General features: G+C 38.2%; 6 protein-coding genes across 10 annotated transcripts in view; 3 read left to right on the top strand and 3 right to left on the bottom strand.

The window, feature by feature from the left end:
• Window positions 1–47,107: 47,107 nt before the first annotated feature.
• LOC136676528 (guanylate cyclase soluble subunit beta-2-like) lies at window positions 47,108–67,104 on the top strand. The gene is made up of 14 exons (XM_066653617.1): window positions 47,108–47,155; window positions 52,870–52,943; window positions 53,023–53,117; window positions 55,306–55,466; window positions 55,610–55,709; window positions 55,827–56,027; window positions 56,395–56,498; window positions 56,920–57,136; window positions 60,184–60,504; window positions 62,560–62,708; window positions 63,349–63,495; window positions 64,525–64,679; window positions 65,656–65,840; window positions 66,856–67,104. Exons 1-14 carry the CDS (start codon window positions 47,108–47,110, stop codon window positions 67,062–67,064), a joined length of 2,166 nt encoding a protein of 721 aa, XP_066509714.1. The 3' UTR covers window positions 67,065–67,104.
• Window positions 67,105–70,202: 3,098 nt separating this feature from the next.
• Window positions 70,203–74,504, bottom strand: LOC136677014 (pleckstrin homology domain-containing family A member 3-like). Its single transcript, XM_066654358.1, has 8 exons — window positions 74,167–74,504; window positions 73,118–73,234; window positions 72,823–72,978; window positions 72,561–72,685; window positions 71,861–72,031; window positions 71,690–71,733; window positions 71,499–71,608; window positions 70,203–71,128 (listed from the first exon to the last, which is right to left on the bottom strand). Exons 1-8 carry the CDS (start codon window positions 74,204–74,206, stop codon window positions 71,004–71,006), a joined length of 888 nt encoding a protein of 295 aa, XP_066510455.1. The 5' UTR covers window positions 74,207–74,504; the 3' UTR covers window positions 70,203–71,003.
• Window positions 74,505–80,211: 5,707 nt separating this feature from the next.
• Window positions 80,212–94,815, top strand: LOC136676527 (trichohyalin-like). The gene is made up of 15 exons (XM_066653616.1): window positions 80,212–80,302; window positions 83,159–83,284; window positions 83,390–83,482; window positions 84,460–84,522; window positions 84,678–84,836; window positions 85,279–85,428; window positions 86,912–87,070; window positions 87,214–87,369; window positions 88,085–88,209; window positions 88,683–88,874; window positions 89,320–89,497; window positions 89,655–89,764; window positions 90,496–90,555; window positions 91,117–93,238; window positions 93,299–94,815. Exons 1-15 carry the CDS (start codon window positions 80,272–80,274, stop codon window positions 94,609–94,611), a joined length of 5,037 nt encoding a protein of 1,678 aa, XP_066509713.1. The 5' UTR covers window positions 80,212–80,271; the 3' UTR covers window positions 94,612–94,815.
• A 9,870-nt stretch (window positions 94,816–104,685) lies between these two features.
• LOC136676348 (dynein light chain Tctex-type 3-like) lies at window positions 104,686–112,268 on the top strand. Its single transcript, XM_066653291.1, has 5 exons — window positions 104,686–104,821; window positions 105,987–106,028; window positions 107,070–107,193; window positions 107,397–107,474; window positions 111,370–112,268. Exons 1-5 carry the CDS (start codon window positions 104,795–104,797, stop codon window positions 111,444–111,446), a joined length of 348 nt encoding a protein of 115 aa, XP_066509388.1. The 5' UTR covers window positions 104,686–104,794; the 3' UTR covers window positions 111,447–112,268.
• A 200-nt stretch (window positions 112,269–112,468) lies between these two features.
• Window positions 112,469–127,495, bottom strand: LOC136676346 (cytochrome b-245 heavy chain-like). Of its 4 annotated transcripts, none has more exons than XM_066653285.1 (13): window positions 127,410–127,495; window positions 127,078–127,170; window positions 126,161–126,271; window positions 125,080–125,164; window positions 124,779–124,927; window positions 121,703–121,884; window positions 121,202–121,331; window positions 119,933–120,025; window positions 119,409–119,662; window positions 116,662–116,824; window positions 115,257–115,403; window positions 113,082–113,206; window positions 112,469–112,965 (listed from the first exon to the last, which is right to left on the bottom strand). In XM_066653285.1, exons 1-13 carry the CDS (start codon window positions 127,452–127,454, stop codon window positions 112,848–112,850), a joined length of 1,695 nt encoding a protein of 564 aa, XP_066509382.1. In that variant the 5' UTR covers window positions 127,455–127,495; the 3' UTR covers window positions 112,469–112,847. The 4 variants fall into 4 exon arrangements, with proteins under 4 accessions (XP_066509382.1, XP_066509383.1, XP_066509385.1 ...); XM_066653286.1 differs by having other exon boundaries at window positions 124,779–124,924; XM_066653288.1 differs by lacking the exons at window positions 126,161–126,271; window positions 127,078–127,170; window positions 127,410–127,495 and adding an exon at window positions 125,667–126,049 and having other exon boundaries at window positions 124,779–124,924.
• Window positions 127,496–132,651: 5,156 nt separating this feature from the next.
• Window positions 132,652–144,179, bottom strand: part of LOC136676347 (endoplasmic reticulum membrane adapter protein XK-like) — a 15,927-nt gene continuing 4,399 nt past the window's right edge. The window contains exons 1-3 of one of the 2 annotated variants that reach the window (XM_066653290.1): window positions 142,959–143,012; window positions 142,074–142,336; window positions 132,652–135,997 (exon numbers count right to left, since the gene is read on the bottom strand). In XM_066653290.1, coding sequence (XP_066509387.1) covers window positions 135,210–135,997; window positions 142,074–142,336; window positions 142,959–143,002 — 1,095 coding nt within the window. In that variant the 5' untranslated portion in view covers window positions 143,003–143,012 and the 3' untranslated portion in view covers window positions 132,652–135,209. Of the gene's footprint in view, window positions 135,998–142,073; window positions 142,337–142,958; window positions 143,013–144,179 lie in introns of those variants that run through there. The other variant, XM_066653289.1, reaches the window with a different exon arrangement.

The raw sequence follows: 144,179 nt of genomic DNA, 5'->3' as shown, positions 1-144,179 counted from the left end.
ACCCAGTCATATCAAGGCAGTGCTCTTGGATCTGAATGGTCGAAGGACAAGTCTGCAGTGTAGGGGATGAAAGCAGTCACAGAGGATTAGAATATTGTGAGATAAATGTGAATTCGCACAATTGATTTATTTGAAAAAGATTTTTTCCCTCTTTTTTCACCATTTATATCAAGGCCAATGTCAAGTAAACAACCTTCACAGCTTTCTCTATTTGCAACCCCCCCTTTCCAAACACACAACACACACACACACACACACACACAAACACACACTGTTTTGTATCCAACTGAGCTTCTGTTCAAGGTCTCAGCGTCTGACAGGCAAGCTTCTCTGTGAAATTACAATTTCGCCTTAGATTATAGCTCTCAGTAGCGTTCCATGAAGCAGTGCACATTCTTTTCTGGGTCATGTTCTCTTTGGTGACTTGGAGAGTTGGCCTTGAAGGCCAAGGCTTACATCATCCTCCTCCTGCTCCTGCACCTATACTAAAGTTGTGCTTGCTTGTTCGTCATTAACTTACAGAACTGACCTTGCAACACCAGAGCAGGCTAAGCTTTAGCATAAAGGTTTCTAAAGGCTTTTAAGCTTTACCATACACATCTAAAAAACGTAAAAGAATATTATTTTAAATTTAAAATTCTTTACTCTCTTTACTCTCTTCTAACTAAAAGAAGAAGAAAAAAGATTACACTTCCCAGCTGCCTGTTTATTTGACTTTAGTCCAATAGACAATATTTACAATGATGGCATTGATTACATTTAAAGCTTGAACATAGGATATTTTAGTCAAACACATCCACAAAAAGAAACCATATAAAGAACCGGTTAAGAGTGATTGTTAATAGTGCAACACACACTAAAACACCACCACTGCAAGAGTGTCACTGCTGCACTGAGAATGATCTACCACCCAAATCATACCTGCTCTGTGGGGGTCCTGTGAGGGTCCTGACCATTGAAACGCAGGGTGAAATGGTCAGTAGAGCTGATAAAATTGACAGTGAGTGTGGATACAAGGTAGGTGTTCCTAATCCAGTAATCATTCAATGTATTTTTTACCAGTTTTAATCCAAGAACCATTACATTTACATCTGCTTTACAACATCCTTTCACAGAAGGATTTAAAAAAAAATTGTAGAACAAGCATCCTTGTTTTCTGAAGTGTGTATGCAATTTGTTGAGTAGAAATGACTAAGGAATGTCTCAATGCAGGATATGGGAAACATAAAAATATGTGAAGAATAGCAATTTCATTCATTCATTCATTGCCTTAACCAGAATCATTGGGCACAAGGCGGGAACACACCCTGGAGGGGGCGCCAATCCTTTGCAGGGTGACACACACACTCACTCACACCGATGGACACTTTTGAGTCGCCAATCCACCTACCAATGTGTGTTTTTGAACCATGGGAGGAAACCAGAATGCCCGGAAGAAACCCATGCAAACACAGGGAGAACACACCAAACTCCTCACAGACAGTCACCCGGAGCAGAATTCAAACCCCCAACACCAGATCCCTGGAATTGTGTTACAGTGACACTACCTGCTGTGCCACCCTGCCTTCCTAGCAGTTTCACACTTTTTAAAAAATATTTTTAATTAATTCATTAAATCATATATTTTCTGTAACTGATACAAATATTTCAGGGTCATGGCTGGTGTGTGCTTTCTCACAGAGAGTCTGGCACCGTTTGCCACTTAAAGTGGCCAAGAACTGCCTACTACTGCAAGAAAAGGAATCTGACTGACACACAAAAGGACCAATCACAAGCCTGCTACATTGGTATGATAAGTGGAAGGAGTCAGATATCCAATCAGAATGCAAGTGACAAAATCCAGACAGCGAGGCCAGGTTAATGCACTAAAAGTATCAGACTCTCTGTCAACTTGTGGCAACTGTAGCTAAGACTAATCTGGCACCTACCTGGAATCATTGGGCTCAAGACACCAGTCCATCAAAAAATGTACTCCTTAAGGTAACAAAAATATATACAGATCAGCCATACAGAAAAAGCCAGTTCCTTGTATCTACACTCATTTTCTTCGTGCTATCAGCTCCTCTTACCACACGGGTGCACTTTGTAGTTCTACTAAGATTATAATTATCTATCATCTACTATCTTTCATTTCTTCAGTAAGCAGGACCCCCACAAAACAGGTATTATTTTGGTGGTGGACCATACTGTTGGTGTCTTGTTGGTCCATGTATGTAAAGTAGAAGTAAATTAAGAGAAGGTAACTCATCTGTTGCAAGTATTTGTATTGGTCATCCTGTAGGCCTTCATCAGTAATCCGTGAATGATGTCCACAAGACATGTTTTGTCTGGTGGTTGGTGGAATATTTTCTGATCAGCAGTGATACTAAGGGCTTTAAAAAATCCAGCAGCACTGATGTGCCTGATCCACATATACCAGCACAGCACACACTGACACACCAGCACTATTTCACTTCACACGTGTGTGTGTGTGTGTGTGTGTGTGTGTGTGTGTGTGTGTGTGTGTGTGAATTTGGACCAAGCTTTTGACCTGTATTTTTTTTTTACCAAATATCTCCACTTATGATTTTAGGTAATGATATACTCAATCTGCTCTTTGATTATTATTGACCAAAGGTTCATTATTGACCAGAGCAGGATGAATTCCCCAGTCTTGGACCCAATCAAGGTTCCTTTAAAATATTCTAATGGAGGTTTTCCTGTCACTGTCCCTTCAGAGATGTTCACTTGGAGCTAGGACCCAGAATTCTGTAAAGATGTTTTGTTAAATCGCCTGATCTAAAATATGCTCTGGAGATAAAAAGTAAAACATCTGTAAACCACATATCACAGACAATCGTTTAATGTCCAGGAAAATAAATGCACCTGGATGAAGCAGTTAGTAATTTAATGTATATTTTAAAGGGTTGTCCATATATAAGAGAGTGATTACAGTCAGTGGTGAGACACAAATTCAACAAAGATTACTGTGGTCAAATGATCAATCTCCACCAAAAAAAAAAAAAAAAAACTTTACTTTTGGTCTTATACATAGCTGAACTGATGTTTTACCATAAAAACTGGCAACAGAGTAAGTCAGTGAACGATAAAAGCTGTATTTGCTGAATTCCTGTTATCAACTCTTTTCATCTCAAGGTCATGCTACTTCTTGTTTCTGCCTTTTCATGTGCATGAGTCTGAAAGAGAGAGAGAGAGAGAGAGAGAGAGAGAGAGAGAGAGAGAGAGAGATGTACACTGCCCACAGTAAATTTAAAAGTCTACAAAAAGCTTTTCAGGGACTTTGATGGGCCTTGGGCAGTGTAAGCTGGAAAATTAAATTCACGAAATGTTTAGAAAAAGCATTTTCTAACCATCAGATAAATTGCTAGATGCATTAAATTCACCTGACGTTACAACATGAATAAAATGTTTAACATCAACTATATTATTGCCAAATATATGTCCAGGTAAGGTAATTTCAACAAAGAGCAATTTGTGCTAATGTACTTTCATTCATATACAAATAACGAACACACTGAATATTCAAGTAAAATACTATATATATATATATAGCCCTGTCTGGTGTGTTCCTGCTGTCTGTCTCATTTGTGTTCGCTCCTCCCTCTTGTGCCTCCTTTGTGTTCCTGCCCACTCGTTATCTGTCGCAGGTGTTTCTTGTATGTATGTATGTTTGTGGTCCATTGTGATTGTATGTATGTTTGTAATCCATGTCTGTGCTTAAGATTCTAAGATGCAAAGTTTTGGTGTTTTGTTTAGTTTCTGTGTTCTGCTGTTTAGCTATCTTGTTTAGTCCTCTTGTTTAGCCTTGTTTAATGTTTATCTCATGGTGTAGTGTCTTGCCCCTTTAGATCTGTTCTTGTTTAGTGTTTAGCCCAATATTTAGTGTTTAGCCCAATGTTTAGTGTTTAGCCCAATGTTTAGTGTTTAGCCCAATGTTTAGTGTTTAGCCCAATGTTTAGTGTTTAGCCCTTGTGTATAATGTCCTAGCCTTTGTGTTTAGTCTTGTTGTTTATAGTTTAGCCTCTGTTTTGTGTTCATCTTCTCTGTTTAGTGCTTAGCCTGTTATGTTTTGTTCTTGTTTAATTTTTCTGTTTAGTATTAGTTCTCTCTGTTTAGTTCCCTTTTTGTATTAATTAAAAGTCTCCTGCAGTTACCTCCTCCCTGTTCATTGCTCTTTGACCTCCCCTACATACCACCATGTGACTATAGAGAGAGAGAGAGAGAGAGAGAGAGAGAGACAGAGATATTACCCCCAACTGTGAAGAAAATGTTAAATATTGTGCTGCACTCTGGAGTAATTTTAAATTCAAAGCACCTCATGAATTTTGTTTGTACTCACTCTCACTCACTCACACACACTCACTGACACACATACATTTATTAAATGCTCCAAATGGGTAAAACTAACATATCCTTTACCCTGACCAATCACAAGGCTGACAAGGCTCTGCCATCATTTCACTTTTTTCAGGACTTTTCAGTTCAACCTGGTGAGCAAAAGCTAATGTGTACCCAGGGGCTTTAAGCAAAGATTCTGACTCTGTTCTTAAACTACATACATGAGGGAGGTGACTTCCAGACAAAGGAAATACCAGAAACACACACCTTTAACTGCAGACACACACAAACACACACATACTGGGGAAATGCATCTGAGATTTATTACTCAGCTTTACCTTCCTGGGGATAACCAAAATATGTACTCTAACCCTCTGCCAAAGCATGTCTGTGGATGCAAAGGCAAGTGTGTGTGTGTGTGTGTGTGTGTGTGTGTGTGTGTGTGTGTGTGCTGCCATACAATTTCTGCTCTACTGGAGTAGTGGGCTGGTAACTCGATTACAGAGATCAGAATCTCAGTAAAAGCTAAAGATCTGTGAAATCACAAACACAATTCAAAATAAAAAGCTAAAAAAAAATTAAACAATACACAGATAGCTTCTCTGCTTCATGGCTGTGTGTTGCCATGGTATCATAAAAGTAAACAAAATGGGCTGTCACTAACACATTCGATTATAATATTAAGACCACGTCCACACTGTTCTCAGAGAAGTCTGATGAGAGTATTCTGGCAAGTTGTGGTCACTAATCATCTAAACAAGAGTTCTAAAGAGAACGTCTCTGAATGTGTGGATCTGCATTTCTCTCTGGTTTCACTCTTGTTTGCTCATAGCTTAAGTTTATTTGTTTGTAACCCAGCTAGCAGTAACTGTTCCCACAGCTTTGGCTAATGTTACCCAAAAATTTTAATAAAGTTTTAAAGAAAACATTTTAGTCTAACTTTCAACAAACATTTTATCATTGTTGTTTGTCATTTTAAATAAAACGTACTTTTATATTAGACTAAAAGATATTCTTTTGGGTAATGTTAGCCAAAGTTGTGAGAACATTACCTGCTAGCTGGGAAGTTTTACTCACTGTTTTAATTACCACTAAAACTCATTTGTAACTTAAGTTCTTTTGTTATGTAGTAATTTTGGTCTGGTTACTTTCATGAATCTAGATGTCTCCTGGATTTGGAGTTAATACGAAATAGCAAAAATAAGTCAATATTACCCACCTATGGAGTTGGAATAGGGCAATATCCTAATCTTGGTTCTTGATTTTTTAATGTTTGAGTTCTCTCTTTTGTCTAAAAAAATTCAGATGCTTTTTATTGCTGTGAGGAAAGACAGAAAGCTTAGTATGCTGAACCGAAACACATTGTTTTTTAGCCATTTACTGACACCAGAGCTTTGTAAACACATTACACCAGTTTCTAGCACTCAAAGAGACCTGAGAGACCTGAATTCTATAAAAAGCGTTTTTTGGTTACAGTCATGAACGTCACATTTAATAAAGAAATATTTTAAGAATAATGTCATTGGACTTACCAGTCTCCAGATTCATCTTTATATGTCACAACCAGACTTTGAAAGACTAATTCATGCATTCATCTCCAACAGGCTGGTCTACTGCATTGATCTCTTTACTGGACTTCCCAAGTCCACAATTAGGCAGCTGCAGCTTATTAAAAATGCAGAAGCTAGAACACTGACCAGAACAAAGAGAACTGAGCACATTACTCTGGTCCTCAGGTCACTGCACTGGCTACCAATTAAACACAAAATTGATTTTAAGCTGCTATTAATTGTTTATTAATCAGCAAACTGCCTCAGACAGATATTTCAAATCTTCTTGAACTGTATGAACCCAGTAAGCCCTTCAAATCATTCAGGACTGGTCATCTAGTGCTGCCCCAGGTCAGAACCACACAGGGTGAGGCAGTTTTCAGACACTATGCAGCCCACACCTTGAAGGAAGATGTCAGATTTGCCCCAAATAATGCATATCTAAAGACCTTCCTCTTCCCCTGTGCCTTTGATTAGCACTGCTCTTAATACCACACTACAGCCAAAAAATGTATTTCTTTACATTTCTGATTTATTTCGTTTCTTTTATTTTCTTATTATTGTTTATCACTATTTTATTTTCTATTTTATTAATAGCTACTTTCCGTGCAAAACCCTTTCAGAGGTCCTAGATCTCTTACCTTGCCTTATAACCTTTTGCCTTTTCTTTAATTTCCCCTGGGGATCAATAAAGTATCTATCTATCTATCTAACATTTGGAATGTTTGGCACATGCTTTTTTAATTTATATTCAGGAGACCCCAGGCTATCTATAAATTTCATCATGCTACCAGAAAATATTAATAAAATTGTTATATCAGTATGTTATACACCAACCCTGTTTCTACTCTTACTGTCCATTCTCTCATTAACCACACAATACCACTTTGTTGTTGTACAATTACAGACAGCAGTCCATCTGATGCTCTGCATACCTTTCTTGCCCCCTTTAACCCTGTCTTTCAAAGGTCGACTCTCACAGTACCGCCGCAGTGCAGAAATGATTTAGCTAGTGGATCATCATTCTTAACACGGCAATGATATTGAGGTGTAGAATTTAAGAAGGTGGACATAAAGATATTTTTGATTGGTGTATATGTAAGTTATGAAATGTAACCCTCTGCTGGCCAGTGAAATAGTCTGAAAATTATTTGAAGTGTGATTTTGGATGGTCGCAGTCACACAGCTCCAGGGGCCTGGAGGTTGTAGGTTCGATTCCCGCTCCGGGTGACTGTCTGTGAGGAGTTGGTGTGTTCTCTCTGTGTCTGCGTGGGTTTCCTCCGGGTGCTCCGGTTTCCTCCCACAGTCCAAAAACACACGTTGATAGGTGGATTGGCGACTCAAAAGTGTCCGTAGGTGTGAGTGTGTGAGTGAATGTGTGTGTGTGTGTGTTGCCCTGTGAAGGACTGGCGCCCCCTCCAGTGTGTATTCCCACCTTGCGCCCAATGATTCCAGGTAGGCTCTGGACCCACCGCGACCCTGAACTGGATAAGGGTTACAGATAATGAATGAATGAATGAATGATTTTGGATGATAGATGAAGCTGGGTTACTCACTGGTTTAACAGATGAGGACCTGCTAATTCTACTAAGCTGTGGGTCATGTTTGAAGTTAACTCTTTCCTTATATTTAAATCTGCAACATTTATCAAGTGAAAAAACAGTGTGGAAGTCGCTGTATGTTGGCAGAATATATTTCATGTACATCTTCATTAAAAACAAAGGTTTTGAATTGCATGATGTGTTGTGTGATTATTAATATTTGTCTGATTTCTCCACACCAGTCATGCAGTACTCCAATGGGTCTTGTTTTGTTATACTGATTTTATAAATTTGTACTAAACCTGTAGGGTTTATGACACCTCCCAGAACCCATGACTAGCCTAAGGCTCTGTCTACATGATCCAGATATGTTTAAAAATGAAGGTTTTTGTCTGTTTTTGGTCTCCTCATGAAAGCTGCCTTTTAGGTCACTGAAAATAGAAGTTTTCGAAAATGCTCTCCAATATGTAGATTTTGGATAAAGCCATTGTCATGTTGATGTCATGTGAAACGCTGACATCAATGCTTGTTTTCCGGCTGAAATTCAAATAGCTCTTAACTCCTTATTTATTGAATTACATAATGCAAATACATAGTATGTATGGAGTGATTTGGGATTAAACCTCTGTTTCTATCATTCTTAGCAGTGTTTTGGTGTCTCTGTACTATGACCCCCTATGGGATTGGCATGATAATACATCCCTTTTTATATTTGGCTGGATGAGGATATTTTCAAAAACGGAGGGAGGAGAATCTGGTTTAAAAAATATCCAGATCTGTGTGGACAGGGCCTGAGGCAGCTCATTAATGAATAATAAAAATGATAAATAACTGAACAAAAAGCCTAGGGTTAAAAGTATTGAACTTGAGTCTACAGCGATTGCTACTTTACGTTCTACCTTTACCCTGAAAAAGATGTCCCAACTGCTCATAAATCTGAGAATCTTTGTGAGAATATGCAGACCTTACGTTTTACTGTCCTTTCCTTTTCTTTTTTTCTTTAGCTTTGCAGTAAATAAGTCTGGTATTGAATAACTCATAATAGTACACACAACTTTTCCTACACTGTTGATAACCTTCAAGACCAAGAGTACAGCTTTCAAACTGCTTTCATTGTAGCCTGGTTATGTGAAGGACTCCTTGAGGCCATTTTCCGAGATAAATTATATTCTCCACCAATTCCATGTAGCTGTACTGATCTGCATTTTTCTGCTGTCTTGCCCTCTAGCTTATGTCTTTAATCTCTTTTTATATGTGACATGCCCCACATATGCATAAATCTATAATAAATACAGGCTTTCCCAGAAGTAAAATGATACAGTAAATCAGCATATCCTCAGTGTTGTAAAAAGTCTTCAAATCTCCAAAATGAAAACTTTAGGGGGCGAGGAAAAGCATTCCTAAAATGCTTTGGTGCATAAGTCCATGTGCATTGATAAGTAAATTCTGACTATTTAATGTGGACCACTCACCTTGAAAATGTCATACAATTAAAATGGAACATTTTATTTCTTTTTAAGTTTGAATAACCTTTCAGATGCAAAACATTTGTCACATATCAGTTTGTATAATGTTACTTCTTTAACAAAACTGCATTTCCAGATCTGGACTGCAAAGACAGTCAAGCACACACACACTGAGTCTATGAAGCAACATTATTTTAACTTGTACAGAATGAGGTCTGGCATTGTGCTGCTGAAACAGACAAGGAATTCCTGGGAAAAGTTATCATAACAGCATTTATCTCTCGAAAATACCAATATAAGCTTCTGTATCAGTGATATTCAGCAAATAGACTCTGTTGTAACACATGCAGAATATTGTTTTATATGTTTCAGTCTTCTCTTGATGAAATAACTTGAATTACTTTTGAACTATATTCTGATAAAAAGCCAAATGGTCACTTTCCTCTTTAGTCACAACAGAAGCATCCATGATTTTGGTTCAACAGGTAGTGTCACTACCACACAATTCCAGGATCCTGGTATTGTCGGTTCAAACATCACCTCAGATCACTGTCTCTGAAGAGTTTGTCCTTCTCTTGATTGCATAGGATGGTATTACAAAAGTGTCCATAGGTATGAGTGAATGTGCGGTGCCCTGTGTTGGACTGGTGCCCTGTCCAGGGAGGGTTCCTGTCTTGCTCCCAGGGATTATGGGTAGGTTTCAGGTCTACTGTGAACTTGAACAATATGAAGCTGTTTTAGAGAAAAGAATGAATGAATGAGTTACATCCCAGATACATTTAAACTTTGCAATGCAAAGTTCTAGTTGGTCTTAATCCATCTTAAATGAGCTGGGTCCCAGAGAAGCCAGCAGAATTCCTATATCTGCTTTAAATATAGTTTCTTTCTGCATTGTAAAATTTAAATGTATCTTAGTGGCTGCATTGAAGAATAACTGTTTACATACACTGTTTTTCCAAAGTGTTCATGAGCATGTGCAGTAATTTCCCCTATAGAATCAGGTATGGCTTTAATGTAGTGCTGCCTGAGGGCAAGAAGATCACAGCCAGCATCTGTTTTCAACCTTTTCCAGTGCATGCAGAGATTTCTCTGAATCTTATAATGATTTTCTGTACTGTAAAATCCCCAAGTACATTACTATTTAAAGTTGAGAATTTTGGCACATTGCATGGACTCCTCCTCGTCTTTACTTTTGAAATACTCTTATTTGAGATGCTCTTTTTATGCAGTGTCATTTTACTGACCTATTGCTGATTTACTTAATTAGGTGTAGTTAAACGTCCCACTTGGTGTGTTTTAGTACATTACAAATCTTTACCACTTGGACCAGAGCAGAGTTGGGTTGACCTACAGCACCAAGAGCAAAGATAATCAGGGCTACTGGCAGAATTCCAGAGTCCAGAAAGGGGTGCCTAGACCAGACCAGTGACTGAGTGTCCTATTCTGAAAATTACACATGCAGGCTACACACGCCAGGGCAGATTCCTGCAGCAGTGGCAACACCAACTCAACTTTAGCATGTTTGGAGGAAAGTAACAATTTATATTTACCTGCGTTACTGTAATTGAGTAGTAATTTTTTTTTCTTTTTTTAATGTTGTACTTTTTAAGTAGTTTTTAAGTAGTAGTTAAGTTAAGTAGTTTTAAGTAGTAGTTAAGTTTAAAAAAATCTTTACTTTTAAATTTAGCTTGAAGTACTGTCCTTCACTACATTTAAAATCACAGTAATAATGTATGAAAATGCATAAAAATGCAAGAAAATAAAATGCGGTTTCTTCTCACAGTCCAAAAACTGTGGGAGCAAGTATGTATTGGTTGCTTTTACCTCTATTGGCCTTTGTGTTACGACCCAATCTGCTCTAATTAATTTTATTTATCTCCCATACTTTAGCATTCTATGCGTGTATTACAAACTTCTTCTAACATTTTTGCACATTTCCCAGTTTGATGTATTTTAGATCTGTATATAAAAGCACCTGGCTACTATAACAAATTAATTACCCTCAAGGGATTCATAAAATTCATAAAATCTATCTAGCAACCTCATTAAACTGATAAAAATTTAGACAAATTAATAGATTCATGTCATACACAGGTACTGTCCTTGCACAAGAGAGAGTTTAACATGACCCAGAAACTCAGGAACCCACCTTCTATATATATGTTAAAGACATAAAGGATCGTACTGTGTAGTGTAATAAGGAGAAAGATACAGTTAATATTGGTTAGCCATATTAGCATTTTTGTATGTCAGACTCTAATGTGTTTCTGTACTCTTCTGTCTTCTGAATCTGAGTTATTCATGTACAGATCAGATACAAGCTTCAGTCATTTTCATCTTTTTCACTCATGTTTTGTTTTAGTGTGTAAGAGACTGACTCAAGCTTCATATTTCATAATCTACCCCATAAATTATGGTATGTGCACTCGCACTCTGTGTTGTATGCCAACAATCATTTTTAGTGAGCTATAAACCCAACTCAAATTAAAACTCTGCATTAACATTGACTTGGCTGTGGTATGTTATTGGGTGTTATGCTGGAAAGACTGGATCAGACACAGCAGTGCTGACACCAGACTTAACAATTGGACTCTTGTCATAATCACTCAGATTCTTAAGCTTGCCCATTTTTCCTGCTTGTTGTTTAATATACACCACCCCTTGACAGGTGCCACTGTATTATCGAAAATTACCAATGATATTCACTTCACCTGTTGGTGGTTTTAATCTTGTGGCTTGTGTATATGTTACATTGCTTTAAACTAAAGGTCAAGGGGGAGGTGGGGGGGCATACATTTATACATCTCTAACTCAGTACTGCAGTACTTGGTTGTCCTGTATTTATCCTCCATGGCACATCCTTTAGAATCCTCAGAATTTAAATAAACATAACGCTTACACAAGTCCTGTATCTTGTATTACAAGTGGAAAGGTGCTAATAGTGATATTATGTAGTGTCTGTTGCATAGCTGCTTCATCAGAAAAAGAGTACTGCTTCTCTGCTCTGCTCAAATAAACCCACACCATCCAGCCAGGTTGTCATGACCCCATTAGAATAAGAAACTGGCACAAATGAACAGCAGCGACCTTGAAGAGCTTTTAAAATCATAGCCTTGCTTTCTGATTCACACACATAAAAAGAACCACCCTGAAAGTTAAAAACAAAGAATTTCCCCAAAGTTTCCTGTAAGAGAGATCTTCTTAGTGCCCTGTTGTGTTTTGAGAAGTTCAGATTGTTACTATAGTAACTAGCTCGATTTTTTCCTCTGACTGCTTCTATGACTTTACCCATAAAGTGAGATGGCCTTGTGGCTAAGAGACTTACAAATTGAATACTCCTCTTTTTCAAGGGCTTCTGTCATTCTGTCTGTAGCTTAAAGAGCTATGGGAAAGGAAATTCATTTGACTCTCTGGTGTATGTGCATGTGTGTGGATTCTTGTGAATGTCTGCATGCTGGCAAAAAGGGCAAGAATAGTTATGACCAACTGTGTAGAGAGTGTAGTGTGCAGACTCATTGTTTTAAATATTGATCTGTGGGTATGCTAAGGACTACTCTGTCTACAAGATTCATGGCCAGCCCATGACATGTGAAATTTAAAGAGCAGTAAGCAAATAAAAGAATAGCTCATTCACAGATGACCTAAATGCTGAGTTAATCTTTCCTCTATCAAATGCACACAAACAATCAGACTTTTTCCCTGGATTACACACCATCAAACTGTAGATGCACAAGTTCAATGATCCATCATAAGAGAAGATTTTTTTTTTCCTAAAATTCAATACAAGTTCAATATTAAACTATTGAAATATTAACACTGTTGTGATGAAATGGTTTTGGATGTTTCAGAGTCATCGCTGAGTGTAATTTGGTTACCAGCCAAAAGGTGGGATGATCCTGATTGGTTAACACACGTTGGCTGGATATGTCAAAAAACACAGGATGAACAAGTAAAGCTCTGCCTAGACCTGTGTTTGCCTGCCCTGTCTGCCAGGAATATCTTTCAAATAAATAAATGTGCAATATCATTTTTTATTTGCTATTGTAGACTTAGTCCTAGTCCTGTCCTAATTTGTTGAGGCAGATTCTAAAGAAGTGCTGTCTTGCATGTTTAAGTTATGACTTAAATGTTATACAATAAAATTCTGCTGCCTCTGAAGCAGTGAAGACAAAGTGGAATAGAGCATGACTGATGCCTTTGAGGAAGCAGAGCACTACTGTATCATCAGCTTCTTCAGAGGCAGCAATCATAAATCAAATGTGCAAATGTACTTTAACATCTGCCTCAGAGGCAGAATAACTGTATTGTATAACATTCTGTAGCTTCATCAGAGACAGCAGTCAAAACTCAAACATGCAGGAAAGTGCTTCTTCAGAATCTGCCTCAGAGGCAGCAGAGCAGCAAAACAACAATAATGAGATTTCTGCCCTTCTAAGATATTATGAAACAGAACTAATCTACAGTGAAAAATAATATATATATTGCACATTTATTTTATTCCAAAGATGTTTCATCTCTGCCTTTAGGCTGGTGACCAATTACATTCATTCTGCTATACCAAAACCTATCAAATTATAAACATTTAAATTATGGTTAGCTGACTATGACTGGCAACAAATACTTCATGTAGTTAGCTAAAATATTAAGAAAGAACATCATTTACTTTCACGCTGTGCCCTGAGAAAGAAAGAAGGAAAAAGGAAAAGATCTATCAACAAGCTGCTCTTCAAAGCCTGTTGTGGTGGGATTATTTATGTTGTTGTAGCTACACACATGCTAAAACACAAACATGCAGATGGTGCAGTAAGACATGGCTGCAATATACAACAGATCTCATAACTACAGATTTGCCCTAAACTGGTGGTCAGAAAATGTTAGACCAGCTTATCTTAATAGATATCTACAATTTAATGCAGAAGTTTTCCTTCTGCACTTCAAGAAAACTCTCCTCAACCGTCTGTCAAAAAAATTGTATCCTGCCTATATGACTATAAACCTATCTAATTTATTTCCATCATCATGTGCTTTGAGCAGATTGTTTTGTAAAACATAAAATATGGACACCATATCTTCAGATATTTACCTCTCCTTGAACTACCAGGACAGGAAGAAAAATTAAGTGGGTATTCTCTTCCGCTGCCAAAGTCTATGCCTCCAGGGGCCCTTTCACCCCTACTCTGGATCTTGCAGATGATGGTCCACTTGACTTTCACACGTTGCCATTTCAGGCTGAACCCTTTGTTTCACATGGGCTGCCGGGCCTCCAGGTGCTTGTAGTCAGACACAAGCCCCAGGATTGACTCCTGCAGGTGTAGGTCCCAATAACCCTCACCTGGGCAGGATACATGTTGCTCCGCTGTTTATGATTGATAGAAAATGTGATTGTGAGATGGACCGTAGGTTAGGTGCAGAATCTGCAATAATGTGGTCACTGTACTGGACCATTGTCATGAAGAGAGGGCAGAGACACAAAGCAAAGCTCTCAATTTACAAATCACTCTACATACTCACTCTCACCTATGGTCATGACCTAAAGAACTAGATCTCGGAAACAAGCAGCCAAAATGTGTTTTCTTAAGTTGTTTGGCACAATTCCCATGATCAGGTTAGGAGATCAGTGATTAGGGAGGAGTTTGGAGAAGAGCTCCTGCTCCTTCATGTTGAGATAAGCCAATTGAGCTGGTTTTCCTAGAATCCTCCTACTGGAGATATATACCAGGCATGATGAACTGGAAGGAGGCCTCAGAGGAGACCCAGAATATGCTGGAGGATTATATCCCCAGGAGGTAATGATGAATGTTGTGTGGGAACAGAGATGCCTGGGCTTTTTGAAACCCTGAAATGGATTAAGCATAAAAGAAGATGATGATGCTGCTGATGAGTATTCTGTTAATACTCTACAGTTATTATCCCAAATAACTATTTCAAAGTTGAGATTCATATGCCTTTCTCTGCAACCGAATCCTGGACTTCCTGAGTGGGAGACCTCAATGTGTCAGAATCAGCAACATGGCCTCAAACATCACCACATAATTAGATTATTTTACACGGCATGGTACCTGCCTGGTTGTTGTCCCCCAGGATATTTAGCTGGTGATGTCACAGAATTCTAATGGGAACAGCAGGCCTTTGAATACAAAACCTCAAAAACGATTGCAGTAATTTGAGCATTGTTTTTTGAGACTGAATGCAGTACATCAGTCCAGACAGATCAGTGTAGTGTAGGCCTTGTCAACAATTATGACGAATCAGTGGAACAGCTTTTAGAGTGGTTTAGAGACAACATTCTATTTTCTAATGTGGATAAATCAAAAAAGATGCTTGTTGACTTCAAGGTGACCCATGTGAGTCACTCTACAGCTGACATCAATTGTTCAAATATAGAGAGTCATATGTTCATTTTTACTTGATGTTCAAATTGCTGACAAAAGCCCAGCTGTGAAACCACTTTCGGAAATGAAGATAGCATACCTCTCTCTGTTTATCCTCAATCAGTTTCTACAGACAGAAAAAAGTGTCCTCCCCAGCTGTTTCACTGTCTGGTATTAAAGAAAAATGCTGTCTCACACAGCAAAGCCATGCAGCAGATTGTAAGAATGACTGGTAAATCATTAGGGTCTCTCTACTACTTATTAACAACACCTAGACCGAGCACACTTTTCATAAGGCCATTGGCATTGTGGAAAACCCCTTCCATCACTCTAAAAACCTATTCAGCAACTTGCCATCTGACAAAAGATAGAGCATCTACAACAGCATTTTTCATGAAAATGTCAGACACTTTTCAGCTTCACCTGTATTCTTCACAGCAAGTGTGTCAGCTGTATAAGTCACAACACAGATATCTGGTAGACTTCAAGAGACACTAGTCTCACAATTTTGCATTAATTCCGAAGCCTTTGTGTTAACCAAAGCCCTGCTTCTTTTTCACTGCAATTAATTTTTTTTATTTTATTTTTTTAAACAAGAGTTTCTCCTTACAGGATATTTAAAAGCACATTCTCTCTGTCCTGAAGTAGTGACCATGATGGTGAAAACCAGTAGCACTGCTCCTGTCCCTGCCCTTGCTGATAAGAGCACCGCTACTGAACACAATATGAGAAAAGGCATTAGTGGTTAGATAGGCCAAATAAAAGTAACACACCTGGCCACCATTCTACAGATGAGTTTATGACCTGAAAGTTTCCTAGCAAGGACACAAGCACAAGGGTGCTGCCATCTTATGTTTATATATTTAAAGAGTAATGGGAATGTCCTCAAGCACACAAAATGGTAATAAATATTGAGTGAAATTATATATTTAAGGCTGGAAAAATATCACAAAATGTATTAGAATGTCAGTCTATTTACTCCATAAACTTTGATTATGGCATCTTCAGCATTTCCCTTTCATTTTCGTTTCTGGGCTATAAAGACGGACATTTTTTTGGAAACTGCTCAATACTTTCTTTGAGTGTTTGTTTTCCCTGGACACACTTTTTAACACACACACATGCACACACAAACACACACATGCACACACTTTTCATGGCCATGTAGCAGCAGTTGTCTGCCGCTTCAGCCTAGCTCAAGGCCAGCACACAGGCACACAAACACAAGGTCAGCCTGTTCACAGCACATAAAGGAGCAGATGCCAAATACACAGCAAACACCCTCCACCCCTGACACACACAGACACACACACACACAGAGAGAGAGAGAGGGAGAGAGAGTTCTTTGGCTTCTGCTTGTGTAAAAATAGGAGTTCTTTAGGGTTTGCCATTCTGGAAGCAAATACCTGAACATGCAAAACATGTTCCTGAATTAATGTATAAGGGGACTTTTTTCAGTCTGAAGAGACAAAGCAGTAATAATATTGTAACATTATTGACATTACCAAAATATCAAAAAAGCAACCTTTTTTGTAATAGTTTCTCTGATAACTTTTACACATTTAATGGTTATGTTTGCAATAACAACAATAATATAACAACTAGTTATTGTCTATTTATGTATACTACTGTAATTCCTCTATGACTTTCAATACATCACCATTAGTTACATTATAGTTTGTGCTGCATGAATTTTAATGTGTTACTTATGTCATGGTTATAATAAACACAATATAATGTGGGATATATAAGTTTTTTACTTTACAACAGGTACACACAGCTGAAGTTATGGGTCCTGGTGTTGTCGGCTGTCTGTGAGGAGTTTGAGACAACACCAGCTGTAGAATGCTCTATGGCTATTTTCACACCGTTTCATATCGTTTTGCAGGATATACACATGCTGACGTCATCACATACGTGAATAGCATCCCCCCACACTTGATTTTGATTGGTTTAGATAGATAGATAGATAGATAGATAGATAGATAGATAGATATTAATATACAATAATATATATTTATATACAGCACTTGCAGTATATTTCAATTAACTATTTTATCTGCTCCTCTTCCCGTGTGCTACTACGGCATATATTTTTTGTTTTTCTACTGTTTACTGTGTCTCAACTTCCTGTAATTGGTCTGAAAGTCCAAACCATTCAGAAAGTGTTCAGTTTGATCCAGACCGAGACCACCTCTTTTGGTCGAAATAAATTGTTCTTTTTTGTTCCGGACCACGGTCCAAGGCACCTGCAAGTGCTGTTGGTTTGGACCAGACTGAAAAGTCTGAAAGTCCGGACCAAACGAGCTAGGTGTGAAAACGCTCTGTAAATAAATTGTAATTGAATTGAGTAGTATGTGGCAAAGAGGTGCAACAGGAAGTGTTACTGTTTCACAGCTCCAGGGCCCTGGAGGAGCTTGGTGTGTATTAATTGTGTCTGTATGAGTTTCCTCACACAGTGAGTGCTCCGGTTTCCTCATTGGTAGGTGAACATTGGTAAGTGAACTGGCTGTGCCCATTGTCCATAGGTGTGAGTGTGTGAGTGAATGTGGGGTCCAGTAATGGAGTTGCCGTCCAGGGTGTGTTCTTTCCTTGTGTCCACTGATTCCAGGAATCAGTGATTCTGCCAGCCTGAAGTGGATAAGCGATTACAGACAATGAATGAATGAATGAACTAAGTATATGAAAGCTTAGGCTGGTTCAACATTCAATGCCTCTCAGTGTTAATATTATGCTTGATCACTCAATGTAACGTTATGTTTTATGTCAATCATCAATGGGCACCCACAGCTCTCACAGATCTGAGCAAATACAATACTCACTCCTCATAAATGTCATGTTGGTATACCTTCCAATCTTCGTTTTTTGCTATACTGATCCGAGGTCACGTGCCTTTTTGTTACTGTTTTCATTAGATGTGCTCCCCTTTGTCCTTGTGTTCTCTTAGCCCCGCCCTTGTCACATGTTCTTTGATTATTGTGCAGGTGTTCTGTGTTATTCCCCCTTTGTAGGCCCTCTTTCTGTGTCCCATTTATCGTTCATTTTTAAAGCTTGTTCTCCTGTGTTTGATCTCAGTGTTCCATTTTATTGTCTACATCTCCTTTGTTTTTCATTAAAACCATCCCTGCATTTGCATCTGCCTTCTCAGGTTGCTTTTTTTGTATCCCGTGTTACAATAGACTGCACAGTAAGCTAGCTTTCCATTTCCTCTTATTGCCTTCCATTTGCAATTCATCTGCAAACAACCTATTAAGGCCTTTGGTTAAAGAATTGTCAGAGAAATGTATCAATTCAATCACGGTTCTACTTTTTCCTTTTCTTTTTTTGGTAAACTTGGGATGCTGAGCTAAAATCATATCGGAATAACAGAATTTAAGTCAAATTTTGTGAACAGAGCTACCTGCCTCGTGGTTTCTTGTATGAAATGGGCCACCGGAGATGGGTTCATACAAGTTTTGTGTGCTCATTTGTATGCACACACTTACATGTGGGTTATAGCTTCAGGTAGTTGAACAAATGGTCCTCTTCATTTTTCATGAAACAATTTTGAAGCTTGGTTGTGCTCACAAGGCCTTGCTCCTTCTCTGTCTTTTGTGCAGTTCTTTGAACGACCAGTCTGTGAAGACTCTCCATCTCTGCTCTGACTCATGGACAAGCTCTGAATGCGTGGCCTTGGCTCTGTCCTTCTAGGCGCAGAGATGAAAAGATAATTCATTAGATGTGCAGAGCACAGGAAAGCTAGTTTATGGACATCTCCACACCCTCAACCAGTTCCAGACAAACAGCACTTAGACCTGAAACTTACATGTGTTTTCAACATACTGTCCAACAAAAAAAAAGAACAAAATCAGAATGTGGAGCACAAGCTTTATCAAATAAATAAAATAATAATAATAATACTTTTATGTTATGAACATTTTACAGGCTCATGCCAAGTTTGTATTCTTTATTGCTAATAGAAAACCCCAGATACTTTTGGAGGTCTAGTAAAACTAAATATCAATATTACATTAAATGCTAAGGTTTTTCCAACATATTTAAGTCAGGAACTAAACTAATTGTGCATTAAAATGAGATGGTTATGAATGATTCCACGTGGCACAAAGAATTAACTCTAAAGTGAGAAATGTATCTTATTGCTCTTTGGTGTTCATCTTGGTCTTGCCTCTCTCTCTCTCTCTCTCTCTCTCTCTCTCTCTGTATGTGTGTGTGTGTGTGTGTATGTGTGTAAGTGTTTCTGTAGGAATTACCACATACATTGTATGGCAAGTGTCCCATATAACAGGCTCTATATTTGAAAAATTAACATGCATAACAGTTTAATTGTTCTTTCACTAAAGATTTTCATTATGGGAACTGAAGGTATTCTCAGTACAGACTAGTTATAATGTTATTAAATCTTAAGTATAAAACACAATCTTTATTGTCTCTAAGTTAATTCAATTAATTCTAAATCTCCTTGTGCATATTTCTATAATGTTTTCTTGTCTACAATCAAGCCTAATTAGCAATTTGTGGGAAAATCAAACTAAATTGAGAGTATATCGCATAAAAATATATTTCAAAAATGATTATATAAAATCTTAGAAGCAGCAAGTGTAAAATTTGAACCACTCTTATACTTTAGTATTTTGAGGCCATGAGATAAGGTTGCAGTCACATGATTTATTGGAGACTGATTGTCTTGTTCAGAGCACAGCACGAATATAAACAGACGGAAAAGATGGATGAATTGATCTCATACACAACTCCTCTCTTTAAGCTGGGGAGAGTCTTACAACACTCAAGTCCCACCGCTTCGTTCCCACTAAAAGACCGTTAAACACCCACATTTCGGCATAAGATCTGTTAGCATGTCAAACCCTAATGCGTTTCTCTGCTCCTCTCTCTGAATATGAGTGAGTTATTTAAACAAGCTTCAGTAATCCTGTTATTTCACTCTTGTTTTGTTTTTCCGTGTCAGACACAAGCCACATAGAATTTTTGTCTCATTTTTTTCTCCGTTTACAGGTAAATAATCTGATCCTGCTGTCCCTGCGCTCTGAGAGTGGGACTATTTCTCTGATTTGGCCTAAGGTTTAATAGAGCAGCTCTTGTCTGAAAATGTGAGTGATCAGTGAGTGATGTTTCCATGCCGCAGTAAAGCCAAGTCCGAATACTTAATGTCTCCCGGTTTCTACACTCAGTGTTTTATGTCGAAAATAATTTTAGTGAACTATAATGTTCATGTTTCCCTGTTAATTTAGTGTCTAATTACTGTCTGTATGCAGTATTATTAGTTTTCTTATCTGTGAAGTGCACTATGTAGGGAGCTTTGTGCTACTTGGGACGCAGCCTGAGGTCTTCTACTGACTGACACAGAGAACCAGAGCAAAGGATAAGGGAGAAAGTTCTCCGTCGCTATGACGTCGCTATTTCCATCACAGCCAGCTGTTACCCGTTCAGTTACGTCATGCTGTTGATGGCCGATGAGGTGCCGTTCTGATGCGTGTTGTGGCCTTAATGCGTGTCTGAATAACAGAAGATTAGAACGAGCGAACATTTACGACACCCGCTGGCAGAAAACAGAATTACAGCTATGAAATTCAGGAGAATTCAGCAATTTCACACAGAAATCAGTTTAAACTAGACTTCATATGAATTATTTCAAACATTTAGGAAACCCTAAGTTATCAGAAGGACAATTCAGGGAAACGTCATGACAAAGATGTTCTGGAAATGTTCAGGGCAACATGCACTTGTGCAAATGACGGCTGTTTTAGTGAGAAATCACGGCCTCTTGTTCCAGCCTCTTAGTCCTCATCCTCCACTTTTAGAGTCATAACCAGAAACAACCCTGAAATGGTTGTAACAAATCTGGTGTAACAAAACTACAGGCTCAAAACAAAAACAAAATAAAAAACAAAGACAAAAACCTTTAACTTAAAACAAAAATTAAACTGAAGAAGTAATTTAATACTGATGCAGTTAGTTGTTTTCTTATCTGGTTTTATAATAATAATAAATAAAAGCATATGAAATAAAAAGTATGTAGGGTTGATTATTTGTCAAGCCACTTTTATTTCATTTTAAAAAATACACAAAAATTAAATCATATATGAGCAAATAACATACTCAAAAGCATATTCCTCACTTACATTTACTATTGGTGTTTGAATATTTATATAAAGTGTAGGTTAAAACATTTTTAAATGTTTCAAAATATTTTGTGACCTCAGTATATTATTTTGTGGCATCAAAATACTATTTTGTGATCTCAAAATATTTCGTGGCCATAACTTAAGAAAACACACCATGTCACCTTAGGGGCTTCGTACAAAAGCTGTTCAAAAAAATATTCTTCACTTAAATTACTATTGGTGTTTGAGGTTTTACAGTTTTTCTCAGTCGATTTGGTGCATTTCTCACATCATGGTTTACATTGGCATCACAACAAGTGCATTTCTCAAAACAGTTAGTGCAAACAGCAAAACTCAATGAAATACCTGCAAAAGCATGTACCTCGCTCAGAAGGCTTTGTTTTTGCCTCAAAAGCAAATATTTATGTGATTAAACTTGTCAGTGGCAGAATGTCTAGTCTGTGTGTCATTGCCTATGAACAAGGCAGTCAATATACTTAGTCATGTTGTCAGTGCAATAGAATACACTGTAAGTATGTTCTAATGGAAACTAGTTAAGGTTTTGATTACGTAAAGAACGCTGCACTTTCTGTGGCATATCAGTTGAAACGGTACGTGGTACACACAAAACACAACCTTACACAGAACACACAGTTACACACTGTATGTGGGAGACTGACAGCAAGAAATTGGACAGGAATCAAATGTATGCTGTAATATTCTTTTACTGTTTTGTTTGCACTGCAGTTTCTTGACAAAAAACATCACAGAAACTCAGGAAAGACAGACGATTGATTGGCAGCACTCTGTAACACAAAGGAAAAACTACAAAATTAGAAACTTACTCTAAACATTCAAAATAACCTGAGACAACAACTTAAGGAATTACAGTGCTTTCTTTTCTATACATCTTGAGGCTCCTCTCTGTTCGGCCACATGTTTTCATTCACGTCACACTGGATATCTTCTCTTGCAATGCACTGTGGAAAGAATCTCCTCAAGTGTCTAATCCAGCCTCTGCAGGCATCTGCTGTGATATCCTCACAAGCTGCATCCACGGCAGCCAGCAGGTTCATCTGAGTGTATGGCTGGTGATCGTACACCTTCCATCTCCAGGCTGAGAACTAGGTTCAGGAATGGGGAATACGGTGTGAGGAATTCCATCAGCATTCTGTGATGACTAGCAACCCATTGCCTGATGGTGTTAGAATGGTGAAAACATTATCCCAAATGACCACATATTTGGGCAAGTCCTCTTTCATCACGTCTCTCTCATGATCAGGGATGAGGCCCCTGTAGAGGGTGTCCAAGGATGTGATGAGATGCTGTGTGTTATAGGGCCCTATAATGCAGAGGCATTTGTTCTAAGACTGCAAGGGAAGCTCAGCTTCCCCTAAAATATATACTGTGGGGTGTACATGTCATTGAATAAATATGCACTACAATGCGTTCAACTTTTGTTCAGAATCAGCTTCTTATCACTGGTAAAGACGCGGCTTTCCTCTCAATCATTCCCGCAGCTTCACAGTGCTTTAAACAGTGTGGATGCTGAGCGTCCACAGAGTTCAATTGCGAAGCAGGCGAAGTGCAGCGAAACGAGACGAGTCATTGGATAAATGCTGGGCTTTGTCCCGCCCATCGGACGCTCAGCGTCTCTGGGGGTCTATGGGGCCGTGGGCTGGCCTCGGCTGGCCTAAATTGAGCTTCCCCTCCTTGAAAGACCAGTATCCGCCACTGCTACAATGGGAATATGTGTAGGCATGTCATTCTCTGACATAGCAGCACACATTGTGATGTTTCATCCCCGTTGGCCTGGCACATCAGTAGTAGCCCTTTGGCCAATGATGGCCCTTTCTACCACGCCTTCTGTATTTTGTAAGGTTGAAGCCAGCCTCGTCCAGGTATATAAAAGTGTGGCGTGGTTCTCTTGATTCCAGCTCCATAATACGCTACAGCACAAAAGTAGTAATGAACTACATATAATGTTCATTTTGGACAAGAAACAGTTACATACATTTCATCTATAGCAAATGTGTCAGTATGCATACGGGTTTTACCTGTACATACTGGTACCGTAGGTCTCTCACCGTAGGTAGAACTTTGTACAGCTGTTTCATTGCCATCTGGTACAGATTGAATATTTTGAAAATCATTGTTTTTCAAAATCAATTTAGGATAAATGACCCTAATTTACCAAAAAGGTTTCATAGCATTGTACAAATGATGCCTGAGAGATTATGACAACATGTTCAGCACTTTTACATGTAATGACCTAGGCAATGACCTAAAGCCTTAATGTATTGGAGGGTAAGACCATTCAACAGACAATCAGTAGAAAACATTTTGATTAACATAACATAAACAATTGATAATGCAAAAAACAACTGACAATTGTACATGACCATTTGCATGAATGTACTAAAGCATTTGCTTAACGTGAAACACAATGAGAAACGCTATTATGAGGTGCACAAGTGACAAGGAGATGTGGCGACTGAATGAACAGTTTTGAGAATTTCAATTCTGATCTGAGAAATGAACCAAATCGACTGAGAAAAACTGTAAAGAATTGTCATTAACTGTATACTGATGGCACATCTAACTACACAATACATTTTTTAAATATAGATTTATCCAACAGAATCAAACACAAAAGTAATCCTTTTCATTAAATGCCTTTTGAAGCACTGTTCCTTCAGCCTCTTCAGTGGTCTCTCTTGCTTTGGTGACACTATTAGGCCCATAATTTAACCTTTTATGCAAACATGACCCTCTCCCACTCACCTGTGAAGGCAACGTGTACATGGCCTGCTCAAACGGACCCTATAAAAGGTGATGAAAGGAGCATAAATCAGAGACTGAGTGGTTTTCATCCCCCCCCCTCAAAAGGGCCTGCTCCTCCCCCTCTCTCAATTACAGTGCTGCAGGCCATAAATTAATATGTAAAATTGGCAGAGCATGCTGGTGAAGCGGCAACAGTAAAGGCCACGACCATCAATCTTGCCTGGGCAGGGCGGGCGCTGCTGACGGATGCTACACCTGAGGAGGCGGCAGGGTGATGGAGAGGCAGGGAGCAAGATGAACTGTGGGTAACCTGATTCACCTACAACAAAGAGAGAGTGAGAAGAAAGAGAAAGAAGCAGTGGTTACATTGTTCTGGATAATATGATTGTTACGATTTCCAATACGAATACAAAGAATAGTTAAAAATATGCTGCATTATAAATGCTGTCATTTTTCATTAACAATCAGTTAAAAAATGCCAAAAGCATTTTAGCTATGACATTGATAAAATTTTGATTCCTACAAAAGTATTGGGAAAAATCCTACATTTCTCTCTCTCTTATTCAAAGATGGCTGTGGCACTGTATCCTGAAATACAACACAGTTGCAGGAAGAAATGGGGATGTGATGAAAAGAGGAACTGAGTTTTGAAGGTGTGCCAATCAGTTTATTAAAAATGCAACTGTGCATTATATCGCACATCATCCACACTGAAATCAGGGTAAATGGAAAAATTTGTCATTAAATTTTACGTTAAGTTATTAGACCCACAACAAAAAAAATGCTCATAGGGGCCATGTCTCACAGCAGCAACTGGCACTATGACCAAGGTGTGGATTATAATAGGTGTAAACTGAGTGACTGCTAATTAATATTGCAATGAAAATTAAATTCTGTACCTTAAACCTACACCTTCACACAGCTCTGGGGTTGTGGGTTCAAATCTGTGACTGTCTGTGAGGAGTTTGGTCTGTTCTCCCTGTGTCTGTGTGGGTTTCCTCCGGGTGTTTTGGTTTGCTCCCACTGTCGGTAGGTGGGTTGGTATGGAGCAAGGTTAGTCTCAAAATACTTTACAAATTAAACACAAGTCACAAATTTGTTTCACTATTCACAAATTAATACATCCCAATCTGTGTCGCACGGTCTGCAATATGTACAAATACAGTTAAATGTTTTTGGTTTTCATACATTTACATTTCATATATTTGTAAAGTTCAAGTCTAGAATTTAAAATGTATTTGTAAATTGTAGAATCTGCATTTGTGGATCAAGTCACTCGCGTGATTTTCATGACGAGTATTTGTTCATTTCCTCTCGCAGGTTTTTGGATTTTGAGTAGGGTGACCAGACGTCCTCTTTTACCCGGACATGTCCTCTATTTTCACAAACGTCCGGGATTTAGTTTTTCTAGAGCTTACATAGAATTTCTAGAAGTGTTTCGTTCACAAACTAGTCCCGCCCTCTCCTACTCCGATTGGTTCGCTTGAGTGAGAAGGGGGCGTGGTGAAGTATCCTAAAATCTTCTGATTGGACGGTCTGACTGTAGAGCTACCGTTATTGGTCGATATCCTTCTCTGTAAACATTTAATTGGTCAGTCTGCACGTCAGTAGTCCTTGTTTACGTCAGGCAAAGCTCATGAACCTACCCTCATCTCGAAATTCCCATGTTTTGTGTAGCAAATAAAGGTGTAAAGGACCTAAAAGCACACATAGGTTCAGCTAAGCATACAACGGCAGCAAGGGGCGAGAGCTCATCAACCCCACCCCCCCATTTCAGATCTGGTCACCCTAATTTTGAGACTTTCCTTTAGCATGTCCCCCGATCCACACACAAATGAAGCCTCATCCACAAATGTGGCCAGCAGGCGAACATCGTTAGATGGCACTGTTGTTCCCCCCATTGCTTCAAGACTGACCTGTTGCTCTCAGGGCCGCAACAAAACAACCCCCTGTAGGTGGGACTGTGACTCCATTGGCTGCCGCAGTACACGATGAACAGCTAACTCTGGCTGCAGATTGGCTAAATAAAAGTGATGACCAATGAGAAGCAAATTTTCTATTTAAGAGCCGTAGGATATCTGCCCCTTCCTCCGGCTGAGGGAGAGGATCACCCGTTTTAGCAATCCAATCTCAAAAATATGTAACACAACATACAACGTCCCGTATCAGTCCAATACGGCTTTTAATGTACAAATACGGGATGACTTTAAAGTATTTTATTTGACAACTCTAGTCTGCAGTGAAATTAGAGAAGTTCCCCTGGACTTTAACGTTGTTAAATTTAGGGCACCTTCAAAAGCGTCCCACAGTGATCCCCCGCTCCTAAGGTGAATTCAGCGGCTTGGTAGGCTTTTTGTTTGAATGTCCACATAAAATGTTGCGCAATTGCGTCTCCATTTAAGTAATCCCCACACGTCCTAAAACAACAGGGCCACCCAGTGGTGGTTTTTTTACATGCTGGCCACATTTGTGGATGAGGAGGCATTTCTATTTTACGGAGACCCTAAGATGATATGGTGTGTATGGTGTGTTTTTTGATAAGTTGAGGCCACAAAATAATATATTAAATCCACAAAATAATATTCTCAGTACATGAAAAAATACACTGAGTCTTCAAAACAGCATTCTGAAAGGTATAAAAAGTTTTTAACCTACACTTTATTTACAGTTTTTCTCAGTCGATTTGGTTAATTTCTCAGATCAGAACTGAAATCTCCTTGTGACATCTCCTTGTCACTTGTGCACCTCATAATAGCATTTCTCATTGTTTTCACATTTTGCAAATGCTTTAGTACATTCATGCAAATGGTCATGTAAATGCAAATGGCTGTTTTTTGCATTATCAATTGTTTATGTTATGTTTGTTGTTATGTTATGAACATGTTGATCAAAATGTTTTCTACTGATTGTCTGTTGAATTGTCTTACCCTCCAATACATTTAGGCTTTAGGTCATTGCCTAGGTCATTACATTTAAAAGTGCTGAATATGTTGTCATAATCTCTCAGGCATCATTTGTACATTGCTATGAAACCTTTTAGGTAAATTAGGGTAATTTTTCCTAAACAAAGTTTTTCAAATGTGAGTTTTCACCATTCTAACACCATCAGGCAATGGGTTGCTAGTCATCACAGAACGCTGATTGAATTCCTCACACCGTATTCCCCATTCCTGAACCCAGTTCTCAGCCTGGAGATGGAAGGTGTACGATCACCAGCCATACACTCAGATGAACCTGCTGGCTGCCGTGGATGCAGCTTGTGAGGATATCACAGCAGATGCCTGCAGAGGCTGGATTAGACACTTGAGGAGATTCTTTCCACAGTACATTGCAAGAGAAGATATCCAGTGTGACGTGAATGAAAACATGTGGCCGAACAGAGAGGAGCCTCAAGATGTATAGAAAAGAAAGCACTGTAATTCCTTAAGTTGTTGTCTCAGGTTATTTTGAATGTTTAGAGTAAGTTTCTAATTTTGTAGTTTTTCCTTTGTGTTACAGAGTGCTGCCAATCAATCGTCTGTCTTTCCTGAGTTTCTGTGATGTTTTTTGTCAAGAAACTGCAGTGCAAACAAAACAGTAAAAGAATATTACAGCATACATTTGATTCCTGTCCAATTTCTTGCTGTCAGTCTCCCACATACAGTGTGTAACTGTGTGTTCTGTGTAAGGTTGTGTTTTGTGTGTACCACGTACCGTTTCAACTGATATGCCACAGAAAGTGCAGCGTTCTTTACGTAATCAAAACCTTAACTAGTTTCCATTAGAACATACTTACAGTGTATTCTATTGCACTGACAACATGACTAAGTATATTGACTGCCTTGTTCATAGGCAATGACACACAGACTAGACATTCTGCCACTGACAAGTTTAATCACATAAATATTTGCTTTTGAGGCAAAAACAAAGCCTTCTGAGCGAGGTACATGCTTTTGCAGGTATTTCATTGAGTTTTGCTGTTTGCAGTAACTGTTTTGAGAAATGCACTTGTTGTGATGCCAATGTAAATCATGATGTGAGAAATGCACCAAATCGACTGAGAAAAACTGTAAAAGTATATGGTAAAGAAACAATCCACCAAATGATTTATAAAATGTACACTTAAAGTTATGTGGGAGATTGTGTTTTATTTATTTCCAGTTGATACTCATGTAAGGGTAATGTCAAGGGTTAATTGAGGGATGTCACTGTAGCCCTATAAGAAAGGGGAGTAGGACTTAGTGATTCGTTTGACCTGCTTGGCTCCCCCCTTTTCTGGTGAACTTGACCTTCCTGTGGTTGGCTTGGCATGTGGTTTGGCGGTGGTGGATTCAGTGATTGCTGTGGGAGTTGAGCCGTGGTCTGAGGCCTTCAATCATTCTCTGCTTCGCATAGTTGTTGCTCTGTGCTTTGCATCTTCGCTATTTTGCTGCTTCACAGCTTAATTCCAGAACCGTCACACTGCCAGCTGCTCCTTCTCTGCTATCGGTTGTCGCACCTCTGTGCCGACAGAGAGATAAACTCCTTTTAAATGGACTTTAAACATTTTCCTAGCTGCTCCTCCTCTCGTGGTGCTGCTGTTATCTCCACGTCTGGGCGAAGTCGTGCTGCTGCGCTGTTATAGATCCGTATCCCTTGCAGGTCTGTTAAATCGTTTTGTTTGTTTGTTTTTGGTTATTTTCTTTTTTTTATTGTTTCGTCTTCAAGGCGCAGTTTCTGCGTCAGTTGTATTTTTTGGAAATTGTTGATTTTCTTTTGTGTTAAGTTTTCGTTTCTATTTTGTTAGATTATTTGTGTCAATTTTGTTTATTTTGGTTTTGTTGTAATTGGTTATTTCTTGAGTTTGTCAATGTTTTATTTTTTTCTGTTAGTCCTTCTCTCTCTCTCTCTCTCTCTCTCTCTCTCGTGTTGTGGCAGCTAGTTTATTGCACCTTGTTGTCATTTTAAAATAAAGTAATTTTGAATGATTTTTAATGAATGTTGATGTATTAATTTAAAAGCTGCCGCTAAAGTCTTTTAGTGTTTTAGGTCAATGTTTGAATGTGTCCTGAAATAAAATTCTTATTGTGAAAATAAAATTGATGTTAGACCACGAGCCTCTGTCTCCAACAAACGAACCTGGGTCTCCTGGCTAGTTTTACTAGTCTTATTTCCTGAGGTGAAATTCCTCAGGTGGCGTAGTCGGACTATAATCACAGTATTTATTTATTTTTTTTAATATATATAACCCATTCTGTTAGTGGGTATTATCCCTCTTATGACCATTAGGGTGTGGTGATTTAATGGGTAGGAGGTAGGCCGCGTCACAGTTACACTTAAAATGACATAGACTGTGTTTTATTTATTTACAAGTACACCAACATGTGCAATAAACTTTCATTGCATATTCAATCATATTCATTAGTAGCACTTCATTATAAATGTCTTCATAAAATATGAACATTAAGAAATCATTAATTCATTCATTGTCTATAACTCTTATCCAGTTCATGGGCACGGGCGTCCAGAACCTACCCAAAACCACTGGGCGCAAGGCAGGAACACACCCTGAAGGGTGCGCCAGTCCTTCGCAGGACAACACACACACTCACATATTCACTCACACGCCCACACCTACAGACACGCCTAGCAACATGTGTTTTTGGATCGTGGGAGGAAACTGGAGCACCCGGAGGAAACCCACGTGGACACAGGGAGAACACACCAACTCCTCACAGACAGATTGGGACTGGAGCGAGGCTTGAACCAACAACCCCAGGTCCCTGGATCTGCATGACAGTGACACTACCTGCAGCACCACCATGCCACCCCATGAATTAATTACTAGTTTTTAATTAATTGAAAGAAACCCTTAGCTCAATAAATGTGAATGTTAATGTACAGTATTTCTTTCAGTTCATTATATTATACTCTTATTATGCTCTGCTGAATTTGTTTAATGAATGTTTTAACATGAATCTGAAATTGTAATCATATGTTAATGGAATTATTAATTCTTAGTATTTTAATACGTTTTTAAGTAATACTTTTTCCTCATAGTCAAAATATAGTCGAAATGCCAATATGCCAATTGTTAAATTCTATAGAGAAGCTACCAAGCATTATAACAATGTACCATTCTAGATAAAAATGATTTACCCCTTTTCTTTACAGCATATATAAACAATTCATAATCCTTTTCTTGCATCCATCCATCCACTGTCCACCACTTATCCAGGTCTGGGTCATCACGGAAGCAGTCCAAGTAAAGAAACCCAGACCTCCATCTCCCTTGCCACTTCTTTCAGTTCTTCTGGGGGGATACAGGGGCATTCCCATGCCAGTCAAGACATATTTAATCTCTTCAGCATGTTCTGGGTCTACCCTTGGGCCTCTTCCACGTTGGACATGTCCAAAGCACCTCACCAGCAAGGCGTCCAGGAGGCATCCGGACCAGATGCCCGAACCACCTCAACTAGTAGTGGCTCCACTCCAAGTCTCTCCCGGATGTCCAAACTCCTCACCCTATTTCTAAGGGAGAGTCCAGACACCCTGTGGAGGAAACTCATTTTAGCCGCTTGTACCTCATTCTTTTGCTCATTACCCAAAGCTCATGACCATAGGTGAGGGTTGGGACATAGATTGTTCACATGCTTCACACAATCATAACACCACCCTTAACGCACTCATGATGGACTTCTCCATACCCATTGCAAACTAAACTTCATTTCCCTTTAATCATTCTACTCTTTGTTTTGTTGTTTACTCTGGTTTCAGTCAGAGGAGGATTGGCCCCACTTCTAGATCTTGGTTTTCTCTGTGATTTTTTCTTGTTCTGAATGAGGTTTCTTGTCAATGACACCTGATGCTTTTTGAAAACACAAGATCTAAAGAAAATAATAATAACATGCTAAAAAATAACAAGAATTGAACTATAAACATATAGTTCAATAAATATGTTAACCATATATATATATGTGTGTGTGTGTGTGTGTGTGTTTGTGTGTGTGTGTGTGTGTGTGTGTGTGTTTGTGTGTGTGTGTGTGTGTGTGTGTGTGTGTGTGTGTGTGTGTGTGTGTGTGTGTGTGAGCGTGTGAAAATAAAATCAGCTTTATGACAGAGTATTTTCAAATCATTCATTCATTCATTGTCTCTAGCTGCTTACCTAGTTCAGGGTCGCGGTGGGTCCAGAGCCTACCAGGAATCACTGGGCGCAAGGCAGGAACACACCCTGGAGGGGGTGCCAGTCTTTCACAGGGCAGCACACACAGAAGGCTCCATGAGGGACAAGCAGGAATCCGCCAATCTTGAAGTATATTATTGTGATGTATTGGTGCTATCTCATGGTCAGAACTGGACAGACAACAGGTAGGCAAAGACATAAGAAATCTAACTCATTTCCTGTAAATTTGTATTTGTAAATATTTGTCTTGACCTGGAAGGCTGTCAACAAAATTTCGTTATAGAAGCACAGGGGTGTCCGATGTCCGGCTCCCAGGCCAAATGCAGCCTGCCTGCGGCATCACTTTCAAGGAACTTAGTCTCAGGAACATACTTTCAACTTTTATTTCACTGAGCCCTTCAGGTATGACCTTTTTCAAATCCTAAAATCTTTTGAGATATTTTTCATTATTACCTCATGACATGTAAATGCCTCATGTTACAAAAAGGCCTGCATGAAAGCAGTGCTACACAGCACTGGTAACAACTGTATCCTCAGAATTGACAAGAATCATTAAAAGCATCTGTGCACTTCTGTGATCGCAAGCCGTGTTGTAATTTTTGGGCTTAAATCCAGATGATCCCTGCCTAAAACTCTTCCCCCTGCAAACTCATAGATTGAAGGCCGAATAGGTAGCTCAAGAAAACCTTGAAGTCCTCATTGACTAGGAAAAAAATTGTGCTTTATTCTCGTCCTTCTCAATGTCAATCGGCAGGATAATGGACGATACACTTTTCTCCCACGCCTCTGCTGTGTCTTCTGCTGATGTAATTACAAACAAGTGTCTTTCTCAAGGCCGTCACAAAAACACACAACTCAGATGAAAACTGCTGTTTAATTAAATATTGCTTGTCCTTGTGTGTTGCAATGTTTTACTCCACTGTAGGTCCAAATGCATGTTTTCCAATTCAAAGGGGTGAGTTGGGGGGGTTACAAGGTTTTTGCTACAAGGCCTCGGGAGGAAGAGATGTATGCAAAAACAAAGCAAGTTGGCTTTGTGTAACAATTTTTTAAATAAATATTCGTATTTGTTAGCATATTATTTGAAATATTTGGCTGAAATAAACCACATGACATTAATAAAATTACACATAATGAAAACTCTCTTTCTCTCTCTCTATATATATATGTACATATATAAAATATCACTTACGGCACTGGCTAGATTTGAGTGGGCAAAACCCAGGCTTCACGTGGGTTACAGCGTGATTTGTAGGCCAAATTAATTTTTTCTGATTTAATCAACAACACACCTGGTATCTGATGTATATAAGGTGAATCTGAGCCAGACTCACCCTGAGTCAACAATGTCATTCCAAGCCAAATGTGGGCCACATGAGAAGTGCTGATGTGCCACATTTGGGGAAATATTTACTGCTATCTGGGGATTGTTGTTTATATCCATTCCACCTGGTCTCTTTAAATTGTTGTCTGTCTCATCCTGTCTGTACTGATATCAATTCTGGACGAGAGCATGCTGATACACCTCTGTTTGACTGCTTCTCTTCCCTTTGTTTTACCCTTTTTTTTGTTTTTTTGCTTAGTCGTTGTTTTCATTTGTAGCTACATATGAATATATGTGCAACATACTGCTCTGCGCTGTCTGCTGTGACTTCTCATGGTGAGAGCCTGGTTTATTATTATGGTTGCTGCTTGGCTTTTAGTTTAGTTAGCATTATCGATGCTAATGGTTCATATGTTCATAGCTGGTTTTCTGCAGCTGCCTGCTAGCCTTTGCCTCTTCTGTCAGACTCTTGACCAGGGGAGACTGTTGTCTTTGCCCCAGTGGCAGGCACCTTCCTGTTGTTGCTGGAGTCAGCCGGAGGCACAGGTCCCTGTCAATTATTGTCAGTTTCAGGGGTCCGTTTAAACCCTGTGGTTCAGTGCAGTTTACTGCCTAGCTACCCTCACCACTGCTATTCATTCTGTTTGTACTATCTTTGTAGCACTTTGGGTTCTTGATAGTGTAGTAGTAGTAGTTGAAACGAAGAGTCAGTGTCAATGGTACTGCTGTAAATTAACACATTGAAGGTAACCTTACTGACTCAGATTTCTTTTACAGTGATTTTTGATGTGCATGACATCATGTCTTTTATAAAACAATTTCTTGAGTTTCAGATGTTTTTGTAACATATTTGTTTGTAATGTAATTACTTTATGTGATGAATCCTTTAGAGATTTTGATACAGTCAGACATGTCTGACTCTAACTTTCTCTAAAATGGAGCTTTGCACACTAAACCCCTCTGAATGACTTGGTGTATGTCTTAACAATTTAATCATGCAGACAGTTTAAAAAAAATGAAGTGACAAGTGTTGCTTATGAGAAATGTATTTGAGCAGTCCTTTTTTATTATTATTTTTCTCTACTCAGTCTCTTCGCACTATTTTGTCCTTCCTTCTCATCTTTCTCATTTTCTCTGTCTCCCTGTTTTTGGTATCTCCTCTCCATGTGTGTCCATCTCTCTCTCTCTCTCTCTCTCTCTCTCTCTCTCTCTCTCTCTCTCTCTCTCTCTCTGTCTCTCTTTCCAGGACTCCTTCAGCAGCACCCATAAATCAGCATGCTGTCACCTGTAATAAAACCCATTTGTGGAGCACAGGATGTGAATAAGGAAGGACAAGGTCAGGGTCAGTTGACTGGTGCAGAGGAGCGAGGAGGCCACTCTGCACTGTAATACAATGTGACATTGCATAGTGGCAGCCAGACAATTAAACTCAGTGTAAGACGTCCATTATCGCCCTCTCTCTCTCTCTCTCTCTCTCTCTCTCTCTCTCTCTCTCTCTCTCTCTGTATCCTTTCTCTCTTTCTTTCTGTCGCTTTCTCTCTCTCTATCTCTCTCTCTCTGTCTCCTTTCTTTCTCTCTCTCTCTCTCTCTCTCTCTCTCTCTCTCTCTCTCTCTCTCTCTCTCTCACTCTCTCTCTCTCTCCATCTCTCTCTTACTCAAACATTCTCCCTCTCTCCACAAATGCGCACAAAACTGTCTGTGAAAATAATCACCAGTAGATTTTTTGATTAAATTCTCCTCTAAAGAAAAGCACTTTCCACAAAGAGACAGCCTTGAGCATACACCACAGGCAAGGATACAGTAGACAGTACAAGCACTCAGAAAACTGACAGTAAAATATATATATATTTTTTCAAAGGTTTAAAATGTTTTCCCTTTCAAACAGGTCTAATCAAAACAGACTCAATTTGAGAGCGAGAGAGAGAGAGAGAGAGAGAGAGAGAGAGAGAGAGAGAGAGAGAGAGAAGGGAGGGCAGCTGAGAAATGGAGAGTGAGTAAGAACAAGAGAGAAAGGGAAAGAGTGGAAGGAAATTGTCATGACAGAGGGGACAAAAAGAAAAGGAAAAAATGGCCTTCATTTTGATTTGAGGTGCTCTGGCCTTGCTCTTATCCAACCTCTGCATTAATATCATTTTTTTGTGTCTGGGAAATTATTTTATGAAGTCATAAAAGACACATATTTAATCCATTGTATCTCGTCTCTCATGGTGCACTGACAACTGACATTCGTTCCTGCTGAATAGCATTGCAAGCAGTCTTCTCTACCATGAATGCATTAGACAGAGCCTGCTATGCCATGTGTGCCTTCCACATAGCCTGCTTTAGAATACTGGGCAAGCATGAGCACAAAGGTCCCACCATGACCCCAAAATAGTCCCTTAAATGAGCTTCATAATGCCTCTTTAAAAATGTCTTATATATATTATGAGACGCATTCCTGGTATAGATATTAACTAATCCTGCTGGTAATTTTATAATGGGTCTAGGAAATGACACTTTTTAAGGGTATTTAAAGAAAGCATCAGCTCAATTCAATCATCTTTACTGTAGCAATTGCTACAAAAATGAAACTATAAATGATAGTTTTTCAAGAAAAAATTTGTTTGTTTTGTTTTCCCAGGAAACTGGAATATTAACTAGATCTATCAAATGTACAGACGTTGGGGTGATCACTTAGAAAATTAAAACATATTCATATGTGTTTTACTAGCTGCTGGTGCGTGTAAAAATCATAACGTTACTAATATTAATCCAAGCTAATGAACATAATACAGTTTTTCTCAGTTGCCAAGACATATTTCCTGAAACCATGCATCCATTTCTCCAAACTGTAAACACAAAATCCAATTCACACACTACATTCACAACCATTCTCTGACTCTTCCTGCAAAACCAAACCATTGCCTCAAAACAGTTCAAGCAGTGCTCAACACCAAACAATGTGGTCAAATCAGGCCTCAAGTCAATCACAATGAAAAACAGCACTGAACAGTCATTTCATACAACACCGAAAAAAGGAAAACACAGTGATCAGATCATGAAACTGTAGAAATAATCTTTATTGTCCACAAAGGAAAATGCAGTTTCAAAACAAAACTCTTGTTTAACAAAAATGAGTAATTATGTAGTGTGTAAAAAAAAAAAAACATACAAAAAAAAATACATTACAAAAGAAGTGCATACAGTATCTACTCTACTGCAGCATCATGTCGACGTGCTGGATCAGGACACAGGATTTTATTTACATCACAGGCCACATTCTTCCTGCCCAGGCAGCTTGGGAAATAACTCCTAGTATGCCTGACCCATGCTAGGCATGCATTACAGGCCAGTTCCATTACAGGCCAGGCCTGCAAGAGATTTTCCCTGGTGTAGGTTGCCAGTCATACCCCTTCCAACATCATGAAGAGAAGAACTCCTCTGTTGGGTTGAGGAAAGGGGAGAATGGTGGAAGAAAAACATTTAGGAAATCTTGGTTGATATTGAACCAGGGCGGCACGGTGGCGCAGCAGGTAGTGTCGCAGTCACACATCGGTTGTGGGTTCGATTCCCGCTCCGGGTGACTGTCTGTGAGGAGTTGGTGTGTTCTCCCCCGTGTCCGGGTGCTCCGGTTTCCTCCCACAGTCCAAAAACACACGTTGCAGGTGGATTGGCGACTTGAAATTGTCCGTAGGTGTGAGTGTTTGAGTGAATGTGTGTGTGTCTGTGTTGCCCTGTGAAGGACTGGCGTCCCCTCCAGGGTGTATTCCTGCCTTGCGCCCGATGATTCCAGGTAGGCTCTGGACCCCCCACGACCCTAAATTGGATAAGCGGTTACAGATAATGGATGGATATTGAACCATTGTCTGACCTGGACGGCACGGTGAAAACTCACATTGTCCCACACAATGACATAGATAGGGTGCCCTGTCTGTTCATGACCCTGCTGCTCCCGCCCTAACACAATATCTCCAAGATCACTCATAAAAGCCAAGAGATGTTGTGTGTTGTATGGCCCCAATGTGGCATGACGGTGGAGAACCCCATGATTGCTGATGGAAGCACATAACGTGACATTGCCACCACGCTGGCCAGGGACTGCAACAATGGCTTGTTGGCCAATCACGTTCCTGCCTCTCCTCCTCCTTTTGGTGAGATTGAACCAAGTATGATTACACTTGTTTTTGAGGGACCATGTCAACAATGAGGGTCTCTTGATGTGGGTTCAACATAGATGTCCTCCCCAGTGATGTGGCAGCCTTGCCATTCTACCAAAGAACATGCCGTTACAAAATATTGCATGCAGCACTAAGCCTACAAATGTTTTAGGAAAATCATGTAATGAAAAACATTTTTACAGATCTGTACTGAGTCATACTGTAAACATATACATTTTCCTCGCTGAATGTTCGGACTGTGGTGGACACTGTGAATCTACTTAGGTTGGGCTGAATTTGAAGTCCTGCTTCCCTCATAGTCAATCCATGGACAAGAACGTGGTCAATGATGGTTGCCCGTATTTCATCTGAAATTATCATTCTTCGTCTCGTCCCTCCTCTTCTTTCACCTCTTCCACCTCTTCCCCTTACTCTGTCTCTCTCTTTCTATCCACAGTGTAACTTCTACGATCAGGACCCTTGTACTGGCTTATATTGGTTTCTTCACATCATTGGTCACATGTGTGATCAGTTCAGAGAGGCTGTGTTTAAGTTGTGACATTGGGGCTTTATTTGAGTTTCACTTTTGCTACCTGTGCTTACCATTATGCAGCCCACGTGCATCACAGTGCAAAATGTGTTTTAGTGGGTGAAAATACGTTTGCAAATTGTGTCTTAATAGGTGAAATGTGCTTATGGTTCTGCCAAATGGGTGACAATTTCAGTAAATGGGTTTAGGACACTGAGAATTTGATTCAGACACCAGAGTTTTGTGTTTTAGCAATTGAGAAAAACTGTAAGATCATGTAAACAAAATGGTCCTAGTCCTCAGACAGTAGTTAGTGTTTCTTTAGTGATGTTGTCATCATCATCTGTAGCCTTTGGGTGCCTATTCTATATTTTCTATACTGTTGATATCTGACTGAAATGTAGATAAGGTTAAACAGTGACTTAATTAGGCTAATTGCTTTTACTTAACTTGTATTGATCTACAGTTGAGGCCAACGTTTTATACACACCTAAAGACATATACACTCTGTTTTTAAAGCTCCTAAAAGCTCCATTTCATGTCAGCATACATTTGACCAGTCAGTTAAGTCATCACTGTTTTTCACTTAATATGTCATTTTAAAACAGCTGATTAAAGACAGACTTTTATAAGCTTAAATTCACTATATTAACTTTCAGGGACCTGGAGGTTGTGGGTTCAAGTCCCTCTCCGGGTGACTGTCTGTCTTTTTGAGTTGTCTTCTCTGGTGAGAACTCTTTGGCCATAATGATGAGTGCTGTGTATAGCAGGAAAGGTGTGAGGATTTTGGTCAAAAGATCACCATTCCAACTGTGATGCATGGGGCAGCAGCAGCATATTGTGGGACTGTATCGCTGAGAAAGAGATTGGTGCACTTCAAATGGCAGATGGCGTCCTGGAAAAGTAGGTTCATTCAGATGATTTAAAAATACTGAACAAACACTTCATGGCATCAGCCAGATGGATGAAACTTGGACTCAAATGGTTCTTCCAGCAGGACAAAAATTCTAAGCATCCAAAGAAACCAAAAATCTTGACTGAATTACTACAGGAATGAGCTAAAATTGTGAGAAGCTTGTACATGACTACCCCTGAGCATTTGATCCAAGTTAAGCAATTAAAAGACCAAGCCACTAAACACAAACAGACTGTATGTAAATTATGATCCATTAAGCATCACATTGTACTTCTGGACTTTCAAATACAGTGTAATATGCATAGTCTCCATAAACAATTCACATTTGTCTAAATTGACTGTTTCAGTGAATGAAGGAATTCATTATTCAGCTAAATTAAAACTATTTTTGCTAGTAAGTGAAGTGAGGAGTTTTTAAAATGTTAAACTCAGTTCACATGAAAAAATGTCAGAGTACTGAGTATTACTACTACATTTGATAATGGTATTTCTTTCTTATTAAGACAGCTTCAGCCTATATAATTTTACCATAGTAACTGAGGGGGGTTGTGGTGATAATGAACCTTAGTGCATTTCACTGACTGTATCACTTTGCAATTGTGCACTGTGGTGTCTACAGCTTTGGCTTGATGTGAATCAGCCTATTCAAATTCTTATGACCGTTAGATGGCACTGTTGTTCTTGGGACATCAGAAGTTACTGCCATTTTATCATTTGTCAAAGTCAAAGAAACCAATGCTCTTTAAAATTTTCATTAGCTTAGCCACACTAGCCCATTTATTTCACCCTTAGCTCCATTCCTTTTTTTTTGCCTGACTCTATTTACTGCATTTTTTTCTCATTATTTTGTGAATACGAACAATCTAAAACTGAAAGATCATTTCACACAAAGTACACTTCTAATTAAGTGAGAGTCTTCAGGTTTTTATGACAAACGTTACCATAAACAGGAATAATCTATGTGATTTTAATGGATTTAGGCCCCGGTCAAATTTACAACAGAGTTTTAGGGCCACATCATTGAAAAGATTCAGAGAATTAAGTCAGAATTCTGAAAATAATATCTGAATAATTTTGAGAAAATAGCTAGTATAATTAAGAGAATAAAGTCAGAATATTTAGAGAAACACTATTTGGGTTATTCTTTATTATAATATGAAGACAGACTCACAGTCTGTGCACCATAGAGTGGATTGTGAAAGAAGCAGTCAGTGAAGTGAACAGATTTATTTATTACAGTTTTTCTCAGTTGCTTTGGTGCATTTCTCTGATCAGAATTAAATATCTCATAACTGTTAGTAGCATAGTAGCAGTTTCTCATTCCGTCCAAAAAAATTGCATCAATTGCTTCCTTACAATTCTCTGCTGTTTTATAACATTATCATTTGCTACCATTTTGTCAATACAGTGACACAGAAATGAAAGGTCAGCATTGTGGAAGAGGGGTGAGGATGCTTGGAGGAAGGGGAAGGGGACAAACCAGGGGAAGAGGAAGAAGAGGCCAAGTACATAGGCAGATTACTGATGAAATTAGGGCTACAGAAAACGGCGTCCTCACCCATATGCCACATCGTGGTCCATACAACACACAACATTTGCTGACTTTTTTAGACACTCTTTACAGGGACATAATCCCTGAGAATGAGAGGGGTCTAAATGGAGACCATCTGAACAACTTTGTTGGGATAATGTGCGTTTTCACCACTCAGATTTGGTCAGACAGTGGTTTGCAGCACACAAAGGCTGCTGGTGGAATATCTCCCTCCCTACTCCCCATTCCTTAATCCAACAGAAGAGTTTTTCTCTGCCTGGAGGTGGAATGTATATGACGGGCATCCACAGACCCAAATGGCCCTGTTAGTAGCCATGGATGCAGCATATGATGACATCACAGCAGCATCCTGCAGAGGGTGGATTCACCACTCGAGGAGATACTTTACTTGCTGCATCGCCAGGGATGATATTCTCTGTGATGTCGATGTAAACATGTGGCCAGACAGACAGGAACATCTGGATGTGCGAGAATAATTTACAGTACTTTGTATGTTCCTATTCCGTTCCAATATGTACTGCAATATTGTTTATAGTTGTGCACAACTCTATCCAAAGGGTGTTTCTAATTTTTGTTGTAAATAAATTTGTACTTTGCTTTTGCACAGCGCTGTGAACAAATTAGAATTTCAAAGAGCATATGCAGTAAAAATGTGAAACATACATAGTGTCTTGTACTCTTTTACCTCACTAAATACAATAATGTGTAACTTACTGTAACTGTAGACTTCAAATGGATGTGTGCTAATAGTGTATAGTGCTGTCTTGAGCATTTTCAGGTAGTGTTTTTTGCACTGGAAAACACTCACAGAGTGAACTGTCATAATGAAAACATGACAAAGCCATTTGACCACATCTTGTTCATAAACAATGGTGTCAGGAGTTTTTATTTTGATGACACAGACACTTTCATTGATATGAATACTTGCTTTTAAGGAATGAACTATTCATTTTGAGCAAGTGAGACTTTTGCAGGTTATCAACGTGTTTTTGAGGTTTGTACTAATTGTTTTGAAAAATTCACTTAATGTTTTGCAAATGTTAATAGTGATGTGAGAAATGCACCAAAGCAATTGAGAAAAACTGTAAATGCATCCACAGAACATGCCAACTAACCCCATCAGTTCAGCCCCTGACTGCAATGTAGCTTTAGTTTATTGTACGAGTCCATAAGCCAAAATGCGGTAGAGCTTCACGGGCAAGTGAAGCTTCACGGGCTTCTTCGTGATCATTAATTTTATCCTGTGAAACTACATGCCCTCGTCTGAATTACCGGGTTCTTGCACTGATTCAGAATTTAAATACTGATCACAATCTGGCCTGATGTGGCAGAGATCTGAGTATTTATTCCTAAAACCTGTACCATAGTCTGACTTCAGCAACACACTGCATTCCTCAATTACGCTGTGGTTGTGTCTGCCCCAGTATACATGCAGCAAATTATTCCGACATTATTCCCAGAATTATTCAGACATTATTCTGACATTATTCTGACATTATTCTCAGAATTCTGATATTATTCTCTGAATCTTTTGTTTTTTCTTTTTTGTCAATGCCGTGGCCCTAAAACTCTGTCGTACTAATTAGCTCAGGCCTGCAAGTGTATTTGTATGAGAATCTGCTACAGGCACACAGCCAGAGCTACCTCAAGGCCTCCATGCAAATAGAGGGCCTGCTTTGTTTCACAAGACCTTGAACAAAACAGACAAATCCCATATGAACTGAATTTATCGTGCTCAATCCCATTTTAATGATGATTTTCTATCTCCTTGAATCATGCAATTCTTATCGATACATGATTTGTTTTTATGTATGAATCATGGCTTGGCAAATCCAGCTATCATTTGCTTGGGTGTTTGGAAGAAAGCATGCCTTTTGAGGAATTTCAGTTCATTACTCGTGAAAAGTGACTCTAAAAAAAGCTCTTATCAGAATGTAGTTAAACACTGTAATTTAATCCCACAAACCTGTCTCAGAAAACTTGATCTGTCCCCTGCACAAGTTCTAGGAACACAGTGTGTTCTGAGATGTCTCATGCTGTGTTTCAGAAAATGTGATGCTGAACACATCTGTAATGTCCTTCTAGAACAGGGTTCACAAATCAGCAGACTGCGGTCTGGGTCTGGACCTCGATGTGGTCCTATCTGGATATGGATCTGTAACTGATAAACTGTTTAATTTTGAACAGACTGTATATTTCAAGTGGCACGGTGGCGCAGCAGGTTATTGTCGCAGTCACACAGCTCCAGGGACCTGGAGGTTGTGGGTTTGATTCCCGCTCCGGGTGACTGTCTGTGAGGAGTTGGTGTGTTCTACCCATGTCCACGTGGGTTTCCTCTGGGTGACTGTCTGTGAGGAGTGTGGTGTGTTCTCTCTGTGTCTGTGTGGGTTTCCTCCGGGTGACTGTCTGTGAGGAGTGTGGTGTGTTCTCTCTGTGTCTGCGTGGGTTTATTCCGGGTGCTCTGGTTTCCTCCCACAGTCCAAAAACACACGTTGGTAGGTGGATTGGCGACTCAAAAGTGTCCGTAGGTGTGAGTGAATGTGTGTGTCTGTGTTGCCCTGTGAAGGACTTGTGCCCCCTCCAGGGTGTATTTCCCGCCTTGCGCCCAATGATTCCAGGTAGGCTCTGGACCCACTGTGACCCTGAACTGGATAAGCAGTTACAGATAATGAATGAATGAATGAATGTATATTTCAAGTGGCTCTTTCTGACTCTTATAGTGATTACTTTTCAGGTTTAGCACTCCAGGAAATTCACTGATTAATTGCATGTATTTCTGCATATCTTATGTGAGGCTACTCAGCCAATCAGATCTGTGCATTATGATGAGCGATGAACGTAACTTTTTTCATATCTGCCTATGTGCTATTCTTGTAACTGGAGGCTTCCACTAGAGGGCAGACAAGACAAAGACATTGTGATGCGGTTTTCGCCTGCACTGCCCCTACATCTATACTATGGACAATTTGCAAAATGTACTGTGACGTATGTCCGCTTTCCAAACGTCTCATCTGTATATTACAGCCTAGCAGAAAAGTTCAATTCACTCTGGATTTCTGTTTAGGCAGTATATTAAAACTATGTTCATTTATCAATGTAAATGAATTACAAGTTGTGTCACACCCACAGTGTGAGAGAATAGTAATGCTTGTTTTATTCAAAATTATAATATGCTTTATAACATTTTATGAAGTTAAATAATTATATGCATGTTTACAAATTTTATTGTATTAAATGCCAGAATTTTTATTGTGAAAAATAAAGTTCCAGTTGCCATTGGGTCAGTATGCTAGTGATGCTTTCTTCACATAGATCTCGATGTAGCCATAGGTCAGTGCTTAGCTCACAATTTTATGAATAATTAAGGTGAAACGAATGGGGTACATTCGCATAGCCTTTATATGGAAGGCCGTTGGCCTCAAAACATTTTGATGCATGCACGGTAACTTGTAATTAAAATTTTGCATGTTAACACACTGCTTACGGTTCAAAACCAGGCATACTTACATATTCATAATAGGACTCACATCAAACATTGTAGCTGACAACAAAACATAAATACTCTGTGAACTAGTGATGTGCGGATTGGTACCGGTGTCGGATTGGTATCTCTGATACCAGCTTAAATTTTACTCAGTATCAGATCGGAAAGGAAATTAGTGGTAATGAACATCACTACTGTGAATGTAGCCCCTACCTTTCATCTTAATTATTCATGACATAGTGAGCTGAGCGCTGACCTATGGCTACATCGAGCCCTGAGCAGTGTGAAGACAGGAACACTGACGAGCTGATCCCCATGGCAACTGGAAGTTTGTTTGTCACAATAAAAACTGTGACATTTAATACTTTAAAATGTATATTATATTAAGTATAACTTCATAAAAAATTCTAAATCATTTCATAATTTTATATAAAACAAGCATCACATTTCTCTCACACTATGGATGTGACACACCTTGAGGCATAATTCATTAAAATTATGTACATTGTTTTAATGTCATACTGCGTAAAAAAAATACAGTGTCAACACAAAGCCATAGTGAAATGAATTTTCCAGATCATCCTCATTCTGAAAACATTTTTTAAATAATAATAGGTGCATTTCAATAAATCTGTATATCATCAAAAGGTTAATTTATATCTGTTATTCAACGTGAAAGTCGTATATTATATAGATTCATTACAAACATAGTGATCTATTTCAAGTATTCATTTCTTTTTAATCCATCTATTATCTGTAACCGCTTATCCAATTTAGGGTCGCGGGGGGTCCAGAGCCTACCTGGAATCATCGGGCGCAAGGCGGGAACACACCCTGGAGGGGACGCCAGTCCTTCACAGGGCAACACAGACACACACACATTCACTTTTCTTTTTAATGTTGATGATTATGGCTTACAGCCAATAAAAACCCTAAAGTAATTCTCTCAGAAAATTAGAACAATCAACACAAAACACCTGCAAAGATTTCCTAAGCCTTTAAAATGGTCCCTTAGTCTGGTTCAGTAGGTTACACTATAAAAGGGAAGACTGCTGACTTGACAGATGTCCAGAAGGCAGTCATTGACACCCTCCTGCTGTATCCAAGCATAATAATGGAAAGCTGAGTAGAAGAAAAACTGTGGTAGAAAAAGGTGCCCAAGCAACAGGGATAACCGCAGCCTTGAAAGGATTGTCAAGAAAAGGCCATTCAAAAATAAGTTGGAGATTCACAAGGAGTGGACTGCTGCTGGAGTCTGTGCTTCAAGAGCCACCGCACACAGACGTATCCAGCACATGGGCTACAACTGTTGCATTCCTTGTGTCAAGAACCTCATGGCCCAGAGACAACGCCAGAAGCGTCTTACCTGGGCCAAGGAGAAAAAGGACTGGACTGTTGCTCAGTGTCCAAAGTCTTGTTTTCAGATGTCAGTAAATTTTACATTTCATTTGGAAATCAAGGTCCCAGAGTCTGGAGGAAGAGTGGAGAAGCACACAATCCAAGCTGCTTAAGTCTAGTGTGAAGTTTCCACAATCAGTGGTTTGGGGAGCCATGTCATCTGCTGGTGTTGGTCCACTGTGTTATATCAAGTCCAAAGTCAGTGCAGCCGTCTACCAGGAATTTTTAGAGTCTCCCTCTGCTGACAAGCTTCATGGAGATGTGTATTTCATTTTCCAGCAGAAATTGGCACCTGTCCACACTGCCAAAAGTACCAATACCTGGTTTAATAACCACAGTATCACTGTGCTTAGTTGGTCAGCAAACTCGTCTGACCTAAACCCTATAGACAATCTATGGTCTATTGTCAGGTGTAAGATGAGAGACTTCAGACCCAACAATGCAAATGAGCTGAAGGCCGCTATCAAAGCAACCTGGGCTTCCATAACACCTCAGCAGTGCCACAGGCTGATCGCCTCCATGCCACGCAGCATTGATGCAGTAATTCATGCAAAAGGAGCCCAGACCAAGTATGAGTATATATATATATATATATATATATATATATATATACATATATATTTATTTATATAGGCCTTCATCATCACTCGTCTGCATAAAACCATACTACATACATTTCTGTTCAGACTTTTCTTTAGTTTCTTGAATCAAGCATTTTTTCTGCCCTGCTTACACTATTTCCACTTCAAATATTATAAGCACCTTCTGGGGATGAATATTCATTCATTCATTCATTCATTCATTATCTGTAACCGCTCATCCAGATCAGGGTCGCAGCGGGTCCAGAGCCTACCTGGAATCATTGGGCACAAGGCAGGAACACACCCTGGAGGGGGCGCAAGTCCCTTCAAGTCCCCTTATTTCCTTCCCATGTTCTCTCAGGAAGGGGGCCACCAGAAACACTGAGAGAAGCTAGGTGCTGCCCTCTTGAGCACACTCCTTATGTAGTCCTATAGCACAGCTATTCATGAAAGCATTTCTTTTTGGCATCTTCCCAGTGTATAAGTGCATATCACAATATGCTTTCAAAGTATATAGCCTATAGAAATATAATTAAAAAAAATATGTTTATCACAATGCAGCCAAAATTAGCATAATTGAAGAATACATCATTCCATCTTTCTTGATTGTTCATGTCATTTTATACAGAGCCAAGATGGAAGTTTTCATCTCCTTCATCGAGACAGTCCTGCCTGTTCACGCCCAAGACATTCATACAGCTGCTAAAAAGGTGCTACTCGACACTCTCTGCCTCCTTTGAAGCAACATCATTGTAAGGAATAAGATGCTGGGTTTTTTTTTTTTTTTTGTCCTGAATAATCACTTTTGCTGAAAGGCCAGATACATTCCAAAAGGTGAGCAAGGACATGATCAGTGTTATCTTTTGAGTGGACACTGCTGGGGACAGGATCTCTATGGCCCGATGAGAAGTCCAGGAGGGGTACAACCGTTGAACATTCCTGGAGTTTGTCCAGCTTCTTGTGGTAACCCATCATCCACAAATAGCTTTCACAAAACATCTGTAAAACATAAAAGCATTTTAAAACCTGATGTTCATTTTCAACCCACTTTGAATTATTGGGTTTATGCAAAATTTAAGAGGAATTTCTAATTTAATTTTTTTGTGAGAAAAGATTACAAATAGAAGAAACTAGTATCTAAATAAACTGTCAGGAAAGAACAAACTTACCTTGTTATTTTAGTTGCAGTGTAGTCTGTAGTAAGAATTAGACTGAGTGCACACAGCCAGATAACAAGCTTTTATATGGGCAAATTTATGACAACTGTAGGTGGTTTTCAGGGTGATATAACACCTGATAATAAATATGGAATGTACTGCTTCATGGGTGTATTGCTGAAGGAAGGTTCTGGTCATCCAGTTTTATACAGGACAAACCCAGCATGCCACAGTGCAATGAGACCATGTGATCTCATAAAAAGCATGGATTTTTTTAATAAAGGAATAATTTCATGGAGTCTTCTTGGGAGTTTTCCAGGAAGATGACTAACAGAATTGGCATCTGCAGACAAATTATTTCTAAACAAAAGTGGAGCATGAGCCCTATGCATGACCTTGAAGATTTTCCTCTGAGATGTATAGTCATATATACATACATTTATTTATTTATTTATTTATTTATTGCACCATGGGGTTACGTCACAACTGGTCTCAGTCACAGACACTCTGACCATAAGTTGATGGAGAGTCTGATACTTTCAGTGCACTAATCTGACCTCACTGTGAGAATTCTGCCAGTTCTGATTGGTTTTTTGTTCACCCACTTCCATAGATCATTTTGTACTGGCTTTGTACTGGTCCAAAACGAATCATAAAGACTGCCTCCTTCTACACATCATATCAAAATAGCAGATTTGTGGCGGTTCTTGGCCACGTTAAATGGCGAAAAGCACTCTCCCTAGAGAGTCTGGCAATTTGAGACTACAGGTGAGTTTGACATGTCTGAATTGTGATTGTAATATTGTTTTGATTAGAGCATTTCCAAAATTGCAGATCTTGTGGGGTGTCACTGGTGAAGTGGTGACAGTGTTATGGGTGCCCAAGGCTCAGTTATTCACAAGGGAGCAAAATCTAGCATGTCTGGTTTGATCCCAAAGAAGGGCTACTCTAGGGTTAAAAAAAAGGTGAAAGGGCATCCCAGTTTGTTGCAATTGTAGTTGTGTCCCCATACTGATGTCAATGGGCATCATTGTGGCAGATCATCATATTCTGTGTGATAATCAATGTACTTACCATAATCAATTCATATTATTGAATAAACTTTACTGGGGAAAATGTATTGTGTTGTGTTGTACTTTAGCTGTTGTTTTGGTTTCACTCAAAAATACCTGGATATAGCAATATACATAGGCAACTCCTAAACCTATATTAGCATGTTTGTTAAACTTAACACAAAAAGTAAGAAAAATTGTGTTTGGTAGATTATTTCTTTTTTGTAACAATGGTTCTTGGCAACAAATCTTATACCGTAAGAAAGCCTGTTAGTATCCTGTTAAAATGGTGCCACATTTGTAAGGAACATGCATTTGTGGGATGAGCAGCAGTAAAGCTGAGTATGTGGGTTGTGCTCATGAATAATTTGCCAAATCCACTCTGCCAATGCCAAACAGCTTATTCTGCTGTTTGTTGTGTGTTGGTGTTGGACTGGATGATTGAAGTTTGACTGACGTTTGAAGAAACAAGACATATTGGCAATTTAACAATTAATTGATTTAATAAACAGGAGCCTCAGTAGCATGTGGAAGAACCATACACAGCCACAACAGCCTGGCACCTCCTCCTCATGCTGGTCACCAGCCTGGTCACACACTGCTGTGGGATGGCAGTCCATTCTTCATCCAGCGTTTGTCATAAGTCAGCCAAAGTGGTTGTGTTGGTCACTCTGGCATGAACAGCACGCTCAAGCTGATCCCACAAGTGTTCAATGGGGTTGAGGTCAGGAGCTGGCAGGCCATTCCTTCCTCTCCACCTATAAATTCTGGAGGTAGTCTCTGTAGGGGCGAGCATTGTCATTTTGAAGGATAGAGTTCGGTCCCAGACTGTAAAGATATGGGATTGCCACTGGTTGCAGAATTTCATCTCGATATCTCTCTGCATTGAGATTGCCTCCAATGATGACAAGCCTCGTTATTCCAGTGAGGGACATGCCACACCACACCATCACATTGCCTCCACCAAAAGATGTTACTCTTTCGGTGCAGCAATCAGCATAGCATTCTACGTGTTTTCTCCACACTTTGACCCAATGATCCAACTCCCGTAGGCAGAATCTGGATCCATCTGTGAACATAACGTTCCTCCACATGTTCAGGTTCCAGTACATGTGTTGCAGACATCAGCGCAAATGGGCCGGGTGGTGAAGGGCAGTTATGGCAGGCCTCCTGGCAGCCCAATGAGACCGGAGACTGGCTGTGTGCAGACTGTTCCAGATTGTCTGGGCAGAGAGCTGTCTGCCATATTGTCTTGCAAACCTTGATCGCAAATATGTAGAAGACAGCCTATGGTAACTAAATGCTGAAAGGGTGAGGAAACGATCTTCTTGGGGTGTCATCTTCTTGGGACATCCACTTCGTGGCTTGTCTCTGACATCCCCCTTTACATGGAACTTGGCCTTCAGTTTAGAGATGGAACTAGGGCTCACTCCAAATAATTGAAGTTGCCCTATTACACAGGCCCTAGCATGCTCATGATTGGCAGAAACAGAAGCTCAAAACGAATGTCAATTTTTGCAACAGCAAAATAAGCTGTTTGGCACTGGCAGAGAAGAGTTGACAAATTTTTCATGGGCACAACCCACATACAGAGCTCTACTGCTCCTCCCACAAATGTATGTTCCTTACAAATATGGCACCACAAAAAGTGAAATTAACAGGCTTTCCAACAGTATAAGATTTATTGCCAAGCAGCATTGTTACAACAAATAAATAATTTACCAAATACAAATTTCATTACATTTTGTGCTAAGTTTATTCTTAACATAATTTTAAAAAATTTGTAAGTTGCTCTACAAAATATTGTCTGTCAGTGACATAAATGTCAGTGTAAATAACAGTACTTTGGAATGTAACTCTTAGGGTCTTGATTCATACCATCAAAGCAGAACTCCGCCAACTTGTTAGGGAAGGGCCTTTCCTTAGGGATTGTTAACATTAATTGTACTAGAAAGGAAATGAAAGTAAAACAAAATATATTTTTAGAAGTTTTAGGGAGTTCACAGATCAAATTTTATTGTAACTATAAAACATGTACAGGTTCAAACAGGTCTGATTTATGGTAAACTTCCTTTCACACCCTTAGTAAACAGTAAGAAGCCCAGGTAAAACTGTAATAGGAGGACTGTCATGTGACTGTCCAAACTCTCTGCTGCTGCCCAAAATTCTGGGTGTCTATGTTTTCTTGTAGATCCTGGTACTAGTCCTGAATCACATCCTGCATATTTTTTTCTGAAAATTATTTTGCCTACTTAATGTTGTGGAGCACTGGCATCATTACAAAATAATTTTAAGATGTGTCTGCTGATTTATTTTTTAAGTATAGTTTTCTCCACAGTTATTAAGACATGTGAAGCCAGAACTGCTAGCTTCTAAAACAGCATATTTTCTGATGTAGAAAACTAAAACAGCATCTGATCTACATTGGGGTATTTGAAAATCTCTGCCCAATACATACTAACCAATCACGTTCTACCCAGTGGGTAACCAGTAAAATTTGTTCTTCCACAAAGGCAGCGCCACCAATTCAGAATTATTTTAAGTAGTGATTTTGCACATGAGCTTATTATGAGGGGAGACGTGGGGGACTTCCTACACATCCACAGAGCAAGACTGATTGGGTTTGGTACACTCTGTGGTGGTACCCTCAAGGGAACAAATTGAGTACATTTAGTAAAGGAACATAATTGTACCTTATTTTATTATAATTCATTCATTCATTCATTCATTCATTATCCAACTCAGGCAGGGTCATGGAGAGTCTGGAGCCTATCCGGAATCACTGAGTGCAAGGTGGGGACACACCCTGGAGGGTGTTCCAATCCTTTGCAGGGCAACACACTCACAAATGTTTCTGACAGACTCAATGGACACTGTTGATTCAATCCACCTACCAGTGTGTGTTTCTGGACCAAGGGAGAAAAAAAAGGGCTCGACTCACAACCCCATTTATTTATTTATTTATTTATTTATATTTTAACCGTTACTTCACCAGGTTAGTCCCATTGAGATCACTGATCTCTTTTACAAGGGAGACCTGGCCAAAAATGTAACACAGGGTTACAACAAATAATACACACAAAAACATATTCAGATACATACATCTTATGTAAAACATCTATACAATAATGTTTTCAATCTTAAGTTGATTTTGTAGATTATTCCAGGCAAATGGTGCAAAAAATAGCAAACTGTTTTCCCAATTCAGTCCAAACCTTAGGAACAACAAATCGCAGCATGGTTGATGGGTGGGTTCCATGTGTGACAGCAACACTACCTGTTGCGCCACCATGCCATCCTCTGGCATGCCATTGTTAATTTTTAAATTTGTGTTGATTTCATACAACACAGCACGGTGGCGCAGCAGGTAGGTGTCGCAGTCTCATAGCTCCAGGGGCCTGGAAGTTGTGGGTTCGATTCCCACTCCGGGTGACTGTCTGTGAGGAATTGATGTGTTCTCCCTGTGTCCGCGTGGGTTTCCTCCGGGTGACTGTCTGTGAGGAGTTGGTGTGTTCTCCCTGTGTCTGCGTGGGTTTCCTCCGGGTGACTGTCTGTGAGGAGTTGGTGTGTTCTCCCTGTGTCCGCGTGGGTTTCCTCCGGGTGACTGTCTGTGAGGAGTTGGTGTGTTCTCCCTGTGTCCGCGTGGGTTTCCTCCGGGTGCTCCGGTCTCTTCCCACAGTCCAAAAAAACACACGTTGGTAGGTGGATTGGCGACTCAAAAGTGTCCGTAGGTGTGAGTGTGTGAGTGAATGTGTGTGTGTGTGTTGCCCTGTGAAGGACTGGCGCCCCCTCCAGGGTGTATTCCCGCCTTGCGCTCTGGACCCACCACGACCCTGAATTGGATAAGGGTTACAGATAATGAATGATTTCATATGCCCCATTTATAAGCCCATCGCAAGGGTTTATATTATGTTGTTTTTTTGTTTTTTTTCACAGTTACACAGTTATAATGAAAGATTACAAATATTCACCTCTCCTCCTGGAGAAGATAATGTAATGTACCTTTAGAGAACACAACTGAACTCACTGTTTGAAATTTTAGTGAAAATAAAGTACCTAATATACCTACCATATCTGTTATATATATATATATATGTGTGTGTGTGTGTGTGTGTGTGTGTGTGTAAAGTTATGCTAATAACATAATTTTGGGAGTAGGACCACGCCCGAACTCCTCCTCTCAGCCCTATATACACCCTGCAAATACACGTCATTTCCGCGTCGGACAAACTCGCCGCATTTAGTGCAGAAGACGGATCTCGACTCGACTGCTTCACGACGTCAGCTCGCTCCTCTGCGCTGGGTCATTCCTGCTGTTCCCCATATTCGGAGCCGTGTTTGGCTCAAGTCCACTGAGCCTCCTGTTTTAAACTCGCTCCCGCCTCCACCCTTTTCTCATGTTCATTTACCCAAGGGGGGTCCGGCTTCATACGCATTCATAAGCCGCCCTTAACTCTTCCCCAAAAGACTTCTGAGTTCACCTTCCAGTTTCACCCTCTACGGGCGTGGTCCGTACTAGCAATAAATAAATAAATAAATAAATGATTATTTAGTTTGTGTTTGTGTTTGGTGTGTGTGTGTGTGTGAGAGAGAGAGGAGAAAAGAGAAATTAGGAAGGAGGGGTTTAGATTAATTAAAGACACATGTGACTGGACAGTACTGTCTTGGCCAAAATTTAAAGACATCATTTCAGTCACAAGTGACAACAGCCACTTAACTGGAAAGCTGCAGGCATGGTAAGTGCAAGTCTTTGTTTAAGTAATAAGTATAAAAAATGCCACATATTTTTACTGTAAATGATTTGAACTTCATTGAAGTAAATTTTTAATTGATGGGTGTGATGATGTCCATAAAGATTCATATAAGTTCATACATTTGTTTATGCTATACTTGTTAATTCAAGAATGAAGGTGGTTTGTGTATCGTTTCAAAATATTCATTTTCAGTATTGTGTGTGTGTGTGTGTGTGTGTGTGTGTGTGTGTGTGTGTGTGTGTGCGTGGTAAAGTACTGAAAATAGATATTATCTATAATGCATGAGATTTTAATTTGGGTGTTAATCAGACTTTGTTTCAATGAGTTGCAATGGTATTACCATATCAGCTGCATATTATATTATATCATGTGATAAGACATCAGTAAAACCTATAATAGCTTTTTTGTCAAGTACAGTTTGTGTTTTTCATTTGTATCGATACAGCATTCACTAAATGCCCATTAATGTTTTATATTGTGGCACTGCTGAGATTGGTCCACCATACAAATAATTTCTGCTTGGCAGCTGTCCAAAATAGTGTTTTTTCTCCAGTGCATGGGGAGTTTTCAAAATGTAATTGATAAAATCTAATATGTGTGTATACCTATATAAGAAAGGTAAAACAACAACAAAGTGATTGTCACCATTTTTCTGCACTATTCCTTGTTTTAACAGTATGGCTTCATTAATACATGTCTGAGGACACTTGTGGTTGAAAGGTTTGGAGAAGAGACATGGGAGAATCTAAGGTCAGCAACTGTTTTCAGCTGAGTTGTCCATCTTTACAGTGATATGTCCTTCTTTCTTACCAAAGTCATATTTTTTCAGGTCATTGGCCCAGGTCCAAGACAACTTTATGACTTATGAAATTTACGATGATGTCATCACTCTCCGTCTGGTGCAAGAGGCTTGCAAAATGCTGGGTGAGCTTTAATTCACACAGATTTTGACTGCGAACCAGTGTTTTTAACCTTGAAGGTCAGGGCCAAAATGCATCAAGTGTTGTGGATGTTTCGTGTGATGATAAACCTGTGTTCTTGTAATTTTCAAACTTAGTTAAAGCATTGCTCTTTTTCCAACCCCCATTCATCAACTCTCCTGTCCTGATTTCACAAACATCCTCCTTTCCATAGTTTGTACTGAGTTGTACTTGAGTGTACTTTGCTATTCCTCAATGGGCTCAGGGTTAAATACAGACCGTATAAATGAAGGCAGAGACTAGAAGCAAGACAAAGAATATAGAGGAAGAGCCAGCGAAAGGCTTTCGGGCTGTTTGTGGGCAGTGTTTCCGTAAGCGACGGCCTTGGGGGAATAGTTGTATACTGATCAGAGTGCAAGTGAAAGCTGTGTGTAGGTGTTAACAATGTCCCTGCTGAAGGCTGCCCATCGAGAGCAGCGTGTCACAGAGGACAATGTTCAGTTCAGATCCCTGAGAGCGTGCACGGCCAAGGACAGGTGTGAACCTCAGGACAGGTTGCACATCTGGGCTCAGGTTAATGACTGTTGGGCTTGAAGGACCCAGCTGACACTGTTGCAGCTTAGGAAAAAAGCAAATGAGACATTAACATTTTAGTAATTCTTGAAAACACAGATAGCACTTTGCAGTGAAGATATGAAACTAAATGTGTGCAAAAATGTTAAATCTGGAATAATGTCAAAAAATGAGTTTCTACTACAACATTCATTCCTTTATTCATTTTCTTTAACCACTTCATCTTATTCAGGTTTGTAGTGGATCCGGTGCCTACTCACCATCACAGGATGCAAGGCAGAAACACACCTTGTTACAAATGAACAAATCACAGATATGACACAAAATAAATGATATTGATGATTGTATGATATTCTGGTTACACATATACATAGATAGATAGAATTAATAGAAATTATTATAGAAGGCCTTCAAGAAGGAAATCCAAAAAAAGTAATAGTAAAAATGTTGGTTGTTCCCAGTCAGCTGAGGAAGTTAATGCAAGGAAAAATAGGAGTAGAAGTCAAAGTTTCAGGATTGAAAACTCAAGCAGTATGCCTCAATAATAGCAAATTGGCAAGACAAATCAAAAACAAATGTGCAGAACCAGGACTCAATTCTGTGACAGGAGTGTAGGATTCTGCTGAATGTATTGGTATTTACAAATAGAAAAGTGTGAATATTTGGATGAAAGGGATATTCAGTGATAATTAACAAATTTTGGCTGGCCAGGGAGATGTTGTGGGAACTTGGTGCTGTTATTATGAAGATGACGGTCGAAAGAAAGCTCAGATATACATTTACATTTGGACATTTCCCATTCCATCAACAGAATATAGATTTGTGGTGACCAAAAAAAGCTGTTTCTAAGACAATAATGCACCTTGCCACAGAATAAGGCATAATAAGGAAATGGTCTGGTTCTCAAACTGACATTTATAATTGACAAGACTCCACCCTGTAAAGTTTGTGTATAAACTGTAAACTGCTATTTGAGAAAGCTGGAACAGTTTAATGTAGAATATATATATATATTTTTTCATTCATTATCTGTAACCCTTATCCAATTCAGGGTCGCGGTGCCTACCTGGAATCATTGGGCGCAAGGCGGGAATACACCCTGGAGGGGGCGCCAGTCCTTCACAGGGCAACACACACATTCACTCACACCTACGGACACTTTTTATTCGCCAATCCACCTACCAACGTGTGTTTTTGGACTGTGGGAAGAAACCGGAGCACCTGGAGGAAACCCACGCGGACATGGGGAGAACACACCAACTCCTCACAGACAGTCACCCGGAGCGGGAATCGAACCCACAATATATACATATATATCGTGATTCTGTCATTTATGCAAGGGGTAGTAAATGATGAGAAAACGACATTATGTCACACATCCAAAATTAATCCATTAATCCATTTGGTCATTCAATATGTCATCCTCTAATATCGTAATACAGGGTCATCCCATTCTTGGTCGAGGACAATCTGGAGTCTTTGTATGGAACCACATACAAAATAAATATATGAAATGAAATAACACTCTGAAACAATGTGTTAATATAAAGATCTGCTACAATTTCTCTGTAGGTTGAAGTGTTCTGAAAATCTACCCTGCTTTGTGCTTTGTCTTCTAGATGTGACCTCCGAGGTGGTACTAAAGCTGTTTGGAGAATACTTCTTCAGCTTCTGTAAGATGTCTGGCTATGATACAATGTTGCGCACACTTGGTGGAAACTTGATAGAATTCATTGAAAATCTTGATGCCCTTCATAGTTACCTGGCATTATCCTATCAGGTTCGATACTTTTTACAGCTCTCTGTAAGCACACTCATTTGCAGTAAATATGTCATTTTAAGGAGTGTGACCACATGAATTAATGCAAACTCTTTGACTTACATATTTAAAGCACTTTCATTCATGCTATAATCTCATTTCAGGAGATGAACGCTCCTTCTTTCCGTGTGGAGCGAACGAATGATGGAAGGACAATGCTCCACTATTACTCAGACAGGAAAGGACTCCACCAAATAGTACCTGGTACACAATTTTATATACACACATGTTGACTCTGTGACATTGAGATCAACTTCAGAGACTAATTCCAAAGAACCTGTGTTCTTCCACTTTTGTCTTGTTTCCATGACTACATGGCAGGCATAATCGAAGCAGTGGCAAAGGACTTCTTTGGTAGCAAAGTGACCATGACCATCCTGGAGCAGCCGGAGGAGGAGGAACGCACAGGGAAGAAAGAGCATGTTATTTTCCTCATGACACAGATAAACGAAGGGGCCAAGACAGAGGTCCACCCAAAGAATGTGCCCGAACCCAAAAAAGTTGCACAAAAGGTCATGTTAGGTAGGTCCACCAGGAACAGAACTGTCATCTACATCATTAGGCCTATGTTCTGTTTCCAGTATCACTTTATTTCTTGCATACAGAAAATATTAATGTATTACATATTTTCTAGCATTTTAATCAGAGCTGACATCGAAAATGCACAGTGTCAATGGCCTGATATAAACAGCATATTTCCATATATGAAATCTAAAATAGTATATGTTTTATTGATTAAGATCATTGCTTCTCAATGACGTGGAATGTGGTATGTGTAAAAATGTAAAAATAAATCCTACCTTTGTTAACTTTTTGGCATAGCTGCTAATACATACTCTCAAAACCCTACCAGTGGGATATATATTTATGCCTTTTTTTTCCATTTCAGACAATATTCCACACTCTTTCTACCCCAGCTATCCGAGGAGACTGTGGATTGAGGAGAAAGCCTTTTGCAATTCTTTTCCCTTTCATATTGTCTTTGACCAAAATGTAAGTCTTCAGAAAACTTGCAGAAGCTGTTAAACCAAAGAATGTGACTGATATACAGTGTGATCAACACAATCTAAAGAGACATTGATAGATTGCTTCAGAAAGAATTCTGACACAAAATCTTCCAATACTATGGCGCTATAGAATATTGTGCAGATTTCAGAGGCGAGATTTCATATCTTTTGACTGAGTGTGTTTGAAGATTGCTTGGGATGTGAAACCAGAGAATGCAAACTTCTGAAACTGAACTTGGATAGTGTTTAAAAATGTATCAGCAGATTTTCTTGAAAACATGAGATCTTGTTTTATGCTTGATTTTTTAAAAAGTACTAGGTATGGCAACAACACAAGAACAACATGTATGATACATTAAACTAAACTGAAATTCACAACAACACCCCAATGACATCTGTTTCTGCAGCTTGTAGTAAAGCAGACTGGTGTGAACATTCAGAAGTTTGTACTGGGCCTGCAGAAGAGAGGGACACGATTGGATGAACACTTCACTGTGGTTCATCCTGAGGTCACCCTCAACATTCACAGTATCAAGAAGTTCATCAACAGCCAGTTTGTGCTGAAGGCTAAGAGGGAGAAACTTCCTGAGGACTTAAAAAATCAAGCCATGCTCAAGCTTCGAGGTACTATCATTTTACAGATGATTATTAATGGAATACTTGCAGAATATTGATCTGGACATTTGTGAACTTTGTGGACATTAGAGCTTTAATTTAAGATTAACCTAATAATAAATATATAAATTGAATAAATTATTAGGTATAGTTAATGAAAAAAGGCATAATTAAATTAAATATGGGCAGCACAGTGGTGCAACAGGTAGTCACACAGGGACCTGGAGGTTGTGGGTTCAAGTCTCGGTCCGGGTGACTGTCTGTGAGGAGTTGGGTGTGTTCTGCCCATATGGTGTGTTCTCTCTGGGTGCTTCAATTTCCTCCCCACGGTCCAAAAACACACGTTGGTAGGTGGATTGGCGACTCAAAAGTGTCTGTAAGTGTGAGTGTGTGAATGAGTCTGTGTCATCCTGTGAAGGACTGGCCCTTTCCAGCAAGTGTTCCTGCCTTGCGCCCAATGATTCCGGGTAGGCTCCGGACCCAACACAACCCTGAACAGGATAAGAGGTTACAGATAATGAATGATTTGTTTTTACATTTATTTATTCATTTATGGGTCTTTATGTTAATTGGGCGGTCTGTGCTAACCTCAGTCTAAAGATTGGTTAAAGAGGGGTTAGAGAGGGCTCGGTGACACCTAGTGGCAAGTACTGGCAAGTGTCATTTACTGAATGGCATGCGTCAGTTTGTAAACATAAAAGAAAAAACACAAAACAACTCATCTCAGACTAACCTAGTAACTCTGATCACTCTGAACACTAACCACACCAGCAAATAGCCATGGAAATTAAATTCCTAAGTTAGTATTTTCCCCTGTCACCATTCCTATGGCTCCTGGCTAGTGATCAGATTCACTGATTTAATCTGAGATGAGTTGATACGTTTCTTCAGCTTAATACTTGGTTTGTAAAGGGCAAGTGTCACCCTGTGAATGATTCAGAGACTAGTATTTAAGTGTCATTATGTGGCAGATGCCATTTATTTACAGGCACATACCATTCAGCAGCACTATCGAATCGGACCACTTTGGTGCAATTTGGTCAATAATGGGGGGCTGGGTAACGTCACGTATCAAAATACTTCTTAATAACTCATTAATTAAAAATAGCACAAATATTTGTTCTAATGAATGGAAAGGTTTTTAATCAATTTCTTATCATATGAAAAGCCATTTTTTGTGTTATTAACACATTAATTTTGACATGCCTTAAAACATTAAAATGTGTTGCTTTCTCAAGTTGGAGGAATGCTTTTGTGTGTGTACTTTTTAGTGTACACTAGTATGTAATAATAGAGCAGCATTTAATGAAAAAATGAAGGACCTTTAGTATGAGTTGGAATGATGGTTGTGATTCAGAACTAATTTACCACAATCAAAGCATCAGCTATTAATATAAAGCTTTCTGAGTAAAGTAAAGGCTGCTATTACAGGAAGGTGGAAAGGTGTTCACATTTTCTGTTAATACTCTTTCAAAGAAGATTTTGAGGAAGTGTCTTCACACATTTGGACATATATTGTGGCCAGTTTTTCCCACAAGAAGAGTCTCAGGACCCTTAAAATAGTCCAACTGAGGTACACAGACAATATGTAGACCATCTGGGGAACAGACCTGAGAATCAGTGGGATGGAATAACAATAATAGTGTTCAAGGAGACATTTGCACTAGATGGCACATTATACATTACAAATACACACAATATAGTGCACAGACATAAGTGTAGAAGTACTTTGGGTTAATGCAAAACACAGTGGTGTGTGGATATAGGCTATTATTTTTCTAGGTGGTATTTGACAGTCATTGCTGTTAAGGAAAGCATCCAAAAATATTTGTTTGCTGCTTTGGCTGATTTCTCTTAGCAAACCCTCTTCATTTCAAAGTTATGAGGGTCCCGCTGATGGACTATTAATTTCAGCAAGGAAACAAACGGTCTTGATATGAATCACTGAACATGAGTGTGTTTGTGATTTTAATTAATTGATGAGTGAGTGAATAAAGTGTGTCACAAGCCATTAGGAGCATTGCATTTAAAAAAAAATGTTGTGTGATTCAAATCAGGAGGTTGACCAGGCATTGTGAGCATTTTCTTTTTTTTTTATTGCATGTCTTGGGTTATTTTAGTGAAGGCATCACTAAATTTCACTAGTGAAATTTTACATCGTTTTATCATAACAATCTAAACACTGATCAATCAGTACTTTTTCTCATAAGAAGTGAAAACTTTAGATTCCTGTATCTGCTTCTAATCTCCAAGAATGGTGCCAATGAACTGGAATAAATTGATGGTAATCAGATATAATACTGGGTGTCCTCAAGGAGATGGTTGAACTTGTCCAGTGAAAATCTTGACATTATATGTATATCTAAGCAATAATATACAAGAGAGCAATTTCTATAACACGAGATGCTGACACAGATGTACTGCTGCCATAAGCAAGAGGCACAGTTCCAAAGATCAGTACCCCATGTCAGGTTTGGTGTTTCTTTCCTTCCTGTGTTCTGTTCCAATTTTGTTTTTGTCTGGTTCTCTTGTCTCTTTTCTGTGTTTTGTTTTTATTCTACACATGCTTGTTTTCCTTGTGTTTAAGTAGTCACACCCCTGTCACGTGTTTGAACCTTCCAAAGGTGTTCCATGTTTCCATATTCCTTTTTCTTGTCCCTTGTCTGCCATTCGAGGTTTTTGGTAATTTCCTAGTGTCTCTTGTTTCTATGTCTCACTGTTCTGACTTTGGTATTTACTTTGTCTTTAGGGCTGGCGTCATTGCTAGGTTACTTGTGTGTGTGTGTGTGTGGTAGCGTAATACTTGAAGAGCTTTGGTCAACGTGCAATTTTTGTGCAATAATGGCAATCCTAGAACAGCCCTCAGCCAATTAGAATCAGCACTAACTGTGGTATAAGTATTAGTTGTTCTGAAGCTCATAAAGGCTATACACTACAGAAAAACAACATCTATTTAGGTGCCCAAGATTAATCAGGTGCCTAAATCATTTCAGCAGTACTGTACATATGAAATAGTTTCTGAAATATTATGCACAAATTTTGTGTTTGTCTTTCAGGTCAGATGGTATGGATGGAGTCTCTCCGTTGTATGATATATCTGTGCTCGCCTAAGCTGCGTAGTTTGCAGGAGCTGGAGGAGCAAGGGATGCACCTGGCTGATATTGCTCCACATGACACTACCCGGGACCTCATCCTGCTTAACCAGCAGCGACTGGCTGAAATTGAACTCTCGAACCAGCTGGAGCGCAAGAAGGAAGAGCTGCGCATCCTCTCATGCAACCTTGAGGTGGAGAAGAAAAAGACAGAGACACTGTTGTATGCCATGCTGCCACAGCATGTCGCTAACCAGCTGAAAGAGGGCAAGAAGGTAGCAGCAGGTAAAGTAGCCAGTGGACTGAGGGACCTGCAAAACTTGACAAATTGATATTCCTCTGTCCTTAGGAGGTGCTTTGCTCTTTGAAATGACCCCACTTTTCAAAACATGCAACTTTATTTGCCCCAAAAACATATTGGTGAAATCATACCAATGTATCCCCATTACAAAAAAATCATGCTAATATGTTGCTGACTCAACCTCTCACTGGTGTCTTCTCTCTGTTTTCTGCAGAGAGTACAGTTTAAGAACATTAAGGTAGTCCCTACAAAATATCATCCACACCTTAAGCTACAAACATATGTCTGTAGAGTGGTGCAGTGGGTGATGTACGCTATTTTACAGGTTTTACTGTCCAGACACTGGAGTCAGTGGTCCGTTCACTGGTTGCCAAGCTAACCAATCTTGCTCTAAAGTGAGGTTAGGACTGCTCATCGAATAACAAATTAAAGTAGAAATGTGGAAATAAAGAAATAATAAATATTTTGAACCACATATTTAGGCCCTAGACAAACAAATGTAATATTGCTCGCCTTTTTCCTATGCTTTCTGTTAAAGATACAGATATTTTTCACCCATAATGTCCTGCAAGATTACTGAGGTCCTCTGACAGTGGTCTTTTTTCAGTACCTACATTCAGATAAGTTAATACTGGGGGTGGATCATTCTCAGTGGTGGACAGTAACTAAATAAATGTAATTTGTTACAGTACTTAAGTGGTTTTTTTTTTGTGTATCTGTACTTTACTGCAGTATGTTGTATATTTAATTTGGGGAAACTTTTTATTTTAACTTAACTACATTTCAGAGTCATGTATCTTACCTTTTACTCCACTACATTATGAGTAATCTGTCGTTACTTTTGCCTCACACACAACAATATATTTAATTTTAAAAACAAAAGAATCGCATAATCACACCAATCAAGTTACAGCGCACACTTAGTTAAAGGGAATCGGCCCAAACAGAGCTCTCCAGTTCAGCGTCAGTGCAGGAGCATTGAGTGCGTATGCCAAAAGAAATGATGAAAATTGGAACCTGCTACAGCACCCCTGGCATCATCAAGAATTTATACAAACTCTTTCCATTTATGAACAATGGCCTACAATGCTTACATTTTTATTTATTTTATTTATTTTATTAAATTAAGCTTGTAACTAAATTGCCCATAAATCTTAATTCAAAACAGCTTGTTCACAAAACGTAATTTCACAGCAGTTTGGTTCAACCTAATGGACAAAGTTTGCCTTCAGTGCTTTATGTTTTATGATATTTTTAATAGATATCAATGTCACACTAATTAATGACATTGTATTGAAATATTGCTGAACCAAGCGTGACTCTGAAGTATTTTTACATAAAACAAGTTGATTAATCAAGAGTCTTGTTTCAAAAATAATAATAGGAAATTAAAACCGTAGTAAATCGTGATACTTGTACTTTTGATACTTAAGTACATTTGAAGAACGTTTACTTGAGAGAAAATCTAAACTGAGGACTTTTACTGGAGTAATATTTTACCTTGAGTATCTTTACTTTCACTCAAGTACATGATTTGTGTACGTAGTCCACCACTGATCATTCAGTATTATGGCACCCAAGCTCTGAAAATCTTCTGGAACTTCTGTTCTCCTCTGCAGTTATCTTTCTCTTTATTTTTTTTTCTTTATCATTCCTCCAATGTATCACATTCATGTTATGAAACTGTAACTATGACATCTGTGGCCTGGATGTGTCAGAAATTGTATATAACCCATTTTAAACATGGCTACGCTCATATGGTGGTCCCACTCTATGTAGAATTTTTTGATTCATTTAGAGACATCAAAGCAAATTGATATTTAATCTGGTTTGAATTGCACTTTGTAGAAAAATATGAAAAGATTAAATATTTCATTATATTTGTTTGCAACTTTTGCAAAATGATTGTATCGCTTTTTTAAGGTCCAGTCCAAATGTTTTAATTGCCTTCATCTGTCTGTCTCAGGTTTGTACAGTTTTCATATTAGGGTAATTCATTCGTTGTATTAATTCTCTTTCTTGATGTTTCTTCCTCTTAGGAGAGTTTAAGGTTTGCACCATTCTCTTCAGTGATGTGGTCACCTTCACTAATATCTGTGCAGCCTGTGAGCCCATCCAGATAGTCCACATGCTCAACTCAATGTACTCCAAGTTTGATCGCCTCACAAACGTCCATGATGTCTACAAGGTCAGAAAATCATTATGTTTATATTTCAGGTTTATGAAGCATGTCTAAGTAATTGTGCGCTGATTCAGTGCATCTAAATGGTTCTCCAAGATCAATGAAATAAAGTAAAATAAAGTGATAATAAAAGTATTTCAAAATTGCCTTTTTTGCACAGTTCTTAGTAGCAAGCAAGTCATTAACAACTTATGAAACATTTCATTCATTGTCTGTAACACTTATCCAGTTCAGGGTCGCAGTGGGTCCAGAGCCTACCTGGAATCATTGAGCACAAGGCAGGAACACACCCTGGAGAGGCACCAGTCCTTCACAGGGCAACACACACTCGCACATTCACTCACACCTACAGACACTTTTGAGTCGCCAAATAACCTACCAACGTGTGTTTGTGGACCGTAGTAGGAAACCCACGCAGACATGAGAGAACACACCAAACTCCTCACAGACAATCACCCGGAGCAGGACTCAAACCCACAACCTCCAGGTCCCTGCAGCTGTGTGACTGCGACACTACTTGCTGCCACCCACTTATGAAACATTTGTGATATGTAATTTATATTGAAAACACTGCACCAAACATTCTGAATAGAAATGTTTGCTGCAGTTTTTAAACTGAAATCACATGACTGTGCCTTTACTACAGGTAGAGACAATTGGTGATGCCTATATGGTTGTTGGCGGTGTGCCGATCCCCAAGGACACCCACGCTGAACGAGTGGCAAACTTTGCCTTGGGTATGAGGATTGCTGCGAGGGAGGTGACCAATCCTATCACAGGGCAATCAATACAGGTGTTGGTTCTTTTCTGTGTGTAACTGTGGTGGTGGGGTTACGTGGGGGGAGGAAGGGGTGCTGATTTGTGTTAGAGCTTGCTATACTTATATATTAAAATTTATAGTAAATATATTTTACAATATGAACATCAGCTTTTAAATCCCAGCACAAATTTTGCTTCCATTTAATTTCCGGTATTTCTTTTTGTTTATATTTTATTTTTTGTTTTCCCTCTCCTCTCAACTTACCATATGTATATTTTTTTTATCTTCCTATATTGTAAATCGGTAGATGATTTTAAATATGCTTATTATATATAAATAAATATTACTTGCTTACTATATAACTTACTAAATAAATGAAAAAAATATATAGTATATAAATATAATATTAAAAAATAAAATATTAAAATATAAATAAACATTCCAGGTAGGCTCTTATATTATAAAGTGCAGTGTGTCATTTATATTAGTGTACATGTATCTACAGCCAATCTGGTGTGTGCAAATCATTATTATTGTTTTTATTATTATTATTCTGCTAGATATGTCTCTGACTTAAAAATCCCTATAAATATATTGTGTGTGTGTGTGTATACGTACTTATATACATACTTATTTATAGTGTATATATTGTAAGTAGTAAAGGGTATTCTCTAACTATAAAACAACAAAGTTCTCCTCTATGGCCTGTAGAACTCAGAATAGAAAGTGATTGTAGAAACAAGGAGGTGGTCATAAAGGTATTGCACACACACATTGTTTTCCTAAAATGTTTGTCTCTGTAACGTATGGGAACTAATCCTTGTTTCATATCACTTTACAAGTTGAATCAGGCTCCTCAAATCAATGAATTTTCAACTATTCAGTGTCAGCCCTAAATATTACACTCAAATGTAAACATGCTCTTTCCAGACAGGTTAAAGAGGGAGTTCAGTTAACAGTTGTTTGGAACTAGAGATGACAATGATCATTAATTACAAAAGAATTAATGCAACTAATATTTTTTGAGTTAGATTAATGATGCTCTGTTCTTGTATGTTCCAGATCAGAGTAGGATTACACACAGGTCCTGTGCTTGCTGGTGTTGTGGGTGAAAAAATGCCCCGGTACTGCCTGTTTGGAGACACGGTCAACACAGCCTCTCGAATGGAGAGTCATGGAGTCCCAGATCACATACACCTGAGCCCTTTTACATACAGGTAATCCACAGGCTTAAATCTACATACAAACACAACTGGAGCTACACAACCACCATCCCTGGACTGGTAAACTTTTACTTATATCTGTAAACTTACTGGCACTACATACATCTTGGTGCCATTGCTTACTAATGTTCATCAAATGTTTAATATAAGAGGTGTGCAGGCCCAGAGTTTAGCTTTAACCCTAATCTAACACAAATATAAATAATTAAAATTTTCTGGAACAAGTAAAAATTTGAAACAATATTACAATAACCACAATATTAAACTACAAAATTGTCCAGCCAAGGTCTTTCTTGTTTTACGCTGGAATGTTAAATAAATTTGTTTAAAAAAAATGTTTTTCACAACCGTTGGAATTTGAACTGCTGCTGAACGGCAACATTTGGTCACAAACCAAATGCAGCTTGGCCTGTTTGGGAGCAGTTTGGCTTTCAACCAAATAAGAATTGAGAGCCAGCCAAATTAGATGAGCAACAAGCAAAATCTGTGCCAGAAAGGTCAGGGAAAAAAGGAAATACATTGAATTTGAGACCTCATCTAGCTACCTATCATCCTATTAAAGCCCAACTGCCTCCACCAGCAGCAAGTCAAGCCTCAAATGAACAGCTCAGGCCAGTTCCAGCCAACAGTGAGTAGCACTAGAATTAGGATAAATTAAGTAATTTGGGGTGAATTAAATTACAGCAACAGCCATAGTGTTGGGTTCAAACTCTCACTGATGGCAAGTATGAGTTGCTTATATTTGAACATTATTTTCAAATGTAATATTTTAACTCTGAACATTGTTATGGCTCCCATTATAAAATAATGTGGACATATTCCTTTATTAATTTATCTTCTTTAACTACTTGATACTGCTCAGGGTTGCGGTGGGTCTGAAGCTAACCTTTAATTATTGGGCACAAGGCAGGAACACTGGAATGTATGATGAAGAATGTAACATAGAAGCACTTGCTTCTGTGCTCTCTAGGGCTCTGAAGGATAAAATGTTTGACATTTGTGAAAGAGGGGAGATCCAGGTGAAAGGCAAAGGACTCATGACCACATACTTCCTGCTTCAGAACCTCCAGTTCTCTGAGGAGCAGATTATGGGCAAAGGGAAGGAGACGTATGTTTACAGAGACGATCACCAAGAAGAAGAACACAGCTTAGACAGTAGGGGAAAGGGAAACTTTTTTTTCTATCATCTTGCTTTTCACTTGCTCTAAAGCATGGACCTTGAAACTTATTCTGTTTTAGGCACCTGAGGATATTTAAATTAAAAATAGAAATGTATTTACTAATAAAAACCCATTTTAAAATACATATATTTTATTACATTAACATTAAATACAAATAACAAATAATAATAAAAAAAAAATACATAGCAATAGTACCATGTGATGTTTATTTCTTTCCAAACTTCTCCTCTTGGAAGCTTAGTATTATTTGTATTTATCATTAAATAACATGAGGTTAATGTCCTTGCCCTTTTTTTTTGATTATATAATATATAACATAATATAATGATATTTGGTGATTTTACATGAAAAAATACACTTATTCCACAGTATTGGTGTGGTTCTCTGGTCTGGTAAAACAATGTAAACTAATGCAAGCCTTGCAAATTAGTTCTCATGATGACACACCAAGTAAAGGGACTCCTTTTAGGTGTTGTGTGTGTGTGTGTGTGTGTGTGTGTGTGTGCTCCTGATGTATATCATCACTGTCCAATGAATAACATGTTTGTACATTTTGAGTTTACTACATCATTTGAACCCAGCAATTCACCTGCACATTATGTATGAATTTCATGACAAATGGCCCCATAGAAATTACAAAATTACATGGAGTATACAATAAAACAATCTTTTTGTATTGACTTCCATTGAAAGTTAAGGTTTTTTCCTATTTATACATGTATCACTATTTTTGGAAATACATATTTTTATTTGACAGTGATGATATTTTAATTTATTTTAGTTACATTTGTTTGTTTTTGTTGTTGGTTGTCTGCAAGGACATTGGTGATAAAATTATTTTTGGTAAGCCCACCATGCTTTTTATACATTCTGGTGAACCCATTTGGCCCCTTATTTCCATGGTCTATGATTTTTTTTAAAAATGGTGACACATGATGTTAAACACACACAAACAACATATAACCCGTGCAAATTCTCATCTTTCTCAGATGAAATAGTGGAAGAGAAGCTTGATGAAGACGAGCAGAAATCTATCAATGAGCACAGCAGGTGCTCCTCTGCCCACCTCTCCGCTGAAGATGTCACTTCTACTGACTCAGTATCACCGTACTACTTGGCAGATTATTCAGAACCAGTGGAGAACGACCTTCCTACAGAAAACATCAACGTTAATTCCCGCTTGTGCACTCTGCTGTAGATAATACATTATTCTTACATCCACTTTTCTTAGGGACATGTAAACTGCAATGACCTTCATGTTATCCTGCTATTCTTCACTTTAATAAAAAAAATAATAATAATAAAATACAAAATATAGAAATACCTACCTTGTATCAACTTTCATTGTCCATTTTATCAGCACCACTGATCATAAAGGAGCACTTTGTATTTCTACGATTACAGACTGTAGTCTACTTGTTTCTTTGCATAATTTCTTATTCTCAATTCACTCTGTTCTTCAATGGCCAGGACCACCACAAAGCAGATATCACTTGGGTGGTGGATTATCCTCAGTGCTGCAGTGACACTGACGTATTGATGGTGTTGTGCTGGTATAAGTGAATCAGACACAGCAGTGCTGCTAGTTTTTAAAACCTTCAGTGCCACTGCTGGACTGAGAATAGTCCACCACCCAATATCCAGCCGACAGCATCCCGTGTCCACTGATGAAGGACTAGAGAATGACCAACACGCGACAGATGAGCTACTATCTCTGACTTCACATTGACTATGTGGACCAGCGAGATAGAGGTGTTTAACAGAGTGCACAGTGAAAGGAAAATGTTTAGTAACTTCGCTGTCTGATCCACTTGTACAAGAACAACACACACTGACACACCACAACAACATCAGTGTTACTGCAGCGCTGAGACTGATCCATCACTCAAATCATACCTGCTCTGTGATGGTCTTGTGGGGGTGCAGACCATTAAAAACTGATTTGGTACTAAAGTATACAGAGAAACAGGTGGGCTACAGTCTGTTTTTGTAGAACTACAAAGTGCTCCTGTATGGTCAGTGGAGCTGATAAAATGGACAATGAATGTAGGTACAAAGTAGATAATCCAGCGACCATACTCTGCTCTAGATAATATATTATTCTAAACATCCATACTAGTAGACAACTTTTGAGATTTTTTTTATCTTGTTCTTTATAATAATATTTATTAATTATTAGTGGCTTTTTACACAATTTCTAACATAAAAAAAAAACCAATAAATTGTGGAATTAAGTGAAATTCATAAGAGGTTAAAATTTCATGCCTCTAAAAATATAGGATAGTAGGTTGCCATTTTGGCGCAGTGGTGTAATATGGGCCCTTTGAAATCAAGAAGTTCAAGCTCTAGCTGAAGCTGTAAAGACTGAATGATACACAAAATCATAAAACTAGATAAAGCTTGTTTTTCCTTGCTGCATGGACAAGAGAATTTATATTTTGATGTCAAACCAAGTATGACAATCTAATCCTACTGGGAATATCTATTCTTAATAAAAGTATTTAAACAATGTATTTAACATATAAGGACATAAAAAAATCTAACAACAATATTTAGTACTGGTAATTTGCAACATTTTTAGGCATACATTTCTTCATCTGTTGTTTTGCACAACTTTGAGACCTTTCTCATGCTGAGGATCATGACTCACAACTTGGGCGCACCAGCTTTGTGGACACAGGCTTGCCAGCTGGGAGAGACACCCTCAGGGACACCCCAGCATGATCCTGAGGCCATGCTTCATTTGCACCTGTTTTCTCCCTGCATATGGAGCTGTCTGAAAACAAACATTAATCGCACTCCAGAGAAATCATTCATGTATCCCTGAGCTATTTTAAATGAAAATCAAATGACAAGTACAGATGACGGAAGGCTAAAAATAAGTCGAGCAGCCATTTCCTTATGAAAAGATATAGTTACCTCATAGTTGGTGGTTAGAAATCTGTCTGAATAATCAATTAATGGAATATATTTAGTAAGTTTGAAAAGGGATAGAAAAGATTAAATTAGAATTCTTATATGTGAAATAGCTCTTTTACTGTGACATATATTCATATTTGGGGAACTGCCTAGTTTGCTGGCCTGGAAGGTGCATAGGTTTAACTGAGGGTTTAATTGATCACCATCACTGAATACAATTCAGTATGACTCAAACATGTATGCAGGAAAAGGGTATCTATCTGTCTATTGCTGAGATGGCTACATTACTTGTGGTGCTCAGCAAAATGAAGCCTAATTCCTTGTCTGTGAAAACAGACAAAACTATTATAAGAACAAAAGAGGAAACAAATCAGAAGGGGTTAAAATGTGAGAAAGTCTACAACATTAGCCAAATTCACAATTAGATTTAAACGAAATTATTTGTTTATGTTTTTAATATATAAATTGCAAATGTATTGAGAATGTAATAATATAAAGCAAGCTATATATAATTTATTTTACAATTTGATTTATTAAACTCTTTTACAGTAAGATTGTGTTCTAAGTTATATACTTTTCTACATACCTAGGATAAAGTTGATAAACCAAGTCATGCTTCTAGTCTAGATTTTGAGCTGTAAGGCTGAATCACCTTTTACCTTAGAAAACTTAGGTGTCACTAAACACAAGATAAAAAATAATAATAATAAATAAAAATACATTGAGGTCTATTTTCACAGAAGAGGGCACAGTAAACCACCTTCACTGAGTTTGTCAAGAATAGAAAACTAGCTGATTCTAGATTTGTGTGCGCCATTTGAACAGAAGTCTTCAAATCTGGATGTTGAATCCAGGTTCCAGGCCAGGACTTCAAAATGGCAGACCAGTATGATACTGGGAGTGCATCGAAAAACCTTATAAGATACTGCTTTTTCCTACCAATGTTCCTCTTCTGCTCTGTGACTATAATAAACTATAATTAAACATCTATGTATGTTATGTTGTTGACAGTGAAGTGAAAAGTAGGCCATCATACAAATCATTACAGTTTAAGGGAATAAAATATACCAATGGAAGCATCAAGTCAACTTAGAAACGTGTACTAAAAGCATTTTTTTTTCTTTCTGCTGCCTCCTTGTTGACTAAATCTCTGAATGTGATCCAAATGATTTTATTGCTAACTGTAATACAAGCTTCAACATTTGTCATTTTAAGTGAAAAAAAAGCCTGTGTTGTTTTCTGATGTTCTAAGCCCATCTTTATATTAGCTGTATCTTTCTGCAATCTGATCATTAGATTAGGTGATTCAAATAAACGATTAGTGCAGGTATTTATATTGTAGCTTTTCAACCTGCTAATCGCAAGCAGACATTTTAAAGGGCAAACTTTTTCACAGTTAAATACATTTGGTTTTAAAAAGAAATGATGATCAATTTAGAGGGAAATAGTTGCATGTGGTAGAGAAGAGTAATGTATGAAACATCTGGGCAAGTAAAGGACCAACATGTAGCTAAATGTGGCATGTAATATTTCTTAGTCTAGTCCCAGTTATCCAGCATTACAGTAGTTTTCAGTAATATTTACATGCGAAAAATAAAAGTTAAAACATCGTCCTAAATCTTTTTAATGTGTATTTTTTTCACATTACACTTATCAGTACATCAAATTCCTCCATGCGAAGAATAAACTTTAAGGCAAAAATCTTTTATATGAGTGTGTGGTGACAGGATTACTGTCAATCTGGCAACTTAAGAAAATAAATAATTGTGTATTTTGTTTTATAAACTAGTGAACACTGGAGCATGCCAAGTGAACAACAAAGCAAATAAGCATCAGAGTTAATGTCAGTACACACAGTTCCTTGGCACTGTAACAAAAACCTTTCTATTAAGGTTCTCTGCACAAAACAACATAGGCTACACGTCAGCTATGAAATCCAAAGTGAATTTCCATGTTCTTCACCAAAGGCCTATGATAATTATTATGTATCATGAATCAAAAACAACATTATGGCAAGCAAAGCAATTTAAAATACCTGTAAAAATACAAACATTCAGATTGGACTTGTTTTTCTGCAGTTTTCTCATTAATAAAGTGCAACGAAATGCTTCATTGAAGAAATAATACTTCCTAAAACACCAACAATACACACTGCGAACGATCGCTGCACAGCAGTATTCCTTCAGGTTTTCTACCTCTAAAAAGTTTCTTGCCAAGCTCAAAGTGACAGGTCTGACTCTGGAGTGTCTGTTTCCGACCCAAAGCGGGTGCTTGTACTAATCTCTTCAGGGATGACTGTTGCAGCATCACCATTTAGGCTGGCCTTGGGGAACAGCACAAGACCTTTAAGGGAAAAAAACAGCAATAAGGGAATGGAATGACACCTGGAAAGACACCACAGACATTGTCTACACTAAAAAAATTGATTGCATTTATTCAAATTTACACACAATTCCTACATTATCCTACATACAAAACTGTAGTAGAAGTTATTGAAATGGAAGTAAAAGCAGTCAGGTACATGGTTACTTGAATAAAGTTATGAAATATCTACTGAAAATACTCTCAAGTAGCAAGTTTCTTCATAGCTGTAGAGGCAGAATCATAGCCTTAAACTTATTGATTTCTTGCAGTCAAATGCGAGTTGTGCTTTTCTATAATTCAATGAAGACAGGGATCTTGTGAATCTGTGTGTTTAAAGAAACTAACTCACGCTCCATTTCCTCTGTACCACCATCACTAAGAGCTTCTGTATCTGAGCATGTCCTTGTTCGTCTTTGTGAAGACCTTTGTACTGTCACACACTCTTTCTGAGCATTAGACCTTAAGAGCAGGAAACAGAAATCAATGGTACAAAAACAAGCCCACTGTGTATTAAAAAAAAAAATGTATTTTACACTGTACCTGTCATAACTATATGTGCCTGGATGGCTGATTGACCGCTTCATCTAAACAATGATCAAGACATCAAGATGACAGCATTGTTAAATCTGTCCATAACTATATTTTCAATACAAGTGGTGGGATTTTTTTGGTAAAAAACAAAAACAATATTAATTGAGATGTGCTATTTACCCTGGCCATTTGGACGAGAGAGGGTGAAACAGGGGACATTAAGGGGTCTGAAGGGCTTGACTGCAACATGTCTGTTTGGAACTTGGAATTGGCAATCTTCATACATTCCTCCAAAGTCTGAATGAAGGTATTACATGTGGCGCTCAGCAAAGATGAAGCCTCATTCCTTGTCTGTGAAAATGAAAAAAAAAAACAAGTGAGCAAAATGCGAGACAATAAATAACAATTTTATTAAATGTATTTAATATATAAACAATAAATGACACTGACCATTTAATAACATAAATCATGCTAAAATGACTGTGATTGTACCCAGTTACCCATCACATTTCAGGCATTCTTTAAAAGAGACTTTACCTACCTGAGCAATTCTGTAAAAATTCTACATTATATAATTTTCCACTTACCCTAGATATAGTTGATAAGCCAAGACATGTTTCTAGTTAAATTTTGGCCTCTGCATTTTAGAGTTATAGCTGTAAGTCTAACATTGCTAAAAACCTGTGCACACGAATTAAAACAGTTTAAAAAAAATGAAAAAAAGTTTTATTTAGCTTATCAATGCATTTCGAAGAACCTGTATGAACATTTTGGCATGTATTTACAAAGGCTTTTTTTGGGCTACTATTAACTTCAAGTATTTTTAGCAAACTTTGCATTGTTGTTACTGATAAACGAAATGCGAAGTGCAGTGTCTAACCTCGGAATGGTCTCCCTCCTGTTCCACTGACTCCTGAATAGTGTGAACCTGCTGCATTAATAAGTCACAGTAAAGACGCAGTTCTGACATCTTGGTTTTCAACGATTCAGTTGTCTCTGTTAGTTCTGCGTGGGGTATAGAATGTCAATTTTTTTTTGTTTGCACTTTCAATCATATAATTAGCAATGAAAATAGACAGAGAGAGAAAAAGTGGAAAGGACATGGCAGTGGAAATGTAGTTGTGATGTAGCAAATGCCCCACCTCTCTCTTTTTTGGTCCTTGTGTCAATGAGGCCAGCCTTTGAGCTTCCCAGGGCCACTAGCCATTTCTGTCTCTCGGCTGCATTCACAGCTTTCACATAAAAGTGTTGCTCTCCTGGTATAATCAGCTCCAGCCTAGTATTATCGGTTGGGTGAACTGGTGACCAAGAGGAAGTTTAAAAAACAAAGAATTAAGCTTTTAAACTGTTTTGAAAGCTCCCTGCTTGGTAGGCAATACACTGTAATACATTTCAAAATTATTTTGCATTAATTATAAACAGACTGAATGCTCTTACCTTTAATTTCACACACTGACATCTTTATACTGCCCTTGCTACCTTTGCAAACGTCATCTTGGGAATCGTAATATGAAATAATTCCATTGTCCAAGACGAACCACCGTGGCTGCCATCCTAAAACACAGTAACGTTGCATGTGAACTCACATATTTCAAATTCCAGTTAAACCACATTTATTGATGCCAAAGTGCTAAATGATTTGCAATCTAGCAGGTAGATAAAGTGTCATGGACTGTCCTTTAGTGAGAACATTACAGACTGTCATTACTAAAAAAAAAAAAAAACATGATTTATGTGAAAAAATACTGGGGTTTTCCAGTAAACAGGATTTCTCAGATTCTCCCCAAATTAAACAAACATCAAAGTCAAGCTAGTCCAATCTTAAAATTGTTGGAATAGAACTGAGGGGCAATCTTATTGGAAAATCCTCAATTTTAGACTAAACTATCTGGGTTACAGAGAAATTATGCTTTGTGGAATTGCACCAGGTCAGTTGATTTCTGCTCGCTTTCAAGCAAATGAAAAAGACCTGACGATATGATTTTATGGTTCCTCTTTTTAAACTATAATCTATATGAAGCAAAGGAAGCCATAGTGGAAGAGACGTGAAAATGTAGACGTTAGTATTAGAATTCTGCAGAGCTCTGCTTGTGAGAGCCCTTCATAGTAAAGCTAAAATGTGCAAACAGCTTAATCAACAACTTTTTAATGCGTTCTGTTTCCCACGCCTCATTAAGTCGTTCCCCTGCATTATTAGTTTCCCAACCTTAAATCGTTCCCGTGCATTATTAAGATGTTCATAAACCCTAGTTTTATTTTGAAGAAATGACAGCAGCAGAGTTCCTTATTACTGAAAAAACCCACAAAGCTACAAAATATCCTCTAAAAACTAACCAAGAATTTAGCTTGTATTTGAAAAAAAAAAAACATCTCACAACTGCCTAAAAGTTTGCAGCTGAGTCAGCTAACCCAGAGGCTCTGTTGTTTTGGTAACTAGCATTATTCCATGTGACGGCGAAAATTAACATTAATAAAGCCTTTATTACCTGTCATGTAATTAGTCCACTTGTAAAGTACACCCTCCATTCTTCACAAGCAGAAACAAGACTTTACAAATGAGTTACGTCTGTAATTTAAATCACACTTCATTGGTGGCCTTGGACCTGGTTAGCTTGCTAGCCTCCAAGCTAACTGCTAGGTGCATTCAGATGTGTTTTATCTCGACAAAGCGAGGTAAAGCGCATTTTATGAAATAAATAACAACATTGTGGAGGGTCTTCTGGTCTGCGGAGTATCGTCACGTCATGAGAATCGCTAGCTGAGCGGAGCTGAAGAGGGGAAGAGGGACCGCTCCATTTCCGCTGAGTGAGGGAACGCTAAAGTGATGTGCCGTTTGCTGAGGAGTCGAATCTTTTACATGATCCGACTCACTTTGTTTCCCCTACCTGCCGTTCTTGTCCTAGGTTAGGCGGGCTTCTTTTAGCAGTGCGCTGATTTATTATTGTATTTGTTAGGATTTTTTAATTCCTTTTTTTCCTTCTTCTGCCTTAAAACGAATCGCACAGCACAAACCGTAAGACCTACAGCAGGTAGTAGTGTACACAGGCGCTCGAGCTAGGCCCGATAGGCCTAAAGGGGGCGCTACAGAGAAGGAAAACCACTTGAGGCTAATTTGCGCTAATTTGCATATTTCGATCATATTAAAAATATGATTAGCTAATCATATTTTTGCGAACTAATTTCTGGTTTTTATTCGATTCACATGGACTTGATGTAGAAACGTTCACAACAGTTTGCTGGTCAATATTTATAAAAAAAAAATTGCGATCTTTCAAATCAAGATGGCCGCTATATGCAAATGAACTTGAACGTTCATGGCATATGTTTTACTTTGACCCCTGTTTACTTAACTTAAATCACATGAACTTTCAAACATTGCTTCAAGACATGATTCTGGTGCATGATATATTATAAGGGCGTTATAATAAGTAGTTATGTCTTTTTTTGGCAATATCTCAGCATCTACAACGCATATCAAGTTGACGTTTGGCATTCTGGTTCTGCGAGAAAGCATACACTTGGGAAATTAAGGATAATCTGATATGGGCAAAATTATTAATGTCATCGACCAGTCACATTTCAGCAGGTGATTGACAGGCTTAACAATGCCCAATCATTATGAAATTTGAATGGTATATCCATACACACACTTTGTGAGAGCCTATAAAGTTTTGTGTTGATAGCCACAAGGGTGCACAATTCATGATTTTAACCTGAACATATGGTATATCTCAGTGAAAACTGAACATCATCAACTAATATCAACATTATAATAGCTTTATAATATACTCTCTGTAGTGTCTCACAACATTGCTATTGCAATTGTTTTCAAAAAATGCAGTTTTTCTCAATACTCAGGTATGTGCTTTTTGAACCAGTCCCTGGATTTTCATCCTGTCCACAAACAATTTATCTCATTGCAACCTGTATTTCCTGTAGGTAAATGAATATCAAAAAAAGTTTGAACTTTGGACATGCTTTTGCTGCAATATTTCAACAAACATGAGTGGGCCTGAATCAAACCAAAATGGGTACACCTATGCAGGGCATTACTCTGAAAAAGTGTGCCAAATATGATCAAATTGCACATATAGGTGGTGCTCTAATTGGACAAAAACTTAAAATATAGCACCACCTAAGGATGCAATAACAACAAAATGTAAAGATCTTTTCGGAAGCCCATATGAAAACTGCTTGTGCAGATGGTAAAAACATTTTTGACTTACAGCTGTTTATGTGGGATGTTTAGAAGGCAAGTTGCAATCTGTTTTAAGCAGAGCCTGAATGCTATGCATTGATGAAATTTCAACATTTTTGGATAATTATTAAAGTTCAGGTTGTTATGATTCTGCTGATATCACATATGTCCAAATTAGGTTTTAATTCAGAGACTAGTTTGCATTCAAGCATATGTGGGTTTAATTTCAACTAATGCATTCAAATGCTTCTCACACAATGACTGCGAGGCCCAGAGTCACCACTTCCCTCTCCCTCTCTCTCTCTCTCTCTCTCTCTCTCTCTCTCTCTCTCTGTTATTAGAACAATATCGCCAAACATTATATCTTGTCTTTCTTTAGTGATGGTGTTGTGTAGATGATGAATAAATAAAGAAGATCCTCTGTAGACATGTTTTAAATTGTAAATACATTTTTATTAGAAAAAAACAGTGCCTTATGGACTCATGGAATCCTGGAGAGAATTTCAACCAGTTCTTGTCGTCTCTTCACTCTCTCTTTTATATATGGTTATTTCTCTCTTCTAAATATGGTGAAACATGAGTTTGGTTTACATTATCTCATGCCTTGGGACTAAGAGAGAAAAAGGGCTTTCTGATCCCTCACCCATAGGAGAGTAGCTTAAACATAAACATTTCATTCCCATAAACACAGAAAAAAAAACACATGGAGTTTCAGACATTCATATATGCATATATGAACAATAAAATATACTTTATAACAACAAGAAACAATAACATAAATTAGAAAGGAAAAATAAAAGCAGCAAATAGTTACCAAAGCGACAACAGTATTAAATAAAAATAATAATTAAAATTGATGTTTTGGCAACATTTACATTTACACACATACACACACACACACACACACACACACACATATATATATACACAGGGGTTGGACAATGAAACTGAAACACCTGTCATTTTAGTGTGGGAGGTTTCATGGCTAAATTGGAGCAGCCTGGTGGCCAATCTTCATTAATTGCACATTGCACCAGTAAGAGCAGAGTGTGAAGGGTTAATTAGCAGAGGGTAAGAGCAGAGTTTTGCTCAAAGTATTGCAATGCACACAACATTATGGGTGACATACCAGAGTTCAAAAGAGGACAAATTGTTGGTGCACGTCTTGCTGGCGCATCTGTGACCAAGACAGCAAGTCTTTGTGATGTATCAAGAGCCACGGTATCCAGGGTAATGTCAGCATACCACCAAGAAGAACCAAACACATCCAACAGGATTCACTGTGGACGCAGGAGGACGCTGTCTGAAAGGGATGTTCGGGTGCTGACCCGGATTGTATCCAAAAAACATAAAACCACGGCTGCCCAAATCACGGCAGAATTAAATGTGCACCTCAACTCTCCTGTTTCCACCAGAACTGTCCGTGGGGAGCTCCACAGGGTCAATACACACGGCCGGGCTGCTGTAGCCAAACCTTTGGTCACTCATGCCAATGCCAAACGTCGGTTTGAATGGTGCAAGGAGCACAAGTCTTGGGCTGTGGACATTGTGAAACATGTATTGTTCTCTGAGTCCACCTTTACTGTTTTCCCCACATCCGGGAGAGTTACAGTGTGGAGAAGCCCCAGAGAAGCGTACCACCAGACTGTTGCATGCCCAGAGTGAAGCATGGGGATGGACCCGTGATGGTTTGGGCTGCCATATCATGGCATTCCCTTGGTCCAGTACTTGTGCTAGATGGGCGCGTCACTGCCAAGGACTACCGAACCATTCTGGAGGACCATGTGCATCCAAAGGTTCAAACATTGTGTCCTGAAGGCGGTGCCGTGTTTCAGGACGACAATGCACCAATACACACAGCAAGACTGGTGAAAGACTGGTTTGATGAACATGAAAGTGAAGTTGAACATCTCCCATGGCCTGCACAGTCACCATCTAAATATTATTGAGCCACTTTGGGGTGTTTTGGAGGAGCGAGTCAGAAACCGTTTTCCTCCACCAGCATCACGTAGAGACCTGGCCACTATCCTGCAAGAAGAATGGCTTCAAATCCCTCTGACCACTGTGCAGGACTTGTGTATGTCATTCCCAAGACGAACTGACGCTGTATTGGCTGCAAAAGGAGGCCCTACGCCATACTAATAAATTATTGTGGTCTAAAACCAGGTGTTTCAGTTTCATTGTCCAACCCCTATATATATATATATATATATAGTGTGTGTGTATACGTACTTATATACATACTTATTTATAGTGTATATATTGTAAGTAGTAAAGGGTATTCTCTAACTATAAAACAACAACGTTCTCCTCTATGGCCTGTAGAACTCACAAAATAGAAAGTGATTGTAGAAACAAGGAGGTGGTCATAAAGGTATTGCACACACACACACACACACACACACACTACCCAACAACACTGCAATGGCATTTAAAGCCTCATACTTGCAAATGTGAGCAAAATTTCTAGATCTCCTCAATGTTTATGAATGAAAATACCCAATAAATTTGAAAAGGCGTATGAGGCCTCGTACTTGCAAATGTAAGCAAAATTTACACAGAGACTGTAAGGAAATTAGTAAATAAATAAGCCCAAACTATAACATTTAAACATTTACTGTGACTGTTATGAAAAGCTCCTCATTTATCCTTTTCTGTTGGATTTTGGGACAGTAGTGTCCATCTTTCCAGAATTTAGTAATTCATTCATTCATTCATTCATTGTCTGTAACCGCTTATCCAGTTCAGGGTCGCGGTGTGGCGGGAATCTACCCAGAATCACTGGGCGCAAGGCAGGAACACACCCTGGAGGGGGTGCCAGTCCTTCACAGGGTGACACTCACTATACATTCACTCACACCTATGGACACTTTTGAGTAGCCAGTCCACCTACCAACGTGTGTTTTTGGACCGTGGGAGGAAACCGGAGCACCCGGAGGAAACCCACACAGACACAGGGAGAACACATATTCAGCCATTGACTTGTTCTTGACATTAATTTTGACACTTGTAACTATACTACATATTACAATCTCAAAACTAGTTAGTATTGGCAATTGGGACCGTGTTCTGTTGGCAAGTGTTCTGTGTACGAGGACAGTATTTTGAGAATCTCCACCATCCCGGTGTCTTAGGCCAGCGGGTCTTTATCCCTTTCAAATAGCAAAATTCATGCTCAAGTTCTGGCCAACATCTATTTTTTAAATCCCCAATTCACACATGGCATGATTGCATTCGGGGGACCACAAGAGGCCATATTTCAACCAGAAGTGAAGATTTTATTATATTTCTGGACCACGTTTGAAAGACACCCAGTTGGTCACAGCCAGGAGGTGTTAGCTGACATAAATGATCTAGAAATTAAACACATTTTTAAAATTAAAGTAGGAGAAACAAAAAGACAGAGTTAAACCGTAGAAGCATGTTAAACTATTTAAGTTTCTACAAAATATATCATTAGACATTTTTTAATCACTGTTCATGTGAAGTATAAAAACACATTCAACTATGCAGTACAGATTTGATGATAGAATATACCATATCCCAATTAAACATTTAGCATGTTATACCAGTTGCAACAAGAGAGAAAAGCTGCTATCATGTTCCAGCTTTGACCTGCAGATTTATTTTCTCATCCTTCCCCAGGCTTCCTAAGATGAACGGGGAAAACATTTTTGAGAAGCTAGGTGCTAAGAATTTGCAGGCTGTACCAACTTGACCACAAGGGGGCAGTCCATCTCAATAGAATGCCCACGGCCGAGACAAGCAAATCAAACAGCCACAGGACAAATTGTTCAGCTGTTCTTAATTGTTCATAATTAAAATTAAGAGACACCTCAATCTCTCCTATGGCTATGGCCAATTTGCTCGTGTTTCGGCCGTGGGCAATCTATTGACACACAAAAATGTAACCAATTAAATTTAAATTTTAGGTTATTAAATAAAATAATAAATTGTCATATGTGAATACAATTTAACAGTTAAAATTAGATGAAAAACAGCAGGAGAGTGTTTAAACTTTGAATTAAAATACTACACACACACACACATACACACACAAATAAATAAATGGTATTTTATACCTGAAGTGTCTTGAGAGATTAACATTTTATTAAAATTGTTTTCATACGCATAATGTATTTTTGTCTTACGGATCAATTGGGGTTTAATGAAAATTAAAAGATAATACAGCTGACTCGTCTGGGCGAAATGGCAGCGCTACGGAATGAAGAGTCATTTGGAGGAGTCCATAAGAGCCGACTCGTCTTAGTGATTTGACTCAGTTGAAATGAATCACTTAAAACGGAAGTGGCGTTTATTTTGGATGAGGGTTGCCAAAACTCTGCGGACAGACAGCGCCGCGGTTATTTATAAGCTCATTAGTGGCGTAGAGATGGCCGGAGAGGCAGGGGAGGAAATACCTGGTAGGATGAACTGCTTTGTTTTTGTGTTTCCTCATTACAATGTACGTGTTTTTTTTTAGCTAATCAAGAGCTATAACGTAAGATAAGTAGCTATGTTTCGGTTAAGTTAATGTTGAATCAACTATTGCTGTCATTAACCCTGCCTAATGGCAATAACCGAAAAGATATAGGATTGTAGTGCACCGGAAAACGCAAGTCATGTGAACAGGGATTAGGACAGATAAAGCTTTGCGTCAGTTATTGGACATTTCACACTTTAGCAGTTACTTGTCTTTTATTTGTTGCGAGCAGAGTAGCCACAAGTAGCGGGCTATGCGTTGTCAGGGGCAACTATGCCATATGGTCACGCCTCTCTCGCTCTCTCTCTCTCTCTAACATACAGCTTATAATGCAATGCTGAAAGCGCAGTTGAGGTAAATTGGTTGAGGATGTTATAATTGGATATTTTGTGGGTGGTTTTTTTGGATGTACATCCGAACATTTATAGTCGAACATTCGAATTATCATAATAAACCATTTGTTTAAAGTGCAGCAGCAGTTTGTTTCGATTCAATAGCATATCGAAATATAGTATAATATTTCATAATGATAGTAATTCTGAACATCTTCATATTGGTCTAGTTGTGTTTTGTGAAAATATAGTGTCTTTGCAAAATATTAATATATATTCTAAACATTACATACATTCATTGTCTGTAACAGCTTATCCAATTCAGAAACGCGGTGGATCTAGAGCCGGAATCACTAGGCCCAAGGCAGGGACACACCCTGAAGAGGGCGCCAGTCCTTTACTGGGCGACACACACTCACACATTCACTCACACCTACACAGTCACCAATCCACTTACTAACGTGTGTTTTTATACCGTGGGAGGAAACCGGAGCCCCCGGAGGAAACCCACGGGGAGAATACACCAAATTCCTCACAGACTTGAACCCACAACCTCCAGGTACCTGGAGTTGTCTGACTGTGACACTACCTGCTATGCCATCATGCCGTCACTATATATTACAATTATTCAATATACTGATTTAGTATAGTATAGATATAAATGTATCATGCACCATTTACAATATCATTGACCCCTTGGTGAAAACACAATAATTGAAATCCATACTGGCAACCCTGGTGACCAAGCCCCACTGGCACCATTAATGCATGCTCAGTGCCACCAGTTACATGTGAACTTTACGAAATAAATCACCAGCAGCCGCAATAATGTATCACAGCACACCACTCACCTGTCTGTCCTCCACGTACCCAAACACATTTACAGTATATTTCCCTGACTAGTCTGTGCTCTCTTTATCGACCCCCACTGACTAGACCTTTCAGCTACTTCTGATAGCTCTTTTCAGCCCCTGATGCGAAACTGCATAAGCAGGGATGTAGCAGACAAATCCCCTAACATTTATTTCCACTGGACTTACATGTGCCTGCCACCCGCGTTCTCTCACTTCAGTCGCCAAGTCTGTGTACTTCAGTTTCTTCCTTTCAAAAGCTTCATGTACTGCATCTTTAAATGAAATGGTTAACTCTATGAAATAAACCATCCATTTGCTTTCAGAGTACAGCATCATGTCTGGCTTCAGTGTAGTTAATGCAGTCTGGGACCTGTAGTTTTTTTTTTACCTGCATCCACCAACAATTTCCAGTCACCAATATATTAATCCTGCAAACTCTCCTGACAAATTTCCCCCTCACACACAAATCTAACCAATTTATTATTACAAACACTCTGCAGTGCATTAATCTATAGGCGTTTCCTGTCCAGTAAACACACTAATACCCTAAGCACCTGATTATGTCTCTATGTATGCCGACCCCTAAGCAGGGGTGCTCACCCCTGTACATAATCTATAACTAGGGTTTTCACCTATCCACTGTCCAAGATTCTGTTGAATATGACTCGACTTCATTGGCCAAACCTCTTGCCAAGTAATACTAAGCTTCTTTAAATTCTCCTAACAAAGCCACTGGCCTTGTTTTACTGTTGTGCGCTTTGTCTCCTCCTCCTACTCATGAATCATTTTCCACTTGCAGATTGCACTTGCTTCCTGCTTTTGTGACTGCTGGTGCTGCTTGTACCACTGCATTCTTAGGACCTAACAAAGTCATCTTGTGACTCACCTTCGCACATTTAAATTCCTCAATTAAACTTGTGAGTGCTAGCTCCAGCACACCTCTCTCATACCATGCCGCACTATTTAAACACTGCTGCACCCCTAGCCATTCCCATTTTGGCCTCGTTTATGACTATTTACATATTCTCTACTTCTGTGATTGGAAAGTCATAAACTGTCAGCGGCCGTCTAATGCGAGGCAGTAAGCTAAACTACAGACTCTACAATTTCTGATTCCTTGGCAAACATGGTCTATCAGTGATATTAATAGCCCTCACCAATTCTGCGCCCACAACTTGCTCTGTATCATTTAGTGCTGCACTATACCATCTACCTAAACTCTTCACTGGGCTCTCCAGTAAAGGAAGGGATCAGCTCTTCTTCCATCACAAAATTTAGTAGTAATTAATCACCCACTACAATGAGATATATATATATATATATATATGGCAGTTTAGTTGTATGGTTATATTTGAATTTATATATAGCTTGAAGGGTTTTTTTGGAGCAATGTTATTAGTAAGCTTAATTTTTCACAGTGTATGAGAAGACATAACGGTCTCACTCCCATTGGTTTTACATTTAACTTTCTCAATCTGGTCTTGTGCAACATACCAGAGTAGTTAAAGACAGAGAATACATGTATCACAGGAATTTATTTTATGGGCAATTGAAATGCAAATTGCTGGGGAATTAAATGCTTTTATGATATTATTCCATTCTATTTAACAGATTCGGGGGCTGTTTTCACTTTTGGTAAGAGTAAATTTGCAGACAATGTCCCCAGCAAGTTCTGGTTGAAAAATGATGTCCCTCTAAAGATAGCATGTGGAGATGAGCACACAGCACTTATTACAGGTTTGTACAGGCAGTGGTTTGTCATTTTTAAAGCATTATTGTAAATAGTGGATTTCTTATGAATCCAGTGCATCTAATTAATTGTCTGAAATGTTTCTCATTCAGGAAAGGGAAAATTGTTCACGTTTGGCAGTAATAACTGGGGACAGTTAGGTCTTGGAACAAAGAGCAGCATGAACAAACCTACATGTGTGAAAGGTATGCCATTTTCAGTTGCCTTGTTTTATCATAAAGACAACATTTGATCAGGGTCTTGCTGTTACTAGTAGCTACTACATCAGTCAATTCATGCACAAAATACAAGCAATGATTATAATATTCAGCTGAAGCAGTGCCTCTTTGACTTCTTTGACATGGCATATTATGGTGTTTTTAGTGTTACTGAAGGAGAAAAGACAAAGCCATTGATTCTTAAGAGTCTTAATCCCAATCTGGAGTGGTCCATAATCTTATTTAAACCTAGAGCTCTGGGAAGGTGTTTGCTTAGACCTTGATTAATAAGATGGCAGGTTGAACAATTAAATCTGCTCTTTTATCTTTTATCCCTTTTTTGTTAATACAATAGTGGTACTTTTCATTTGAAGCTTAATTTATTTAAATAAATGTTCAGGAATTTTAAATGTGATGGTCTGTCCTGTCTATTAAATGTGTACTCACAGTTGAAATTAAGTGCAGTAAATTTGTAAAAATAAACTGCCAACATTATGTATTGCATTTTTTACTTGCAGCAGCAGCAAAAAAACAAAAAACAGAAGTTACATCTTAAAAAAAGAAATTACAAAAATTAAAATAATTGGTGACAGATCTACAGCAGACCAGTTAATACATTTCTCATGGGAGGAGCTGCAGGAGTGGAATATTTACAGCAAATCAGCCAAAATCTACCATCTATCATTTCTATGTAGGAAATGTGTGCTCCGTGAGACAGTGTACTCACGTCAGAGTGTGTACTGGTATATATTTTTGAAGAAACACTCTTGTGACCCCCTATGAACCTGTGATTTAGACAGTAGAGTTTGTCTTGAAGAATACTCTATTTCTAAGTAACACCTCTCTCGGTCAAGCAACACATCTCTCCACATTTATGGCAAATGGTCAACTCGGATTTATGAAACCACCACTTGTGGAATGGTCAATACACTTTTATAGACATGCATTTTTTTCTCTTGTTTTAGCACTGAAATCTGAAAAAGTAAAACTTGTTGCTTGTGGAAGGACTCATACCCTAGTTTACACTAGTAAGTATTTTTAGATCACCTAAGTACATTTTCCTTTAAAGAACAAAAGTCTTACCAGTAAATGAGCTTGGAGTATTTTCCCATTAGGTTGATAGTTGTGAACACAAATTGCCAGTGTTAGGGAATGTGACACTTGCTTTTGCTTTTGTTGTCAGCGCGTGGTAACCTGTATGCAGCCGGTGGAAATAACGAAGGTCAGCTTGGTCTTGGAGACTATGAGGAGAGACCCTCATTCCAGCTGGTTGACTTCTTCACTAAACACGGACCCATCAAAATGCTCACTGCCGGTTCTAACACATCAGCTGCCCTTATGCGTAAGGGCATATAAAATACTGTAATGGAGTGTAAACTGTATAAGGCACACAACATGAGTAGGTTTGGTTTCATTTCTGCCATAAGAACATTTTAAGACAGGATTTAAAGCCTTTAATGTTTTCAGCTCTTTATCCAGCATCAGTTTGCCCTTCATAAACTGCATGAGTTTTATGCTTAAAAGAGTTATTATTCTCATTTTATAACAAAAATGTAAGTGTGATTCATGTAAAAATAGCACAGATGCTTTACAAATTAGTATCCACTATTCGCAAAATAGCTCAATTTATATGTCCCAGAAATATTAAATACCAAATTAAACTTTGCTCTCCAGTAATATTATTGAAGATCTACGGATTGAGAAAAGCCAGGGAAGTTCTATGGCAGGATGTACTAAATGTAGAATTACGGTTATACTTTGTCTCTTTTGCTGTCTTCTCTTAGAGGATGGAAGGCTGTTTGTGTGGGGTGATAATTCAGAAGGACAAATCGGTTTGGGTAAAGAAGCTGGCACTGCGACTCCTCTGGAACTGTCAGTTGGGCGACGAGTAACCTGGGTTTCCTGTGGCTACTACCACTCTGCCTACATCACCGGTATAGACACTCACGCAGACACATTACATACTATTGTGCTGTCCAGTAAATGTGTCTGAAGACGCTGTATTTTTTATTGAAAATAAAAAATGCACAGTGTATCAGTGTTCATTTTAATGAGAGCAATATTTGGTATATTATTTAATCAATCACAAATCCATGTGTGGGAAGAAAAAAATAATTCTGATTTTTACAAATAAATGTCCTAATGTTGGATTGTTGAATTATTGCTTTATTTTATTGCTGTTTGTTTAGAAAGTTACAGTTATTTTAGCTGATTATTCTGCCCAAGATACTTTTGCAGTTATATGTTTATATTGCAACAGAATATGAATTGTGTGATACAGATTCTAAAAGAAAGCAATTACATTTCTGTGCATGCGCTTGGTCTTGACAAAATTCTGTGGGAACAGAAAGACATAGAAGGCGACAGCAGGTAATATTTGTTTGTCTGAAGTTAAGAAGTTATAATGACATTTCATAATCATGACAGCTTTCATGGCTGACTAGTGTTTCAGAATTGCACAAAATCTGTAATCTGCAGTGGGGCAGTATGTAAGGAACAACAAACAATCTTTCCAGAAGTACGTGTAAAGATATTACAGTACATCTGCAGTGTTTCAATATAGCGCTGAGTGTACATTTCTGCTGGGATGGCATAAACCTTGGTTCTGTCATCAGTGAAGCATTTATGTGTTGAGTTTGTGTTGCTGGAAATCCAGCTATTTTTGATCTTCCTCCTTGAGGCAGTCAGGGTTTGATTTAATGTCTGTTGGCATCTGGAGTCCATAATAACACGAATGTCGGACTTTGGAAGGAAAACGGGCCCATAAAATCAGACATAACACTGTACTTCACAGTTATGATGAGGTACTTTTCTGCATGGCTATTCTTGTATCTATGCTAAACATACCCCTGGGATTGTTGCCACAAAGTTCTGTTTTGTTCTTATCTGACCATAGAACACAATAACTGCTGGCAAATTCTATTTTTTTTTTCTTTTCTCTTTGATTTTTGACATCAGCGACAAAACCTCCCAAATAACCTGTGGTTATACAGGTGACATCTGATTGTAGTTTGGGAGACATTTTGAGCCCAAGACCTATATAATGTCTGCAATTTTTTCTTTTGTGATATTTGGCGATTATTTTGCTCAAACTCAAACTATTGTCCTCAGTATGTGTGGGGTCATTATTGACATATTTTCTCTTCCCAGCAGATTCTTACCATCTCCATTTGCTTTAAAGTTTTTAATTCCGTGATTATGAAAATGAACATTTTCAAATGTTCAGCATTTTCTTTTATCTACTTCCTGTGTGCTATTATTGCTGTATCCTCTAGGATATAAATATTATAGGGAAACAGGAAGTCTGAGTTGAGGATTTATGTGTTTCTTATTACTTGAGATCTGTAATCTGTATTATTTAACATGAATGCTATTAGAAACAATGTAGCTAAGTAGCATTTGTGTTGAGTTTTCCAGTGGACGGGGCCTTGTTCACTTTTGGCGAGAGGGACAGTGGAAAGCTGGGGCTGTCAACAACACAGCTTCCTAATCACAAAGTGCCACAGCAAGTGCAAGGCATCACTGAAAGAGTTCTTCAGGTGGCCTGTGGTGGAGGACACACAGTAGCTCTCACTGGTATGAAAACATGTCTCTTTAAGACAGTATAGAGATTGTTGATAGAAGAAAACTTATTTTGTGGTCACATCTCTTTCTCTCTATGTAATTCCTGCTCCAATCCAATATATAAATGTGTGTGTGTGTGTGTGTGTGTGACTCAGAGAATTGCCTATATTCCTTTGGCCTGGGTCAGTTTGGCCAGCTGGGTCATGGCACATTTATCTTCGAGTCCCGTTTGCCCAGAGTGGTGGAGCACTTCCGCAAGGGGAGAGTAAAACATATAGCGTGTGGAGAAAATCATACTTCAGTTCTCACAGGTAACTCATGGCCTCTTCTGTAGCACCAAAACATAGCCCTCAGCTCATCTTTCTAGGTACACTATATCTCCCAGGTTTATTGGAGCCTAAAATAAAGACACTATAAAAGCAGGTTCTTATGTTATTATCTATATATCCATCCATCCTTCCTTTAATATCATGACTTTATATTGTTGTTGTATTGTCCTTTAGGCTTTTCCTTGATTTTTAGTTTTGCTTATGTTTATTTTGTTTTTTATTTTACAATATGCTTTGACATGCAGTCTCAGTTTTGGGTTCATTTGAATCCCTTGCGTTCAAAGCAAAAGTTTTTCAAATCTCCAAATGCTAATGAATATGTATTAGATTCATCAGGTAAAATAATTTTTTCATGTTATAAATGTCAAAGCATCATATACTGGGATCCTGAGAGGTGCAGCAGTCTAAGCATGTGATGCCTCAGCTGCCGGAGGAAAACACAACTGACCCCTATAATACTGCTCAGTACTAGGTTGCACTGATGACTGTCAACTGCTCTAACTGATCTGGGCAGTTTGAGGTATCCTTGGGGTATTTTCATTTCACAGGTCTTGCATTAGTAGCAGTTTTAAAAAAAATCAGTGTGTTGGCCTTATACGTTGCCCTTGCCCTCCAGAGGCTTGTCATCAGTTGTATGTTTCTGTGTAATGCTATTGAATTCAGGTCAGTACTTCTTATTTCATTGTGATGATTTCAGACAGTGGCCTTCTCTACACATTTGGTGATGGTCGTCATGGAAAGCTGGGTTTAGGAGAGGAGAATTTCACCAATCAGTTTAAACCAACATTATGTCCGCAATTTCTCAAATATAATGTGCAGTCTGTAAGTATTATTATTCATTGATTCATTCACTGTCTGTAACTGCTTATCCCAGGGTCACGGTGGGTCTGGAGCCTACCCCAGAATCACAGTGCAAGGCAGGGACACACCTTGGAGGGGACAGTTTTTTATTATATAATCTCCCAAATATTTTCCACTTTATGCACTAAAACGTATAGATATTTTTGTTATATCGGATGTGTGTGTTTATATAAAGGCTTCAAGTTGTGATGACAAAAATCTACTTAGTTACTTTAATTATTTAAATACTGTAGACTCCTCTTTGTTGTGGGGTCTAGCTTTTGGTCTCCTCTGTGTAAATCAATACGTTTTAAACTGAAATATTTTAAGATTAGGGCAAGGATAATGTTAACCAAGGTGTAGTTATGGTTAAGGTTATGTCGGCCTCCATGAACTGAATTTACATAAATGTAATGTCTGCACAGTGCATGGGATCAAACTTGTATGTGTGCTAGGTTGCATGTGGTGGATGTCACATGCTAGTTTTGGCCAAACCTCGGATCAAAGGGTCAGAAGATGTGATCCTAGAGGATGATGACATCACTGAGGACTATCTTGAGAGGTCCTATACAGAGCTCCTTGGAGAGACGGTGACTCAGACCAGCCTGAACAGAAGCTTATCAGCCCGTGTCAGACGCAGGGAGAGGGTGCGTACACTCTACATTTATTTTTTTTTTACTGCAATACATAATTACTACAGCTTAACTAAATATTAGTTTGCCCCTTTAGGAGGCACATCAGCATGGGAAATTATGGTAACTTTTTAGGGTTAATAGTCCAACAAATAATAATGAGTGAGCTCCAGTAATGGAGAGCATGTCTCAAATATATAAGGCTAAATAGCATATAAGCCACTTATTTTTTCCAGTATGTTAAACTCAGTAAAAAAGAACCTGTGCACAACAAATCACAGGAAATGGCTTATATACTTATGATTCCTGTTGAGTATGTGTTAAATTATTTTAACTGAAAAAATCAACAATCATAATTTAACGTCAGTGTTCAAATCTTTACTTATGACTGTATAAAGGCAATCTTTACAACAAATATAAAATTTCAGCAGTGCATTTAAAAGTCTTCTTTTGGTTGTAGGAACGTTCTCCAGAGCAATTTGGTATGATGTTTCGGACTCTTCCACCTCTTAGTTCAGGTTACCATGGCATAGCTCTACCTGTGTCTAGTCAAACATTGCCATCCCGACTGGCTCCCACAGAGTTGCACAGCAGTAGGACCACCAATGGCCTTCAGAGAAATGGCCTGTGTAGCACAGGTAACAAACCTTGAATTCATTTTTCCTTGAATTTGGAGATTCATGGTTGTGATAAAACATAACTGTTTTATGTACATTCCATACAAAGTTCTAGATGTTATCAGTCCATAATTAAAAAAATTGCTTTTTTTTGACAGCATATTAATCTTTTTGTTAGGTCAGTTGATGAAAGAGGATGAAGTTGATGGGAACCATTCTACTGTTGAAACCAGCAAGGACAGTGACAGTGTGAAGGATTTGGGAGAAACCACTGACTTATTAAATTTAGTGAGTGAAAATATAATACTGTATTATACTTTAAATGTTAGCTGGTACAGATTGTATTTACAGTAGTGGTCAAAATTTTACATAGAGCTTTGGGCTTTCAATTGCCTGAATGATTGGATTCAATCTTTATTGCAAAAGACAAAAAGCAGTACATACATTTGAATTTATAGTGGGTTTTCTGAAAAGAACACAGGGAAAAAATTATACATTCAGATCAAAATTATACAAAGAACACACACGAGTATTTGATTAAATGGCCCTAGCAATTTTTACCTTTAACAAACACTTTTGTTGGCTGTTAATAAATTTCTGCCAGTCACATGTTTGACCTTTCCTCTGTGCAGAAATGTTACAGTTCTCCTTTTTTTCCCCCTAACATGGACCTGTTCTTTTGGTATAGACCACAATTTTTATAGAGCTGAGGTCAGGTCTTTTGGATGGATTTTCTAAATACTTAATATAATCTTGATTGTTTCTTTGTCCTGTTAGAACACCAAGCTGTATATAAACATTCCAATATTCTAGCTAAATACTTCAGGGAGTGCTAAAGAGTTTTCTGGTATTATATACTTTTTTTTTTTAGTATTCCATCAACTCTGTGCAATGCACCAGTTCCACTGCCAGCAACATAGAACATGATGCTACCTCCACAATGCTTCACATTGTTCTTGATGTTGACCAAAAAGTATAATATTGACAGAAAATATTTTGAATTGTTTCTGCATTGACAGACTCATGTAATGAAGATGGATCCTGGTGAAAAGACTCTTACATTGTCTCCTGTTCAAAAGGTAAGTGGCAGAGAGTTGCTGATAAATTAGTAGGAAAATCTTTTAAAATAGATAGCATTTTCCAAGGTGTTTCTATAAGCCATACTAAAAGGCCACTGTTATTCAGTAGTTCTTCTGTCATTATCAGAAACATGTTGCATGGTGTATTGAATGCCAACAAGAGTGAAAACATTAGGAACACCGTATACACTGTGGATACATGGAAACATTAGTCCTTATATTTTACACCACCTGGTGTAATATGTGTTATTGCTCTTTTTAATATCACAAAAAATGTAAACAATACAGTCTCATCAAAGTGAATGTAAGTTAATATATATAAAAGACTATTTGACACGGGTAAATTAACTGTCTTTTCCGAAGTGTGCAATTTTATTTTTAGTCATTTCCTCCCTCAGCATGGCTCTCTCTTACTCTGCGTTTGCCATTGACTTTGCTTTTCTCTTATTTGTTTTTCAGCTTTGAGTTCATTCAGCTCTCATTCATCCTGCACTGCATGTTCATTCGTTTCTCTCTAATGCTTTCCCTCTTTTTGTCCTCTGCTTCCGGGGGCTTGGATAGAAGAAGGTTAAGGTTGTGAAAAAGCACGGTAAGGAGGCAGGACGGCCTGCACAACACCCTGCCCACTCTACTAGGCTTAAGGCTCTGCCCACAGAATTACTGAGAATCTCTAGTAGCAGCTCACTGCTTAGGGATTCTCCCCCTTCCAGAAGTCTCTGTCAAAGCTCTCAGAGTTGGGGCAGTGAAAAGGAGAATACTCTGACACCAACGAAAGAAAGCAGATCAACCAGAGACAAAGCAAAGACCAGTAAAGTTAAAAAAGAGCCTCAACCATCAAGCGTGGCTGAAATTAGCAGAAATAAGTCTAAAACTCCCCATATTCACACAGGAGTGCAAAGACAAATGATAGAGATTGGAAATAAAACTAAATCTGATACTAAAAAGAATAAAAGATATGCCGAGCCAAGTCATGGAGATCTCAGCAAGCCTGTTACTAAACCTCATTTAGTCGAATTGAAGCATCAAGAAGTAGACAGTGCAAGCAAAGAATATTCAGACAAAAAAGGATTAAAAACTCAACAGAAGTCAGAGAGCAAAAGGCAGCAAAAAAACTGCGGGGACAAAGACACCATGACAAGAAGGAAGCCAAAAGAAGACGAGCAAAGTAAAGAAAAATCTAAAAAAATTGTTGCTGAATCCCCACAGGCAAAACACAATCATGTAGAGCTTGAAGGTAAAATATTGAAGGTGAATAGTAAGCCAACTGTTATTCAGATCAAATCACCAGATTCTACCACTGGATCTGACACAACATCAGGTTCTAAAATGCATGCAAAAAGAGAGGAAAGGGAAAAAATTTTTGGCACTAGTAGCAAACCTCACATTCAAGCTCAGGTATCTACTAAAAAGGACCTGAGCCTTTTACATTCTAAGGGAAATATGAAAACAAAAAAAACAACCAAAACAATGTCCACGGGCTCTGAATCATTACCCAATGCAACAGAGAGTGCAAAGTCAGAATCAGAGCTCACGCAATCAGAGAACATGCTGCAGAAACTTTTCAGGGGATCAGCCTCATTTATTCAAGATGTGGGACCAGAGAGTCCTGTGCATCTGGTGAGAGCGGTGACCACTAGCCAGTTCCTGTCTAAAGCAACAGTTGAAAACTCCTCACAATCTGCAACACAAGCGCATTCTGGTAGAGTGAGTTCAAATCCACTTTCTGAACGGACACTTTCAGATGCCTCGTCGGTCACTGAGTTTTCAGAAGAGGTGAAACCAAGCAAAAGAACGGCAGTTAAAATAAATGTAATATCTGAACCTGGTCCTTTAGATGAGGATACAGAAAATATCTCCCGCTTCCATTCTCAGGCTCATTCTCAGGCTCATTCATCAGAAGAGGAGGAAAGTTTTGACAGAAGTGAGAGAGAACAACAGACACTGGGGAATGTGTATAGACAGGTATCACAGGAAGAGGATAAGGAAAATAGTGAAATAACAGACAGTGATGGATTGATGAAGAGAGGAAGGAAAAGCAGCAGTGTGGTGAATAGCGAGGAAGAGAGTAAGACAGGTGATTTGAAAAATGATGAGGAAGACAAAGACACAATTACAAGCGAGAGAACTCTTCACACAGAGTCTGAAGAAGAAAGAATTAATAGTGTGGTGTCAGAAGGAGAAGAAGATGAAATAAGTGAGGTAAGCAAAGACAAGGAAGAGAGTGAGTATGAGGAGCAAGATGAAGAAGAAGAATATAAGGCAAGCAAGGTGGAGGATGACGAGATCAGTCAACAATTAGGCGAAGATGAAGAGAGCCGGAGCGAGGATGAGGAGAAGGAAGTGGAAGAATCAGAAGAAAAGGATAGTGAAGTTGAATTGGAACGTCGATCAGAAAAAATTAGTGAAGCTGAGGAGGATAGAAGAAAGTTTAATGAGAGTATGGAAGGACAAGAAGAAGAACGAGAAAGGAGCACTTCTGAAGAAGAGGAGGGGTTCAAGGGGAAAAGGGAGAGTGTGGGAGAAGATGAGGAAGAGGGGGATGAAGTGGAATGTAGAAATGAAAGTGAGGAAGAAAAGAGTCAGGAGAGTGGGACAGAAGCAGAGGAGAGTGGTGGAACAGAAGATGAAGAGGGGGATGAAGTGGAAAGTAGAAATGAAGGTGAGGAAGAAAAGAGTCAGGAGAGTTGGGCAGAAGCAGAGGGGAGTGGTGGAACAGAAGATGAGAAAATGAAGGGTAGTGTAGATGAACTTAGTGAAGCAGACGAAGAAGAAGCAGCAGAGCAGGAGAATGAAAAAGAGGAAGAAGAGGATGATAGTGAAGCAGAGAGCGAGGATGAAGACGAAGTGGAAGAAAGTAGTGAAACAGAGAAGGAAGCTGAAGATGAAGAAGGGGAAGAAAGTAGTGAAGCAGAGAGACATGAAAACGAAGAAATGGAAGAAAGCAGTGAAGCAGAGAGAGAAGATGAAAACGAAGAAGTGGAAGAAAGCAGTGAAGCAGAGAGTGAAGCTGAAGATGAAGTGGAAGAAAGCAGTGAAGCAGAGAGAGAAGATGAAAACGAAGAAGTGGAAGAAAGCAGTGAAGCAGAGAGAGAAGATGAAAACGAAGAAGTGGAAGAAAGCAGTGAAGCAGAGAGTGAAGCTGAAGATGAAGTGGAAGAAAGCAGTGAAGCAGAGAGAGAAGATGAAAACGAAGAAGTGGAAGAAAGCAGTGAAGCAGAGAGAGAAGATGAAAACGAAGAAGTGGAAGAAAGTGAAGCAGAGAGTGAAGCTGAAGATGAAGTGGAAGAAAGCAGTGAAGCAGAGAGAGAAGATGAAAATGAAGAATTGGAAGAAAGTGAAGCAGAGAGTGAAGCTGAAGATGAAGAAGAGGAAGGAATTAGTGAAGCAGAGAGAGATGAAAATGAAGAAGTGGAAGAAAGTGAAGCAGAAAGAGAAGATGAAATCGAAGAAGTGGAAGAAAGTAGTGAAGCAGAGAGTGAAGATGAAGAAATTAGTGAAGTGGAGAGAGAAGATGATGCATATGAGGAAACAGAAGAAGATGATGAAGCAGAGAGGGAAGAAGAGGAAGTAGAAGAAGATAGTGGAGCAGAGAGGGAAGAAGAGGAAGATGAGGAAGCGGAAAATGATGAAGCAGAAGATGAGGCAGTAGAGGAAGATAGTGATGCAGAGAGGGAAGAGGAAAATGCAGGTGAGGGAGCTGAAGAAAACAAAGAGGAGGAGGAGGAGGAAAGTGGTAAGGAGCAAGAGGATGAAGAGTGTGAGGAGGAGGAAGAGGCAGACATACAAGAAGAGCAAGAAGAATATGTGGAAGAACAAGAGGTTGAGGGTGCCGAAGATGAAGAAGCAGAAAGTGAAAATGAAAAAAAAGAACAAATATCAAAAATGAAAGGAAAATGGAATGAAAAGGCTCACAAATTAAAACAAGAGGCCAAAAAGTCCAAGTCATCAAGCAGAACTAAACAGAGCTCAACAAGGAGAAGCCAATCAGACTCTGATTCACAGGAGCCTCGGCAGTTCTGGGATGATGTTCTACCTCAATACCTTAATTTAAAATGAGCCTGCAAAACAAAGCCCCATTATGAGCCACTCTCTCAGTACCCCAGGTATACACGGAGTGTCCAGTTTATTAGGTATATAAAGACAAACATTATTAGACCACATTATTAGAAATACCTGTCATATTTATTTATTCTTAGTTTCTCTAGCAAATGTGCTGCTGTAAACTAATATTCAACCACATCGTAACATATATATATATTAGTGCCTCCATAATCATATCCCCAGTTTCTGGCTGCGGATCAAAAATATATATAAAAAAAAAAATTCAAAGAATTCCAAAAAGCAAAACCTGACTTTGCAGCATACAAAGCTCTACACTGAGTCCAGTGATTGGACAGATGTAGGCATGCCCACCTGCCTTTTCACAGATCCTCAGTCTTTTTCCAACCCTCATTTTTCAAACATTGTTTACATAATATTTAAATTATGTTAAGTGTTATATGTGATCTAGAGAACATTTAAAGATACTGGAACTGATCAACTGTACTACATGTTTTACTGTACTATGCTTTTTTTTCTGCAATTTAATTTTCTGAATTTTTTTTTCTGATTTCAGCTCATTCTAAGAACATAATTTGTGCTTACACCCACATTATATTTTATAATCATGCTTTAAGTGCCTTTATAATGTTTTAACTGCCACTAACTCCAGTATATTTCTCTGAAGTATCCATGGCTTCATAAAGTGGATATAATTTAATTTTGTTTTTGTATGCACTGTCTAAGTAATTGTCTCCTTTTTGGGATCTTATGTTAAACTTCATTCTTCTTGCTTTTTTATTATTGTTTTATTATTTTTCCTTCCCGTGTTCTGTCTCTCTTTGTTTATTCTTTGCAAACACTTACACCCTGTTCTTCAATAAAATCTGTTGGGTTTTTAAATGACAAGTCAACTGCTACATCCTTATATTAAAAAAATAATAATAATTTTACCAGTACTTACATGTATTTAATTAGGGCAACATGGTAGTGCAACAGTTGGTGTCGCTGTCGCACAGCTCCAAGGTTTTGGGGAACTGTGAATTCTCCCCATGTATGTGGGGGTTTCCTCCGTGTATTCCGGTTTCCTCATAAAATCCAAAAAACAAAAACGCCTGTTGACAGGTGGTCTGGCTACACAAAGGTGTCCCTAGTTGACCCACCACAACCCTGAATAGGATAAAGCAGTTACAGCCTTATATATGGTCTCATGTAATGCTGCATTAGTTAATGCAAAGAAGTATTTTTTTTAAATCTCCTTTATTTACAATAGAGATTTCTATTTAGGTGGACTTAACACATCAGTATTTGTAAAATTTGAGCCTGAATATTCAGAAATGCTGAACTATAATGAGGAAACTGAAGGGATTACAGTTGCTTTTGCCAGGTGAGAATTTTGTAATATGACCCACCCTTAGCAGATTTGTAGATTATCAAACCCTCCACACCTTGTCATCTGAGTGTTTGAGTGAGAAAAAAAACGAGAGCAAGAATGCTGTTTTGCATGAAATGTGTGTGTGTGAGAACTCCCCACTACCTTCTTACACTTTTCCTCTTTGCCTGAACTAAATCCAATATTATATTTCATGTAAGCATTTCTATTAATATTTCAGCGAAACACTATGATTAATATATATATATATTTATTTAATTAATTGTTTTTTTTTCACACATGACTTTCAGCAAGTCTACAGCCACAGAACCATAGAGCTCAGCGATGATGAGACAGATGGAGAGGAGGATCAAACAGATGAGGAGGAGGAAGATGATGATGATGAAGAAGAAGAGCAAATCAAAAATACTAATAAGAGGGATGAATCTGAAAAGGGAGAAGAAGGAAAAACACATATGGAAAAAATAGAGCACCAAGACATCAAAACAACAAAGGTGACCCGAACCCAAAAAAAAGAAACTATATTTTAGTTCACAAATGTCAATTAAAATCTGCGTTTATAGTTTCTGTATCGGGCCACAGTATATTACCTCTACATCATGAATTCCATTAAATATTGACTTTGCTTCTTAAAGCAACACTATGTAGTATTTGTACCATAAAATTACAGCTTCAAAATCTTTATGATGCTTCACTCACTTGTAATAAGTGAATAGAGACTCTGTCGTTGCCAATTTTTGGAGGAGGGTAGGAAACAATCCCACCATCCCTCACCATGCCCCTTGTTCTTTAGTTTGAATTATTATTTAAAGTAAGTCATTATGTTCTAAACACAAAACCCCAGCTATTTGCTAGCTAGTAACTTAAGAAGATTATGAACAAAATGCTTTGCCTCTCCTGGCCTCTTATTATAACCATTTAAGAATAAACATTAGAAGACATTGAAAATCTGTATTTTACTAATAAATGTAATAATATAATTCATGCTTTATGCAGGAAAGCAAAGATATTGAAGAAACTGCTGTCCTTGATGGACCAACCAAAGGTCAGTTTTATCATGACAGTATCTGACCACTGCCATTCTACCTTTTTTTGCATCATTTGTTCATTTTAACACCACGCCCTAATTGCAAGGGATGTGAGCGAGGAACCCTTGAGAGCACAGAATCTTTCAGGGGGCAATGGCTGCTGTAATGGCTTGTTTAATGGGTAAATTAAATAGCCATGAAGACATGTAAACTGCCACATTGCACTGTACAAATTAATCAGAAAACTAACTTGACATTGTCATCTAACATTAAAGTGGTTTATTTCTGTGATCACCTCATGTAGAAAATACACCACTAACCATTAGATTCATAAAGCTTAAAACATACATTTTTCTCTTTCTTTTATCTACATAATGTACAGTATTATATTTTTATATCTAGGAGTTCATTATAAATGTCTTCTTTAATATTTCCTCTAGCTTTATCATAAGATATAATATTCTATACATTTTTCACTCAATCTTCAGGTTAACATTTTATTTTAGGTGCCGCAAATCCACAAATAAAGAGTATTGTGAAGTTTACCGTTGACCAACGGTCAACGTCATATTGACCAGATCACTCCACCAGCTGCTCTCTCCACACGGATCTGGCACACCTCACGAAAGCATGTAGGGGCAAGACATCCCAGAACCCATAGAGAATGAACTGAAAACTCTGCAGGTCTAAGAAAAAATAAAAAAGAGGATTACCGTGAAAATCTTTCCCTGTGTCTGAAATAGCTCCCTATTCACTAGTCCATATATTATTTACTATACAGTGCTGTATTATAGGAAAGGAGGTTAATGAGTGATTTCAGACACTAATTCATGCAAGTTTTTACCAAATAGCGCAGTGCACGGTAATGTCAGCTAGTGCTCATGGGTTGTACACTACATTTGCAGAGCATTGTGGGATTCATTGAATTCACTGAAAGTTGCCAACTGTGGCTTTGGCCACTACTACAAAATGATGGAACCCCAAAATAGTGCACTATATAGTGAGTAGGGCAAGTTTCCCTTTCTGTTTTATTAGTGTGCCCCACCATCACTCTAATAAACGAACCATCCATTACATGAAGTCTGTGCATTAGGTCAAAATGTAAAGTAACTAATGACCAATCAAATACTCAGCCTGAGGCTTCACATAAAAGCAGAGATATGTTTATAAGAGTGACAGAGCTGTGCGATGTTTTAGAAATACAAATGGGATGTCTGTCAAAAACAGCATATCTTATCTCACACTGGCTGTCATGGCTGATGTAGCCAGCTATAATGATTATAATAGGACCATTGTGTTTTTTTATCTTGTAGCTCTTTTGGAGTTAGGAAAGAATTTAAGGACTATGCTTTTTGAAACTGCTATCAGTCTATGCCATGGTGTTTTAAATGGTTCAATCCTGCTCTGGTTTCTCCCTGACTCCACCCATCTATTCCTGGACCATTTGTGTGGCTGTGCGATCCTCTAGTTCTTTGGAATCCTTGTGTTTGTGCGTCCAGTTCCTTAATTTCAAAAACGAAAGTGCTTTATATAAAACAGACAGACTTTTTCTTCTGCTCAGCACATAAAGCATCATGCTTTCATGCATTTGGGTCAATTTAGGAGTTAGGAGTAAAGTACTGGCACTTTAAGAATGAGTGTGTTTGAAAATAAGAGCTGTATTTCCAACGAGTGCCACAGGGGGCAGTTTGTGCCCACAGCGCTTTGCCTCCTCTCCCTTCCATATTAATTTTGCCGCTAGTTTTAGTGACTTTTCAGACCTTCTAGCGAGTTATTTATCAATAAAAAACCTGACTAGCACCAGCAACTTTCTGCACAAACCGTTAACTGACCGTTCGTGGGAGACACAGCTCCCTCTGTGGCTATTCTGTTCCCACAGACAGACACTGCTCCGTTGACATGGCTACTCTGCTCCAGGGACAGAATTGCTGGAGCCACAGCTCTCTCTACACGGCACCTCTGCTCCCAGAGACAGATCAGCATAGTCAGTCCGTACGGCAGCTCACATAGATCACAATGCGCTGCGAATGTGAGGGGGAAAAAGTGCTGCCAAAGACATTTCTTCTTCCTTTTATATTGAATTTATTCCCTTTGCTGAACTCCTGAACTGATATCACATCATTGATTGAGGCATTCAGCCTCATTCAAACAGTAAAAACATGTCATATGAATGTATGACATGGGCTGAAGGCTGTTGTCTTTTAAAATTTGTTCTTTTGTTCCTGCTTTCGTCGCTGGAAGTTGTTGTTTTTCTGCTGGCAAGTTGTTTCTTGAAAATAGGAGAGGAGACTCGAAAAGTAGAGATGAAATTAAGTTTATTGGGTGCGCATGGGTCTCTTCCTAAACAAGTCTGAAACTCTCTCTGTACAATACCCTTTTAAGAATAACACAGTGATCCTCCCACCTTAACCACACCTAATCAATTACCATAGCAATCAGGTTAACAGAAATGGAGAACCCCTGCTCTGTTAGGGACATCCAGTCTGTCTGCAGCTTGGCCCAAATGGTTGGAACAAAAGGCACCCCATGGTAATTACATAATACAAAGTCACCAAGGTGGTTGCATCCTGAATTATCTTAGAGTTCATGTGAGGAAGAGAGTGTAAGAAAAATTATTTTCAACAAGGCGCAATCAGACCCAGAAATGATGAAACATCACGTGTGGCGTCACACTTAATAATCGGATACCGTTGATTTTGCCGACCACCCTCAGCTTGTAGAGAAAGCATATTACTTTTCCTGATGTTTTAGGTTTTAGCGATTGTATCATTTCAGTATTGTTATTGCGATATTAAGGCAGGTATTGTATCGTAACTCATAATTTTGGTATGATGACAACACTATCTATATGTACATCATACCATAAGGCTTCCTTAATTACAGTCTGTTTATCTATGTCTGTTAGGAATTGTTTTGATAAGCTGTACATATAATGTTACCCCGGTCAGCTAAAAGACAAAATTGTTTTTTATATTTGCAGATTCTGTGGATAAAAGCACTTCTAGTCCACTTGTAGAAGATAAGCCACAATCCCACAAGGAAGCAAAGCAGGAGAAAAAAAGCCTCTTTGGTTCTAACAGCAAGGTATCTGACCCAAAATAATACTAACTTATACAACTAGGGAATGGCATGAACTAACTATCATCACCAGTAGATTGACCAGAGGAGGATGGGTCACCCCTTGTGAGCCTTGGTTCCTCCCAAGTTTTCTTCCTCAGCTGGGGGAGTTTTTCCTTGCCACTGTCGCCCCTGGCTTGCTCACTTGAGGGTTTTACATTTGTCTTTACATTTCATGTCAAATCTTGTCTTACTGGAATTCTGTGAAGCTGCTTTGTGACAACATCAGTTGTGAAAAGCGCTATATAAATAAATTTGATTTGATTTTGATTTGATGAAAAATGCTGCTGTTTGTTGTTTAACTACATACTGGAATAGTAATGTGTACATAATATGTATTGTAAATATGAAATTATTATACATGATTATCAGAATTGGTACAAATATATGAAGTTTTTTTTTTTAATTCATAGTATATCTTTGTTTCCCTATAATTACTGTTATCCCAGTCAGGTTGTCATTATTAATAAACTTGATTAGCTGCCATCTATAGATACAGATGTAACATTACCACCACTCCTTTTATGATTTTAGCTTTCTCTGTTCAAGCGGATGTCTTCCACCAAAGACAAGCAAGACAAGGAGAAAGTTGAAGCCCCAACAGAGAGCACTACATCAGCCAAAACTTCCAGGGAAACCCCGTCAGGTAGCTCAGAAGGAGGACCAAGGAAGAGTTCTAGTGTGGAAGCCCCCAATTCCCAGCAGTTCCGGTCCCACTCAGCCACCTGCAGTCTGCTGTGAATGCTCCAGTGGACACATTCTACCCAGTTTACAGACGCTTTTTAAACTGCTAAAAGCAGATTCCATGGGACCCTTCAGAGCTGGCACTGAGAACTTGTGATGGTAGCAATAAAATTCAAAGATAATCTGGTCATCATAATTAAATAAATTGTACAGTTTATTAAGTAATGCTAATTGTATCTTCAAACCCAGTTTCATAAAACATGGGGCAGTGTGTTAAAATGCTAATAAAAACAGCAAGCAGTGATTAGTGAACTTTCTTTAATTTATATTGAACTGAAAACATACAAAAACAAAGCATTTGATTTCATGTACCAAGAGTTAGTTTCTTTGTTTTGAACCCAAGTGGGTTTGTGGGATGTATGGCCACCAGGTGCTTGCCAATGAACACTACCCCCAGACCTAGCTCCAGGGGTAGGTCCCAGTAACCCTGAAGAGTATCCGTTTTTTGAATACATTTTTTTCATGAAAGTGTAGTTCACTATATGTTAGTTGTAGGGGCTGTCGTTGTAATGATAAAGAGGGAGCTAGGCTATAAAACAAGCTCTGGTCAATCTGCATCTCCACCTTCACCTGTAGTCATGAGCTTTTATTAGGGATTATATTTCCCTGGCCAGGGAGCCCTGGGATCCCCTGAAAAGAGCTTGAGGAAGATGCTGAGGACAGGAATGCCTGGGCTTATTTGCTTGACCGGTTGCCACAGTGAACCTGAATCTAGACTGGGAAAATATGATAACAGTATTTGATGCGTACTTTATGCATTTTATGTCTTTATTATGTATTTATTAAATGCTTATTCCAGATGTAATACTTGTAGCCAGCACACTTCAAAAAACAATGGGACAGGAGCATGTTCACCACTTTACAGTTAATTTTGTTTATAATAAGGCTCTTCATAAGAGTTTTGTGCCTGGAGACACCAACTAATCCCATTTAAATGTACAATAAGCCATTCTTCTGTTATAATTTTATGAAGTCTAAAGCTATGTATGAGGACAAAAATTTGTTAAAGTATTCACAAGTTCATGTGGCTAAATTCCTCCCAGAACTGTGCTGTTTTTATTCTTTCTTAGAAGTTGATAGGCATGGATGCTTAGTTGGGATTTGTGCCTTAAACTCTGAGATCTTTCCACATTTCTTGAGAACTCTGATGATATAATGCACTGTAAAATGAGATATAGCTAAAGTTCTTCAAAGCAGTGGGCCTCAGACAATCCTTGCTCAAGCATAGGCCTTTTCTGGATGCTTCTTTCTTACCTGTTTTCTTTGAATATTTAAAATGTTCCTTCTGTATCAGTTGCCCTGTACCAACTTTTTATTTTTATGTGTTGCAAGAATTAATGTCAGAATATCTAAAAAACATATTCTACAAGATCTATGTTTGTTTTGTTTCCTTTAAATCCAGGTCAAAGTGGATTTACAAATCATTGCTTTCTGTTATTAATCGCATGTCACATTCTGTCCAAGCTTTTTTGGAACTGAGGATTGTATTTTGTAGGTTTACAGTTATTTTTATTATAGACCAATGATATTGTTGACTAGATATTGTTTATTGGGTTGATAAATGCAGAATTAACAACACCATAGTAGTGATATTTTAATGTTTATTGTGCTGGTATAAAGCAGTAACATTTTGTGGTTTTCTAATTATTGTAAACTTACAGCTAGGGACTGTAGTTCATCTTTTTCTTGCACAGATTGTATTAGCCATCTTATAGCCACTGGAGTCTTCAATCTTAGTTGCCAAGAAAGGTATAGGAGCACATTTCAACCTCAGGTGGCTAATCTGATGTTTCCAGCTGATGAAAAATGCAATTTGCTTCTAATTACTGAAAACTTGAAAGTACACCAGCCTTTCTGGTCTCTGTTCTTCTGTGTTTCTGATCACAGGACCAGACCAGGGTTTGTTGGTTATATTTGGTGGACCATTCTCAACCTTGCAAGAAAATACCAGTAACTTCAGTAGTTTAACACAGTAGAGAACATGTCTAAGTTAATTCTGGATCACAGATAAGCATTTTCCTATTCTAACCCATTGGATTCAATAATAATTAGGTGTGTTTAATGCGGAAGAACACTTAACTCAAGTTTAGAGCTAGAAGGTGCTCATTTTGATACCACCACACTACAGTAATACACACAACAGTGAAGTATTCCATTACCATGTTGGACAACCACTGTACTTAATTTTCACCCAAACAATATTATTATGTTGTAAATATAGAATATTATAATGTAATATTATTATGTATACCCAAGTTTATTATTGAGGGTAGATTGCAACTTACAAATTGTGCCATAAAAGATGAGCTACAAGTATATATGTATATATATAAAGTGTACTTATACAATTGGTATTCCTGATAGAATAACTAATGAGTCTTGCTACAAGGAAGTCAAAATAATAGATCTGGTTTAGAAATGATTGCCGTCTTGCACAGAAAACCAAACACTACATTTTACCACTGAGGTTTGTCTATTTTCAGGATATTTTCCAAAGCTTTATTAGGAGGAGCTATATGAATTTTGTTACTGTATTTCATGTCTTAAATTTTCCATTTATTTATTTATTTGTTTGTTTGCATATGTCACATAACCTGCAAATGTCAGAAACCACCCATTTATTGAATTTCCATCCAGTTCAGAGTAGCAGTGGGTCACCCGGACTGGGTGTACAAATTATACAAATTACAAAAGGACATTTACAGCTGTAGAGAAATGGACTGCTAGATCAACAAACCTGTAAACATTATAACAGGTCTATTACATCTTTGAGAGATGAGAAAATCAAATCCTCTCTTGCTTCATGACCTAGAAAAAAGTACACGTCTCTGTCATCATTCCACTGTGAACAGACAAGGCACTTCTATAGACTTAAACATTTTTGATATTCCCGTATAATTTGTTTTTCTAAAAAAAATAAAATAAATAAATAAAAATAATATATATATAATAAAAATAAATAAATGAATCTGCATCTTTATCTGATGGTAAATTTGAATCATGCACTTGGCTATTTTAACCAGAAAGAAAATGAAAGTTGATCTGTGACATTTTCTCCATGTAATAAAAGTTTCCTTTTTATCATGGTGTTTATTCAAGGTGGTTGAATTTAGTGTGACATGCAATGTATCACAATCTGTTGTATTAATGCAATATACTTATAAGCAGTTATTTATTTATGCTGAGCTTAGTTTTGTTATAGCATCCTTGCACTTTTGGCTAATAGTGCAATATTAATTGTATTGCTATCGCTGTAGTACCCACGTTCGATGTCAGTCTCCACTCTATAAATTGGCATCCTGTCTCGGTCTCAACGTTATTGCATTTATTGTCTGTGACGAGTGGATGAACAGCACTAGGTGGCGGTGCAGCAGACACTTGTGAACATTGATATTGAGAGTCTGAACGCTACTACAGATTTTCAGGAGTCGACTCTGAATTTCGATTCTTGCAGCCAGCGTCGTTAGATCCGATTCCTTGACTCAAAGTCATTTAAACCATGTAGAACAACAATGTATAAATGAATCCTCCCTGTATGAACCATGTCATCGCCGGAGATTCAGGTGGAAGATTCTGGATTAAATCGTTTAAAACATTTACACATTTTAGATGGTACGAATTATAGTGGTATGCCTTACTAGTTTTTAGTTGTGTCAGGTTCTGTCTCTTTAATTCGATTTTGGTCTAAGTATGCACTCACAAACGGGCAGAGTCGATTCCAAGACTTTTTGAATCAATGGAGAAGAGTCGACTCGAACTCACTGAAGATTTAGAATTAAAGATTCACCTCATTGGGAGTCGATTCTGCATCATCAGTCTGAGCCCCTTGTAAACCAACCGACGTCAACTCATAATCAAGAAAGCGGTTCTCTTCTTTAAGGAGATATACGCATTACACATATTAATCTTCTTAGAAAATATGGAGGAGTATCATTCCGGAGATGAGGTATTCAGATTTGAGATAGAATTTTCATGTTCATTATTAAAACATTTGCACTAGCTCCTAAGCTGCTTGATGTTAGCTATTACGCTAACTTTAGCTGATAGATCCTCCTCTCGTAGACATGAGCCCTGAAAAAAGGCCCACAATCCTTAATATGTAACTAACGTAATTTAGATTCTTTGGGAATAGTGAATGTGTTTTTCTCTGTTGATTGCTGGCCGTTTCAGTGAGTGATGTCCCTGTTGCGGTGTTGTACAATAGATTTATCTAGATACCTGGGTGTGGCGGAATTATGTTCTCAGACTCAGCGTTGTTTAAACGTTATACGTTTAAAATAAGTTTCTCTTATCCATACATTTTCAGTTTTAGTGAAGAACTATTCTCACAATGAATACAATAAACTTGGCTAAGTTAATTCTACTGAAGTCCGTTTACGACTAGTGTAGTCCCCCAAAACAAACAAAAAAACTCAGCTCATAATTGTGTTTATTGTACTATGCTTAAATATATATTGTATTTTATGTTATTTTATATTTAATTATTAAGTTAATTGCTGTGTCATTATCTTAAGGTTTTATCTACTCCCTGATACCCAGTCTTCTATGAGGTGGTATCTCATCATTCTGAGATGTTATCTCAATATTGAGTTACTAAGTCATTATTCTGAGACACTATATTCGATTTATTGACATTTCATCTTGCCTCATTTTGAGAAACGAACTAAATATTTGGAGATATCTCTCATTTTAGATACGTTTAGTTATCATTACATATCATTATCCTGTTGTACCAAATAATAACTGTAAGCTGTTATTTCCTGATTTTTTGGTTATGAACTAATAATTTTGGGAGTCTGTCTAATCTAGCAGTGTCTAGCCATAATCAGACAAGGTCAGACAATGGATTCTAACATTGAGGACCACTTTAAATGTGTCTTAATAAATTTTGTGTTTTATAGGAATCTGAAAGTTTCCTTTCAAATTATTCTCCTGACCCCAGAAATAAAGCCTCGTATAATCACTTCCTCATCTATCTCAGTATCTCTGAAAAATGAGAATAAGTAATGGAATATGCTTATGATTATTATAATTTTAATTTAATTATGAATAAAAACTACATCTGATGCATGTTCCTTCATCTCATAACATTAGCAATGTTCTTTACACAGGTGTCCTTCAATCCGGATGAAGCAAGTAATGCTGTTAAGGAGGTAACTAAACATGCAGATTACTGGAGAAATCTTGGCAAATTGAAAAATGTAATATCACATCTAATATAAATATATTTATACAATGCACATAAGTTAGCCACTTTTTGTCAAAAACAGTTCAACTACGCACATGTAAAACTGAGACACTTGTTTATTGTATATTTCATTGTAAGGGGCACAGCATGCAAACCAGAAACCAAGAAGCACTTTCAGCACCTATCAAAAGGTGTCAGTGAAAAGTGTATCATACTGTACATATATTAGTTGTGAAGTGCAGTACTTATCAATTGTAAGCAATTGATACAAACGTGGGAACCATGGCGGATTCTACAATATGAATTTCTTTATACAATATGAAACATATAAAGAATTACATTTAAGATGTTTATGATTACGTAAATGCAGTCAAGGTCTTTTTTTTGAAGAAGAAGAAGCAGAACTAGAGGACGCTAGAAATTCAACATTAAGGTTGGGAAGTAGAATACCACACCTTGGTTTATTTGCAGTGGGTCTTCTTTTTATCCTGGAGGCATTCTTAGTTGATGTGTTGTGTTGACTAGTAGTACGCTCCTACAGACTCCTACAGAGATTTATATTCAGCTTGTCCCATCCCCAGTGTTTGATTGGCAGTGTTGCACTGACAATTGCACATTTTGCATTTGAATTTGAATAATCTCTTAAATAATGCAAACTCACACAATAAATTCAATTCGAAATAGCTAATGTAATTAGCATTTTCAAATATGCAACTGAATTTTGTCCAAAATACGCTGCCATTATCACAGTTAAAAAGAAATTTGGAAAGTGCACTGTTACATATTACTGTTGTTCATATTAGATTAAAGGTTCCACTCTTTGCCCTTAAGTAAATCAGAAGATTGTGTGTTTTCACTCTGAATGAGAATCTTTGTTGTGTGCCAAGTCCCATGCCTAACTTGTGGTTGAAGATTTAAAATGATTTTGAGGAGGAGCAGGCTCCATTTCTATTTAATAAATGTGTGGGGGGGTCTTTGTGTGCACATGTGTGTTTGTTTTTGGTAGTGCATTGAAGGTGTTATTGGTGGTGTGGACTACAGCCAGAATAAAGTGAACCAGTGGACAGCCAGCATAGTGGAGCACGCACTCACTCAGCTGGTCAAACAGGGAAAACCATTAAAGTATATTGGTAAGATGCCCTCTCTCTCTCTCTCTCTCTCTCTCTCTCTCTCTCTCTCTCTCTCTCTCTCTCTCTCTCTGTCTGTCTCTCTCTCTCTCTCTCTCTCTCTCTATATATATATATATATATATATATATATATATATATATATATATATATATATATATAAAGTTTTGGCTGAGACAGCTGTCTGTGTTGTGTATATTTTTCAGTTAACTGCACAGTAATGCAGAAAAGTGGGGCAGGACTTCATACTGCCAACTCCTGTTACTGGGATACTACCACTGATGGTAAGTAATGGAAGAACTACACTGTACATCCAAGATTACCCCTAGGCTGGTGTTTATTGGGAGTGTTTTAATGAATCAGGGACTTTACAGCAGAAGGCAAAATGTCATTTAATGCCATGTATTTAAATTTTTTCTCACAATATCCACGACAACTCCTGTGGTGATTAGGGGTGTCAAAGGATTAAAATAATTTGTCACATTTAGTTATAAGTGTGAATAAAGTCAGTTTAATCAGAATATATCCAATTCCTTTACAGAGCATCAAAGACAGACCATTTAGGAGAACATTTCTGTGGCCATTTCCAAAAGTGAATTCTATTTGTAAAAATGACTCTTGCTTGAATGCTGTGATACTTTGGCAACATTTGGTGGACTGTATTTGAAATGCCCAGCATTTTTTAGTTTGTTTTGAGCGCTGTCAAATGGATTGTACTGTTGAGACACTGGGATAGCATGAATGTTAATGTTCATTGTTCAGGGATACAGTTCAGAAGTAAACTTTTGATCAAAATTTAGCCTCTGGTGTATGCACACCAGATTGCTTACACAGTTTCCATAACAACAGAAAAATGCCTGTACAATGAGGAGGGATTTTAGTGGATGTGTACCATAATCCTAGAGCAGGGGTCACAAATAGGTGGAACACGGTCTGGGTCCAGACCCAGACTCTGTCCTATCCGGACATGGACCTGTAACTGATAAACTATTAAGAGCTGTTTAATTTTGAACATGTTTTAAGTGGCGTGACTCTTCTAGTCATTACGGTTCAGGTTTAGTGCTCCAGAAAAGTCACAGACTAATCACATGTGTTTCTGCATATAACACGTGAAGCTACTCAGCCAATCGGATTTGATGAGATTATTATGATCGTTGTGACTCGAATGAGTGACTCACACAGGTCAGGGCTCCAGACAATACTGTTCTGAAGCCAGTAAAAATAAGATAATGATAAAAGCTCTTTTGGGACAACGGTGTATTGTGAGGTAAAACCTGAAACTTTAGTAAGAAGGGAACAATTTCAAGTGGAAATTCTCATAACACTGGACATGCATTCTATTTACGGATAAAGTCCGGTCCTTCAGCATAAAGAGCTAATCGGCTTGCTATAAACATATAACATACAAACCGGATTCCAAAAAAGTTGGGACACTAAACAAATTGTGAATAGAAACTGAATGCAGTGATGTGGAGGTGGCAAATGTCAATATTTTATTGGTAATAGAACATAGACGACAGATCAAAAGTTTAATCTGAGTAAATGTAACATTTTAAAGGAAAAATATGTTGATTCAAAATTTCAGTGTCAACAAATCCCAAAAAAGTTGGGACAAGTAGCAATAAGTGGCTGGAAAAAGTAAATTGAGCATATAACGAACAGCTGGAAGACCAATTAACACTAATTAGGTCAATTGACAATATGATTGGGTATAAAAAGAGCTTCTCAGAGTGTCAGTGTCTCTCTGAAGCCAAGATGGTAAGAGGATCACCAATTCCACCATTGTTGCCCAGAAAGATAGTGCAGCGATACCAGAATGGTGTTACCCAGCGTAATATAGCAAAGACTTTTAAGTTCTCATCATCAACCGTGCATAACATCATCAAAAGATTCAGACAATCTGGAACAATTGCTGTGTGTAAGGGTCAAGGCCGTAAAACTCTACTGGATGCTCGTGATCTCCGGGCCCTTAAACGTCACGGCACCTCAAACAGGAATGCCACTGTCAAGGAAATAACAGAATGGGCTCAGGAATACTTCCAGAAAGCATTGTCAGTGAACACAATCCACCGTGCCATCCGCCGTCGCCAGCTGAAACTCTACAGTGCGAAGAGGAAGCCATTCTCTAAGCAAGCTCTACAAGGGGTCTTTTAAAATGGAGTGTGGCAAAATGGAAGACTGTTCTGTGGTCAGATGAGTCACAATTTGAAGTTCTTTATGGAACACTGGGACGCCATGTCATCCGGACCAGAGAGGACAAGTATAACACAAGTTGTTATCAACGCTCCGTTCAGAAGCCTGCATCACTGATGGTATGGGGTTGCATGAGTGCTTGAGGCATGGGCAGCTTGCATGTCTGGAAAGGCACCATTAATGCAGAGAACTATGTTCAGGTTCTAGAACAACATATGCCCCCATCTAGACGTCATCTCTTTCAGGGAAGACCCTGTATTTTTCAACAAGATAATGCCAGACCACATTCTGCAGCAATCACAACATCATGGCTACGTAGGAGAAGGATCCGGGGACTGAAATGGCAGCCTGCAGTCCAGATCTTTCACCTGTCGAGAACATTTGGAGCATCATAAAGAGGAAGGTGCGACAAAGAAGGCCCAAGACGATTGAACAGTTAGAGGCCTGTATTAGACATGAATGGGAGAGCGTTCCTATTTCTAAACTTGAGAAACTGGTCTCCTCTGTCCCCAGACGTCTGTGGAGTGTTGTAAGAAGAAGGGGGGATGCCACACAGTGGTAAAAAATGGCCTTGTCCCAACTTTTTTGGGATTTGTTGACACTGTGAAATTTTGAATCAACATATTTTTCCTTTAAAATGTTACATTTACTCAGATTAAACTTTTGATCTGTCATCTATGTTCTGTTATGAATAAAATATTGACATTTGCCGTCTCCACATCATTGCATTCAGTTTTTATTCACAATTTGTTTAGTGTCCCAACTTTTTTGGAATCCGGTTTGTATAAACATATAAAGCAATATGAGCCAATCAGATTGCTGGGTATGGAAAAGCAGTGAAATCAACTGCAACTACAAATGTTATTAGGGACTTTATTTAAAATATGCTTATTTTTCCCCAAAATCATTGTGAAAAGGACATTTTATTTAGAACATTTATTTATAATTATTCATAAATCTTGTTGAAATAATGTATGTTGAAATGTAATTGAAAGTATAATTTGATTTGACATCTGACACTGAGCAGTGATCATAATGCAAGTTATATATTATGTTCTGGACCTTGGCTTGAGAACATTTACTCTAACTGGACCTAAAACGATTTTAATGATTATTATTTGTCGTAGATGGTTCTCAGGAAAAAGATGCCTTAATGACATTAAGAAAAAAGTAGTGATGTTGAATTATTCTAAAGTTAATGCAATACCATCTGCAATATAACACAGGTGATACTTGAGCCGTGTCACAGTATTGATTGATAATGTCCACAGATATATTTTCTGTATATCTTAACAGCGTTGTTTTGGTCTACATTTATGGATCACTGGTAATGTGAGTTTTATGCAAACTGAAAAGCATGTTCCATTGGTAGTGGACAACATGGTCTCTATCCCTGTATGTGATATTGACAGTCTGTCAGAAAATGTAGCAGTTTTATTTTAGAAGTGTAATTTGAGTATGTGTCCATGATATAATGCTCATAAAGCAGGTTTCAAAATTCTGATTTGTGCACTTTATCGCTAGTGTCCAAAGTGTAATGGTAGTTAATGTTAATTTGTTGTAAGTTGCTGCAGCTACTTCCAGAGACAGAAAAAAATTAGAAATAGTTACAGTAATATTTTTTTTGTCTGTTTTACATTCATAATTCTGTATTTTGGTATTACTGTTAAGCTACATCAGCTTTTTAAGGCATTGTGTTAAGGTACTAATGCTCAGGAAACCAATTTATATATAATCATGTGCCACCATACTGTTATGTTTTGAAAAAATGTCATATTTGATTTTGTCAGTAGCCTAGCACTATTTTAAAGCTTATTAATTTATTTCCAGTGATAAATTCCCATGTATCTATTGTTGGAATTAGACCTCTTCCATACTAGGAAAACAGCTTTGGATGGTAAATGAAAATGACCAAAATTGGACCAATTCCTGAATAGGATTCTCTTAATTTTTTTTATAAGTTCACTTGCTTTTGTCTCTCTGTAGGAAGCTGCACAGTCAGATGGGAGAACCGCACAATGTACTGCGTGGTCAGTGTGTTTGCAGTCGCTGTCACTCTTTAAACTAGGGCCAACATCAAACCGTGAGACCAATATAAGCACTCAGACACTAGGTGGTGCCAACATCTTGCCTCAGCATACTGAACCAACTTGTGCAGGAGCCCTTAGCTGCTTGGTTTGGAAAGGCATGTCCTTAAATGACTGAGTTCACTTGTGCCCACAGTGTAAACTTTATATTGTATCATAGTTTCTTGTGTTTGATGCTAGAGTTATGTCTTTGCCATCTCTCATTTTTGAGTCCTGTGTGTTTATGTAGAATGATTGCAAATATGTACATTGTAATTTAATTAATAGGTTTGCTCCTCCAGCTCAGATTTGAGTTTGTGTTAAATGAACATCGAAATTGTTCATTTTGATGAAGCCTTTCTATTGCAGCATTCCTCATGTTTCTCTGAGAATGTCTCACATGAAATAAGACAAAGAAAATCCTCTGATTTCAGCCTAATGTTGCATTTAAATCTGAAGTTTGTTTTTAAGTGCAACTGTGCTATCTTTAAGAGACTGAGAAATTCTGGATTTCTTCTCAAAGCTGGATAATAGTGATATTACATCATAATGTGCTTGTAAATTTGTTTTTCAGAAACAACAATACAGATGTTTTATTTGTTTGCTTTACTTATTAAACAAAACCACCCATACAAGTTACATACAATTGAACATTCATAATGTGATGTATTGTATATCACGTTACCAGGAATAAGTCAACTGGAACAAATGAACGAAGTTCCCCTTCCATTGTCTTTTTAACCCTCCGCCCCTACTTGGATTTCTAAAGTAATAAGAATAAAAAAAAGTTGTGTTCAACAATTCAACAGTTTATATTTATTTGTGCAAACTTTTTTTTCAAACACCTGGAATATAAAACTGCTCTGCGAACGAAAGCAAATGAAAAACTGATTGGAATGTGTTTCAGTTAGGCTTGTGCTTATGATTTAGAATTACAGCGAGCTTGATTTCTACTGAGAAACTGTAATAGAGGAAACAGGTTTTTGAAAGCCCCTGAACGGCGAAAAACTGGCCAGCTATTTCTACAGGCACTTCTGCAATAAAACCCTGAAATTACACAACTAAGGTGAGGCAAAAATCTATGTCCTTCACTTGCAAAGCAAAGTGAAAGCATGCAAAAGTGAGTAATTTAATGTTATACCTAATAACAAAACCACGCCACAGCAATCTTGATGAATCTTGCACATTTGACGTAATATTTTTAGCAGTATAAGGCAAAACACTGCTTGTCATAGGTTACCAGAAATGCCACAGGAGAAATACATCAGTCAAAAGTTTAATTATTTTACTAATTTTGCCTTTATTGCGAATTAAGACAAAATTTTATTATTGTCACAAACTACGAATCCTCAAATTTCATTCCCTTGTAATTTCAAAGCTTTAGCCTGAAAAAAAGAATTAAAAGTTTTCCTTGTTGAATATAAATTCAGCTCCAGCTTGTGACTGCTTGAGGCATTGCTTTCCCAAGGCTTTGGCCAGAGGCGTCGGGCCACAGAGAAACACCCCCACTTTACACCTGAGGGATAGGGAAATTAGTGCTACAAAAAATGAACGGCTTGTACTCACAATACAAAGAGGTTATGTTACAGGAAAATTAAAAATGATAAGACTCTTGAATAGTTCAGCACCTACCCAGGGTGACTTGTGGCAATACTGTTGAACTCATTGTCCCAATTGGGTTTACCATACAGGGTCTTTTGCTTCAAGCCAGTGATGGGGTCATTCTCTGCTTCATGGTGAACTCTGAAGTGAGCAGCCTTCATTTAAGAGTACAAGTACACTAATTAAAAATGAGAATAGTGGACATAAAGGACACATTTCAAAAGTTACAAGAGTATGTTGCAGTGGTTCTTTTCACACATCTACTGGATGCCACGAAATGTTGCTGTTCCCCAGTGTGGCAATAGGTCACATTTCATTCACTGTCTGTAACCACTTAACCAGTTCACTGGACACAACGCGGGAACACACCCTGGAGGGGCCGTCAGTCCTTCACAGGGTGACACACATTCACTTACACAATTCACTGTGGACACTTTTGAGTAGCCAATTCACCTAACAATGTGTTTTTGGACCGTGGGAGGAAACCGGAGCACCTGGAGGAAGCCTACACTTACACAGGGAGAACACACCTCACAGACTGTTACCTGGAGCAGGGCTTGAGCAGACAATTTCAGGTCTCTGGATCTGTGTCACAGCAACACTACCTGATGCACAACAGTGAAACCCTTAATAGGTCACATGTTTTACATAATATTAAACTGCTGTTTCACCCTGTTCTTCAATGGCCAGGACTCCCACAGTACAACCAAAGAGTTGGCATTATCTGAGTGATGGCTCTGCAGTGACCCAGACTATGTGGTGGTGTGTTAGTGCATGTTGCTGCACTGGTATGGATGGATCAGACACAGGAGTGCTGCTGGAGTTTATAAAGACTACCTACTTAGTGGCCACATCAGAGACAGTAGCACATTTATGGTCGCACATTTTGTTAGTCATTCATTATTCCTGTATCAGTGGTCACTAGATACTGCCTGTAGTCCAGCAGATACAAAGAAGGGTTTTAACATCTAGCAGCACTGCTGTGTCTGATTGATTGGTGTCAACACACACTAACACATCAACAACATGTCAGTGTCACTGCATCGCTGAAAACGATTCACCACCCAAATAATACCTGCTCTTTTGTGGTCCTGTGTAGGTCCCAAGCATTGAAACACAAAAAGGTGTCTAAGACAATATGAAGAGCAACAGCAGGGCTACAGACTGTATTTCTAGAATTACACACTTATAGTCTGCACATACAGGGTCTCACTGTGTAGTACCAAATGATACTATGTTTTGAGCTAGTAGCATATACACTGTGAACAAAATTCCTTGCTAATTAGTTTTCATTTAATGGCTATAATTTTACTGTAGGGGTGAGTGTTATGACAAAACACTTCAGATACTTCAAGACATTGACTGCATTTGCATGCGTTTAACATTCCAGTAGCTGCAGAAAATCAAGTTTTATAAAGATCAGTAATCTGATCAATGTGTTTACATGCATAAATAGGGAAACTCTGGGTTTACACAAGTCAGGCAGTAATGGGATTTCTATTCTGCAACCAGCAAATGACCATCTGTTCTTGGACCTAGAATATGGGTCCCTCCATTACAGACAAAAACTGTGTCTGCTAAATATGCATTTGTAGTAAGGACTGGTGGGAGCCAGTGGTACTTCAGATAAAGAATTGCAAGAGTTATTCCAGAATGTGTCAGATAAAACTTTGTGAACAGATGAAAGTCATGTGGGTACATTTGAGTTCATGCGTAGACTGAGAAAACTGAAAGAAATCAGGGTAAGTGTGTACATTCACTGAGAAATCAAATAGTACACTGTATACACAACCACCTGAATAATCAGATAACTGCAGTAATCAGATTATCTTCTTATAGTTAAATGCATGTAAAAATACTATCAAAATAGGAAATGTGTGAACCAGTGGCAGAGTCATGGTAATCAAGACCCTTTGTTGGATGTGGCTAGCTTGTCTGGTGTAATTCCACAGAAGAGCTACAGTAGCATTAACTAGCCTTGGTGCCCCTGAGCCTGCTCCAAGTTCCCTGGTGGTCTTTTCATGGACACTTTTGATAAGTAAATAAACACAGGTTAAATTGTGCATTTAATCATTATGAAGAATTTTATTCTCTCAAAATTTAATGTGGACTTTGCTAAATCTTTTGTAAATGTTTCTAAATTTTACATTTTATATTTTTTATGTTGTGTTTATATATTTTGTTGTGTGAGTGTATGTGGCTCACCTCAGTGTCCTTCCAGCGAGTGAGATATATATTGTAACTGAGGAAGTCTTCCATGTGTTTCTGGGCCATTTGACGTTCCAGAGATTGTAGCAGGTCTGCAAACCACTCAAAAGCCTGTGTCTCTGGGCACAACCAATAGAAATAGATCTTCCAGAAGAAAAGAAAAAAAAATACAGAAATGGTAAATAATATTTTCTCTCTCTAAAAGACTTCTTCATGTTTTTACTTATATGTTCATATTTCAAAAACTTTACGGAGTGTATATAATCTGTGGCTAAAGTTGAAGAATGAAGTCCCTTATATTATATTATATTATATTATATTATATTATATTATATTATATTATTCTGAAATCCCTTATATACAGGAGAAATAAAATGGAGATCTGGTCAAGAGGTTTTGCCTTTGTTCTTGTCTCTTCTAAAGTCAAGGAGTCTCTTTGAGTTTGGTTTCTACAAAACCGTGAATAACCCTGAAGTGTTTGAGCTGGAATGGTGTCACAATGAAATCCTGTGCAGTGGAGGAGGGAGAGCTGATCCTTGTAGCAGTCCTTGAAGCAGAATGCTGTAGATGATACTGTGCTTATGTCTGTGATGTCTTACTGTGTGTGCTCACTGGTTTATGTATTTATGGATGGTTGAATAAAAGTTATATTTAAAAAAAATATATATGTCACACAGCTCCAGTGCTTTGGGCTTTTTGGCCTTGGGTCACTGTCTGTGAGGGGTTTGGTGAATAGAGCACAAATAACCTCATCTAATGTAATTAAGTGTCCCCAAGGCTCAATGCATGGCCCCAATTGTTTTTTATATTCAATAATAATAAATATAAATTATACTATCTTTCATGGAACTGATCCTTCTCTGTATGCAGGTATTAAATTCACTGCAGGACAGATTCCATCACGTTCACCAGGCTTTTACTAACAAACCTCAATCTGTCCCCAAACTCAGCCCAGACTAAGGATATATGGTTTGGTCAAAAGGTCACTACACCCCCTCCTACCTCTACTATTACCACTAGTGAATGTATACAACAGTATACTAATACAGAGGAATCTAGCTAACATTAAAATTTTATCACCACATTACCAAGTCACAGTCAGATGTTAAGACAAACCTAGGTTTGTACAGCTAGACCGGTAACGGCCCTTTAATCCAATTAATCTTTTGACCTGTTATCATTTCAGTGTACAGCTGCTAATTATTTATCTATCTTTCTTAAAACTGGATCAATTCATATCAGTTACCATTTTTTAAGGATTTAATCACAGGCATTTTTAATGACACTTGGATATGTTTTACTTCTATATGATGATGTGTATTTTATTTGCTCCCCTCTATACTTCTTTTCTGTAAAGGTTAAATAAATAACAGTCATAAAGTTAGTGTTGAAAACATCTTACCTTCTTGGTGAACACATTAGTGTTCTGCTGTACATGCTTGTACCACACAGATTTCAGAATAGAGGCAAAAGGAGTGACACCAATGCCAGCGCCCACCAACATGACAACCTCATATCGGAAGACGTCCTCACTGGCTGTGCCAAATGGACCGTCCACTGCCACCCTGTGCACACAGGCTCAAGTTTAACTGCTGATCACACTTGACTGAAATTAACTTACGAAATTATAAAATAACCGCAACCCTGAAATGGATTGATTGGCATGATGATGAAATTATAAATAATAATAATAATAATAATAGTAATAATAATAATGAAAAAACATATTGATAGTGAAAGTTGTTGTTGCTTCATCTCTTCAACAAATGCTTAGAAAAACATTTAAAAGATGCAGCAACTAATATATATATACACACACACACACACACACACACACAGATCAACCATAACAATATGAGCACCTCCTTGTTTCTACACTCAGTTCTCCACTCTGTCCATTCTCATAGTGTCCATTGTCTCAGCTCCATTGACCACACAGGAGCAATTTTATAGTTCATGCATATTTGCAGATGCATATTTTCGTATCCACGTTTCACCCTGTTCTTCAATGGTCAGGACCCCCACAGAGCAGACATGATTTGGGAGGTGGATCATTCTCAGTGCTGCAGCGATTAATCAGAGAGAGCAGGGCTGTTGGAGTTTATTGACTATTGAATGTCACTGCTGGACTGAGAAAAGTCCACCAATCTAAAATATCCAGCCAACAGTCCTATGTCCACTGATGAAGGACTAGAGGACGACTACCACAAACTGTGCAGATGAGCTATTGTCTCTGACTTTACATCTACAAGGTGAACCAACAAGGTAGGTGCGTCTAACAGAGTGGACAATGAGTGGACACTTTTTAAAACTCCAGCAACAAAACTGTGTCTGCTACATCCACTCATAACAACACAACACACATTAACACACCACCACCACCATATTAGTGTCACTCCAGCACTGAGAATGGCCACCCAAATTATACCTGCTCTGTGGTGCTCCTCTGGGGTCCTGAACACTGAAGAATAAAGTGAAAGGGAGCAAACAATGTATTTTTACATATTTTTTACACTAGAAGGAAAATCACAGAGGAACAGCGGGCAGTATATTAATACAGAGTCTTGTAATGTATTATATTATTAATTATTGTAATTGAGCTTCATGAAGTAGTTAAAATATTCCTGTGGGGAAGCAAAGTTTGGGATGGTGAAATCAAAATTCTGTAAGAGCTCTTTAGTGTTTGCTCTCTGTAAAACCTTTGCAAACATCCGCTTGTATGTGCTCACTTCTTCTTTCTGCCAGTTCAGTACAATCCAGCCATGCCACATCCCCTTTTTTACACATATGTAGTTTCCCCATTCACAGCTGTTACTTTCTGACATGTGTTCTATCTATGTTGTATTGACCTCAAATACAGTAATACTATAAAACTGTACAAAAGTTGAAACTAGGCATGTAATAATGTGGCAGGCCCTGCAGACAGGCATGATAGCAAAAAAAATAAAAAATAAAAAAACAGTATTCGTATACGTACTCGTATTTACATAAAAGTCATTCTCTTTCAACCCTGAATACTATAGGGTGTAAAAGGAAGAACATTTGCACAGCTTTCCCACAAAGTTCTCAACATACACTTTGTTCTCACACCTGTCTTTCACTCCTATTTAAAGGCCTACTCAAAAAGCTTTTGTAATCTTTTTAAGCTGTTGAAATGTCTTCATGTTATTTATATTTATTACTGTCAGTTGTCTGCCAGACAGCGTATTAACATTACCTTTAGGTTTTTAGAATGGCTTCAGAAACCCAGACCTGCACACAACCTTCCTAATGAAATAAAAAAGTAAACCAGGTCTGATCTTTGTCTGAGAAACCAATATTAAGTTTACAATTCAGTTATTAAAACATATTATCATACATATCAAACATATTATCTAATAACTACAATATAAATATTATGTTTATTGTCCAGTTTTGAAAATGCTAAGCTTAAGGAAATAAAGCTTTTCTATGCCAGTCTTATCCGGTGTGGCTGCAGGTTTTTATTTCAATCAAGTAAGAGTACACCTTGTGTAACTAACCAACTGTTTAAAGACTGAAACTAGACGATTAAACAAGTAGAATCAGGGCTGCTTCTGCTTATTTGGAATGAAAACCTGCAGCCACACTGACCCATTATGGATAAGATTGGGGACCCATGTTCTATATTGACAGTGGAGACAGTAACACTCATACCAGCCACGCAAGTAGGACACCAACACATCAGTGTCACTGCAGAGCTGAGAATGATCCACCTCCAAAATAGCACCTGCAGTGGGATGGACCTGTGGGTGTCCTGATTTGGACGAAGATGGTAAAATGGGGCTAACAATGTAACAGATATGCAGGGGATGCACAACAATGTTAAGTGTAGAACCACAAAATGCACATGTATGTGGAGTGAAGCTGTTAAAACAATGTATAGAATGTATAGAAGGAGGTGATTTTTATGTTATACCTGATCGATGTATGCTGCAGATATGCTATTTTTATATTTATACACCCACAGTGTGAGTGTTCAGAATTTCACTGTTGCCATAGTTTGCCTTTAAAGCAAATTGTGACACTTTGAGCGTCGTCTTTTACATATTGACTCTGATAAAAAGCATCTTTTTAAAGTTAAAGTGCCACTTTAGATAGTTTTTACTTTGCCAAATGATACATTCTTACCTGGGAAGCTCCCAGGCCTCTTGTCCATCTGTCTTGTCCCCTCCACATGCTGAGTAGAGACTTTGTGTCCAGTCCCCAACAATGCGGATGTGAATACTGAAGTGGTCCTCTTCAGGGGCAGAGGTCAGCGTAAATGGGTGCCACTCCAACTGAGAGATAGACGGGCACTGCACAGATATGTACTGTCCTACCTCCATTTTAAATCCCTTCTTCTTCATCTGCAGCTCCAGGGTTTTAGATGGGTGCATTACCACCTGATGAAGGACAGAGCCCCTGCTACTATATTTTAACTTTCTACAACATCATCAAGCAACAACATGATTTGACTTTACAACTGCATTAAATTGCTTTAAAAATATTTAAAATATTTCAGTCATTTAGGACATAATGTATAAGTAAATTAATAATGTCTACTAATGACAAAATGACAAGTAATTAACTAGACATCAGATTAGGTGTCTTCTTGAGACATCCATGCTAAAATGATGTGGAATATTCTTGTGTTAAACATATTTTTCACTGACCTTGGTGATGACCACCTTTTGCTGTGAGCGGTAGAATCGCACTATTCTCTCACACAGATACAGAAACATCGGCCCAACCACCCACTTCCATGTCTGTGAAAAAAACAATGAGCAACAATATGTTTTAATTTGGAAGAACCTCTTGTTGAATTGCAAATAATTTATTATACAGTTTTCTACTCATTTGCATTCATGTTAATGTAAGGAGAAACTTTAAAATGGACAGTGCCATCTGTTTTCTTTTAGTTTTGGCTTTGATTCTTCTACATATGGCATTTCCAGAAAAGTTAGGACATTTTGTAAAATGCCATAAAACTATGTATCTGCGATTCTCTTTAAGATTTATATAATTGATGAATATACAACAAATATATTTCCCATGTTTTCACTGAACAACTTGATTGTATTTTGTAATTAATAACACATTCAAACAGAATTTGATGTCCAAAAACAGTTGGGACAGTGATATGTTTACCACTGTGTTATATCATTTTTGCAGAGTCTTACTTGACACAAGACTTCAGCTTCCCAAAAAATCTGGGGTCACTTGAGCAGTGTTGTCTAACACAGACAGGGCAACAGACAGATTTCTACAGATATCCTCAAAATTTTTCTGCTATATTATGTAATGTACATAGTGAAATATTTTGGAATCTTGCGCACATTTTTAACTGTTCACAACTCTCACAGAATATTTAGTACAAAGTGTTTTTATCAAATCCAGATGCCATCACCTGTTACTAATACACCTGCTTATTATGGAATGTTTCAGATTCAAATATATCTTGAATATTCTATAAACTTTTCAGTTTTTTAATTTGCCTCTGTCCCAAACGTTTTGGAGTGTGTTGCACACATCAAATCCTAAATTGGTTTACTTTTATAATTAAATTCATTTGTTTGGTGAAAACTTTAGAAATGTATTTGTGTGTGTGTGTGTGTGTGTGTGTGTGTGTGTGTGTGTGTGTGTGTGTGCGTGTGTGTGTGTGTGTGTATTTTGTTTGGGTTGTTTTTTTTCTTTCATTAAATAATCTTGTGGATGAAAGTAATTGAAACCAAATACCAGCATCTGCTGTGAGGTCTTCATGTAAAAGGGTCACCACAGTAAATGTAAGCAAACTACCTATTAATACTTGTGATGTTAGAATAAGCAGGTGTTTACAACAATCTGGACATAGTGCACATGTCTCTGTATATCACAACATAGATTTTAATACATTTAATATAATAAAGTTGTTGTACAATATAGCTAGAGTGGGGTTGGCCTACCATCGGTGGGTTTCCGGCAAATTCTGGCTCAGAGCAGTTTCTTACTCTGCCCCAATCCTCAAAAAGTTTGTAACATGACTGGGGATGGTGGTGCTTCATACTGTCAGCTGTCTGGCCTCTCACGATGCGTCTGACAACATTCAACATACTCACATAAACAGACAAACTCAAACCACTCACATTCAGCTGTTATATTTCTCTACAAATAATGAATTTAACAACAACAACAACAACAACAATAATAATAATAAAATAGTGCCTTTCACAATCCCAAGTACGCTTTAAAATCATAGGTGAAAAAAAATCTAGCAAAGATGTGAAGTGAGGTTTCAGCAGTTACGAAGGAATTTCAGATTTTGCTCCAGCTAACAAAACTTGTTTTTTCTGCATTAAGATTTAGATAATTATTATATTTATAATAATTTATTAAATTGTGTTGCAATAAGCCCCAAAATATGTTAATGTGAGTTGTGGTGGTCATCCATTCTTATGTTCACTCACCCAATCCCATGGAGTACTAGGCCAATAAAAAACACGATGAAGAGGTGGTGGGTGAACCAAAACACCTCAAAATAGGACCTGCGGATGACCTCCATGGAAGAAGTGATGATGAGAATGAGTGCAAGGGTGATGACCACGCCAGTTAGTCCTGCCACTGTGGTGAACATCACAATCGTTGGGTTCTGTAACAGTGGAACAAAAATGAAGGAAAACTGTTAATAAACTGCACAGACAACATAAAAAACAGCAAGTTTTGTGCATACTGTATAGTTCTGCTCAACATACGGAATTTATTAGCGTATCATCACCGTGATCACCAGTATACAAATTTACCATAAAACTGAATTATCACTGGATTAGGAACGCCTACTTTTTATCTACACTAATTGTTTATTGTATCAGCTCCACTGACCATACAGGAGCATGCTGTACTTCTAAAAACTCTAATCCTGTTTCTCTGCATACTTTATTAATTCCATTTCACCCTGCTCTTCAATGATCAGGAAACAAACAACCATAGACCAAGTATGATTTGGGGAGTGGATAATTCTTACAGACATGGTGGTGGTGTGTATGTGTTGCGCTAGTACAAGTGGATCAGACCCTATCCCGATACGAGTCCTTTAATATTCAGTATCTGCCGATACTGTGCCCGATGCCGACGCAAAACAACCCCCTGTAGGCGGGGCTGTGACTTCATTGGCTGCAGCACTAAATGATGGGCAGAGAACCCTGGCTGCTGATTGGCTAAATAAAAGTGACGACCAATGAGAAGCACATTCTCTGTTTAGGACCGGGGAAAATCGGCCCCAACCTCCGACTGAGAAAGAGAAGCGTGTCTCAAAAAAATCATCATCTTAAAAGTCTCACCTAAGAAATACAGGATAAAACGTCCCGTATCGGTCCAAAACACAACACGACTTTTAGCGTCCAAATACCTGACGGTTGGCAACACTAATCACGTGCCCTCCAGCTCTGAATCCAACTCGCGGGAACATGCATTTGTGTGTAACAGTCAGAAAGGAGTGTGTCCATTACGGTGGCCAGCAGAGTCACAAAAACATCTACAAAGCGTGCTAGAAGAGGAGGAGGGAGTGTGAGCTGGAGCTTGCCGCCTAGAGGAAACGGAGTATCGAGCTCAATAAAGCCGATACATTTCAGTAAAATAATGCTATGATCAGCCCAATACCGATCCGGGCATCCTTAGATAAAGATGTACACAGTGTTTTATAATCAGTGAATTCCAGTACATTAAGTTGTACTCATATTAAGGCATATGCAAATTTTTCAATAGCTTGAATATTTTAAAGGCAAAAAAAGGAAATGGATACGTCTGGAGCAGTTGCACATGAGCTTGAGGTTATCAACCCCAGTGCTAGGCTTTGGCTATGGTACAACATTCCCAGGCATTGGGGATGAGGCACTGAGTGAATATGTGTTCTCTGGGTTGATGGAGCAACATTCAGCATCAGAACATGACCTCACTAAATGTCACATGGCTAAATATAATCAGATCATCATGGAAATGTTTCAACATCCAAGCTAAACACTTCCCAAAAGAGTACTACTTAGCATGCATCAAATGCACGTATACAAACATGTAGAAACCTGGTGTATATGTCTCTGTATATTAAAGGATTTCACAAGAAATTGCCCACATACATTTGAACAGATTGATTCATTGAAGACATGTTGGTTGCATGAGGTTTGCGTTCATTTGATTTAACACTGATGCTGCAATACTACAGTAGATACAAATGGAATAACTTGTATGTAGGGGCTGCTTAAAAAACACTATGCAGTATCTTTCACTTAAAATTACAGCTTTAAAATTCACTGTGATTTACTGACCTGTAATAGGCACAATAGAGCCTGTTATTGCTACTTTGGGGTTAGCACTGCATAAACTGCACTATATAACTTTTGGAGGAGTGTAGAATATCACCCCCTCCTTCCCCATTTATCTCAGTACCGTGCTGTATATATGAATTACAGTAGGGGGAGAAAAATCTAACCTAGTGTCCTTCTAAGGTCAAGTACTTTATACAGGTTGGGTATACGCACTGCTTGTACAGTTCCTGCATGTTTCGAGACCTAGTCCTTTTAAGTTTGAACACAGCAGATGTCCTTCATATTGTGTGAAAATTTCATAATTAAAGGACCAATATAAATGCTACAGAATTACTTGAAATAAATTCTTTTTACATTCACTTCTTGACTTCTTGAAGGAAATGTGGGATGAGTGAGTGAGTGACTGACTGACTGAATGAGTGTATGAATGAGTTTCTCTTTGTGTTGGCATATGTTATGTGTTTGAGTGACAAAGAGAGAGACAGCAAAAGAGAGTATGAGCCCTAAAGTGCTGCCTTTCATCACACTGCTGGTACTAAATCTTCTTTACAAGACTTGACTAAGGAAGGAAGCTGGGTAAAGAAGAACTTCCATCCATGTGGGAAACTCTTGAACCATTGGGACATCATGATTTCGAAACTCTTTGTAACATTCTTAAAATATAAACTGGCTTTTATATAAATTTACAGGAGAAGGATAAATCTTTGTTAACTTGCGGTGGAAGTTAATGTTAAAAAATATTTTGGAGCATTTTAATTGGTCCATTCATCATGTAATGCTCACACAATATGAAGGAGAGATGCTGTGTTCAAATGTTGTATTAAACTAAAAATCAATAAAACATTTTAAGTGACAGAATTTTTTATAAATATGTAGTTTTTAATGTAATGTAGTTCTGATCAGAACTTTCACTGTGGACTATGCTTTTTTAAAAATATTTATTTGTTTGTTTGTTTGCTGTTTTGTTTATTTTTTCCCTCGTGTTTAGAAATGTATGGCCCAAACTGAAGGTTTAGCTGTAGTAGTCATGATTGTTCATTGCTGAACAGACCAACACTGGAAATATTAATAATTACAATAAGAACACTGTCTTTGATTATGAAGGATCCCCTTATGTAGCAGTACATAAATGTTAGTATGCATTTCACTGAGTAAATGTTTGAGACTGTGCACAATACAATGTAGGCAATGGACAAATGAATTTTGTTGTCAGCTTTTCACTTACCGTCTGATTACTTCTGATGGGATTGAGGAAAGACACATTTTCCTTGTTGCCAATCAGAGAGAGGACATGAGGCAGAGAGGTCATGTTGTCATCTAGCTGAGCATCCATGAATCGCTCAAAATTAAACAGATGAGCGATGATGTGCACTGCTGAGATTCACAGTTAAAAATGCAGTTAAAAACATTCTCCAACAGACACTAATGTTATGCAATAACAGTTGGAAACAACTAAAACAAACCAAATAGTGGAGAATAGCTTAATAAGTGCAGTTTATCGAAAGAATGTGATAGTCAAATGTTACCTGTGTGAAAAGCAATCATGTAGCCCACCAGTTTGTGAAAAGTAATGTTTCTGTCCAGCTGGCGGGCAGCAGTACGGCTACAGGACTGTAAAAACACATACATTCAAACTCAATTCCACTAAAATTCCACTTTTTTGTTTGTTTGTTTGTTTTTTTTTGTTTTTTAATGATGTGATGTGAAACAGAATTGTGGTGATGAAGACCTATTACACAAAAATGTTTATACTACCGGATTATTTTTGGCATCACATTTTGGTCTTAAGGGAATTTAAGAATCTTCATATGGCAAAATAATAGGATTTATTATGTTAAATAACGTGTAGTTCATTGGTCATTTTGGATAGCAAGGAAATATTTGGCTATTTTTCTTAAATTGTAGACATTGTGATCCCTGGTTTCAGTCGCCTCCATTTGAGTTTCTCGGGAACATCAAACACACATAACACCACCTTGAAAAATATGGTCTATATCGCACTTTCTGAATCATGAAGCAATTTTAAAACTTGATCATATACACCGATCAACTATAACAACTGCTGTGTCTAATCTACTTGTACTAGTGCAATGCACTTTGTTTCTGCACTCACCGTCCATTCTCTCAGCTCCACTGATCATACACCTTGTAGAATTACAATTACAGACTAATTTATTTGCTCCTTTCACCCTGTTCTTCAATGGTCAGGTGTGGATGGTGGGTCATTCTCATTGGAGCCGTGACACTGACGTGATGGTTGTGAGTGTAGAAACAAAGAGGTGGTCATAATGTTAGGATTGATCTGCGTATATACAGAGTTTGATACCTATTTATCCCTGCTGTGGACATCCCTTCATAATAAAATTAAGGTTTGGCCTAAATTTAATATAAATAATAAATATCCCAATCCATGCTGCATTAAGTCATTAGGGTCTTGTTCTTATTCATTATTAATTAATTTGCATTATTTCCTTGTATTGTGAAGGGATGTCTAAAGCAGGGCTCTATGTTACAGTTGTATATGTTATATATATAACTTTTATCTTTCTTTCTTTCTTTCTTTCTTTCTCTTCATCTGCCTGTCTGAACTGCTGCGCTTTTTCTGACCTGTATAGAGCCCCGGAGTAAGGAGAGCAGGTTGCGGCAGACGGGCAGCAGGATCAACATGCAGTTAAAATTCAGACACGCAGCTGGAGCCCTCGCCCAGGACAGAGCATGCTGGGGGATAAGAGAGAGAATGAAAGAACAAAACAAAAACATTGAGGTGGCAGAATGGAAGTGTGAGAATTTTGTTTCTGTATATTTACATTTGCAGTGTTTTTAGCTTTTTGTTAATTTTGCTGCCTCTTGTGAACCTTCATAGAGTGTGTGCAAAACAGACTGAGAGACAGAGAGAGAGGGGTGATGAATAGTTTCCTTTCATAACCACTTTAAGCTCCAACACCTGTTCAACAACAAGTTCTGTGTTCTTTGATGCATGGAAAAAACACAGTTTTAACGTAATGATGGTTCATTTGATGAAATCGGTAAAGAGTGCATAAGACATTAGGTATGCAGCCCTGCTGGTGAAATCCCTTCATGCATGGAGTGATTTAATAAGGTAGGGGAATGAGATAATTAATGCAGGTAAATACATGAGGCACGTGAACTAGATAATGTAATATTTAGTTTCTATGTTGTATTAAAGGCAATTCGGAGCAACTGATGCAATAAATCAACAAACATGTGTTTGGTGTCTTCTTTTGTTTGGAGATGTAGCTGCAATACTAATGTTGCTAATAAACAGGTTACATGCCAAAATGTTCATTTATTTACATCAGTATATGACGATAAGCTATGTTTAGATATGTTTTTTCAGTTGTGCTACAGAATTAAATATTTCATTCCAAAGCCTTATTTGGTTGTTCCCATGAATTGTCATGAACTCATGTCACCAGCAGGGCTCCATATTACTGCATTCATTTAATAACAAAACTGATTATCTAGTTGCTATGTGAAATTCACAATTAAAACAAAAATTTTACCCCAAGAATGGCTCTAGTGTAGAAGAATCGGTCGTCCAGAAATACAATGTAAAAATGGACAAAAAGGAATGCATTGATTCCAAGCCAAACCAGCTAGAAAAGAAGTAAACATACATTTAAATTATAATTATATGTTTATATGTGAAATACATAAAATAGCAAATATCTACACATCATGCTGTGAAAATTCACTGTGAAATGTAATTCACTGCATTAACCTGGTGATGTATTTTGTTAAAATGGGGCACACATTTGAATTAAGTCAATATAATGCAAACTATTTTTCTGTTCGCTGAAACACAAGAATCAAGATCAGGTTTAAAAAGACTCACAATGACGAAGATGGAAAGTCCTTCATTTGCTGCAAAGTTGCCCATGCTAAAAGAACAGATGAGAATGTGTACATGTGTGAAAGAAAGACTGAGTGGTGTAGAGAAGTGAAAGGCATTCAGTATTTAAGGCTGAGGGCTGTAGAGGAAGTCTGACATGCCTGACAGAATCAGCCATCAAAAGAGACAGTGAAAGAGAGTTTTACTCGTCTGTAAGTTTTTACTCACTGTTTGAACTCCCACCGAAACTTATTTGTTACTTGAGTTGTTTATTTTTGCAGTACTTTTGGATTGTTTACCTTCTCCTGTATTTGGAGATATTTCCATTTACGTAATCTGAAACAGCAAAAATAAGTCAATACTAGAGCCACTAGCGGCTATCTGCGGGTTCAAGCACTAACTGGCTTCATATGGCAGTCAAGTTAAATCTGACAACTCCTGTAGTATGAATTGATCGGGAGAGGATGTATTGACATTTGTGGCTATGACAAAATTGTTAGACATTGAACCACGTCGGTATGTGCAGTGTCAGATTATTTGTAATAGGTGATTGTGTTTGTGACATGTGTTCTACAGTCTCTGAGGTGTGTTTGTTTCTGTGTGATGTGTGTGATGTCAAAGGGCCATTGTGTGATGTATGTAATTTGTGAGCAGTGCTTTTAAAATTGGACAGACAGAATAGTAATATTATATATTACTATATACATTATATACTATAAACTTGTATATTACAGGTGCTGATCATAAAATTAGAATATCATGAAAAAGTTTATTGATTTCAGTAATTCCATTCAAAGAGTTAAATTTGTATATTATACTCATTTATTACACACAGACTGATATATCAAGTGTTCATTCATTCATTCATTATCTGTAACCGCTTATCCAATTCAGGGTCGCGGTGGGTCCAGAGCCCACCTGGAATCATTGGGCGCAAGGCGGGAATACACCCTGGAGGGGGCGCCAGTCCTTCACAGGGCAACACAGACACACACACACATTCACACCTACGGACACTTTTGAGTCGCCAATTCACCCACGCGGACATGGGGAAAACACACCAACTCCTCACAGACAGTCATATCAAGTGTTTATTTCTTTTAATTTGATGATTATAATCAGGACATTACTTTTGTTATGATTTGTTTTATTCTAATGTACTGAGTGAGGGTAAATGGCAACTTGAAGAGGTATAGGTGACTTTATAATTTTTAATTATGATAAATATTCATATTCACATGGTATGACCATTGACGTGTGCAGGTGAAAAGGATCTTAACCTCTATATAGATCAACAAAACAATATTTAGTTTTGTAGTTCTATCTGGTGGTGAAAGAATTTACTACTGTAACATAGTGTTGCTAAACAGTTATAGTATAAATGCACCTACAGAACTATTTAAGGGAGTACTACTCTATGGACATATATCTTTAAATCTAGATTAAAAACCTACCTTTTTAAACAAGCTTTTGGTTAATCACTCACCTTCAGGTTACTCCTTCTATATTGGTGTTCGGGCTGGTTTTCATATTATCACTGTTCTGTGTTAACCCTGTCATATCACCATAGCTACAGCATTCTTAGTTAGCTGTGTAGTAACCGCCAACACGCTGTCTGTCGCTGGGTTCTCTTGCCTGACCAGTGGAAGCTTTTTTCGCAGGACAAATTTCCCCGTTCTTTACCATGAACCTACTAACCTCTGTATTTATATTTGTTCCCTTTGTCTGGCTTTCTTTCTCCTGTCTCTCTCTCATGCTTTGAGATGTCCTGCTGCTCTCCAGGTGTTGCCCTGATCCAGCCCCTGTGTCCTGTACAAGATCCTGTCCTTGTCTCATCTACACTATCATGCTTGGCCATGCTGTTTTATTTCAGATTAACTCTGCACCTAATTTTAACTCACACTGAATCCCTGATCACCTCCTCCTTCATCAGACTCATACATCACTAATATCATCATCCTCACCATTTTCATTTCTGCTTCTCCATCATCACTAATATACTACATTTATATTACTATAACCCCTTCATCGGTCATTTCACTTTTACTTCTGTTCTCTGTTGTGTCTCCGGTGTCGACCCGAGGAGGATGGGTTCCCCGTATGAGTCTTGGTTCCTTCCAAGGTTTCTTCCTCGTGTGCTGAGGGAGTTTTTCCTTGCCACTGTTGCCCCTGGCTTGCTCATAGGAGGCTTGGACCCGGATCTCTGTAAAGCTGCTTTGTGACGACTTTTTGTTGTGAAAAGCGCTATATAAATAAAATTTGATTGATTGATATGTGGTATCAGCCGAATCCTAAAGACCTGACCTATAATAATTATCAATAAAATGTTGAACTTTCATCACTATGTGGCTTACTGGCCCCTCCCAATAATAGAGATCCAGCATGAATTCTAGAAATCACCTAGCACCTAGAAGCACCTAGAACTCAAAAACACTTTCCCCAAAAATTTAAAAACTGCACATGCTTGATCAGTATGAGGATCAGATGACATGATTAAATTGCGGTGCCACTTTAATCCTAGATGGCGCTATAACACAAAAAAGCCCATTTTAATAAGTTATTGTCCAATTGTAGCGCCCCCTTTTGGTGGATTGGAGTCATATTGTATATGCTTCTTCATAGTAAGGCCATACGTAGGTTTGTCAGATTTGGTCTTGATTGGGCTTTTGTTTGAGTTACAGCTGAAAGAATGTTTAAAGCTCCACACACTTCGATTAATTGATTTATTACAACAACAGTTTGTCCAAATGTTAAACTTTGTTTGATAATTATTGACGTACAGACTCTGCAGATTCTAACAAAGTCAACTGTTTGGGAATAGAGTGAAATTCCACAGACTAGATCGAAAAGATTCAATTTTAAACAACTGGTGATTGAGAAAATATGATGCATTTTTTGACAACACTTGCAACTACAAAGTTGTGAGGCCCTCTGCAGAGTATACAGAGAAGTAAACTGCGTGTTTTTTATTTTTATGCACTTAGGGAGTAGCACCAAGGACAAACCATTCAAACCCCATGATGATTGGACCTTGTTAAGGTTGTCAAACATCTGCTGACATCTGATTGGCCGATGATGATCACGATTTTGCCCGAATCGATTTGTCCTTAATTTTCCACTTATAGTCTTGCCCACAGAAGCAGCATGCCAAAGTAGAATATGAAATTTGAACACATTTGAGTAAAGTTTGAAATTGTTATAAATTTATAAGTAAAACATATGATAAGCCGAAGAGGTTCATTTGCATATGGCGGCCATATTGAATCGAAATTTCAAGGGTTTTTTTTGATAATTATTAACCATCAGACTCCTGCGAACATTTTGCCACCAAGCTCAAGAGAATTGGACAAAAATCCCCGGACTAGTTCGCAAAAGTAGGTTTTGCAAGTAGTTTGCAAATTAGCGCGAAAATAACGTGGGAAAATGTAATTTTGACTAATTCATTTTTGATTTGTCAGGACCCAAGGAATCAGGGGGAAAAAGATTTTTGTCTCTACGCCTCACGGTGTAGGAGATATGAACCTAAACGCGTTTCACTTCGTTATAGCGCCACCATTAGGCCAATCGGTGTATTTTTTCTTGTCCTCCGAGACGAACACAAACTACATCTACCCTCCAAGTGGGGAGTCTTTACGCACAATGACTTTTACAGGAGAAAAGGGAAAAAGAATAATAATAAGAAAAACCGTAACAAATACAATAGGGTTTTACGCACTGTAGTGCTTGAACCCTAATTACCCACCAATGGAGCAGAAATAGAGCAATATCCTTATCTCAGTTCATGCTTTTAAACATTTTCCCTCCATTGTCCAAAAACTCCTTATGCCTTTTCACTGCTGTGAGCAGAAAGAGAGAATGAAAGCCCATCATACTAGACTGACACCCTTTGTGTTTTTTTTTTTTTTTTGCCATTTACAAACACCAGAACTTTATAAATAGTTAATCAAATATTAAATTCAATATTAACATTTTCTACTAGCATACTGGCTGCAAGGCTGGAACACACCTTGGAACATAGTCCATCACAGGGGCCCTATGAACACACTTGCACAGCGAATCCATCTTTTTTTACTATGGGAAGAAACGAGAGCACTTGGAAGAAACCCATGCAGACACAGGGAGAACACACTAAACTCCTTACAGACAGGGACCCGAGGGAGGGCTGGAACCTGGAACTGTGTGATAGCTACCTTTTGTGCCATCATGCTACCCAAATGAAAATATCAGGCATATCATTTTTAGTAGAAAGTCTTTGTTACAGAGTACCCTTACATTTACTGTTAAAACTGAATATCACCTCATTGTGGAGCAGTTCGTACACGTGAGTGGTGCCATCTTGTGGTGTATTTTAGGCTAACCATGAGTTACAAGCCTGGACTGGGTTTCCCAAAAGCATCTTAGAACGAAGATACTTAAGTAGTAGATTGAGCATCACACTGAATACTATCTCTCCCTGTTAAGATGATCTTAACACTACGATGTTTTGGGTAAACTGGGCCCAGTTCCATGAGGTGCATAAAAATAACCTTGTCTACAGCATAAGTGCTGTTTTTGTTTTAACCCACACCTACGCACAGAAGACAGAATAGTTGGTCACTATGGAGACAAAAGGTATTTGTACCGTACAAGAATTAAAAATAAAGATCTAATCAGGTTGACAACAAGAATCCTTAAGAAAATCCTGATTCAAGAATGATGGGACTGGGGAAATATCTATAATTATATCGCACATGAAGAAAATAACTTTTTTTTGGGATCATTAGCTCATTATTTGTGGACCTGAAGTCTTGTCCAACCCACAAACAACCCAGTCATTTTTTTTTGCCTCAAAATAAAAAAAACGTTCAGAATTGTCCAGCTCAAAAACGTAGTTAAATGGAGCAAAACAAACACATTGAGTGAGGACAAATAAGATTAGAGAATATGAGAATAAACAGAAGAAATAAAACAATGTAAATAACAAACAACTGCTTCTGCTACTCATGCCTCACTGGTGGACTCTAGATTAATCAGAGGGTCATTCTCATTTAAAGGAACAGGTCGTTTTCAAAAAGTCTTTTTTGTGGAAACGGGAAGATCTGAGATGTGCTGTGTGATGTTTATGGTATTTTGACCAAAGCATGTCACAGGCATTTTTTAAATATGTGGGACGGGGTATAGTATGTCCCCTTAAACATGTGCTGCAAAACCACAAATCCACATTTAAGTCATATTTATTTGCAGATTTTTATTTATATTTCTTAGGATTTGCTTACAGAGGAAAACTGTTGAAAGCTGTAGTTTGAGATTACATTTTGCCTCCATTTGTATATCTGAAAGATGAATTCAGTCCTGTTATACATCCAAACACCAGAGGGCACCAAAGGCATAAATACAATCATCAATAATCACAAACCTTTCCATATATTCTATCCTCTATTAGCAAAATATTTAACATCATAATATGTAAAGGTTGCATTTCCATTTGAAAACATGTACAATTGCAAGTAAAAGAAGTGCAAAACTGTGTCAATACTTTAAAGGAATGTATATATATTTTTTAAATCTTGAAATATCTTAAAAGAATTTGTTGTATAATTAGCTAATTTGCTAGTATATATAGCGTAGTCATTACCTACCACTCTAGTTCACTCTAGTCACCATTCTTTACTGGGCGAGTGCAAGTCTACACTTGAGCAGGGTACTTTTACAATTCTGTGATAAAGCCGCTCAAATAAGTAAATCAGAATATTGTAAATTATCTTTAAAAAATTTTCAACTCCTCTAAAAATTTCAGAAGGAGATAATGAGATGAGTTCAAACGTGTAAGTACAGGTAGCATCACTGCATGTGTCAAACAAGAAGAAATGGTTTCAGGTGGAATTGCTAGCTACGAAAATGACACATGAAAATGATATATGATTAGACACTTACATATAACCTGGCTTTGTTTAAAAAAAAAACCTTGAAACTTTGACAACAAGCTAAAATTAATCTCCATTAATCAGTTTAGAGGTTGATTGTTACCTTCCACTATTATGTTTAACATGTTTCTCTCTGGATCCTATTTATCTTTTCCCTAAAATATATCCAGAATGTGATTTCACCTTTTTTTGGAATGAAAAGCTTTCTTTGAATTGAAAAACATTTTTTTTTTATTTTGGTTACTTACAGTAACATACTGCAAACATAATTTCTCATTTACTACTAATGTTCAAACTACATTTAAATGTGTCCCATATCCGATTTTCTGACCAAATGGGTTTTATCTTTTCTTTATTATGTCCACAGTCCATGTATCATCAGTTCACATATAATAGCAGGTAAAACATTGGGTAAAGACAAATTATGAGAGAAACAAACAAAAAACAGTAATACAGTCATGTAATATGAAATGGTGTGCTGTACAATATTTGGTAAAGGCTGTAAAGTGATCTTTATAGAGTTTATAATGTGTTAGAAAGTAATGTTAGATTTTACAAAAAAACAATCAAGTCAAACATGCAGTTAACACTTTCACTCAGCACTGTGCTCAGTCACAAGAGTGGACACTCATGCCTGTTCTGTGCTTGATTTTGGCGTGACCCCTGTCCACACACTACAACCCATTTTATTGTTTTCACGGTTCGATTGGTTACATTCTCCATGGTAAAATGGAAGTTTGTTTTTCATATTTTTATATAAAACAAAGAATCCATTCATTGCCTGTAACCGTCTATCCGTAAAGCAAAAATGTATTTTTCATTCTCCCCAAAAAAAAGTATGCTTTTACATCTCGGTCACTGAAAATGGAAATTTCTCTATTTCTTATATTAGGATTTGATAATTTAATTTTATGAAAACAGAATGACCAAAAGATGCAGGAACCTCCCTCACTATCCATCTTTCCTTCCCATAAGCGTGAAACTGTTAGAAATGTTGAGTTGGATTGATATAAAATCTCATGAATTCAGATATGGATGTTCAGATGTTGATGTTTTATTGCTGTGTATCGGATACATATCAGATTACTGTACCACAAATGATTGTGGCCAAAATAGGAACTGAAAACGTTCTTTTTGTGGTGAAGCCTTTTTTCCTGTTCATGGCACACATGAAATATTTGTGTCACATATGAAGAAATAGATCAGATTTGGCCCATTTTTACCTGATGTGTGACCGTAGCCTTACGCTCTGCCAAATATCAAAAGAAAGCACATGTAAAACAAATCAACTGAAAAATCGCAGTTGCGTAATTGCATTACATTTATGCTTGTGTTGAATTATCATTCATCTCTGAGCTCCACAGGTGGTTTAAGTGACCCAGCCATAATTAAATCACCTGTGTCACACCTGGTTTTCCTGCAGTCAGCCTCAAATAATTTGATTTACATTTTGTGCCTTCAACTCATATTGCTACATCCCCAAACATTACTTGTGGTCATAAATATAATCCTCTTCCAAAAAAACATTTAAAAGTCCTCTAAAATCTGTTCAAAACACTTTCCAAATAAATATTTACTCTTTTTAAAAAAGACAGCAAGATACAGATAAAGACTAACCGACAGAAGGAATAAGAGCTCCAACATTACATTATAGAAGCAGCATTTTCAATGTCTTAAGGTTAAAATTTAGCAACATGCATCATCAAAACCCCATGCCACAATCACTGCAACAACTTTCGCTTCATAACCTGAAAGGAAACACAAAAAATCAGGACATTTTGCCTTCACTCAGTCTGATGAAGATCCCTTCATACATTCCTAAGACAGCTTTGAGTATCTTCATTGGCTAATCAAGCTTCTGGTTCATAAGGGGCACTTTAATGCGCATTAACTGTCAGTTTCAGCACAAACTCTGGTTGATTTCTCCATTGGTGACAGTGTCTTTGACTGTTTCAGATTGCTCCAGGCCAGGCTTGTCCTGAGGCTGAGTGTAAGGTACGGCAGGTAACTTTAGTGACCCACAGCATTCCCACAGGCCCTGTGCCGGGCTGGATGAGAATAGGCGTCTGCAAGGGTGGCAGCACTGGTAAAAAAGCAGCATAAAGAAGACAGCCATCGCATAGCCAAGCAACAGTAGCAGCTCCAGTACGGGCGCGTCTACTTGACGGTAGAAGTCTGTGCGGTGGACGTACCAGAGCGAGGTGAGAGCGGCGTTTTCAGCAAAGCGCAGGGAATAGTAGGTGGCTGAGCGGCGCCAGCCATGGCCTTTGTCGATGAGATCTGGGTCATCCAGCTTAAGTTGCACAGCTGACCAGCAGAAGACATTGATGCCAGCATAGAGGAAGGTGAGCATGCAGAGAACAATTGTGGTGCCCACACGTGTCAGAGTCTTTTCAATGTTCTCAGGGAAGGGTGAGTGGCTTCTCCAGAAGCGAACCCATGGCTGCAGAATGAAGAGCATGAAGCTAAACAGGACCACAGGCAGCACCCACACCTTCAGCACAGAGCTGAAGAGCACCAGCACAGTTACACGGGTGGCTATTTCAAAGCCACGCCACATGAACACACATAGGTATGCCGCAGGATGCACCGAAACCTCATAATCATCGTAGCGGATCTTGATTGCCAGTATATTGCAGCGCAGGGCACCGTACACAATGGAGAGCAGAGAAATGACCATCAGCGTGCCTGAAAGGAGGAGTGTAAATATTATTAGTATATAATTATGTATTTTATGTTATACAAATATAAGCAGTTCCCAGCTTATTATGTAGCTTTTGTCTGCACCTCATGCCCATTTTATCACCACAGGAAAGGACATTCTGATTCTCATCCACAACTGATCAGATATTATATTTTGTTGGACTGTTAACTTTATTAGGCACACCGTGAAAAAATTCATTCATTATCTGTAACTGCTTATCCAGTTCAGGGTCGCTGTGGGTCCAGAGCCTACCTGTAATCACTGGTACCTCACAAACCTCACACACCAACTCCTCACAAACAGTCACCCGGAGCGGGAATCGAACCCACAACCTCCAGGCACCTGGAGCTGTGTGACATCACAAAATATGAACAGTGTATAGCTCAAAAAAGAGACTGAAAAGCTCCCAGCAACACCTAGATTTAACACTTGAGCATATATACAGTACAAGCCTCGTCAGTGAACTATATGAGCAAAAAACAAAATCTGATAAATACACTGGTCCTACACCATTAAGAAATGTATAGACCAGTAATAACACCTTAAAGTCTATTCTATAACAGTTGTATCCAGTGTAAGGATTTTAAGATGGTAAAATCCTGATCTAGTAACTGCTTTAATATGACACTAAAACTGAGATCTGAGTCCATTAATATGCCAAGGTTGCCAGTTCTTTAGATTTGAGGGCTCTCGAGTCCAGATGCGCAGCCAATCTCTCTCATTGCTGTTCCTAAATAGAATAATCTGTTTTATCTTTTCTTTTTTTTTTTGTTGTGTCCCATCCAGTTTGTGATGTGTTCAAGGCACTTGCATATTGAGTCAACTGGACCAGAGTCATTTGGGGACAGGGCCATGTAAATCTGAGTATCATCTGTATAGCTGTGATAGGACAGCCCATAGTTTTGCAGAATCTGGAAGCATATCTGGAAGAGGAAGCATATATAAATTAAATAAAAGTGGACCAAGATTAGAGCCCTGGGGGACACCACAGGTCACTGGCATGTTCTCAGAAATATTTTCTATTTCTACAAAGTAGTTTCTGCCTTGCAGGTATGAAACAAACCACTTTAGGTCTGTTCCTGAGAGTCCAACCCAGTTTGCGAGTCTATCTATAATAATCTTAGGGTCAATGGCAGCACTGAGGTCAAGTAGTAATAGAAGAGATATCTTTCCAGCCTCTGTATTTAAGCGAATGTCATTAAATACCTTAATTAGAGCAGTCTCAGTGATGGATTAGACCTCAAAAACAAAATGTTAATTAATTAATAATAATTGAGGTAAAATGTTAAACTAACTGGGCACTCTGCTGCCCAAATTACAGGAGTGCTGATATTCAATATAATAGCACTTGCCATATAGCTTACAATACAGTGTGATTATAGCATTGCACACAAAATTGATTCTTTTATTTCTTTAGTATTTTCCACATTAATGTTATGCATTCCTTTGTTTGTTTAGCCCAAATGTTAATATATTTATTTAGATATTCTAAACTTGCATGAGAGAGTCTCTTGCTTTCTGTCATCACTTAATAGCTCCCAACCAAATATAACCAAAGCCTGACCGCAATAAAAATTACCACTGCCTCCTAAGGTGTTTTAACACCAAGTTGTAAATTATAAGTTTTTTCTTTATGTAAGTATCTTCTTTCTAAATGTGTTTTATTCTTTCTTTTACTTGCAATTTAGCAATGCATTAAATAACTGTCAATTCACATTTTGCTGCTTGGAAAGTAAACACGATTATAAATCCTTACTGTGAATAAAGACCTGCTTTCTATTGAAATACATGTGAAAAACCCAAATAATTATGATAAGCATAAAAAGAAGCAGAGAAGAAAGAAAAGAAAAATGGACTTGGGCAAAAGAAGCATAGACAAAGAAAAATAATCACCTACAATATAAAATCTGTCTATGCTAAGGATGTAAACAACATTGTTATTGATCTGTGGTGACATTTATCACTGTAATATGCAATTACAGCTATGCACTGAAAAAAATCTTTGGAACATTACAGAACTGAATATCCCAAGGGTTATGTTAGTGTTTGGATATGAAATAGCATACGTTAGCTCATCCTGTTTCTGTGAATCTGACCACAGCTGACACTTTGTATTACAAACTCCATTGTTCTTTATCTCCCTTGTGGGAAGTCAAAGTACACTTTCTCACTCCACCCAGGCATCAAACCTAAATAAATCCACAATTTAAGTGTAAATATATAGTTTCCCCAGCCTGTCAGCTGATCTAGATCCAGGCATCGTTCTTCTAATCTTCACCTACAACATTACAAGCCAAGTACATGCATGCTCAGAGGACGGCTGCTAAGCCTGTTACACAGTTTTGGGTCTACACAACACTTGTGTGCCATGACAGTGCAGCAGGCCTCGTGCTTAAATGGAGAGGAGCCTAAAGTAGCAGACAACACAAGCACTCCTCCACTGCACAGATATGAGGGCTACTAGACAAAACTACTTCTTTATAAGTTGCACCTTTTTTTCTTTTTTAAATCTGTGCAATAATTTAAGCCTAAAACACATGTTTTCTTCTAAACATTTGTTTAGTTTTGTCAGTCCTGGAAAGTGAAATCTGCTACAGGGGACAAACTTGGATTATGCATTCATCTGTTAATTTTTGTGCACTATTTTAATGTATTGGAAGTTTAATATCCTGGGTGCAAATGTATAAAATACATCAGTATGCCTCTCAATGTCGAGATTCCAATTCTGATCAGTGAACAGTTATTTTTGTTCAGCGTCAAACTGATCAGTGAATAATTCTTGTGCTTTATAATGTAAAATGTGCGTTCTTTGTAGAGTATGTGCCTTTATATTTAATTAGAACATCAACAAAATATGTAACCAACATTTTTCATACAATTGCACCACGGACTGTTAGAGGACCAGCTTTTAAATCTACATACTGCCAAAATTAATACAGAGAGAGATTCTAAACTTCATTAGGCATTCTACAATACCTTATTTAAAATTAAATGTATTCATTGTGAAATGCAGCTGTATATCTCTACATAATACATACTATGTTACTACTAACAATATCATGGGCAGCCATGTAACAAATCTATTCTGAAAACACACAGACTTTAATCACACAATAAGCAATGTTACGTAGTTGAATGTGTATTTCTTCCTGTGCCTAGAGTAGGCAAGTGTTTGAGTATTGAGTCTACATATGAAGTGTAGTGCTTCAAACATAGCTAATTATAAAGCTCAGTAGGTTTAAAAAAAACCTCAGCATTGGTACTGGTAGATACTCAATATTACAGAAAGTGTTATTGTGCTGTCTGGGGGAGTAAAAATATTGTATTTGTGTAAAATTGTTTGGACTGATAAATTTAAATGTTCAAACTTTTGGTGTAGAATTTGTTTCCTTTGGAAGCTACACTACAGGAAGATATATCTAAGCACTGATATCCTTTAAAAGCAAGCATGCATCCTTGAGATACAGCTTAAGGAAGCAGATATTAAAATAGTGTGAAATGTTCCGGTGCCATGCTGCAAAGCCAAGAGGAGGGTGTAGAATGTAGCAAAGAGGAGGGTTTAAAATTAGTGAGCTAATGCTACATAATTGTGCTTATGAAGAGAGCTGACTAGAGAAACATTCAGAGAACACACACTTTAGTCTTATGGAAGGGGTTTAAATATTCAAGAGTTTGCCTGTGGGCAGTAAACCACAGTTAAACTGAACAATTTAATTCTTATTCTGCAGTCGTTGTGTTCTGGCTAAGTATAAAATAAATATATATGTTATACATACAACAATCAGCCACATCTCAATGTCCTCCTTGTTTATACACTCACTTTCCTTTTCATCAGTTCTTTTTACAATATATCAACACTTCATAATTCTGCCATTATAGACTATTCCATCTGTCACACTGCCTATCCCAAAAGCTCAGTTTAACACTGTCCTTCATTATATAGGAATCCCACAGAACCACTACCAAGTAGAAATTATTTGGGTGGGGGATCATGCTCATGACAATGCCAAGTGGATAAGACACAGCAGTGCTGCTAGACTATTTAAAACACCTCTATGTCACTGCTGGACCAAGAATAGTCCACCAACTAAAACCATCCAGCCAACACTGGTGAAGGATTGATTACATGTTGACTAATTATAGTTATACCTTAGAATTAAGATGAATTTACTTTGTTTTGAGAATTGTGTATGAATCCAAAATAATATATTTTAGGAATTTTCTACTTAACATTAAATGAGTGACTTTTTGAGGCGGAAATTGGCCTGAGCCAAGAAACTGCCCCAAGAAGCTTTAAGACTTCCATATTTCCTGTGCCAATGACATCATCTGTGTCCTGCCCCAAGCCTTGCGTTCAGAGTTAACTACCCTTCATGCTGTACCCTTTTTAGTTGGCAAACCACCACAGCCTGTCTACAGAGGTTTCACATCCTTGTGAAAACTGCAGAGATTACTTGGGTATCTCTACCCACCACTGACACCTCCTACACGTGTCCACAAGGCCATGACCATTGTGAGTGATATCTCCCATCACTTTTAAAGACTCCTGCCATCTACAGAAATTTGTTCCACCAGCACTAAGCGCTGGAACACCAACTTCCCTGATGTCCGCTTACTGTCCCATCGTGCCACCCCCAAGCATCCACCCGCACTAGATTAAAAACCTTGACAGACTATCTTAACAATAAATGCACAACTGCGCTTTCTTTAATTCCTTCATTAACTTATGTAATTTCTTATCTAGGACACTAATACGTTTTTGTGATGTAACATTTTTGTCTGCTATTTATTGTTTATTAGTTTAATAATAGAAAAACATAGTTGCTCTTTGTGTTATTCTGTGTCTTGTTGCTGTACTGTGTGTCACCTTGATTTAATTTATTTTGTCTATTTAGCCATAAAATCAAAATACAATTATATTCTGTGGATTTGCACCATGACACAGTGTATATAGATATATGGGTTGTAAAAAAAAAAAAAAATTAAAAAAAAAAAAAAAAAAAGTGGGTAAAAAACACACCCAGTTGCCCTGTTTGATCGTTGACTGTGGATTATGATTGGAAAGACATTAAACGAGAGCTCATTAAACTCATTACTGCCATATCAGCGCATACTTGATACAACAGTATGTTTTGGGGAAGACAGTAGTTAAGGTGCAATTCATACTTCACTAGTTTGCAGTTCTGTGCTGTTTTGATAGATGCTGATATTTTACGGTATGCTGATTTAATAATACAGAAGTTTAAAATGTGGCTGTGGCCAACAGCTAAAAAACACAAATTGCAGACTTCTGGGAAAATGCATTAAAATGTCAGTGTCAAAAAGACTAGGGGCTGGTTATAGTGCTTGATAACCAGTATGAATCAGCAGCAGACATTTCCTGCAGGCCTCAATCACATGCAGCTGGATATTTCTAAAGAAATCCATTTTTATCTGTTACAAATAAATAAACAAAATCCAAAATACTTGTGCACCTGTCCCTACTTTTGTGTGCTGCAGGCATTAGTTTCTAAATTTGTTTATGTTTACAGAACCCATTCTGAGAAATCACTGGAAATCTTTTCTTTGTATATTTGTCCATTAAATTAGGATTCAAGAGAATCCTAGCCATTGTAAGCATCAGATAAATATGTAAAATAAATCAGTATATTATTTTACATGGTAATTTACTACATCTACTAGACTATAACCTTATTTCACATCAGAAAGTTAATGCAAAATCAGCTCTAATAATTCAGGGGATTCTACAAATATTGCGGCTTTAAAGCAACATGCAGAAATATGGGGTGACTATCAAGAGGAATTTGGTGAAAACTGGATGAGTAATAAGAAAATCCCCACTGATTTAATCACAAGAACTCTTTCACAGGTATTTGTGATCTTGAGCACCAAAATATGGCAGATATGGAGACATATTCGTTTGTGCGAAAACATGGCATCTGTGTATGTATATCTGTGCTAGCGATTACATTAAATACTATACTAGCAACCAACTTAGATGCAAATTGGCAATACCCTAATACATGAGGAATGCAACATGGATTTTGTGCTCTGCCTTACCTCTCCCAATGGAAACACCCCCCTGAAGCACACAGATGTAAAGCTGTAGTGTGAGCTGAGGGGCAGAGCCCAGGAAGGCCTGGATGACGGAGGTGCGAGCAAAGGCTGCCCGATGGGTGACCAGCTTACCCTCCGCCTGCCCCACCTCCTGCTCCACCTCCTCTGTTTGACCGCTGCGGGGCATCTGCTTCTTTCGCGTGATGGTGACATAAGGCTCCTCAACTTTGCCTGAGCTCCCATAGATACAGAAGGCATCCAGGCACCTAAAGGAACAGCAAGAAATTAAAGTTGTATCATTAGGGCTAAAACTAACATTCATGAAATATATTGGTACTCGTAACTGATCAAATACACTGCACTGAGTGATTCTAACTCAAAATATACAATATAACAATTCAATTGTCTTCAGCAATTTCTTTTTTTATGAGCTTGTGAAACTAAAAAATTGATTTAGCAGAGTCCTGTTTGTGGTTTTAAGTAAAAATAGCTGTATATGATAAATTTAACTGAACTTAAACATAATGTGTTTATGGAACGTGGGGGGGGGGGCTGACGGAGGTGGACGCACTTGCTAAAACACAGAATACTTTTATTTAAACAAAAGATAACAAAACAAAGACAGACAAACTTGGACCACACAACAGCATACTTAGACAAAGAAAGACCTAGACAGGGAGACTTGGACAGAAAGACTTAAACAGAGACCTAGACTAAAGAGACAGATACAGACAGAGAGCTAGAGATAAACCTTGACAAAGAGAGCTTATACAGAGACCTGAACAGAGAGAGCTGATAGACTACAGACAGAAACCACAAACGTACACAAAGCACAGGAAAGGACACACTAACAGACCAGAGAAACAAACTAGAGAGACACAAACCAACTTGATAGGAAAGAGCCTGAGGAACAGACAAGCCAAACAGACCATAGACAGACAAGCAAAGGTGGAATGTCCAAAAAACACACAGAGACAAGGGAACTTAAATGCACACCACAGACAAGAAACACCTGGGACAGCTAACGAGAGAGCAGGATTACAAATAACACTGATGAGGAGGAGGAACAAAGGCGGGACAAGGGCGGAGACATGTTACAACAACAAACAGAGCCATGTGCTAAGAGAGCACATGGCAGGGAAAACACACGACAGGACAAAATCATTAATATAGAACCAGTGTGCAGCACATTTCAGCCAAGATGGCAGATGGTCTGGGGTTCACTGCTTTTAGTGAATTTCATGTGGACAGACTCATGTATTTTTTTCATGTGTATTTTTGCAGGAGGAACAGTGGTGCAACAGGTAACAGGTCCTGGGATTGTCAATCCGAGACACTCATCAGATCACTGCATTGAGGAATTTGGTGTGTTCTCCCACAGTCCAAAAACGGGTAAGTGATTTGACCAAGCAAAAGTGTTCACAGGTGTGAGTTTGTGGTGCCCTGTAATTGACTGGTGCCAGGGTTACATAGATGTGTTATTAATACAAGGTTAATTCAGAAGAACATTTAACAATAGGTTTAGACAACATTCAATATTTTGTTAAACAATAATATTTTAAATAAAAACTATTTGTTAATAGTACACAACAATTTTAAATACTATTGCTCATTGAGTTCTATCAAGCATTAAATGAAGTAGTAGACACTTAAAGTAAATTTTTATGCTTACTTCTGACATTCATTGCATGTCTGTAACCGCTTATTGAGTTCAGGGTTGCAGAGGGGTCTGGAGCCTACCGGGAATCACTGGGAACAAGGAGAGAACACACCCTGGAGGGGGCGCCAGTGGTACATACACATTTACTCACATTTATGGACACATAGTAGGGAATCCACGTACCAGCATGTGTCTTTGGAATGCGGGAGGAAACCAGATCCCCTGAAAGTAACCCACACAAACATGGGGAGAACACACCAAACTCTTCACAGTCACACAGAGCAGGGCTGTCACTGGTTTTAAATATTTGCATTAATTTGAATTCTGTAACCACTTAATGTGTTCAGAGTCACAATGAGCCTGGATCCTACCTGGAATCAGTGGGCACAAGCCTGAAACATGGATCGGAAACACTGGATCGAGCACAAGTCCAACAAACTGCATCACTC

The sequence above is a fragment of the Hoplias malabaricus genome, chromosome X2 (genome assembly GCF_029633855.1).
Source record: "Hoplias malabaricus isolate fHopMal1 chromosome X2, fHopMal1.hap1, whole genome shotgun sequence".
NCBI classification, from domain to species: Eukaryota; Metazoa; Chordata; class Actinopteri; order Characiformes; family Erythrinidae; genus Hoplias; species Hoplias malabaricus.
This window is presented reverse-complemented; position numbering and strand designations above follow the sequence as displayed.

Coding starts and splice junctions, on each gene's coding strand:
- LOC136676528 (XM_066653617.1), top strand. CDS start 47,108: ATGGCGAAAAGCACTCTCCCTAGAGAGTCTGGCAATTTGAGACTACAG. Junction 47,156..52,869: donor CTGGCAATTTGAGACTACAG/GTGAGTTTGACA, acceptor TTGTTTTAACAG/TATGGCTTCATTAATACATG. Junction 62,709..63,348: donor ACGTCCATGATGTCTACAAG/GTCAGAAAATCA, acceptor CCTTTACTACAG/GTAGAGACAATTGGTGATGC.
- LOC136677014 (XM_066654358.1), bottom strand. CDS start 74,206: ATGGAGGGTGTACTTTACAAGTGGACTAATTACATGACAG. Junction 72,686..72,822: donor AAGGACCAAAAAAGAGAGAG/GTGGGGCATTTG, acceptor TACCCCACGCAG/AACTAACAGAGACAACTGAA. Junction 71,609..71,689: donor GGCACATATAGTTATGACAG/GTACAGTGTAAA, acceptor CCTGCTCTTAAG/GTCTAATGCTCAGAAAGAGT.
- LOC136676527 (XM_066653616.1), top strand. CDS start 80,272: ATGGCCGGAGAGGCAGGGGAGGAAATACCTG. Junction 85,429..86,911: donor CCACTCTGCCTACATCACCG/GTATAGACACTC, acceptor TGAGTTTTCCAG/TGGACGGGGCCTTGTTCACT. Junction 87,370..88,084: donor TCATACTTCAGTTCTCACAG/GTAACTCATGGC, acceptor TGATGATTTCAG/ACAGTGGCCTTCTCTACACA.
- LOC136676348 (XM_066653291.1), top strand. CDS start 104,795: ATGGAGGAGTATCATTCCGGAGATGAG. Junction 104,822..105,986: donor AGTATCATTCCGGAGATGAG/GTATTCAGATTT, acceptor TTCTTTACACAG/GTGTCCTTCAATCCGGATGA. Junction 107,194..107,396: donor AAAACCATTAAAGTATATTG/GTAAGATGCCCT, acceptor TATATTTTTCAG/TTAACTGCACAGTAATGCAG.
- LOC136676346 (XM_066653285.1), bottom strand. CDS start 127,454: ATGGGCAACTTTGCAGCAAATGAAGGACTTTCCATCTTCGTCATT. Junction 115,404..116,661: donor CTAATGTGTTCACCAAGAAG/GTAAGATGTTTT, acceptor TTCTTCTGGAAG/ATCTATTTCTATTGGTTGTG. Junction 112,966..113,081: donor ATTGCCACAAGTCACCCTGG/GTAGGTGCTGAA, acceptor CCTATCCCTCAG/GTGTAAAGTGGGGGTGTTTC.